The sequence below is a fragment of the Fundulus heteroclitus genome, chromosome 5 (genome assembly GCF_011125445.2).
Source record: "Fundulus heteroclitus isolate FHET01 chromosome 5, MU-UCD_Fhet_4.1, whole genome shotgun sequence".
NCBI lineage: Eukaryota > Metazoa > Chordata > Actinopteri > Cyprinodontiformes > Fundulidae > Fundulus > Fundulus heteroclitus.
Genome location: NC_046365.1, coordinates 43,967,145 through 44,104,233, shown reverse-complemented (window position 1 = coordinate 44,104,233; position 137,089 = coordinate 43,967,145). Strand labels below are relative to the sequence as shown.

The 137,089-nt window shown below is 47.6% G+C and overlaps 15 protein-coding genes and 1 long non-coding RNA gene across 22 annotated transcripts in view; 6 read left to right on the top strand and 10 right to left on the bottom strand.

Annotated features, from left to right (window-relative positions):
* The window catches only part of LOC105919297 (NLR family CARD domain-containing protein 3), a gene marked incomplete at its 3' end in the record, with an annotated part of 14,365 nt that extends 12,530 nt beyond the window's left edge, over positions 1 to 1,835 (bottom strand). Inside the window, 3 exon segments of the mRNA XM_021311751.2 lie at positions 913 to 1,008; positions 1,090 to 1,368; positions 1,472 to 1,835. Coding sequence (XP_021167426.2) covers positions 913 to 1,008; positions 1,090 to 1,368; positions 1,472 to 1,475 — 379 coding nt within the window.
* Positions 1,836 to 7,226: 5,391 nt separating this feature from the next.
* aftpha (aftiphilin a) lies at positions 7,227 to 17,160 on the top strand. Its single transcript, XM_036136686.1, has 10 exons — positions 7,227 to 7,588; positions 9,044 to 10,380; positions 11,450 to 11,610; positions 12,020 to 12,149; positions 13,194 to 13,250; positions 13,344 to 13,466; positions 13,551 to 13,611; positions 14,101 to 14,184; positions 16,023 to 16,146; positions 16,238 to 17,160. Exons 2-10 carry the CDS (start codon positions 9,073 to 9,075, stop codon positions 16,380 to 16,382), a joined length of 2,193 nt encoding a protein of 730 aa, XP_035992579.1. The 5' UTR covers positions 7,227 to 7,588; positions 9,044 to 9,072; the 3' UTR covers positions 16,383 to 17,160.
* Positions 17,161 to 18,864: 1,704 nt separating this feature from the next.
* On the bottom strand, positions 18,865 to 23,446 carry LOC105919311 (ras-related protein ORAB-1). The gene is made up of 6 exons (XM_012854615.3): positions 23,305 to 23,446; positions 21,424 to 21,496; positions 21,256 to 21,351; positions 21,077 to 21,172; positions 19,715 to 19,846; positions 18,865 to 19,610 (listed from the first exon to the last, which is right to left on the bottom strand). The coding sequence occupies exons 1-6, from the start codon at positions 23,316 to 23,318 to the stop codon at positions 19,413 to 19,415; spliced, it is 609 nt and encodes a 202-aa protein (XP_012710069.1). The 5' UTR covers positions 23,319 to 23,446; the 3' UTR covers positions 18,865 to 19,412.
* On the top strand, positions 23,382 to 29,559 carry LOC110367108. 2 transcript variants are annotated; one of them, XR_004931134.1, is made up of 5 exons: positions 23,382 to 23,496; positions 26,947 to 27,094; positions 27,334 to 27,414; positions 27,925 to 27,952; positions 29,269 to 29,559. It is a non-coding gene; the product is annotated as an uncharacterized LOC110367108 (long non-coding RNA). The 2 variants fall into 2 exon arrangements; XR_004931133.1 differs by lacking the exon at positions 27,925 to 27,952.
* A 2,272-nt stretch (positions 29,560 to 31,831) lies between these two features.
* On the bottom strand, positions 31,832 to 47,692 carry spred2a (sprouty related EVH1 domain containing 2a). The gene is made up of 6 exons (XM_036137727.1): positions 47,317 to 47,692; positions 43,775 to 43,949; positions 38,527 to 38,695; positions 37,344 to 37,408; positions 33,638 to 33,793; positions 31,832 to 33,532 (listed from the first exon to the last, which is right to left on the bottom strand). Exons 1-6 carry the CDS (start codon positions 47,340 to 47,342, stop codon positions 32,840 to 32,842), a joined length of 1,284 nt encoding a protein of 427 aa, XP_035993620.1. The 5' UTR covers positions 47,343 to 47,692; the 3' UTR covers positions 31,832 to 32,839.
* Positions 39,174 to 41,736, top strand: LOC118563251 (keratin-associated protein 5-1; the record flags this gene model as incomplete). The annotated part of the gene is made up of 3 exons (XM_036137728.1): positions 39,174 to 39,263; positions 40,348 to 40,457; positions 41,247 to 41,736. Coding segments are annotated over exons 1-3 (690 nt in total), but the record flags the coding sequence as incomplete, so codon positions are not given.
* A 2,900-nt stretch (positions 47,693 to 50,592) lies between the features above and the next one.
* Positions 50,593 to 56,357, top strand: etaa1 (ETAA1 activator of ATR kinase). The gene is made up of 6 exons (XM_036137723.1): positions 50,593 to 50,842; positions 51,213 to 51,344; positions 51,984 to 52,054; positions 52,174 to 52,286; positions 52,563 to 53,812; positions 55,216 to 56,357. Exons 1-6 carry the CDS (start codon positions 50,704 to 50,706, stop codon positions 55,329 to 55,331), a joined length of 1,821 nt encoding a protein of 606 aa, XP_035993616.1. The 5' UTR covers positions 50,593 to 50,703; the 3' UTR covers positions 55,332 to 56,357.
* Positions 56,358 to 56,784: 427 nt separating this feature from the next.
* On the bottom strand, positions 56,785 to 61,681 carry ppp3r1b (protein phosphatase 3 (formerly 2B), regulatory s1ubunit B, alpha isoform, b). Its single transcript, XM_012854617.3, has 5 exons — positions 61,607 to 61,681; positions 61,345 to 61,521; positions 57,429 to 57,488; positions 57,144 to 57,328; positions 56,785 to 57,071 (listed from the first exon to the last, which is right to left on the bottom strand). Exons 1-5 carry the CDS (start codon positions 61,677 to 61,679, stop codon positions 57,024 to 57,026), a joined length of 543 nt encoding a protein of 180 aa, XP_012710071.2. The 5' UTR covers positions 61,680 to 61,681; the 3' UTR covers positions 56,785 to 57,023.
* A 1,031-nt stretch (positions 61,682 to 62,712) lies between these two features.
* Positions 62,713 to 65,652, bottom strand: cnrip1a (cannabinoid receptor interacting protein 1a). Its single transcript, XM_012854616.3, has 3 exons — positions 65,356 to 65,652; positions 64,243 to 64,387; positions 62,713 to 63,723 (listed from the first exon to the last, which is right to left on the bottom strand). Exons 1-3 carry the CDS (start codon positions 65,532 to 65,534, stop codon positions 63,559 to 63,561), a joined length of 489 nt encoding a protein of 162 aa, XP_012710070.1. The 5' UTR covers positions 65,535 to 65,652; the 3' UTR covers positions 62,713 to 63,558.
* An 807-nt stretch (positions 65,653 to 66,459) lies between these two features.
* Positions 66,460 to 70,291, bottom strand: LOC105919315 (F-box only protein 48). Of its 5 annotated transcripts, none has more exons than XM_021311745.2 (4): positions 70,195 to 70,291; positions 69,540 to 69,898; positions 69,109 to 69,452; positions 66,460 to 66,797 (listed from the first exon to the last, which is right to left on the bottom strand). In XM_021311745.2, the coding sequence occupies exons 3-4, from the start codon at positions 69,385 to 69,387 to the stop codon at positions 66,636 to 66,638; spliced, it is 441 nt and encodes a 146-aa protein (XP_021167420.2). In that variant the 5' UTR covers positions 69,388 to 69,452; positions 69,540 to 69,898; positions 70,195 to 70,291; the 3' UTR covers positions 66,460 to 66,635. The 5 variants fall into 5 exon arrangements, with proteins under 5 accessions (XP_021167420.2, XP_021167422.2, XP_035993618.1 ...); XM_021311747.2 differs by having other exon boundaries at positions 69,540 to 69,844; positions 70,195 to 70,281; XM_036137725.1 differs by lacking the exon at positions 70,195 to 70,291 and having other exon boundaries at positions 69,540 to 69,796; positions 69,845 to 70,188.
* Positions 70,292 to 70,619: 328 nt separating this feature from the next.
* Positions 70,620 to 80,421, top strand: aplf (aprataxin and PNKP like factor). The gene is made up of 10 exons (XM_012854618.3): positions 70,620 to 70,930; positions 71,862 to 71,933; positions 72,163 to 72,326; positions 72,643 to 72,781; positions 73,223 to 73,352; positions 74,323 to 74,489; positions 74,644 to 74,864; positions 75,056 to 75,175; positions 77,334 to 77,380; positions 79,454 to 80,421. The coding sequence occupies exons 1-10, from the start codon at positions 70,838 to 70,840 to the stop codon at positions 79,645 to 79,647; spliced, it is 1,347 nt and encodes a 448-aa protein (XP_012710072.2). The 5' UTR covers positions 70,620 to 70,837; the 3' UTR covers positions 79,648 to 80,421.
* A 75-nt stretch (positions 80,422 to 80,496) lies between these two features.
* prokr1a (prokineticin receptor 1a) lies at positions 80,497 to 85,370 on the bottom strand (the record flags this gene model as incomplete). The annotated part of the gene is made up of 2 exons (XM_012854595.3): positions 80,497 to 82,102; positions 84,985 to 85,370. Coding segments are annotated over 2 exons (1,080 nt in total), but the record flags the coding sequence as incomplete, so codon positions are not given.
* Positions 85,371 to 90,369: 4,999 nt separating this feature from the next.
* Positions 90,370 to 93,554, bottom strand: snrpb2 (small nuclear ribonucleoprotein polypeptide B2). The gene is made up of 7 exons (XM_036137722.1): positions 93,433 to 93,554; positions 92,603 to 92,674; positions 91,496 to 91,668; positions 91,262 to 91,402; positions 91,115 to 91,150; positions 90,868 to 90,956; positions 90,370 to 90,648 (listed from the first exon to the last, which is right to left on the bottom strand). Exons 2-7 carry the CDS (start codon positions 92,664 to 92,666, stop codon positions 90,489 to 90,491), a joined length of 663 nt encoding a protein of 220 aa, XP_035993615.1. The 5' UTR covers positions 92,667 to 92,674; positions 93,433 to 93,554; the 3' UTR covers positions 90,370 to 90,488.
* Positions 93,555 to 100,790: 7,236 nt separating this feature from the next.
* Positions 100,791 to 108,275, top strand: psen2 (presenilin 2). Of its 2 annotated transcripts, none has more exons than XM_036137721.1 (11): positions 100,791 to 100,926; positions 101,176 to 101,324; positions 101,395 to 101,597; positions 101,681 to 101,822; positions 104,038 to 104,105; positions 104,180 to 104,400; positions 104,477 to 104,575; positions 104,817 to 104,876; positions 104,956 to 105,042; positions 106,218 to 106,333; positions 107,294 to 108,275. In XM_036137721.1, exons 2-11 carry the CDS (start codon positions 101,193 to 101,195, stop codon positions 107,447 to 107,449), a joined length of 1,284 nt encoding a protein of 427 aa, XP_035993614.1. In that variant the 5' UTR covers positions 100,791 to 100,926; positions 101,176 to 101,192; the 3' UTR covers positions 107,450 to 108,275. The 2 variants fall into 2 exon arrangements, with proteins under 2 accessions (XP_035993614.1, XP_035993613.1); XM_036137720.1 differs by having other exon boundaries at positions 100,817 to 100,981.
* Positions 108,276 to 111,618: 3,343 nt separating this feature from the next.
* dpy30 (dpy-30 histone methyltransferase complex regulatory subunit) lies at positions 111,619 to 113,729 on the bottom strand. Its single transcript, XM_012855683.3, has 5 exons — positions 113,633 to 113,729; positions 112,614 to 112,654; positions 112,283 to 112,330; positions 111,892 to 112,034; positions 111,619 to 111,765 (listed from the first exon to the last, which is right to left on the bottom strand). Exons 1-5 carry the CDS (start codon positions 113,640 to 113,642, stop codon positions 111,693 to 111,695), a joined length of 315 nt encoding a protein of 104 aa, XP_012711137.1. The 5' UTR covers positions 113,643 to 113,729; the 3' UTR covers positions 111,619 to 111,692.
* Positions 113,730 to 121,341: 7,612 nt separating this feature from the next.
* On the bottom strand, positions 121,342 to 128,643 carry LOC105920167 (3-oxo-5-alpha-steroid 4-dehydrogenase 2). Its single transcript, XM_036137719.1, has 6 exons — positions 128,216 to 128,643; positions 125,539 to 125,702; positions 125,257 to 125,358; positions 125,030 to 125,180; positions 124,407 to 124,490; positions 121,342 to 122,119 (listed from the first exon to the last, which is right to left on the bottom strand). Exons 1-5 carry the CDS (start codon positions 128,485 to 128,487, stop codon positions 124,424 to 124,426), a joined length of 756 nt encoding a protein of 251 aa, XP_035993612.1. The 5' UTR covers positions 128,488 to 128,643; the 3' UTR covers positions 121,342 to 122,119; positions 124,407 to 124,423.
* Between the last annotated feature and the right edge of the window lie 8,446 nt (positions 128,644 to 137,089).

The window sequence follows — 137,089 nt, the reverse complement described above, 5'->3', positions numbered from 1 at the left end:
AGTCTTAGCTCCAGTCTTTTTTCTCTTACAAATGTGTTGTTGATTCTTTAAGTTTTATAAGTCGCTTCTTTTCCTTCTGTCTTTTCTATTGTCTGTATTGATTATGTAATGGCTGCTATTATTACTACTGGATGTAATTGAATTGCCCTTCAGGGAACAAATAAAGTCTGAAGTCTATAACCAGTGCTGCTGAAATCTTTCTGTGTCTCTGCTCTGTCTTCTCTAACATAGAAAGTACTCCTGGGTCAATGTGAGCTTCTGAGCTTTCTGTGTCTCTGCTCTGTCTTCTCTAACATAGAAAGTACTCCTGGGTCAATGTGAGCTTCTGTGCTTTCTGTGTCTCTGCTCTGTCTTCTCTAAGCCCCAGTGGGTGGAGGCAGATGAGCGTTCACACTGAGCCTGGTTCTGGTTCTGCTGGAGGTTCTCCTCCCTGTTAAAGGGGAGTTTTCCTCTCCACTGTCGCTTCATGCATGCTCAGTATGAGGGATTGCTGCAAAGCCATCAACAATGCAGACGACTGTCCACTGTGGCTCTACGCTCTTTCAGGAGGAGTGAATGCTGCTTGGAGAGACTTGATGCAACCTGCTGGGTTTCCTTAGAGAGGAAACTTTCTCACCAACCTGGAGGATCTGATGGAGTCTGACTTTGGAAAGAACCTTGATGATGACGTGATGTTAATTAGAGCTATAGAAATAAACTGTTTTTTTTATTTTTGTTTTTATTTGAAGGAAGTGCATTTCCTTCCACTGCCTCCAGGTGCCATCCAATGTTGGTCCTGATTACATTTCATGATTCCAATAAAAATCATATAGAATAGTAAAGGATCTCTGATGCAAGTCAAAGAAAGGGGATGTTAAAAGATGTGTGAGTGCAAAGCATGATAAACTCAAACATTACGGCTTCTTTACATACCGACAGCTTCCCTTTGAACCAGAGGAAGAGGAGCCTGAATGAGAGACGCCAAATGTCTGGTGGTCTCCAACGTTCTCCTAACATCCACCACATCCACTGAAGGACAGGAAATTATAAACTGAGAACATCTTCAGTTTGAGCATCATTTTTGTGCACAAGTCTCTTTTTGTGACTGACCTGATCCTGAGCTGCTAGCGCACAACATGAGCAGCAGGTCATTCCTGTTGATCTTCTCTAAAAGCGTTCTGATGACCTGCAGAGCTCCAGAGAGGCTGTAGGTCTGGACCAACAGGTCCACGGCGTCCTGTCTGCTGGCTGTCTGCAGACGGCTCCTCCTGATGCCGGGGAAGCCCAGCAGACTGCTGCTCTGCTGCAGCAACCACTTCAGTTTAATGAACTCTTCCTCTCCTAAATCCTCCAGCACATTCAGGAGGTCCTCTGGTGTCATCATGGCCCCTTAAATGATTCACATATTCTCTTAAATGACATGATGTGACATTTGGTGGATCGTGTTCATGCAGAAACTTTATTCTTGGCTCTCATTGCAGTACATACTCACCCATTTACTCGGAAACTGGTTTATAGACAGAAGACAACACAGGGTCTACTGCTTTGCCCAAGGGAAGCTGGATTCAAACCTTTCTGTTGGAGATGATTCATAATCAGCCCCCCTAAAATCGAAAAGTTTTTTTACTTAAAACACAACTGTCAAAATGATGCACACATAGCTAACACGTCCAAGAAGGACCCTGATCTCCAGCACCTTGTTAGTAGAAGGGGTTCCTGGGCCAGACAGGAAATTTAACGGTTCCTCTGGCAGCGTCTCACATCGCTCCGTGATTTTCCTCTGATTAAACACGCATAGAACACCTCCTGATTGAGACTTTTAACAAGGCAAGTTTATAAATGAAGCCCTTATCAGTAACAAGACGAGTCAAAGTGCTGTTTGGTTGCAGGAGACTTTCTATTCAGACGCCTCAGCTGACTCCTCTCAGTGTGGAAGAGCGGTGACTCTACTGCCAGCTGCCCCTCATCACTTTATCTGTGACCAGAAATAAACACGGAGCCGTAAGAAGCGGCTCTGCAGTACACTCCTGCCATTTCCAGCTAAACAGCAACATCAGTGGTGTTTCTATGGATTGGTGCTTCATTCCGGACTAAAATATCTGGTCATTATGGTTCTTTTGTCTTCTGGTTTTTACTTGGGGCCTTGCAACAAAATTTAAAATCTGTACATTGTGAAAGTGCAGCTGAGTGACGAGTCTGTGCGTCTGGTTGGAGGTGATTTCATAACGGCTGTGGTAAAACTATCCACCCCTGAAGTGCAGTAATCTGTACGGTACATCCGTTAAAGGCTTCAGCCCACGGTTCTCCCTCCTTAAGGCAGAACCAGCCACCAGGGAAGTCCCTTCTCCTGCTAGTCTCCGTCAGTGTTTCAATTAATGTCCATCTTTTCATAACCATGGTTAAGGTTTGGGTTGTTGATGTAAATTCAGAGCTTAATGTTTTATTTAGCTTACCTTGGATCAGAGCAACCTTTGCTAATTGTTTTTCTTTTGTGCCGTACATCATGGAGGTGTCCAGCCCTCATGGCTCCTCAGACACCAGATCATATTCAGACAGAGACCAAGATTCAGCTGGACAGACCTGATGTGTCCGTTCATGTTTTATAGCCCAGGTCAGGACACAACTTTAAAACTTTATTTATAACAGCACCTAATGCTCTAACTGCACGGTTTTTACCCATAATAAATCCCAGATCCGTCCGTCCGTCCGTTGTCTTCCGCTTATCCGGGGTCGGGTCGCGGGGGTAGCAGCTTCAGTAGGGAGGCCCAGACGTCCCTCTCCCCAGCCACTTGGGCCAGCTCCTCAGGAGGAACCCCAAGGCGTTCCCAGGCCAGCAGAGAGACATAGTCCCTCCAGCGTGTCCTGGGTCTTCCCCTGGGTCTCCTCCCGGTGGGACGTGCCCGGAACACCTCACCAGGGAGGCGTCCAGGAGGCATCCTGACCAGATGCCCGAGCCACCTCAACTGGCTCCTCTGGACGTGGAGGAGCAGCGGCTCTACTCTGAGTCCTCCCCGGATGACTGAGCTCCTCACCCTATCTCTAAGGGAGAGCCCAGACACACTACGGAGAAAACTCATTTCAGCCGCTTGTATCCGGGATCTCGTTCTTTCGGTCACGACCCAAAGCTCGTGACCATAGATGAGGGTAGGAACGTAGATCGACCGGTAAATCGAGAGCTTGGCCTTTTGGCTCAGCTCTCTCTTCACCACAACGGATCGGTACAGCGCCCGCTTCACAGCAGACGCTGCACCAATCCGCCTGTCCATCTCCTGCTCCATCCTCGCCTCATTCGTGAACAAGACCCCAAGATACTTGAACTCCTCCACTAGGGGCAGCACATCCTCCCCAACCCGGAGAAGGCACTCTACCCTTTTCCGGTTCAAGACCATGGTCTCGGATTTGGAGGCACTGATTTTCATCCCGGCCGCTTCGCACTCGGCTGCGAACCGCTCCAGTGAGAGCTGTAGATCACGCCCTGATGAAGCCAATAGGACCACGTCATCCGCGAATAGCAGAGACGCAATCCTAAGGCCACCAAAACGGATCCCCTCAACACCTTGGCTGCGCCTAGAAATTCAGTCCATAAAAGTTATGAACAGAATCGGTGACAAAGGGCAACCTTGGCGGAGTCCAACTCTCACCGGAAACGAGTCCGACTTACTGCCGGCAATGCGGACCAGACTCTGACACCGGTCGTACAGAGACCTGACAGCCCTTATTAAAGGGTCCGGTACTCCATACTCCCGGAGTACCCCCCACAGGATCCCTCGGGGGACACGGTCGAATGCCTTCTCCAGATCCACAAAGCACATGTAGACTGGTTGGGCAAACTCCCATGCCCCCTCCAGAATCCTGCTGAGGGTGTAGAGCTGGTCCAGTGTTCCACGGCCAGGACCAAAACCACACTGCTCTTCCTGAATCCGAGATTCGACTATCCAACGGACCCTCCTTTCCAGAACCCCTGAATAGACCTTACCAGGGAGGCTTAAGAAATATCTAAATCCCAGATATTTATTTTTTTCAGTACAAAGTGTCTGATCCAAAACAAAATGTGATCTGTTGTGTTTTGGTCCAGCCGGCTGTTTAAAACTAAAGGTGGTCTGGAATAAATATCCAGATTTATTGGGCTGTGGAAACAGTCACAAGCAGTAATATTATAATCTACAACTTCCTCTTCCTGATACAGATACTGAGGTGAAATTATGACCATTCAACACATTTGCTGCCTTTCAAAAACTGGTGTCACCTTTTCTGTTAACTGCCTCATCCAGAGGCGACCTCCGCATCAGCATCACTGACGCCGTCTCCTGGCCATCCAGGATAAAACAGCGTCAGCTTCAGCCACATGGTAGATTTTAACCAAAAGATCCGCATAAAGTTTGTGGGGGTCAGACCACGTTTATCTGTGGGGGGTATGACGGTAAAGCTAGGGAGCATTTAGTCGTTGTTTCAGCTAAATATAACAGGCCTGTTAACTGCAATAACGCCAAACTGCAACAAAATGTAACTAAAAATCCTTTTCTGGCTCTAAACCAGGTGTAGCCGTTAAATTCAGTTGTTCCGTCCCGTCAGGTGAATCAAGTCTGGATCTTATCAAAGCAAAGAATCCATTTTTCTTTCCTTTCATCAAATTCAAAGCAAGAGGCAGAAATGTGTTAAAGACCCACCCAGGATCAGGAGCTGCAGTTTCCCTCGCTGAAGCGTCCGGCGGTTCTGCTGCAGTCTGTGGATCTGTGCCGGAACCAGCAGGACGGAGAACCGTGTAGAAAGAGGAAGTTAGGATCAGCTCAGATAGCGCTGGGTGACTCCATAACAGAAGGAGATGTGGAAACGCTCCGTTTCCTCTGACGCCTCGTTGCTTAGCGCCACCAGCAACATCCCCAAACCCTCTGACCCACATTATTATTATTATTATTATTAGTAGTAGTAGTAGTAGTAGTAGTATTATTATGATATTTTTATTGATTTTAAAGGTCGCAGGAAGAAGTGCAGACCCAGGACGGCTGCGTCTTCAGGAGTCTGACTTCTCCTCAGGCAAACCGCCGGGTCCACCTGTGAGGCCCTTCAGGTGTTTCACACGCTGCATGACGACAGACATCAGGGCGACGATGTCAACGGTCCGTTTCTGCAGGGCAGGGATGATGGTGGAAGAACCTGAGCAGAATCTTCATCGAAGTGATTCTTCCTGTTTAATGCGTCTGATGAGGGGAAGCTATGTAACAGTTTGATGAGCGCTCTCATTAAATAGGAACTAGTGGACACAGTTAGTCCTCTGTTTTGGTATTATAGTGCCAGGGGCGCAGCTATGGGGGGGGGGGGTCTGGGCCCAGTGAAGATGGGGGGGGGGGGGGGGGGCTGTGACAGCTGAAGATAACAGGGGATTACTGTGTAGAAGTGAATCTGTAAGCGCCTGGATCCACCTGTAGGTGAGATGTTTGTGATAAGGTGACGTTGACTGCAGCTGATCTACAACTTTTATCTATTTAATAAACTCTAACGCCCGTTTCTTCCTCTTATTTTCACCAGAGGCAGATGGAGCAGCCAGGGATGCAGCTCTACTTTAACATATTTCTATCAGGACACCAGCATCACCGCCGCCAGGCCTCCATGCTGCTGCCCAGACCCGCAGGTCGCCACCAGGTGGCGTTAGGGAGCAACCATGTTATTTAAAGTAGAGCTCAGGCACCCTGCCGTTTGGAGAAGTTTTAAACTCGTTCTCTCACATCATTGTGTGTTGTTGGACATCTACAGACTTTCATAGAGGCCGTTCATCACAGACGCCTGTATTGTGATTTAAAGATGCTTCCACACCAACATTTAATGAATTATACAACAACAGACGTCAAGGTGACGGGTCTGTGGTCATTTGTGGTCATGGTGGGTTTCTTTGGCCCACCTGTGTATGAGGTGATACAACATTGGCATCCTCAGGTGTCCTTAATTAGTCTATTTGTCCCAGTGAGAGGTTATATGGTAACGTTCAGAAGATCTTCAGCATCTTGCTGCAAACGCTGAAGGACTGACGCTTCTTCATGAAGTACAGATGTTCCCTCAGGTAGACATCTTCACTGCTGCATCTTCAGCCCAGCCTCCTGTCCGTGGTTACGCTTCATAACTGTCCAAAAGAAAAAGTAGGAGGAAAGCTTTAAAATACAGGATAACAGAACCAGAACCATTTATTCTCAGAACCGTGACCATGAAACATTTCTTAGTTCAGTCTGAACTGGATCTCTGGTTCTGGACCTGAAGCTAACGAAGCAAACCGGACTTTACTGCAGCTGAGTAAATACAAGAAGGAATGTATCAGAGTTAATCCTGTGTGCAGAACAAAGATTTCATCAAAAATATGAAATAAATATTTCATTTCAGGATTTAATGCTAATACTTAATCTGAAAATAAAGCTAACCAAATGTTTTTGTTTCAACACAATATATTCTCTGTGTCTGATTCTTTAATGGTAAGAAATATTAATTTTATGAGTAAAAACTTGATCATCAGGCAGCAGAAAGAATTATTAAGAGTAATCTGACATTTTTTATGAATATTGAAATTAGGGTTGTACGATTTTACCAAAAATCTAAATTGTGATTTAATTTTGACTTTTCTCTGCTTTAACCACAATTGCCAAAAATATTCTGTAGATAAAAATGTTTGTAAACAAGGACTATTTAAAACAAGAAATGTAACTGTTTTAATTAATCAGAATATTATTATTCAAGATAAGAGCTTTTAATTGAGTTGGACATCAATCCTTTTTAAACATAAAGTGCAACCAACAAACCAGTCCATGTATTAAACAGTCTGACCAGAGCTTAATGCTGTGGTGAGATTCCTGAAAGTTTCTGGTAAAACTATGATTATATAAACTCTAAAACAAGTAATAAACTAGATTATCTCACTGCTGCAGCTCTCCTCCATGTGGAGAAAACCCACTTTAAACATTTTACTGACGCCTAAAGAAAGTCTGATCCGTTAATTCTTACTTAGACAAAAACTGCAGACCTCTGATTTGGAAACTGTGTTTTTTTATTGCGATTATCTTGCAGATGTGATTAATTGTGCCGCCCTAATTGAAATGTAAAATAGATTGATTGGTACATTTTTTATGGAAATTATCGGAAAACGTGTTTCTAACATTATGTTTGGTGGTTTGGAGTCAGAACTGCTTTCTAAACTGAGGCGACAGGAGAAGTGACGAATTTCAGCGCCTCTCTTTTTTCAGGTGAAACCGGAAGTTTTAACAGCCAGAACCAGCTGGCGGAGAAGTTTGTCTCCACCGGGCCTCCGTAGAACCGAAGAACGTCTTTCCTAACTTTTCTAATAACCCGGAGAGGAGCTGCGGGCCCCGGTTGGCCGGAGGGGTGTTCCGCAGGGAGCTGAACTGATTTCCAGGTGAGGTCCTGCCTCCCGGAACTACCTGTTCCACCTGGAAACTTTGGAGCCGCGGGCAGCCTGGCTGGGAGCGCTGCATGCTGGGAGGACCGAGCAGCTGACGGACTCCACCTTCAGCTCCAGCCGCCTCACGCCGCCCAGCCGGCCGCCGCTGACCACCGCTGGACACCGCTGTCTTCTCATCGAGTCATGGACCTGCGGGACCGGAACCTGACGGTAAGCGGCACCGGCTGTCCGGGTCGGACGGATCCGCCTGGAGGAGCTAACGCTGCGGCTAGCTGGGGCAAAAGGCTTGTTGTTGTTCCTGGAGTTAGGCTCGGTTCTGAGTGGACCTGCTGCTTTACCGAGCCGGACAGGCCCGAACCTGCGGGTTCTGCTGACTTATGACATCATGACAGGGTTGGTTGCGGTAATTTGTGACGTAATTCTGTCAATTGTTTTATCAGTCCACAGATTAGCTAAACTAAGCTAAGCTAGCTGCTGTGAAGCAGAGGTTCGGCCTCTAAGTTGGACTCTTCCTCTAACTGGACCTGGCTGTGGGTGAGCCCAACGTGTTCCGACATCCTGCTCCGTGGTCCTTAAAGCCCCGACCATGATGGACCCTCCTCCCGCTGCCGGGCTGGTCCCCTGCTAGCCTGTTAGCATGCTAGCCTGTTAGCATGCTAGCTGCGGCTAACGGCTGGATGGAGGGGGATCAGGTGGAGCCGCCAGCTAACAGGTTCGGCTTGGTCAGAAACACCTGCTGGGGCTGCAGGCGGGGTTCTGACTTCCAGCGCCTCTAAGGTTCGGTTCGGTTCTGGTTCTGGTTCTTCTTTTGGCCAGTTTCTGGTTCTGTTCCCATCTGTTCTGACACTGATCTGGGATTCTGGTTCTGACCCTGATCTGGGATTCTGGTTCTGACCCTGATCTGGGATTGGTGTCTGGTTCTGACCCTGATCTGGGATTCTGACCCTGATCTGGGGTTCTGGTTCTGACCCTGATCTGGGGTTCTGGTTCTGACCCTGATCTGGGACAGGTGCCGTCACGGCGCAGGGCCTTAACACGTCTCAGAGGTGTTTCCTGCAGACTAACCGGTCTTTCTGGATCAGCACCTGCATCAGGTGTGTGGCTCCTCCCCCTGCACAGGTGCTTCTCTCAGGAGAAGCGGAAGTTGTTGACGGTTGAAGAAGATTCTGACAGACCGGTCCGAGCAGCAGCGGTTGCTAGGAGGAGGAACTTGGGCGGTGCTGCCAGTGGGAGGACCGGCTGGTCCTGAAGTTCTGGGTGGGATGGGGCCCGGTGGGGGGGGGGGGGTTCTGGCTGTCCCAGCAGGTTCCTGTGAACAGAGCAGCTGCTGCTCTCAGGTGACCAGGTGTGAAACTCCCACAGAGGCTGTTTGCCGTAGAGTCGGGAGGAGGAGGAGGAGGAGGAGGAGGAGGAGGAGGAGGAGGAGGAGGAGGAGGAGGAGGCCCCACTGATGGTGGAGGCGTTCTGGACCGGCTTCACTTCCTGTTTCTCACTTCCTGTTTCCTGCCTGATGCTGGACGGTTCCTCAGACCTGCAGGTCAGCGGTGGTTCTGTTGTCTCACGGCTCTCTCTCTCTCTCTCTCTCTCTCTCTCTCTCTCTCTCTCTCTCTCTCTCTCTCTCTCTCTCTCTCTCTCTCTCTCTCTCTCTCTCTCTCTCTCTCTCAGGTGTAGCCCAGGTGACTCAGCGGCGCATCATGGAACCCGGCGTGATCCGCCTGTTCTCGTCGTCACCGCCGCCGATGGAGGACGGCGGCGAGGAGGAGGACGATGAGTTCGGGGACTTTGACGCGTTCTCCGGCGTTCCCAGCAGCATCAGCTTCTCAGAGTTCGACACGCCGACCACCTTCAACCAGAGCCAGGCGCTGGACGCCACGTCCCCCCCCGACGTCCACAGCGGCGCCGTGGCGGGCCTCGGCCGCGCCGCCGCCAACGGATCCTGCGTCCCCGAGCTGACCAAGGCCAACGGCGTCGGGCCCCTGGACGGCAGTCCCTCAGAAAGGACTGAGACGAGGAAGACGGTGTCCTCCTCGCTGGACTGCAACGGGCGGGACACGGAGGTTCTGACTAACGGGTTTGGGACCGAGGACCCTCAGGACCCGGGGGCCAGCCCCGAGGGCCACTTTGCAGATTTCGCCTCGTTTTCCGGCTCCGAAGGGCCGAGCGAGACGGACAGTCGGCCGCAGACGGCCGTCCTGGACGGCGAGACGGAGCGGCGAGCGTCCCCCGAGGACGCGGTCAGGGACAGAGTCCAGGCGCCCGCGGGCTCCTGCAACACAGACCGGGGCCCCCAGAGGGCCGCTGTGACCCCGGAGCCCTCAGACTCTGATTGCACGGCGGACCGTCTGTCCCTGAACGGGGACAGTGGGGGGGACGGGGAGCCGGCGGGGGACACGGACGGCGGGGGGGACGGGGAGCCGGCGGGGGACACGGACGGCGGGGGGGACGAGGAGCCGGCGGGGGACGGGGACGGCGGGGGGGACGAGGAGCCGGCGGGGGACACGGACGGCGGGGGGGGCCAGTCGGACGAGAAGAGCTCGGAGACGTCTCTGGGACGCCTGCTGTCCACGGACGCCCTGGAGGAGCTGGGGGACATGAGCACCACCGGCTCCGTGCCGTCGCCCCCCCCACAGGGGGCCACGCCCCCCGAGGACGACTTTGCAGACTTCGAGCAGCTGGAGGTCCAGAAGGAACCGGACTCCCTGCCGGGTTCTGGTTCCGCTGCAGAACCCGGCGGCGCCGAGCAGGACGACGACTTCGGGGACTTCAACTCCCCCCGGCGTCTCAGCGGCGGGCGCCAGGCGGACTTCCCCCCCAGCGACAGCTTTGGGAACTTCAGCGCCGCCGAGGATTCTGGGTGGAGCGCCTTCGGCGAGCAGCAACAGGCGGGGGAGGGGGAGGAGGCCTGGGCGGCGTTCAGCTCGGTGCCGAGCGCAGACGAAGCGGGTCGGGAAGGTCCGAGTCCTGCCGTCAGCGAGGACACGGGCAGCACCGGGACACACCTGGTAAGGTCCAGCAGGTCGGGTTACCGGTACCGGTCGGTACCGGTCGGTACCGGCTGGTACCAACCGGTACCGGTGAAACTCAGCAGCAGTAAAGTCCGCTTTGCTTCTTTAGCTTCAGGTCCAGAACCAGAGATCCAGTTCAGACTGAACTAAGAAATGTTTCATGGTCATGGTTCTGAGGATAAAGTGGTTCTGGTTCTGGTTCTGTTAGTTACATAAAGCTCCTTTTTCTTTTGGTTCTGAATGGGTTCAGTCAGAGACCGGCATGGAGTCCCGGTCCGGTCCACAGTGGAGGATTCTAACCTTTCAGCGCTTTATTTAACCCGACCGACCCGGTCTGTTCTGAAGCCTTAAACTTTGGACCCTGGAGCTGAACGGTACCGGTCCGATGTCTCGGTTCTACCTGCCTGTCTGCAGATAATTAGGAGAACCTAAATCCTCTTAATCAGCAGCTGGCTGGTTCTGTTCTGACTGGACCGGGCTTAAATCCCAACCAGAACCGCAGACCTAAAGAGTCTGCGGTTCTGGTTGGTTTTATTCGGGTTGAGATTAACGACTTTGGAAAATAATCTGGTTTTTTTTATCTTAATATTGTGATTTAATGCGATTATTTTGTTTTAATTTATCAGATCTTCTTAATCAACAAATCGTTCTGTTTCTGCGTCTCGCAGCAGAACCAACAAACCGGTCCAGAATTAAATGTCTGACCAGAACCTAACGCTGTCTGCTAAAACTATAATTATATAAACTGTAAAACTATTAATAAACCAGATTATCTGCTGCAGCAAAGTAAAGAACGTCTGATCCGTTAATTGTTCTCTAGACTAAAACTGCGATTTTATTTTATTATTAAATGTGATAAATTGTTCAGCCCTAATGGAGACGCCGTCTTTATCAGAACTTTCTGAAGAGATGTCCTGCAGGTCCAAACAGAACCTCCTCCTTAAGGAGGAGGTTCTGAGGAGGTCACCAGGATGAAACGGTTCTGACCCAGCCGGAGTGCTCAGGGCGGTTCTGACCCGGTTCTGACCCGGCTCAGGGTGACGGTGCTGCTCTCATCCTCCTGCAGGTGGCGCTGTCCAGCCGTCTGCAGACGTTGTTCCTCAGCTGTTTCCCCGCAGACGCCCCCCCGAGCCAGCAGGAGGACCGGGTTCTGACGCTGGGGGTTCTGCTGGAGCCCGGAGGGGACCGGCCGGCGCCCAGAACCCAGGAGCGGTCCGGATGGAGCCGGTGGGTGGTGGTACCGACACTCGTCTCCTGGGGAACCGCCTCAGGAGGACGTTCCTCTGACGTTCCTCTGACGGTTCCTCTGACGGTTCCTCTGACGGTTCCTCTGACGGTTCCTCTGACGTTCCTCTGACGGTTCCTCTGACGTTCCTCTGACGTTCCTCTGACGTTCCTCTGACGGTTCCTCTGACGTTCCTCTGACGTTCCTCTGTTCCTCTGATGGTTCCTCTGACGTTCCTCTGACGGTTCCTCCGACGTTCCTCTGATGGTTCCTCTGACTGTTCCTCTGTTCCTCTGACGGTTCCTCTGATGGTTCCTCTGACGTTCCTCTGTTCCTCTGACGTTCCTCTGACGTTCCTCTGACGGTTCCTCTGACGTTCCTCTGACGTTCCTCTCTGTTTCGTGGCTGCAGGTCGGCGCCGGGCGGCGTGTGGACGCAGCTGCAGGACGTCCATGAAGCTCTGGGGCTGCGGTACCAGTGGGGGGGTTCCCACTGCAACAAGGTTCTCCTCTGCTGCCTCGGCATCGACACCAGAAACATCGTAAGTGGTTCTGCTGGTTCTGCTGGTTCTAGATGGTTCTAAATGTTCCTCCTCAGCTGAAGCTCGAGGCTCTGAATCCGTTTCTGATGTCTTTCTGTGACCGAGGTGAGAACCCAGGGTTCTGTTGTCGGTTCTGAGGAGAACCAAACATCTCCTCCTCCATCCATCAGAACAAGAGATGGACCTTCATGTTCTGCAGCAGCACTTCCTGCTTTTGTCTCAGCTTCACTCATCCGTTAACATCCACCTTCCAATCTTCCTAGATTAAAAACTATATTTATTATATTTATTTCCAGCTTTGTAGTCGGGTTCTGTGTTCTATGTCTGCACTGAGAACAGAGGAGCTCTCCATGGTAGCTGCCTGTCAGACCGCGCTGAGGGAAGAACGGATCGCTGCTAAATGTCCAGAAACAGAACAGTCACTAGATTAGTTTTTATTAAAGCTAAATAAAATAATAAGTTCTAAGGTCAGAAAAGTCTGACAGTCACTGCGGCCGTCGTCTAGTTTCCCTTAAATACGACAGCAGCTGGTTTTAATAATAGATTTTAACATTTTATGGCAGTTAAACTGAGTTTAAACTGATTATGATTAGAATGTGTGTGCAAATCTTCAGCAGTGATGCTGCATCACCTGCTTCACCTGTTTCACCTGCTTCACCTGTTTCACCTGTTTTAAGTCATCCTGAAGGCAGTGACCACCTAAATGTAGCAGGAACCCTGAATGTCTGCAGGTCTCACAGGCAGCTCCTCCTCAGTAGAACCTGCTGGAGGTTCTGAAGGCAGCAGGTGCTGATCCAGAACCTCTGCTGGACCTTAGCAGAGGTTCTGGCTCTGAGAGCAGGAAGGGAACCCAGTGGCTGTCATACAGGAAGTGATGCGGCTTTCTGACAGGAAGCTCAAAGTGTTTCCTGTTCCTCGGGTCGATCCTTCATAGATCAACGGTTCCTGCGCTGGCCCTGTGTTCTGGTTCTGAAGGATCCTGGTTCTAAAGGAACCTGGTTCTGAAGGATCCTGGTTCTGAAGGCCTTTTCTTTCTTCCCTCAGCTGTTCACCGGACAGAAGAAGCAGCCGGTCATTGTGCCGATGTACGCCGCCGGCCTGGTGAGTTCCCCGCAGCTGTTCCTCAGCTCTGCCTCCAGAACCTTTTGGGTCTGTGGTGGGCCGGTACCAGCGAGTGACTGCGTGTTCTTTCAGGGGATGCTGGAACCGACCAAAGAGCCCGTGAAGCCCGTCTCTGCTGCAGAGATGATCGCCTCCATCGCTCAGACGCCTCCTGCAGCCGCGGAGAAGAGCTCGTGTCCGTCGGACCCGGCGCAGGTGGGACCGACTCACCGGACTCACTGTGAAAAGGTTCTGGAGGCAGAACCGCTGCGTTCTAAACGTTCCCTGTCCGTCCAGCAGGAGGCGCTCCCGCCGGTCCAGTTCGACTGGAGCAGCAGTGGCCTTACCAACCCTCTGGACGGTAGGTGGTCGTCTCTGCTGCCGCCTCTGGTCCTCCGCAGAACCGCAGAGCTCAGTAGAACCTCAGCAGAACCTCAGTAGAACCTTAGCAGAACCTCAGTAGAACCTCAGCAGAACCTCAGCAGAACCTCAGCAGAACCTTAGCAGAACCTCAGCAGAACCGCCTGACAAAACGATCCGTTTGTGGGTTGGTTCAGCTTCCACTGGTTCTGTTCCGGCAGCACTGACCCGGACGTTCTTCGTCGTCAGAACCATTCGTTCCAGATTAAAATCTGGTTCCGCCTCAGAACCATCAGCAGAGCGTCAGCCGGTCCGGTCCACAGGAAAGCGGACCGGCTGACGCTCCGCGTTCTCTTCGGCGCCGTGATCTTGGTCCACAGGCGTCGTTCTTCCCGCCGTGTTCTGGTTGCGCTCTGCTCTCGCCGGTTCTGTTGAGTTTGGACTGAACCCGGCGCCGACGCTGCATGACTGTCTCTCTCTCTCCGTCCAGCCAGCGCCGGCTCGGCTCTGCTCAACCTGGATTTCTTTGGTCCGGTGGAGGATTCAGGCTCCAGCAGCTCAGCCTCCATCCCAGGTCAGCAGCTGCTCCCCTCCTCTTCCTCACCTCCTCACTCATCCCACCTCAGAACCTCAGAACCTCAGACCCTCAGACCCAAACACGCTCCACCATCCTGAGCCCTGTGTCCCAGAACCGGCTCAGATGTTCCTGGACTCTGTAGTAGAACCTGTAGCTGCGGTTCCACCTTCACGGTCCGGTCCGCTTCCTCTCGCTCAGGTTCTGCAGAATATTCCCGTAGGCGACAGGAGAACCGGACCGGGTTTTCTCTCAGACGTTTAGAACCGAGGCGTAGAACGTGATCTAACAAAAACACAGGTGAGTGATGTCACCTGTGTTTTTGTTGCCATGACAACAGTTTATATATTTAGAAACGATCCTGGACCAGAACCTGAACCCAGGACCTTCTTGCTGCAGCGCCGCCGACTGGAGACACCGAGAATGACGCCTTTGACAAAGACTGAAGTAAAACCAGGAGAAATGAAGTCAGACAAAGTGAAATGTCTCCAGAACCGTTCTGCTGATCCGGGTTCAGCTTTAATCATAAAACTACGGAGCGGACTAGACAGCGGTTCTGATCCGGGTCGTAGTAAACGGGCCCTGCAGGCCGCCTGTGAGACCGACCCAGGCCCGGTTCTGTCCGGAACTACAACCGTCGATTTGGCTCCGAGTCAGACAGGAAGTGAGACACGGTAGAACCTCCGCTTTTCAAAGTAAAACCGGTGTGGAGGCTGTTTGCTCCATTATCGCTGCACAAAACACGTGGAAATTAAAATCTGAAAAACTTCTTAATCAAAAAAGGTTTTGACAAATGTCGCTGTTTTTTCAGATTTATTATTTTTTTAATTTCAAAGATAAAGAAAATTCATTAAAAAAATCTGATTTATTTTTTAGAAAAACATTATTTACTGATTTTATTTTCAAACCTGTGAAGTGGATGTGATCTGTAAAACGCAATTTTAAAAAATGCAATTCGTAAAACTCAATCTGAAACAGAAATTTGAAAAAATTAAGAAATTAAAGTAAAATCTGAAAAATAATTTTTAAAATTTCTTTGTTGATAAAATGTGTGAAAACAGCAAAGTTTTACTAAAACCCTTTTTTGATTGAGAAGTTTTTCAGGGTTTCTGGGTTGCATTTGTTTAACTTCCCTTTACTGACCGTGTTGTTTGCAGCGATAACGGAGCAGAAGCTCTCCTCTCCCACAGAGGAGCCAAACCTCCTGAAGACAGGAAGTTCTCATTCCTGCTGCTTCCTGCTTCCTGCCACACCAGCTTGGCTTTACGCCGTCTCCATTTCTGCTATATTCTGCCATGAACGTCGCCGGTGGAGGTCCGTAGAGGAACCGCTAGCTCCGTGCGTTCTGAGGAAGTCAGATCGGAGCGTGAGCATCCAGGGTGTTTTCAGCTTAAGGTGAAGTGAAGACGTTTGTTGAGCAAAGTATGGCTACGTCCTTCTGGGCCGACCAGCTGCTGTTAGCCAAACCGTTAGCCGCGCTGCGCTAGCTAGCCTGCTGCCCGATAAACCCGCCTACTGTTAGTTCTCCGCCTGCTAATCGGTGATTCCTGAACGTTCTCCAAACCAAACGCACGTTTTCCCTGAATCCGCCTGTTTGGGAACCTGTTTGGGAACCGAGGCGTCGCCCCCTGCTGTCCAGGGAACGAACAGCAGGGGGCGACGCCTGATCACTTCTCAGGTTAAACATCATGTCCAGGTTTAAACATCCTGAAAACTCATCAGAGGGATCATTTCATTCAGCAAAGGTTTGAGATGTTGAGACGTGTTAGACGTTCTGTGACCTCCTTCCTGTCGGTTCCGTCTCCTTCCACCTGGGTCACCTCTGTCCCGTCCCTCAGGTGTGGACCCGGAGCTGTTTGAGCTCACCACCGCCAAGCTGGACTCCAGCGGTGCGGGCAGCCGGGTGGCCGACGCCTTCGCCCGCCTCATGTCCACCATGGAGAAGACCAGCACGTCCACCAGGTGAGTGGCGGTGCGGTTCCTGCGGTGCGGTTCCTGCAGCGCGGCGTAGGTGAGAACCGCTCTGAGCCCGGCTGTGTCTCCCCCCCGACAGGAAGCCCAGGAAAGACGAGAACCTGAGTGAAGAGGCCTCCAAGGTGATCGCATCGCTGCCCGACCTCTCCTTCATGCAGGCCAAGGTGCTGATGTTCCCCGCCACGCTGACGCCGCTCTGCTCGCAGGCCACGCCCCCCGACTAAAGCCCCGCCCACTACACAACTGGACCGGCCCATTTAACACGCATCACTTCCTCATTTAGATGTTAACCTTTGTGATTATTTTTTTTTCCCCCTCTTTTAGTTCCTCTGAATAAAGTTCAGCATTTCTGATGGGGGTGTGTACATAATCAGGGATTCATGTTTGATTTGGATGATTCTGCTTTTATTTTGGCGGGATTGTGAAGGAAACACTGGCTGAAGCGCTTAAACAGAAGTGGAACACTTAGAAGTCTATAAAGTATGAGTTGTTACGTTTCTATAAACATATAGAGTCTTTATAAATCTATTTATGGACTTGACACCACACTGCCTGCAGAATCCGGCTGAATGTTCGTCCCTCGTTCCGTTCCGAGGCCTTAGTTCCCCGTGTCCTGCGGCTGCGCTCCATCCACCGTCTGAAGCTGTCCTTCCTGTCCGTCCGCTTTGGGTCGGAACCACAGAGTTTGGGCCAGTGAAGGAGTTAAGGGACCAACCTGTCTGTGTGTCTGTTGTTTTTTTGTTCTTTGCTCATACTACTGTCGCCGTCTCCCAGGAGGATTTTGCACATTGTAAAGATGAATTGGATGTAATCATAGTTCACTGTGGCTTTAGACCGTGTACAGGTAAACTATGGACTGTAAATGTTCCCGGGACTTCCCATGGAAAACCGCTGAATCACAGGAGAACCTGTGAGGAGGTCACCATGCATGCTCGGGTGCTTTTCAGACTGGAAACGTGTAAATTTTAGTGTACACAAGAAATTAAAATAATTTAAGAGGAAGGCTCTGCGTTCTTGGTTCTGTTCATGAAGGTCAAATATGTTCTGTTGGGATTAATCAGTTATGTTGATGATACTCAGCTATATTTATCCATAAATCCTGATGAATCCAATCAGTTACTTCGACTGCAGTCATGTCTTGATGACATCAAAAGCTGGATGACTTTAAATTTCCTGCATCTAAATTCTGACAAGACAGAAGTTGTAATCTTTGGACCAGAGTCCTCAAAAAATAAACTTCTTAATCAATCACTTAATCTGGGTGGCATTAACCTGGCCTCTGGTAATAAAGTTAAAAATCTTGGTGTTATTTTTGACCAAGACATGTCATTTAAATCTCATATTAAACAGGTTTCCAGAGTTTCCTTTTTTAACCTCCGGAATATCACCAAAATTAGAAACATTCTGTCCAGGAGTGATGCTGAAAAACTAGTCCATGCATTTGTTACTTCAAGGCTGGACTATTGTAATTCTTTACTATCAGGAAGTCCACAAAATGCAGTTCAAAGCCTTCAGCTGATCCAAAATGCTGCAGCAAGAGTTCTGATGAAAATCAACCAGAGGGATCATATTTCTCCAATTTTAGCTTCCCTTCATTGGCTTCCTGTTAAATCAAGAATAGAATTTAAAATTCTCCTTCTAACGTATAAAGCCCTTAATAATCAAGCTCCATCATATATCAGAGCTCTGATTACCCCGTATGTTCCTAACAGAGCACTTCGCTCTCAGACCGCAGGTCTGCTGGTGGTTCCTAGAGTCTCTAAAAGTAGAATGGGAGGCAGATCCTTTAGCTATCAGGCTCCTCTCCTGTGGAACCAACTCCCAGTTTTGGTCCGTGAGGCAGACACCCCGTCTACCTGCACTGCCCCCTGCTGGCCAGACAGAGGAAGGCATCGCTGCCCTGCAGCACCAGGAGGGTTCTGGTTCAAATCCCAGCCGCTGCTTTCTGTGCCCGGATGCTTCTCTCTGGGTACTGCAGCTTCAGACTGGAAGCTTAGAGGAAATCTTCTGAGCCAATCAGGATAATCTGATGGAGTCTGACTGTAAAAAGCCTTGAGATGACGCACTTCATGAACTGGCGCTGTATAAATAAAATAGAATTTTAATTATGATTCTAGGAATTGTTGCAAAGGTAACAGAGTGAAGAGTTTTCAGACGCTGAGACGTTCTGGCCCAGATGAAGGCGGGTTCATCAGGCGGGTCAGAACCGACCATGGTTCTGGTCCGTCATACAGCTGCAGGACAGCAACACACTGGGGTTCTAACAGACACGGGTTCTTCAGTCCTTCAGGCTCCTGGTCGGTCACTAGCAGAATATTTGGGTTCAGGGCGGTTCTTGGCATCAATGCCGTCGCTCTTTGGTTCTCTTCGGTTCTTTTCGGTTCTCCTCGGCCATCTTTGCCTCTGGTGGCATTTTGGAATGTAATTGTCAAAAATAAACTTCTCCACTTTCTATTTAAGGTCTAGTCTCTATTTCTACGTTTTACTCTGAAAAGTGCTTTTAGCAGGCGGCCATCTTGGATTTTCATTTGGCTAGGAGCTTTTTTTAAATGTAAAACTAGGTGCTATGTGTGGCAGGTCTGCTGCCATGAAGTGACAGATAAACCTTCAGAGATGATAATTATGATACTGGAGGTTCTGACGGGTCCGGTTTGGAGGAACCTTTGAGCAGAACCGCAGCAGAACAGACCACACAGGGACGAGCTCTTATCAAACATCTCCTTCATTCTTTAATAGACACTGTGCCACAAAAATGTCACGTCCACCAATCACGCGTCAGATCTGCTTCCTGTCGCCGCTGCTCTACCTCTGCAGACATTTATGTATAAATATATACAGTTTCTGGGAGCTCTGCAGGAGCGCCGCTCAGCGCCGCCTCGCCCGGCAGCGCGCCGGCCACGGGAATGTGGAGGAGCAGCGTGGGTCTCCTCCTGGGCTGTGGGGGAGGAGCCTGCAGGAGGAGCGCGGCGTGGCGAGCGCGCTGCCGGTCTGAGCGCGTGCTCCGTGTGAAGAGGAGCTGCTCTGCACGGCTGGCGGTGAAGAGCAGCTCCCCCCCCCCCAGAGAGACTTTTCTGTTTAAAAACGCTTTCCGTGTGACGAGGAGACGGCGGTGTGATCTGTGGGGGCGGGGCTTATCGCTGCTGACAAACAGGAACACCTGCTGTGTCCTCCTGACTGTCCTGAGGAGGAGGGGGCATGGAGGCGGGGCGGGGGGGGGGGGGGGGGGGGGGGGGGTGGACGGCGCCGCCTGGTTCTCAGCAGCAGCCTCCGGAGGAAGTGTTGACCGGCTTGCTCTGGATCTTGACGTTGGACTTGTCGGAGGCGCCGGCCGTGGCGCCGGGTCCCATCCTCTTCTTGATCTCAGCCGCCATGGTCATGAAGGCCTGCTCCACGTTGGTGGCGCTCTTAGCGCTGCTCTCCAGGAACGGGATGCCCAGGTTGTCTGCAAACTCCTGGAAGAGAGAAGAGGGCAGGATGAGGATGAGGACCAGGACCAGGACCAGAACCAGAACCAGGACCAGGACCAGGACCAGGACCAGAACCAGAACCAGGGTACCTTGGCGGTGGTGTAGTCCACCACCTTCTTGGTGGTCAGGTCACACTTGTTGCCCACCAGCAGCTTGTTGACGTTCTCGCTGGCGTAGCGGTCGATCTCCTGCAGCCACTGCTTGACGTTGTTGAACGACTCCTGAGGACGAACAAAACGCAGCGTCAGAACCTGGCGGAACCAGGCGACCCAGACCCGCTCCTGGAAACGGTCCGGCTGTGGAGCTGCAGGACCCGTCTGACCCGCTGGTACCGAGGCGGCAGCATCAATCCCAGCATGCTCCACTCGTCTGAATGACAGAACCGTGTGCGTTAAATAGACGCACACGATCATATTTGAGGAATTTATTGTACCAGTTGGTTCTGGTTATTTCTGACTACTGCGGTTCATCTTAAGTCTGGCGCCCCCTGCTGGGCGGTGGTGGTACTGCAGCGTGATTCTGACAGCTGTCACAGGCGGTAACCCTGAATCAGGTGGAACTGACTTCATTAAACTATTAATTAACAATTAGGCATAAGTCGGTTGTTGGTTTGAATCCCAGACAGGCTTTGATGAAGATGCTGCGGCTCTGCTGACATCATGGAGGATTTACTGAGATTATTTTGCCCTTATTTATTTTCTATGTGCTCTCTGAGGGGTTTTCAGGTTCGTTTTATTGCCGGTGGCGTTTATGTAGAAATCGCCTCCAGAGTCACAGAAAGATCTCATTTAAGATGAAAAGTTAAATAAAATCAGGACATAAAACCTGATTATTCTGTTGGCTTTAAAGATCTTTACAGCTGCAAAGGTAAAATGTTCCAGTTTATTTACATTTTCACAATTCTGTTAATAAATCTCCTTCATTTGGAGTTAAATATTAGTTCTATTAAAGTCCTGGTTCTGCTAACGGGTCGGTTCTGGACTGGACTGGATTACAACCAGACACTTTGTAAAGCTCATCCAGATTTAATCTTATTTTATGCTGACGTAATTTAAGCCTTGGTGTCCAGAACCAGAACCAGAACCAGAACCTGGAAGCTGCTGAGCTTCCTTCAGTCCATTCTGGGCCTGAAGTCTCCAAAGGAACCAAGAACTTTATCCAGACCTGAGCGACTAAAGCAGGTCACCACCATCATCATCATCATCATCACCATCATCACCATCATCATCATCATCATCATCAGTTCCTCAAAGTGTTCAGGAGGTCAAACACCAGCAGACGGAGCTACCCCCCCCCCCCCCCCAGTAACTCCTAACTGTTGGTAAACTGTGAAGAAGTCAAAGTTCTGCGACACGGTGAGCAGAACCGTTCGTCCTGGTTCTCCTGAATCAGGCGGTCCGTGACGGAGGCGGTCCGTGACGGAGGCGGCGGCGGCGGCGTGGCCCACTCACCTGGTCGGTGACGTCGTACACCACGATGATGCCGTGGGCGCCCCGGTAGTAGCTGGAGGTGATGGTTCTGAAGCGCTCCTGGCCGGCCGTGTCCCACTGCAGAGGGTCACACACAGTCAGGCTGAGCAAACAACACAGGAGGAGAACGTTGTGAGGAACGCTGTGAGGAACCTCCTTACGATCTGCAGCTTGATGGTCTTCCCGTCCAGCTCGATGGTCCTGATCTTGAAGTCCACGCCGATGGTGCTGATGTAGCTCTCTGTGTAGGTGTCGTCCTGCAGCGGGTCAGACAGGTGAGTCAGATACCTGCGGCCCACCAGGTAGCTCACCTGGAGGCGGAGACTTACCGCGAAGCGCAGCAGCAGACACGACTTCCCCACGCCGGAGTCTCCGATCAGCAGCAGCTTGAATAAGTAATCACTGTGAGGGAAACAGGCGGGTCAGTCCAGCAGGAGAACCGGGCCGGCAGAACCGGGCCGACAGAACCGGGCCGACAGAACCGGGCCGACAGAACCGCTTAACCCCAGGATGCTTCCCTGAAGGTTAACCTTTGACGGTTAGCTACCAGCCGGCAGCAAACCGTTTTATGTTTAGCAAAATAAAAGTTCTCCTGCAGCTGAAAAGTGGTTTTAGACGCAGAACCAGCAGCAAACGGTTACCACCTGGTTCTGACCCGGTTCACAGCCCAGAATTAGTTCCACTTTGCCTTCAGCTTCTGAACGTTATTTCAGTGAATGCCTCTGAGACTAGAACCGGGCTCTGCCGGCCCGACGGTTCCACCATGGAGAACCTGCAGAACCAGAACCACATCCTGGACCTGTACGCTCCTCCCACAGGTTAACTGTAACGACCAGTTAGCTGTTTAATCAACGAGCATCATGGGAAATGTGGGTTATCACAAACTGCTCCAACTTGTGAGAAGAACCTTTCTGCCGGTCCATCAGACTCTGGGCTCCAGTCGGTACCGTTGGATCTCAGCACCGTGGTTCTGCTAGAACTCCTCAGCAGAACCCATCACAGAAGGTTCTGCTTGTGTTTCCCACCCAGACCTTCACAATAAGAGCCTACCAGTGATGTCATGACCTACAGAGGAGACTCCAGAAGTCCAGAACCAATGGAACGTCTGGAGATAACCTCCTCCTCTTCATCACCTTCATCAGCTCAGTCACCTGGAACGGCTAACCAGGAGCAGGAAGAAAACTGCCTAAGGCCAAATGAAGCAGCAGCTTCTCCTAGAACACGCTGCAGGCCGTTCTCCATCCCAGACGGAGAACCGACACATGTTCCCCACATGAATGATAAACACTGACGTTCTAGCACACAGCCAGACCCCAGCGTGGGGTTTGAACCGACAACCCACAGAGGAACAGGAACCTGTTGCCATGATTAAAACCATGAAAATTAACATTTAGTGTAACGTTAACATAACCAGGTTATGTTCCAGGTTCCTTCATCCTGTGGAACAAACTCAAATCTGCTGAAATCCACCATCGTGCCGTTAAAAGAAGTCATTACATGTTTGCATATTGATTAATCCACTCATTACTTATTAAAATGACTGATCAATAGTTTTAAACGGAAAACAGAAAACTGGAATTTTGCCATAATTTAATAATTTAACAGTGTTTTGGTTATAAGAGAGTTTCTGACCAATCAGAACCCGGAAGGGTCCAACCTTTAATTATCATAATTATCATGATTGATGCGTAAATCAGGATTATTTCACATGATTACTGTTTACTGTTGATTACTGATTAGCATTCTGTTAGCGGCCAAAGCGCTTTTAGCTCATTTCTTTAATCTTTTAGCGCTAAAGTTAGAAACGAAACGTGAACAACTGCGCATGTCCTGACCTCAGGTAACCAGAGACTAACTAACCCGTCCGTGAAGCGCTAACCAGCCCGTCAGGGACTAACTAACCAGCTGACCAGCTAACCAGCTAACCAGAGTAAACAGCTAGCCGCTAGCAGCTAGCTACCAGAACCGGCAGCTCCCGGAGCTCCTCGGCCTCCCTCGGCCCGGTCCCGCTGTCGGGGCCGGGTCAGGGCTTCGCCCACACGGCTGCCGGTTCTGGTTCCGCCGGGTCACCGACTGCAGGTCGAGGAGGAAAGCCGCTACCGCGACGCTCCGCCCGGTTAGCGCAGCGTCAGATTCCCGGTGAAGTGACAGCTCAGCCCGGACCGGGACGTGTCCGTCCGCTCCAGAACCAGAACCAGAACCAGACTTACTATTCCGGATTCATGGTCGTCTGCTGGCTGAAGTGTTTGGGCTGTGGAAGCAGCTGCAGGTCGTTTCACGGGGATTTCTACTGGTCCTGTCGTCACTTTGAGACGTTTTTCTTCGTAAAGTAGATGTAACCGAATCAAATATGGCCGTTTGACTACCACCAACCCGGAAACAGCGGACTAAAGGAATCATGGGTAGTGTAGTTTTTAGTCCATGGGCGTCTGCCGTCAACAACACGGAGTATTTCAGTGGTTATTCAGCAGCATGCCTTCTGCTCCAGGCAGAGGAGCTGAAACACATTCAGATAATTTAAAATAGAAAGAAAATAGAAAGTAGATGCTTAATTAGGGCCAGTGGGCCCAAACGTGTCAGTTTTCACTCTTCTTCCAACTAATGTATTTCAATTCAATTCAATTCAATTTTATTTATATAGCGCCAAATCATGAAACATGTCATCTCAAGGCACTTTACAAAGTCAAGTTCAATCATATTATACAGATTGGGTCAGATTATACAGATTGGTCAAAAATGTCCTATATAAGGAAACCAGTTGATTGCATCAAAGTCCCGACAAGCAGCATTCACTCCTGGGGAACCGTAGAGCCACAGGAAGAGTCATCTGCATTGTACATGGCTTTGCTGCAATCCCTCATACTGAGCAAGCATGAAGCGACAGTGGGAAGAAAAACCACCCATTAACGGGAAAAAAAAACCTCCGGCAGAACCGGGCTCAGTATGAACGGTCATCTGCCTCGACCGACTGGGGTTACAGAAGACAGAACAGAGACACAACAAGAGAGACAAAAAAGCACAGAAGCACACATTGATCTAGTAATCTGTTCTACATTAGATGGTAGTAGCAGGTGAGCCGTCTTCTCTGGATGATGTCACAGTTAACAGAACGCCAGACCAGGTGTACCTACTATGAAGAAAAAGAGAGAGAGCAAAAAGTTAAAAGCTGAAATGACAACACATAATGCATAATTGAAGAACAGTAGAACTCAATATAGTGAGAAAATTAGATCCTGATATACTCCAGTAACCTAAGCCTATAGCAGTAAAACTATAAAGGTGGCTGAGAGTAACATGAGTCACTAGTTATAATTTTTGTCAAAAAGAAAAGTTTTAAGCCTAGTCTTAAAAGTAGACGGGGTGTCTGCCTCACGGACCAAAACTGGGAGTTGGTTCCACAGGAGAGGAGCCTGATAGCTAAAGGATCTGCCTCCCATTCTACTTTTAGAGACTCTAGGAACCACCAGCAGACCTGCGGTCTGAGAGCGAAGTGCTCTGTTAGGAACATACGGGGTAATCAGAGCTCTGATATATGATGGAGCTTGATTATTAAGGGCTTTATACGTTAGAAGAAGAATTTTAAATTCTATTCTTGATTTAACAGGAAGCCAATGAAGGGAAGCTAAAATTGGAGAAATATGATCCCTCTGGTTGATTTTCATCAGAACTCTTGCTGCAGCATTTTGGATCAGCTGAAGGCTTTGAACTGCATTTTGTGGACTTCCTGATAGTAAAGAATTACAATAGTCCAGCCTTGAAGTAACAAATGCATGGACTAGTTTTTCAGCATCACTCCTGGACAGAATGTTTCTAATTTTGGCGATATTCCTGAGGTGAAAAAAGGAAACTCTGGAAACCTGTTTAATATGGGATTTAAATGACATGTCTTGGTCAAAAATAACACCAAGATTTTTACTTTATTACCAGAGGCCAGTTTAATGCCACCCAGATTAAGTGATTGGTTAAGAAGTTTATTTTTTGAGGACTCTGGCCCAAAGATTAAAACTTCGGTCTTGTCAGAATTTAGATGCAGGAAATTTAAAGTCATCCAGCTTTTGATGTCATCAAGACATGACTGCAGTCGAAGTAATTGATTGGATTCATCAGGATTTATGGATAAATATAGCTGAGTATCATCAGCATAACAGTGGAAATTAATCCCATGCTGTCTGATAATTTTGCCTATCGGAAGCATATATATAGTAAAGAGAATTGGTCCAAGGACTGAACCCTGTGGTACTCCACAAGTGACCCTAGAGTTTGAGGAAGATTTATTATTAACATGAACAAATTGGAATCTGTCTGACAGATAAGATTTAAACCAGCCTAATGCTTTCCCCTTAATCCCTACAGTATGTTCAAGTCTTTGTAGGAGAATATTGTGATCAACTGTATCAAACGCAGCACTGAGATCTAACAGGACAAGTATAGACACAAGTCCATTATCTGAGGCCATGAGAATATCATTAGTGACCTTCACCAGGGCTGGTTCAGTGCTATGATGAGCTCTGAAGCCTGACTGAAACTCCTCAAGTAGGTCATTACTTTGTAAATGTTCACAAAGTTGATTAGCAACTACTTTCTCAAGAATTTTAGATAAGAAAAGAAGATTAGATATAGGTCTGTAATTTACTAACTCATCTTGATCAAGAGAAGGTTTCTTAAGTAAAGGTTTAATAACAGCTACTTTCAAAACCTGTGGTACATATCCATTTACCAAGGATAGGTTAATCATGTCTAAAATAGTGCCACTGATCAAAGGGAATATGTCCTTAAACAACTTGGTTGGGATTGGGTCTAACATACAGGTAGAAGGTTTAGATGAAGCTAAAATTTTAGATAGCTCAGAAAGCTCTACTGCTTCTAAACAGTTCAAACACTGCGCAGATTCTAAAGATTCCTCCAATGCTGCCTCACTTACTGAGGACGAGGTAATCATGTTTGGGAGGATGCCAATTATTTTATTTTTAATGGCATCAATTTTATTTATGAAGAATCCCATAAAATCATTACTGCTAAGAGCTAAGGGAATGGATGGATCAACAGAGCTGTGGCTCTGGGTAAGTTTGGCAACTGTACTAAAGAGAAATCTAGGATTATTTTTATTCTCTTCAATTAATGATGAAAAATATGCTGCTCTAACTCTGCAGAGGGTCTTGTTATACAGCAATAGTCTGTCCCTCCAGATTAAGTAGGATTCCTCTTGGTGTGTAGAGCGCCATTTTCTCTCCAATTTCCTAACATTGCGCTTCAAGGAACGCAGCTCTGAATTAAACCAAGGAGCCAGCTTCCTGTGAATAATCACCTTCTTTTTCAAGGGAGCTACATTGTCTAATGCAGAACGCAATGAGGAAGTCACATTGTTAGCAAAGACATCTATCTGTGAATGGGAAGAAACAGCAATGCTGCCATCTACAGGGCATTTCTGCAATACTGAGGATATTAAGAAGGGGACAGACTCTTTAAGTTTTGATACAGCATTATCCGATAAAAATCTACTATAATGGAACCCTCTTTTGGGGGTGGAGGACTCAGATTAAACTCAAATGTTATTAAAAAATGATCAGACAGGACAGGGTTGTGAGGAAATACTGTTAATTCTTCACAATCAATGCCATATGTCAGCACAAGGTCTAAAGTATGGAGCCGAGAGTGCGTCGGTTCATGCACATTTTGAGCAAAACCAATTGAATCTAGGATAGTTTTAAAGGCTACACTAAGGTTATCACATTCAGTGTCAACATGGATGTTAAAATCGCCCACTATAATAACCTTATCAGTATTTAACACCAAATCAGATAAGAAATCTGACAACTCATCCAAAAACTGAGTGTAACATTACATTATTTCAGGATGTGGTGCATCCCTGACAACAATCCCTCTGGATCTGAAATGGGTTTAAGATGTTTAAGATGTCTGGAAACAACAACTGGTCTGGTGGCCCAACTTGCCCCCAATTGCACAATTGACCAACTATGGTCAATTGTGCTATGGATTCAGGTAAATAAAGCATATTTTCATCCTAGAACCCGTGATATCACACAAAAGCGAGACAATTTCAGTACAAAACTACTCATTTAAGGTTTATCCAAAGTTATATTACAAAATCAACATTCAAGCCAATTTTCTATAAGCCTATTGCACCACAGAGCATCTGAAGGGTCATTTTTCTTAAAGGGGCCATGTAATGGTTTTAAATCCTTCCTTCCTTTTCCTTCCTTCTTATCGCCTCGCCTTAGAAACTTTGCACTGACGTCGGCGCCATCAAGCTTCTAACGTGGTGGAAGGATTGGGCTTCGCTGCAAGGTTCACAGCGACAGGTCGCCTGCAGCTAGATCCTTTGTTCTTTAACCAATCTGACGGTTAGTTTCGTTATTAGTTTAGTTTGATCCGAGTCTTTGACAGGCTTCTTTCTGCCGCCTTATCTCCAGCTCCGTCTTCTAAGGAGTGTCAGTCAGGATTTTAGTTTCACCTTCTTTCTTCTCGTTTGGGGCCTTCTGGCTTCTGGAGAAACATCACACAGATGGACAGGAGAACCAATCGTGCCACTTCATGGTCTATTTCCATATTTGGTCTAAAATTAGGAATATCATGTAGTTTTAGTCAGAAATAAATCAGACAATCATAATAAAATAGGTTTAAAATAGTGGGAGCTGATATCATGCTAGCTGTATAGTGTAGATTAATAAAGCAATTCAACTTGTGGGAAATGTTTTCAAACTCACGTAACAATTAAACCTCGGACCTGATGCATAGAAAGGTAAAACGAGGTAAAATGAGGCGGTCCTCTGGACGGTTCTTCTTTATAAAACCTTTGGTTTCTTCTCCAGGAGACGTCTTCAGCCTGACCAGGTCCAGGTAAACCTTATCAGCAGAACCTTCAGCAGGTCTAACTGGGACAACCAGCTCTGGTTGCTCTCATACAAAAGAGGACCATCAGCCAACCTACGCTGTCCTCTGGTGGCCTCTCCCGTTCCCAGGGCGGAGTCGTGTTCTCCCTAACAGATCTCTGGTCTCCACGCATGTTTAAGGAGAAACCGCCCGTCGTCCTTAGAGAGGGTGATGGCTCCACCCGACAGAAACCCAGCGGAGCAGATAAACTCATCCAGTTCTCAGGTCCAGAGGAGAAAAGAAGCTCAGACAGTTAGAGGCAGCAAAGCTGAGTCAGCAGCTCCGTCCAGGAGAGACTCTGAGGAACAGAACCGGCTGGATTCTAGAAGACGGACCTTCAGAATAAACGGAGAACGTCTTTCTCTAAAAGTCAGCATCATGTCACAGAGAACACTCCATCATCCATCTGTCCATCATCCATCCATCCATCCATCCCTCATCCATCCATCCATCCATCCATCATCCATCCATCCATCCATCATCCATCCATCATCCATCCATCCATCATCCATCCATCCATCCCTCCATCCATCCATCTATCCATCATCCATCCATCATCCATCCATCCATCATCCATCCATCCATCCCTCCATCCATCCATCTATCCATCATCCATCCATCATCCATCCATCATCCATCCATCCATCCATCATCCATCTCCAGACCAGAAGGCGTGGATTGTTCCTCCAATAAGTTCTGGGTCTCCTCCCAATGGGACACGCCCAGAACCCCTAAAGGCTCCCAGGGTCATCCTGATGTGATCTCCAACCACCTCACTGACAGAATCACCTTTAGTTTCAGGTCCAAACATCAAACGTAACTTCAGACTCCCAGGCTGGTGTCGTGTAAAGAAACCGGTCAGTAACAGCAGCAGTACGTAGTGCGGCTACGAAGAGTTGCTGAAACTTCTCCCACACCAAACGTCTCCAGAAAGACCAGAGAACCCCTGCAGCTGGAAACGTTCTCCCCCAGAACAGCTCCAGCTCTGATATGGTTGAGAACCTGGTGGAGAGTTTCCTCCCGTCAGTAAAACGAACACACAACCTGTTTTTATTTTCACGTGTTTTATTTGTTTTTTTATTTTAGTCTTTTTCTTTGTATCTTTGACATCCATCATTTTAGAAACAATAAAAAAATAGAACTGAAAAATGTACATCGCTGACCTGATACGTATACATATACAGGATATATTCATATATTCATTTTTTTACACTGGTATAAATGTAAGTTATGTATAAAAAGACAGACTGATGAATTGCACCTCTGCTTTTTTCTTCGTACAGTTCTGACATGTGAAATATGGATGAGGACACGATGAAGAGGAGGCGTCTGAAGAGTCGGAGGACGAAGACAATGAGACGGACAGGAAGTAGCTTCAGCCTCGGTCTGTTATGTGACCAAACCACCTGAACACGGCTGGGTTCTGACCTGACGCCAGACGTTTTCCTTCCACCAACTCCATCGTCTGAACCTAAGATACCTGCGAACGCAGCAGCAGGAAAACCAGCTGGAAATCTATTGGTGGCCTTTGAACTGAGAACATTTCCTGTTTCTGGTGCAATAAAAAAAAAAAACAGCAAAGAGAAAGTGACTGATTTCCATATTTTGACAGATGTTCAGTCACAGGTGCTGAGGTTCTGCTTGCAGAGCAGATCTAAACCATCTAATGGTTCCATGGACTCTTCCACCCTGCCTGCCCCACAGAGCTGCTGTAGCTGCCTCACCAGCGGAGGCTTTTCTTTTAGACGCTGTAACGCTTTTCCTCAGAGTTCTCCTCCGGACCACCAACCGCACACCTCAGCCAGGAAAACGTCTCTCTGACGGACGAGGAGACTCTCACCACTGTTCTCTGGGAGCTTAATGGCACAAACATCTCTGATGACCTTCAACATGCACACAGCACTTTGTCTCACCAGGGTTAGGAAGAACCGGACCCAGCAGAGTTCTTTGGACTCTGGTTTGGGCTGCTAGGAACAGAACCAAGGATTATCAGTTCAGACATTCAACAAGGCGTCAAAATGAACTCTGTTGGCCTCACACAGGTCCTGCCGATCCATCGCCTCCTGAAGGCCCGTCCAGAACTCATGTTCAGAACCAGAACCAGTCTGAGATGATCTGAGCTTCGTGAGGAAGAAGGAACCATTGGAAGACGGGTCCACTACGACCATGAAGGGATGTTAAAGGTCAGGAACAATACCCAGTGGGAACACTCGGTTCTGACCCGACCAGCTGAAGTGGACTCATCGGACCTGGCGATGTTCTTACAGCCACTCATTGTTCTGGTATCAAGACTTTCCTCCACACAGCTGCTGCTCGCTGGGTAGGAAGGATGGCAGAGCTTCAGTCTGTTCTGGTCCGGTACCAGTGGACCGGCTTCACCTGGAGTTATCTCACTGGAACGGAGAGTCTCAGGCGGACGGATGCAACCAGCAGCCTGGACCGTGCAGCAGCACCAACTTCATGAAGACTCTGCGTTATCAGCACCCAGACTGTAAACGCTCCTTCATCAAGGTTCTGGACAGGAGCAGAACACCGATGGCGTCTTACAGGACAACTATCCTCATCACACCCAGAGGTGGGGAATCCAGGCCCAGAAAATAAAGAACGGTCCAGAGATTAGTTCCAACCATTGCACTTCCAGCTCCACAGCAGAGACACAGGCTCCACCCAAACACCCTGATAGATGATAGGACACCTTCAGCCAGGAGTCCATCAGGGTCTCCATCATCAGAGAGTCTGAACAGTCAGCGAGGAACGAGGAAAGGAGCCTGTATGCTTCCTACCACGGCTAGCTTAGCCTAGGACCACCGTGACGTCCCTTACCAGCGCTAAAGAGCTACAAGGAATCCCACAATCCTTTGCATGACATGACGTATCAGACCAGCCACCTCACAGAAACCATCTAAGACCTCAGTAGGTCAGAGAACGTCTCTCTGTCCAGAAGGCTGTAGGATCTGACTCCGTCCTCCATGTCTAGGAGGTAGGAGCAGGAGCTAGGAGATAGGAGCCGTTATTAAGGGTTTTTGGATGGAGCCAGGGACTAAAACCACCCGGTTTTATGTGAACAGGAAGAAGGAAAACCGATCAGGGTTGATTACCCACCTCTGATCCAGCTTTCTGTTTCACCGAGAGCAGAAGGAGAGTCAAACGTCTCAACCATGTGGCCTAGATTGGCGCAGGGACCTGCTAGCATTGCTGGCTGTAAACCAAGAACTTTACAACAACTGGATTACTTAGTTTAGGAACATCAGAAACAACCAAGAAGCTCTGTGCTAACAGGAGCCGCTAAGCTAGGCCACACCGAACCAAAGCCAAACTCCTCCTAAAACACTTTAACGGCTGTCAGACGTCATGCAGACGTCCAAGAAGTTCCCAAACATGATCGCGTTCATCCTGATGTCAAGCTGCACTGAACACCCATTCAGCCCATCAACCCAAACCAGAGACCCGTTTGTCCCAGTTCTGCTCAGGTCCAGCTATCTGAGCAGGTCCTGGATCAGTTTGGACTGGGTCCTCTGACCCACTATTGGTGTTCTGGTTACTGCCTGAAAAGGCACAGCGCTCCGTCTGAGCAGACGGCATTCTGGGAGCTGAACGCCCAACGGTCACATCAGCTGATTTACTGCAAAGCACCATTAGCCCAGTTACTATCCCTTTAGCTTATATTAAAATAGACATGTAAAAATCAATTATAGCTCTTAAATAAATAAAAAAAGCCCTGGAATGTTGGCCAGGGACCAGGTTATGGAAAATGTCCTTTAATCAAGACTCTTTACACCAATAAAATGAATATTTTAATTTTTTTATGTTCAGTGAGATTGTGAACCCATGGTGTAAATGTGCTGCTCAGGCAGCAGATGGAAACGCCTGATTAGATTAAACAGTTATGAAAAGGGAGGCTTTCTGCTGTTCTGGTGTTGCCACTTTAAGAAGAGTTTACCTGTCTCCACCTGCATCTACCACCTCTGCTGCTGGGGAGCACATAGAATCAGTCCAGGGGCCACACAAGGCCCCAGGGCCACATTTCTGGACCCCTCTGCATTGGAAAGAAAAAGGTTACCAGCTTGAGTGAAGTTTGTGGAAACAGCACCGAGCTGAAGGTGAACTTATTTCACCAAACCGTCCGTCCCATTTTAGCTGCAGCGTTGCTGATTGGACCAGGTCTACAAATCACCTTAATGAGTTAATTGGTGCAAGTAATTCAGTTCAGACTGAGCCTCTAATGCTATACAGGGGGAACAGCCTGTATTTTGTGTTCATTTCAATGATTCTGGCTTACAGCGGATGGAAACCCGACACACCGAGTTCTGCTAATGAAAGGTTGAGTGGAAGGAAAAAGTGTGGCTCAGGCCACCAGGACAGAAAGAGGCCTGTGAAGATTCAGATCGCGCTCTTTTTATTGGCCTGGTGTGATTTTCCTCAGCTTTAAGCAAGAATCGTCAGAGTTAACGACATATATCACTACGTGTAGCATGAATTTTCATACTTAATAGTTGAAATGTGAAAAGTTTGATACTTTTCATATTTTCTGTGAACGTCTGATTTATCGTAAAACCAGGAAAATGAAGCACCGTCTTCCAGATGAACAGCGTGGTGCCGCAGCATCACCAGAAATGCAGCCTTCGTTTCCCTGTGGAAGTAAAAGCGGGTTTTCTGCGCCGTCAGCCCTGATGCACCAGCGCGGCGTCCACACTTTGACCGGCAGCTTTTCTTCACGGAGCCTTTTGGTCGGAGTCACAGAAAAAGCACAACGGCTGACACGAAGTTTCACTTCCTTCTACAAACGGACCACATGGACAACAGGACAACAGGTTTCTATGTGGTCTCTGTGGAGGGGGCGGGGCCGGCGGCGCCTCACCCCGCCGCCCGGTGCTTCCCGCCGCAGCAGTGGCAGGCCACGCCGCAGCGGTGGCACGCCCTCAGGGGAGCGTAGCAGCACATGCAGGGCGCCACCAGCGACAGGCCGACCAGCGCCGTCCAGCGCAGGCAGAAGCGCTCGTCGCTGGTGTCGCAGGAGCACGGGTCCGAGTAGTCGCCCTCCGGGTCGGACATGCAGTGGTACAGCAGGCTGTCGGCGCACCACATGAAGCTGACCCGGCGGATACAGGTCTGGATGGGGTCGGGGGCCTCCTGGCACCGGCCCCGCCCGTTGTCCTCGTGGTTGAACGTGTCCTGACAGTAGACGCAGCGCAGGCGCTCCTCGTCCTCCGTGCGGCTCTTCCCTTTGGACGCAGGAGGCCGAGGCTGCAGCGTGACCACCGCCCTGCGGCCGCCGGCCGTCTCCAGGCAGCCCGGCTTGCTGTCGTAGCCGCGCTGCACGCCGCAGCTCAGGGGGTACGGGTACGCGTAGTCGTGTTTGGGCGCGTCGTTCTTGGCGAAGTGCACGCAGGTGTCCGGGTTGTGTGGCTGCATGAGTTTGTCACGCGTGGAGTTGGCGTGACGATAGTCCTCGTATCCGGTGAGCCAGGTTCGCTCGCGAGGGCTGATGCGAACGATGTCCTCCTCCTCCAGAGGAAAGTTGACATGACGAGGAAAGATGTGCACCGCCTGTGAGAGAGAACAGAAACTAGTCTGCGACTCCATGAACCACGAAGGCAGAGACTTCATGCAGACCTGCAACGGCAGGACGTCTGAACTGCAGCACGAACTCACCGGGTCCAGGAAGTAGTGGTCCGAGGGCCGGTGGTGCTCGTAGAAATGTCCCAGGATGCAGTGGTGCCGACGCGGTTCACAGAAATGGGCCGGCGCCAACACGTGCATGCTGGGCTCTCTCCTCTGAGACGAGTTGGACGAGCTGTCGGTGGCCGTCTGGAGGAGAAACAGAGCAGACGGAAACGTCGTTAACAGACCGACAGGCTGAGGCTGTTCTAGCCTTTAAACAAACAGTTCCAGCTGCCCAGAAGGTTTCAGAGAAGCCCCGCTTCCTCCTGCAGAGCCTTTCATCCTGCATGTTTAAAGGCAACTTCCAGCTGAGCTCTTTCCAGGAATGCCTTTAGAGGAAACACCCTGACTTCCTTCGCTTCACGGAGACTTCAGCCCTGCGGGCAGGAAGGGAGGACAGGTCTGCAGCCTGCGGTTCCTTCCTCTGAGGCCCGCTAAGCCCACAGGGTCTGTGACGGAGATCCAACAAACGTCTGCAGGGTCAGACATCATGTTGGAAACTAGAACAAAACCCACAGAAGGACAGGAAGCAGCACGTCTGAATATTGCACCAACAAACATGGATCTTTTCCATTTTCTTTGCATTTTGTGTTTCTGTGTTTCTCCACAGTTTGTGGAGATTTTTCCTCTTTCACCATTTTTTACTTTATCTGTTAACATCCATTTCAGGGCACAACACCTTCCAAAGGCTTTATCACACACACTCTCCCCATGTTCCCAGTCCCTACAGAGCTCCAGCTGTTCCTGTCTCTCATTCCTCATGCAAACGGGTCTTCCAGAGTCCAACAGAACCGGGTCGTCCCACTCCTGGTTCCTGTCTGGCTGCAGGGTCTGGTTGCATGTTTGATTGAAGAAAAGGAACCTAAGATTAGGGGCAGGAACACTGGAAAAGGCCGAGGAGGGTTAGGGCAGGTTAGCAGAACCCGAGATCGGTTCTGTAAAACAGGCTTGGGTCAAACGCCGGCAGGCAGAACCAAAGGCCTCAGCAAGGTCTGTGGTGATGAGAACAGTCCAGGTCGTGTTAAGAAAACAGAAATCAGCGTAGAACCAGAACCAGAACCAGCATTATCTCCCAGGTATGTGAAAACATCCCAGGAATTTGACTCTAGACTGAACAATGCTGAGATATGCTTACTTGTACGATAATACAATAACAGAATAATGCTGTAATAACTCAGGCACTGTCAGTACAGGAAACACATCTGAGCACTAGAAACAAGCAGAGATTGAGACGATGAAGCAAAGATAATGACTGAACAGCAGCAGGTGCAGCGGCCTGTGATGAATGAAGCATGAAGTGGAAGCTTAAACACCAACAACAACATGTTGCGTGACAGGAGTGGTACTGTAGGCGTAGCAGCACAACGCTGCCCTCTAGAGTCTAGGAGAATAGTGCTACTCCGGAGCAAAAGCAGCGCGGAGCGTAAATACTGCAGACGTTGTGTCCGAGCGTCTCATTTCCACGCAGAACGTACGTGCATCAAGCAAAAAGCGCTTGATGCACTCATGCACACAGCAAAATGCTGTGCAATAAATTCAAATCATCCAGTTACAGAGCTGTTCAGTTGGCATGGATGTCCATCAGACATTAATAAACAGGTGCGCTAATAGACATTAGCATGTGAGACACAGAGTAAATTATTCTCGCGTTTTCTGCAAGCTTGAGTTCAATTTCTTCTCTGAAATAATTGAATTCTTGCTTAAAGTCATTCTTGTCCTCATCTTTGAATGTTTCCAGTTTCATCTTCACTTCTTGCTTCATCTCTCTTGCTATTCAAGCTAGCTCGTCACGCAGCGCTATGGTATTAGCCGTTAGCTTATCTCCTTCAGCATTAGCTGTTAGCATAGCTCCATGAGTACAATTGTCTTCCATTACAGAGTCTTCTTCTGTCTTGTTTCGGATTCCTCGTGTTGTCTTCTCCACTCTGTTTATGTTACATTAAATTTCGGTTATTATTATTTGTGGGCTGTAATTTGATGTTATCTAGCGAGAGCTCTGCTTTAGGCTGCCATCTCGCGTTACGCCAACCCAGAAGTCCGAGTAAATCAATCTCATCTAATCAAGAACTGATGGAACCAGCAGCGTGTCTGTAAACCTGTAACAGATCATGAACTGGGCTGCTGGTTCACACTCCCAGGGGGCGATAGCCTCACAGCTTTGGGAAAGAAGCTTTTTTTAACTCTGTCCATGCCTCCACCACCTCCCCCTGTATGCAGAGAGGAGGTGCTCAGTCCTGGACCTCCTGTGGTCTATCATCACCTCCTTGGTCTCAAGGATGCCGTCCCTGCTGGACAGCCTGCAGTTCTTCTACAGGGAGAACGTCTCCACAGAGGACGCCGTCTGGTTAGAACGTCTCCAGGACACTGATGCCTCCTTCCGCCTGCAGAGTTCAACTATTTCTTACCCTGCTGGTTGTTAATTGAAAATAAATCATAATGGAATATTTTTGACAAAAGCCAAATGTTAAATATCAATGATTCATCATGGAGAGGCACGTTTATTTATAGCACACTTCAGAGTATACAAAGTGCGGAACATGAACAGAAGAAAACGTCTCAGAGGAACGTCTCAGAGGAACGTCTCAGAGGAACAGCAGCAGCTCAGATATCAGACACAAACTAAAACATTAACATTTAAAGGCAACTCTAAGCAAACAGGTTTTAACTTTAATTTAAAGGAACTCAGGCTTTCAGCACTTTTACAGTTTTCTGGGAGTTTGTTCCAGATCAGTGGAGCATAGGAACTAAATGCTGCTTCTCCATGTCTGGTTCTGGTTCTGCAGAGTAGATTCTACTAAAGATAAACATGGATTAGTTTCTCCAGATCCTGCTGAGACATCAGTCCTTTAATCCTGGAAATGTTCTCCAGGTTCTAGAAGGTCCACTTTGTCTTCAGATGGAGGTTCAGGTCTGAGTCCATCACTACTCCCAGGTTTCAGGCCTGATCAGTGGTTCCTAGCTGAAGCAGCTGAAGCTGTGAGCTAACTCTGGATCTCTCCTCTATTGGTCCAGAAATTATTCCTTCAGTTTAGTTTTTATTCAGTTAAAGAACATTTTGTCTCCTCCTGCATTGATTTCTTCTATTTCCTCAGAGGCTGAACTGGTTCATAGTCACCTGGTGACATGGTGATGTAGAGCTGTGTGTCGTCTGCATAGTGATGGTAGCTGATGATGTTTATGATCTGAGCTAGAGGAGCATGTAGATCTAGAACAGGAGGAACCCAGGATGGAACCTTGGAGAACCCCACATGTGATTTATGTCGTCTCTGATGTAAAGTTACCTGCTGATGTAAAGTTACCTGCTGACACTAAAAGTCCTTTAAGTAGGATTTAAACCAGTGGAGAGCTGCAGCAGAGAGACCGACCCAGTTCTCCAGATGTTCTAACAGGATGGAGTGATCCACAGTATCAATGCTGCACTGAGGTCCATCAGAACCAGCACTGAGGTTCTGAGGTCCAACAGAACCAGCACTGAGGTTCTGAGGTCCAATAGAAGCTTCTGTGGTTTATTTGGCTGAAATGGGACATTTTGTCAGAAGTAGTTCCAGCTGAATACGGCATTGGTTCTGGTGTTGATATGGAAGTACAAAGTGATCCTCTAATTTTTAGGATTTTCTCAGTAAAGAAGTTAGAAAGTTCCTGACAGGCCCTGGTGGAGTGGAGTTATCACCAAACATAGAACCAGGTAACTTCTCACCGTGAAGACGTCATCGTCTCCGAGCTCCGCTTCATTCTGCAGCGTTGATGAAGATGTTGTTGAACCTGGTGAACAGAGCAGATCTGTGACCGATGACGCCCTGAAGGAAGCTACAGTAGATGCTGACGTGAACATGAAGTGACCACTGCAGAGCTTTACTGATCCTATAAACAGGAACATGATGATTTGTGGTATTAATGTTAGTGAGACAGTGATAACTCACAGGGGTGTAACCTGATGGACCACTAAAGAAACCTTTATGAGGCCAGATAACGGCTGAGCAGGAAGCTTTGATCACTTCTATGTTCCTCAAAAAGCTGTTCTGACCAACAATGTCTCATTTTATCCTCTTCCATTAACAATCATACCTGAGATCTGCTGACCACGCTCCACATGGTCTACAACTTCTAACGTATAAAGCCCTTAATAATCAAGCTCCATCATATATCAGAGCTCTGATTACCCCGTATGTTCCTAACAGAGCACTTCGCTCTCAGACTGCAGGTCTGCTGGTGGTTCCTAGAGTCTCTAAAAGTAGAATGGGAGGCAGATCCTTTAGCTATCAGGCTCCTCTCCTGTGGAACCAACTCCCAGTTTTGGTCCGTGAGGCAGACACCCCGTCTACTTTTAAGACTAGAGTCTTCAACCAATGGATGACACATATAACCATGTTTCATCCTCTCTCTCTCAGCCTCAGTAAAACCTCCACCTCTTGGTACAGCAGTCAGTCTTTGAGACCCACTGGATCCTAACTGCTGCCTGTTCTAGATCCAGGAGATGGAGGAACTTCTGGTTCTGCAGCGGATGCTTAAACTCATACAGTTTCTTCTCAGGAACGTCCTTTCCAACCGTTTACAAGGAAGTTTCAGTCAGACAGCTGTAGTTTATGATGGTGGAATAAGCCACCAAGCAGCATCAGAACAGGGTCCCCCTCTAGTTTCTTTCTGTTACACTGGGAATGTCTCCTTTAATCTGGTTTAACTCTAAAAGCTTGCTGTAGTTTCTTTCTGAAAACGTTTTTATTTGTCACTTGAAAGAATTAGCAAACTAACTAAATGCAAAAGGACGGGTTAATTTGGTAGGAGTGGACTTTGAACACAGCAGGGTGGGTCTGTAACGAGCAGCATGATAAACCAGATGACTTAACGAGGCAGCTTCACACGCTGACTGACGGCTTTCACACCTTCTGCCAGGTCCTCCAGAGCCCGCCTCACCCCGCGGTCAAAAGCTCGCGCGTCAGACGAGCACTGGAAGGTCAGGCCACACTTCCTGTTGTCTACCTTCCAGTGGTGGAACGTGGGGGTGGCCTTTGTGTAGACCAGGTCCTTTTTCAAGAAACACTCCAGAATCACCTGAGAAGAAAGAAAGGAAAGTTGGACCAGAGTAGAGATAATAACACATGCTCATTTTACTCACTGACTGAACCTTTCCTCTTTTAAGTGAGTTTCTGAGATTATTTCTATTTATTAAACGTCAGAATAATGAGAGAGGATTTTAAATGTATACATGCAAATTGACAAGTTCCATTATTTTCCTGAGTAGGTTCTTGGAAAGGCTGGAAAAGTTGGGTCACTCTCATCTCGTCAGCTCCTTGTCTCATTATTCAGACAGCAGATAGAAACCCTTTGATAATCACAGCAGCGTTAAAGCAGGAACAGGTGAGTCTCATGTGCTTCTACCTGCAAATATCTGCTCTTTACTGGAGCCTCAGCTGGAAATGTTGGAGACATCACGGCCAGCAGCTCGTACAGACACACACAGAAGGTAATGTGGGGTCCTAAATAAGAAATAATGACGTTTCTCCACATAGTTTTACTGTTTAACAGCAGCATGGCGCTGGAGATGAAGGCCTGGCTAAATGTGGGCGGAGCTTTGTGCCTGGGCTTGGTGCTCACCTGGTGGAGTGAAGGGAGGGAGCAGGTGAGTGGGCCGCTATGCAGGCCGCTGCGATTATTGTGTACCAAGTTAAGTTTTGGAACGTTTTTCTAAGTTGTTAGTCTTTCTTTTTCTCAATAAGGTTAACAAAGGCGGTATTTGATCTCAGTGAATCAGTTTTAACGAGCGCGTCAGACCAGGAACCGCCCACCTCAGCCTCTCAGTCCTGAAGTTGCTGCCACGCCCACAATCAGACAGATTCGCTGAGTAAAGGTAAAATGGTGAATCAGCGCTTTATCTTCACGCTGCACCCATCCACCCCCTGACGGTGGTGAGCTGCGCCTGCAGCCACGCTGCCCTGGCCCAGACTCACAGAGGCGGCCAGACGTCGCTTCAGTATAAACAGTAAGATCAGAGAAACAACAAACTGGACGGTTTTCTAAAAGTCTTCAGGAGGAAAATAATCCTTAAAGATAAACTAAATCTAATTAGTCCAACACTTTAGCATTTTGTACCTGATTATTTCTTATTTTAACAGAACGTTCAAGAATGCCCATGGATTCTTCAGGTTGTTTGTTCTGTGCTCATCACTTAGATTCAATAAATCAGAATATTATTTATTTCTGTTAATTATGATTATTTTCTGCTCCAGGAAATGAAAACACAACTTTTGAGATTAGAATATTACACCAGATTGTTAAAACATTTTAATACAGAAAAGTGGGCAAAACGAAGGTTCAATACCTGCTTAAAGGTTGTTATTTTTAAAAGTTTCTTTTACTCTGACATCAGAACCAGAATCGGATTTACTGACCAATACGGCGGCTCTGCCTCATTTTCTGTAGCAGTTTTTTCTTTCATTGGACTTTGAAATGGCTTTTTTTCTCCGTGTTCCTGAATGCACCAAAAGAATGCAGTAAGAGACGTTTTAGAAATAAAACTGGAATGAAATGGAAATAAAACTGGATTTCTTTTCCAAAACGTTCCGAGGATGGCGTGTTATTAAAGGGCCTCTCAGACCGGAACCTGCTGTGCCGTGGAACCCGTTATTTTCTTTGGTTTGTGCCACGCAAGGACGCTTTACCCGTGGCTCACGCTGACTATGGAGCGGGTTCTGGTCCTGATCCAGTTTGCCACAAACCCCGACTCACACACGTCTGAGGGGAAAAGCAGCCAGCTGTGGCTCCAGCTGCGGCTCCAGCTGTGGCTCCAGCTGCGGCTCCAGCTGTGGCTCCAGCTGTGACTCCAGCTGTGGCTCCAGCTGCGGCTCCAGCTGTGACTCCAGCTGTGGCTCCAGCTGCTGCGGCTCCAGCTGCTGCTCCAGCTGCTGCTGCTCCAGCTGCTGCGGCTCCAGCTGCTGCGACTCCAGCTGCGGCTCCAGCTGCTGCTGGAGCAGCAGCTGGAGCCGCAGCTGGAGCCACAGCAGCTGGAGTCGCAGCAGCTGGAGCCACAGCTGGAGTCACAGCTGGAGCAGCAGCTGGAGTCGCAGCAGCTGGAGCCGCAGCAGCTGGAGCCGCAGCTGGAGCCGCAGCAGCTGGAGTCACAGCTGGAGCAGCAGCTGGAGCCGCAGCAGCTGGAGTCACAGCTGGAGCCGCAGCAGCTGGAGCCACAGCTGGAGTCACAGCTGGACTCCAGCTGCTGCTCCAGCTGTGACTCCAGCTGTGGCTCCAGCTGCTGCGGCTCCAGCTGCTGCTCCAGCTGCTGCTGCTCCAGTTGCTGCTGCTCCAGCTGCGGCTCCAGCTGCTGCTGCTCCAGCTGCGGCTCCAGCTGCTGCTCCAGCTGCTGCTGCTCCAGTTGCTGCTGCTCCAGCTGCGGCTCCAGCTGCTGCTGCTCCAGCTGCGGCTCCAGCTGTGGCTCCAGCTGCGGCTCCAGCTGTGGCTCCAGCTGCGGCTCCAGCTGTGGCTCCAGCTGCTGCGGCTCCAGCTGCGGCTCCAGCTGCGGCTCCAGCTGCTGCGGCTCCAGCTGCTGCGGCTCCAGCTGCTGCGACTCCAGCTGCTGCTCCAGCTGTGACTCCAGCTGTGGCTCCAGCTGCTGCGACTCCAGCTGTGGCTCCAGCTGCTGCGGCTCCAGCTGCGGCTCCAGCTGCTGCGGCTCCAGCTGCTGCGGCTCCAGCTGCTGCGGCTCCAGCTGCTGCGACTCCAGCTGCTGCTCCAGCTGTGACTCCAGCTGTGGCTCCAGCTGCTGCGGCTCCAGCTGCTGCTCCAGCTGCTGCGGCTCCAGCTGCTGCGGCTCCAGCTGCGGCTCCAGCTGCTGCGGCTCCAGCTGTGGCTCCAGCTGCGGCTCCAGCTGCGGCTCCAGCTGCTGCTCCAGCTGCTGCTGCTCCAGCTGCTGCGGCTCCAGCTGCGGCTCCAGCTGCTGCGGCTCCAGCTGCGGCTCCAGCTGCTGCGGCTCCAGCTGCGGCTCCAGCTGCTGCGGCTCCAGCTGCGGCTCCAGCTGCTGCGGCTCCAGCTGCTGCGGCTCCAGCTGCTGCGACTCCAGCTGCTGCGACTCCAGCTGCGGCTCCAGCTGCTGCGGCTCCAGCTGCTGCGGCTCCAGCTGCTGCGGCTCCAGCTGCGGCTCCAGCTGCTGCGGCTCCAGCTGCGGCTCCAGCTGCTGCGGCTCCAGCTGCGGCTCCAGCTGCGGCTCCAGCTGCTGCGACTCCAGCTGCTGCGACTCCAGCTGCGACTCCAGCTGAGGCTCCAGCTGCTGCGACTCCAGCTGCGACTCCAGCTGTGGCTCCAGCTGCTGCGACTCCAGCTGCGACTCCAGCTGTGGCTCCAGCTGAGGCTCCAGCTGCTGCGACTCCAGCTGTGGCTCCAGCTGTGGCTCCAGCTGCTGCGACTCCAGCTGCGACTCCAGCTGTGGCTCCAGCTGAGGCTCCAGCTGCTGCGACTCCAGCTGTGGCTCCAGCTGTGGCTCCAGCTGCTGCGGCTCCAGCTGCTGCTCCAGCTGTGACTCCAGCTGCTGCTCCAGCTGCTGCTCCAGCTGCTGCGGCTCCAGCTGCTGCGGCTCCAGCTGCTGCTCCAGCTGTGACTCCAGCTGCTGCTCCAGCTGCTGCTCCAGCTGCTGCGGCTCCAGCTGCTGCGGCTCCAGCTGCGGCTCCAGCTGCTGCTCCAGCTGCGGCTCCAGCTGCTGCGGCTCCAGCTGCGGCTCCAGCTGCGGCTCCAGCTGTGGCTCCAGCTGTGACTCCAGCTGCTGTGGCTCCAGCTGCTGCGGCTCCAGCTGCTGCTCCAGCTGCTGCGGCTCCAGCTGCTGCGGCTCCAGCTGCGGCTCCAGCTGCTGCGGCTCCAGCTGTGGCTCCAGCTGCGGCTCCAGCTGCGGCTCCAGCTGCTGCTCCAGCTGCTGCTGCTCCAGCTGCTGCGGCTCCAGCTGCGGCTCCAGCTGCTGCGGCTCCAGCTGCGGCTCCAGCTGCTGCGGCTCCAGCTGCGGCTCCAGCTGCTGCGGCTCCAGCTGCGGCTCCAGCTGCTGCGGCTCCAGCTGCTGCGGCTCCAGCTGCTGCGACTCCAGCTGCTGCGACTCCAGCTGCGGCTCCAGCTGCTGCGGCTCCAGCTGCTGCGGCTCCAGCTGCTGCGGCTCCAGCTGCGGCTCCAGCTGCTGCGGCTCCAGCTGCGGCTCCAGCTGCTGCGGCTCCAGCTGCGACTCCAGCTGCGGCTCCAGCTGCTGCGACTCCAGCTGCTGCGACTCCAGCTGCGACTCCAGCTGAGGCTCCAGCTGCTGCGACTCCAGCTGCGACTCCAGCTGTGGCTCCAGCTGCTGCGACTCCAGCTGCGACTCCAGCTGTGGCTCCAGCTGAGGCTCCAGCTGCTGCGACTCCAGCTGTGGCTCCAGCTGTGGCTCCAGCTGCTGCGACTCCAGCTGCGACTCCAGCTGTGGCTCCAGCTGAGGCTCCAGCTGCTGCGACTCCAGCTGTGGCTCCAGCTGTGGCTCCAGCTGCTGCGGCTCCAGCTGCTGCTCCAGCTGTGACTCCAGCTGCTGCTCCAGCTGCTGCTCCAGCTGCTGCGGCTCCAGCTGCTGCGGCTCCAGCTGCTGCTCCAGCTGTGACTCCAGCTGCTGCTCCAGCTGCTGCTCCAGCTGCTGCGGCTCCAGCTGCTGCGGCTCCAGCTGCGGCTCCAGCTGCTGCTCCAGCTGCGGCTCCAGCTGCTGCGGCTCCAGCTGCGGCTCCAGCTGCGGCTCCAGCTGTGGCTCCAGCTGTGACTCCAGCTGCTGTGGCTCCAGCTGCTGCGGCTCCAGCTGCGGCTCCAGCTGCGGCTCCAGCTGTGGCTCCAGCTGTGGAACAGCGCTAGCGAGAACAGAATTTCCCGTGGTCCTTCCTGTTCCCTCGTAAATGATTAAAAGCGGTTTCTGATTTTTAGCGTGAACTCGTTATCCGTGAGGATATTTATCCTCCAAAGCCGTTTCCTTGGGTTTCTGTGGCGCCGTTCTGTTCGCAGTAGTCAGGCTAAGTTGGTGCGTGCTTTTATTGTGAAATTCACTGGCACTATATCCTGTCTAGCGCCTGATGTTTCCTGTTTAGCTGAGGAAGTGGACCCCCTAACAGAACCGCATGTAGCTGCTGTGAGCTGACAGGTAGAACCCACCTGCCGGTCTTTGAGGCGCTCGCCGTGGATCAGGAAGCTGGTGCGTCCCTGCAGCTGATTGGACAGCAGCCGGCACACGCCCACCCGGCTCAGGCAGCCGTCCTGCGCCAGCCAGCCGCCGCTGGACTCGTCCCGGGTCATCACCACCGCCCTCACGCGCACAATGTAGCTGTCACTGCAACACAAGGCCAGAACCTCTGGGACCGGTACACAGGGCCCGGTGGACCGGTACCGGTGGACCAGGACCAGAGGACCAGGACCAGTGGACCGGTACCAGTGGACCAGGACCAGTGGACCGGTACCAGTGGACCAGGACCAGTGGACCGGGACCAGTGGACCGGAACCAGTGGACCAGGACCAGTGGACCGGGACCAGTGGACCGGTCCTCCTCTGGACCAGTGGACCAGGACCAGTGGACCGGGACCAGAGGACCGGTCCTCCTCTGGACCAGTGGACCGGGACCAGTGGACCGGGACCAGTGGACCAGGACCAGAGGACCGGAACCAGTGGACCAGGACCAGAGGACCGGGACCAGAGGACCGGTCTTCCTCTGGACCAGTGGACCGGGACCAGTGGACCGGGACCAGTGGACCGGAACCAGTGGACCGGGACCAGTGGACCGGGACCAGTGGACCGGAACCAGTGGACCAGGACCAGTGGACCGGGACCAGAGCCCACAGAACCATCTGAGCCCACAGAACCATCTGAACCCACAGAACCGCCAGAGTCCACAGAACCACCTGAACCCACAGAACCATCAGAGTCCACAGAACCACCTGAACCCACAGAACCATCAGAGTCCACAGAACCACCTGAACCCACAGAACCATCAGAGTCCACAGAACCACCAGAACCCACAGAACCGCCAGAGCCCACAGAACCATCAGAGTCCACAGAACCACCAGAACCCACAGAACCACCAGAACCCACAGAACCGCCAGAGCCCACAGAACCATCAGAGTCCACAGAACCGCCAGAGCCCACAGAACCATCAGAGTCCACAGAACCATCTGAACCCACAGAACCATCAGAGTCCACAGAACCGCCAGAGTCCACAGAACCATCAGAGCCCACAGAACCACCAGAACCCACAGAACGGCCAGAACCCACAGAACCATCAGAGTCCACAGAACCATCTGAACCCACAGAACCATCAGAGTCCACAGAACCATCTGACCCCACAGAACCATCAGAGTCCACAGAACCACCAGAACCCACAGAACCACCAGAACCCACAGAACCGCCAGAGCCCACAGAACCATCAGAGTCCACAGAACCGCCAGAGCCCACAGAACCATCAGAGTCCACAGAACCATCTGAACCCACAGAACCATCAGAGTCCACAGAACCGCCAGAGTCCACAGAACCATCAGAGCCCACAGAACCACCAGAACCCACAGAACGGCCAGAACCCACAGAACCATCAGAGTCCACAGAACCATCTGAACCCACAGAACCATCAGAGTCCACAGAACCATCAGAGCCCACAGAACCATCAGAGTCCACAGAACCGCCAGAGTCCACAGAACCACCTGAACCCACAGAACCATCTGAGCCCACAGAACCACCTGAACCCACAGAACCATCAGAGTCCACAGAACCGCCAGAGTCCACAGAACCACCTGAACCCACAGAACCATCTGAGCCCACAGAACCGCCAGAGTCCACAGAACCACCTGAACCCACAGAACCACCTGAACCCACAGAACCATCGGAGTCCACAGAACCACCAGAACCCACAGAACCGCCAGAGCCCACAGAACCATCAGAGTCCACAGAACCACCTGAACCCACAGAACCATCAGAGTCCACAGAACCACCAGAACCCACAGAACCGCCAGAGCCCACAGAACCATCAGAGTCCACAGAACCACCTGAACCCACAGAACCATCAGAGTCCACAGAACCACCAGAACCCACAGAACCATCAGAGTCCACAGAACCGCCAGAGTCCACAGAACCACCTGAACCCACAGAACCATCTGAGCCCACAGAACCATCAGAGTCCACAGAACCACCAGAACCCACAGAACCGCCAGAGCCCACAGAACCATCAGAGTCCACAGAACCATCTGAACCCACAGAACCATCAGAGCCCACAGAACCACCTGAACCCACAGAACCATCTGAGCCCACAGAACCACCAGAACCCACAGAACCGCCAGAGCCCACAGAACCATCAGAGTCCACAGAACCACCAGAACCCACAGAACCATCAGAGTCCACAGAACCACCTGAACCCACAGAACCATCTGAGCCCACAGAACCACCTGAACCCACAGAACCATCAGAGTCCACAGAACCACCAGAACCCACAGAACCGCCAGAGCCCACAGAACCATCAGAGTCCACAGAACCACCAGAACCCACAGAACCATCAGAGTCCACAGAACCACCTGAACCCACAGAACCATCAGAGTCCACAGAACCACCAGAACCCACAGAACCATCTGAACCCACAGAACCACCAGAGCCCACAGAACCGGCAGAGCCCACAGAACCATCAGAGTCCACAGAACCGCCAGAGCCCACAGAACCAGCCGAGTCTACAGAACCACCTGAACCCACAGAACCCACAGAACCACCAGAACCCACAGAACGGCCAGAACCCACAGAACCACCTGAACCCACAGAACCATCTGAGTCCACAGAACCACCTGAACCCACAGAACCATCAGAGTCCACAGAACCACCAGAACCCACAGAACCACCTGAACCCACAGAACCACCAGAACCCACAGAACCACCTGAACCCACAGAACCATCAGAGTCCACAGAACCATCAGAGTCCACAGAACCATCTGAGCCCACAGAACCATCAGCGCCCACAGAACCATCAGAGTCCACAGAACCATCTGAGCCCACAGAACCATCAGAGCCCACAGAACCGCCAGAGCCCACAGAACCACCTGAGCCCACAGAACCGCCTGAACCCACAGAACCAGAGTCTGGGTTCCAGGTGTCCTTTTGCAGAACATCTGGAGTTCAGTCCGGTTCTGGAAGTGGACTTCAGGTAAATTCTGGAAGCGACACCTCGGTCCATATCGAAGCAAAGCCGGGTCCAGAACAGAACCACGTCTGAGCAGAACTTTAACGTGTTGTGCTGAGTTCCCAGAACCTCTGAAGGCTTTCAGCAGCTGGCTGACCGGGACCTCCGGGTTCTGCTCCAGCCTTCTAAACGTTCTGGTTCCGGTACCGGGTGGCACCACCAGAACCTCCTGGCTGAGTCAGCTGGAGGTCCATACGGAACCAGCTGCCAGCAGCAGAACCGGCTGTGTCTGAGCAGAACCGCAGCGGGAACCTGACGATGACTCACAACATGCAGCATCTCCGGAACCAGAACCGAACCGGCTCCTCTGTCTGCGGACCTCCGCGCTGCCTCTCCGGCCTCGGTGAGGAAGAGGAGGCCCTCCTCATCCTCCTCATCAGTGGGGCTCACACCGCGTCCACGTGATGAGGCGCCTCCTGCCACTCACACCTCCTGGAGCAGCGGAACCGGGAGCAGAACCGGGACCAGAACCAAACCGCGCCGCGTTACTCACTCGTCTGGCCGCAGCTCGGCGCTCATCTTCGCCGCTTCAGCTCCGCTCGGGTCGAGCTGCCGCAGGCGCGGCGCGGCGCGGCGTCTTCATGGTTCCGCAGCAGCGGCAGGAGCGGTGATGCGGTTCTGCGATGCCGGAGAGGCTGACGCTGCTGCGCCTCCAACACCTCCACCTGTCAGCGGGCGGAGCGCCGCGGCCGCCTCCGCTGCTCCTTCTCCTCCTTCTCCTCCTTCAGCCCGTCCGCCGCCTCCCAACGGGCCGGGACGCTGTGACCGAGCGGGAGGTTCTGGGGTCGGTGAGAAAGGCACCGCACGATGCCCATCTCCTCCTCACACCATGATGGACTCAGAGAGGAGGGGGTGGAGGGGGAGGGAGGTGACGTCAGACCCGAAGGACCGCAGGATCACGTGGCATAATAACAATAATAACAACAACAGTAACAACAACAACAAAAATAATAATAACAATAATTATAATAACAATAATAACAACAACAACAACAACAACAATAATAATAATAATAATAATAATAATAATAATAATAATAATAATAATAATAATAATTATTATTATTATTATCATAACAATATTTAATAACAATAACAACAACAACAATAATAATAATATTAATAATAATAATAATAACAACAGCAACAACAACAACAAAATAATAATTATAATAACAATAATAACAACAATAACAACAACAACAATAATAATTATTATAATAACAACAATAACAACAACAATAACAACAACAACAAAAATAATAATAACAACAATAAAAATACAAATAATAATAATAATTATTATTATTATAATAATAATAACATAATAATAATAACAACAACAATAATAATAATAATGATGATGATGATGATAATGTTATTATTATTATTATTATTATTATTATTATTATTATTATTATTATACCGTGTCTCTCTCAGGACAGGACAGTAATCTCAGGGGTGGGTTATAAGGTTCTGGTTCTGGTTCTATTATAGTTCCACCCGGATCTAAAGCCCAGGGGTCCGTTCTTCGTACGTCGCTAACTCAGTTAGCTGGATTTCATTGTTGACGATTTGGCATGATCTTGGATCGTTTGGTTTTTCGAAAGACTTCCTGCACTTGTTGTCATAGCAACAAGTGCGCCAGCTTAAGCCTGCTCCAGAACAGGCTTATTTCATGTAAACAAGATTAGATCACGGCTGTATCCACCAACCACCGTGGGTCACTCCTGGTTCCCGGGAACTTCTGTGGACCTGAGTGGATCCTCACACCTGGACTGCTCAGAACGAGGCCCAGCATAGACAGGACGTCTACGGCAGCCTAAGAAGTCCAAACTTCCCCAGGAGGAGCTGCTCATCTTGTCCTGTGTTCGTCCATCACTGTGTGGTTCAGCTCGTCAACAAGAGTCCAAACAACAATCAGGTCTGGACCCAGACCCAGAACTTGTAATAATCCAGTCAGAAAGGCAGATAACAATTCAATAAGTCAACTTTAGTTAACTTACCAAGCAGACCAGGTCAGTTTGGTTCAGGTCGTTGGTCCAGTTGCTGAAAGCTTTCCTGAGGAATCTCAGCCAATCACAGTTACTGACTGTGCAGAACTTCCTCCTCCTTTGCAAGCATGTGGCGACAGTCAGAAGAAATGGTAGATCTTGACAGCTGTGTTGCTGTAAGACATACAGCGTCACTTCCTGTGTTCTGTTGCTACGTTGTTGCTGTAGATCGTGGTTTGGTCTTCCAGACTCTTGATTCTGCCTTAATTCTCTTTGCTGTGACATCTCCCTGTTTCTAACACTAAGTCTCCTATCTGCTGCTCTCTGTGTCTGATGTTCAGTTATTCCTCTGCCTCCTTTAGTGATAATGGTACATGTAATAAATGTAGAGTTTTTGTAGCTTTGGGGGTGAAGGTGTCAGAACTGGAGGCCCGGCTCTGTGCTGTTGAAAAACCAGCTGATAGCCCCTTAGCTAGCGCGGAGCCGCAGAGATTAGCTTCACGTAGCGGTTCTCCTCCTCCAGCAGCAGCCGAGCAGCCGGGAACCCGGCCGGCTGGGTGACGGTCAATGCAAAGAGACGTAGGCAAGTTTCAGGGCCCATTTTGTGCGTATGCAACCTTTATAAACGAGGCCCTCAGTGAGGACTGTGTGGGTTCCTCTGATAGAACTGTGGAGAGTTATTTAATCTGTCATAAGAAAAATGGGGGTTCATCTTTTAAAGTCATGCTTTCACCATGTTATTGATACGTTTAAAAATGTCAGTTCCTAACTAAATAATTAGTTCACAAAATAAATATTTAGCTCAAAATTAAATATTTTGTTTAGAATTTAAACATTTAATTTCTTAACTACATATTTAATTTGCAAAGTTAATATTTAGTTAGGAAATTAAATATTTAGTTTGGAGCTAAATATTTAGCTTGTTAACTAAACATTTAACTAGCCATTTAAACATTTAGTTTGTAAACTAAAATTTGCTTACAAATTACATATTTAGTTTGGAACTTTTACAATTCAAACATTTATAACTGTATAACTGATATGAATGACATGGTTAAAATAAGAGTTGGGGGAAAAGAACCAACATTTTCCCCTCTTATGACTCAGTCCATCCATCCATCCATTTTCTGACCCGTTTAATCCCTCATGGGGTCGCGGGGGCTGCTGGTTCCTATCTCCAGCGTTCACTGGGCGAGATGACTTAGTCTAAATATTCCTAAATATTCCTGTACATTTATGACTGTGTAACTTCACAAATAGACGCGTCAGACCACATTTTAAAAGTACTTCAGTCCTTTAACTGGAGTAAAAAATTATTTACTGAGCAGGTTTGAGTATGAATACTTTGACCCAAGTACTAGAGTTGAGATTGAATCGAGCCCCGCAGAGGTGAAGGTACACGGACCAGAGGTGAACTATTCTGACCGTGGAGAGGCCCAGCGCCCTGATTCATGGCCGACTCAGACTTGCTGCCATCCAGCTGCACATCAGAGCTAAACTTCGCTGCAAGGCTCCGAATAAAAACACAAGACTAGAGAGAAACATAGGGATTTGTGCAGTTTGTTCGTTTATTAATGTTGAGCATCATGTGACTTTACAAAGGGCGCCCCCTAGTTTTCAGTGTGCATTAATTTAAATTTATATTAGTGTTTATAGCTGTCAGTTCCATTTAACGTCGAGTATTAACATAAAATGAATTTAAACTCTTGTTTCGTTTGGAGTGACTTCGAATGAAAAACACGGAAGCGGCATTTTCCGCTTAGTTGTGCTGCTCCTGAACGCACCCTGCCGAAAGGAACTCTGGGAAAAAGACAACATGGCGGGACGTTCAAACCGCGGAGACTGTGCAGAACCGACAGTTGCGTAGCTGAGCGGACCGGACCGCCATGAACGGAGGCCGAGGCCGGTTCGACGTCCCGGCGGCGGCCAGAACTCCGAGGAGGAACCGCCTGAGCCGGAGCCTCAGACAGAGCCAGGCGGGTCCGGCGGAGGTCCTGGAGTCCACCCGGAACCAGACGGAACCAGGTCTGAGGTCCCGGTCCAGTCCGCCTTACGTTCAGAACCCAGTTAGTTCTGGGTTTTCTCCGCCGATCAGCCGCTTCTGGTGTAAAAACGGAGGTTTTTCCAAACAGAACCGCTCAAACTTTAGTTCGGCACCGAACCTGTTCCCGCTGCATTGAACCCAGTTAATATGTTCCGGTTTGTTCTGAGAGTCTCTCCAGAACCCAGACAGTCCAGGTCCGGTTCGGCTTAATGGGAATTATCTGCAGGTTCTGTTAGAACTGTCCGAACCGTGCAGGAGAGTTTTATCCTCCAGCAGGGTTCTGCTCGGCATGGATGTGTTCTGGTTCCGGTTCTGGTTCTGAGTCTGTGGTTCGCTTCTGCTCTCCTGCAGACTTCAAGACCCCCACCAGGATCTCCAGGTCCAAACCAGGTCCCGGTTCCGACGTGGCGTCTCCGCACAACGAGTCGGACCTCCAGCAGGACATCATCTGGGACGCCACCTCCCCGCCGCCCCACAGACTGGGTGAGTGCGCCTCGGAACCGGTCCTGGACCGGTACCAGAACTCCACAGATGATGAAGACTTTCATGAAATGGTTAAACTTCAGTCACTTAGAGTTCTGTTCAAACAGAACCGTCTCCTCCTCACTAGAACCCTAGGGAACCCGCAGAACCATAGTTTGGACCCGTTTGGACCTTCAGGCTGCCTGAGCTCAGAACAATGATAGTCAGTGTGCAGAACATGAGTCGGTTCTGTTAGAACCCAGCCAGCCTGTCTGAGGATGTTCTGCTCAGACAGAACCCGGCTGACCCGATCCAGGTTCTGATCTGGGTCATGGCACCTTCATCAGAATATCTGCAGAAACAGAACCAGCCGGGTCTGTGGAAAAGGTTCTGATGCTCAAACCCGATCGTTGCTGACTGAGGGTCACCTGCCAGGTGTGTGGGGGCGTGGCCACCTGGAGCAGCGGCACCATTAGACGGCTGCAGCTGGGTCAGAACCACGTGGTTCTGATAAAACGCGGAGCTAAAACCCAATAAACCCGTTTTGGATGTTTCAGAACCGGGTGCAGAACCGCTAGAATGGACTCACTGGTTCCAGTTTGTTGCTTTCATCTCACCTGGTTTCCGGGCCGGTCCGGTCCGGTTCTGTTCTGTTGGCAGGAAAAAGAGGTAAAAAGCCCGGCGCTGGACCCGTGAACATCTCTGAGATCGTCAGCAGGATCGCTCCAAAGGTCAGAACCGCTGCGCTTGGACCCGGCACCAGCTGGTGGTACCAGCCGGTGGTACCGGGCCGTGGTACCGGGCCGTGGTACCGGTTGCCGGACTCTGATGTTCTGTTTGTCCCGTGCAGCACGGCAGGCCGCGGGTCACAGAACCGGCGCTGCAGCAGTGGATCGGGGACAGCGCCGCCATCCCGTGCACGCCGGACCCTCAGGCTCCCAGGGCCAAGAAGAAATCCCCCAGGTGGGTTCTGTTTGGGCCAGAAGGCCCGGTTCTGGTGGTTCTGATGAGCAACATGAAGCCGTCCCAGTGGGAAAAGTCCGGGTTCTACTGCTCCGGACCTGCTGGCTGACGGGTCGGCCCGGTCTGAAGCACCGTCCCGGTTCATCCTCAGCGCCTTCTTCAGAACTGCTGGAGTTCTGTTAGAGGTTCTGTTAGAGGTTCTGTTAGAGGTTCTGGCAGGTTCTGGACGGGGAACCAGAATGTTCTGGATGTAACTTCTGGTTCTGTTTCCTGCAGACCCAACGGCGTGGAGGACCTGCTGCGGCTCGCCAAACAGTTCGACCTGAACATGTTCCACCAGGAGGACCAGAACCCGGACCAGAACCCGCAGAAGAACCCGGACCAGAACCCGCAACAGAACCTGGACCAGAACCCGCAGCAGAACCCGGACCAGAACCCGGACCAGAACCTCCTGCACAGCAGCAGTCTGGACCGCCGCTCTCAGCCGCTGGAGGACGACTTGGACTTCCTGTTTGACGGTCCGACCCAGAAGCTGAGCGGAACCCTGAGTCCGGCCCGGTCTCAGGTCCGACCCGCCTCAGCGTGTGGTTCCGCCTCAGCTGTCGGCAGGACGGCAGAACCGGGCCCGGCCCAAACCGGGTTTGAGGACGACTGGGAGAACGACGACTTGCTGAACGACTCGCTGGTTCTGGAGATGACCCAGAACCCTCAGAGCTTCCTGGTACCGAAGCTCTGCTCCACCCAGAAACCAGCGGGTTCTGTCAGAACTCCAGGCCCGGTCGCTCCGGGTCAGAGCGGTCTAGGTTGGGTCGGTCCGTCGGTCGGAACCAGAATCCAGAAGGAAAACCTGAGACCCAGAGCAGCTTCAGGTTCTTCTGGGCCAAAGATCCAGCAAACGGGTTCAGGTTCTAGAGGCGGTGAGCAGAACCGGACTCGACCCGGATCCATGCAAGCGGGGAAACCGGGTCAGACCAGCAGCTCCAACCCAGAACCACGGCGCTCCCAGAACAATCCTCGGACCTCTGGGGGAGGATCGGCGCCGGCCGCGGACCTCGGGTCCGATGTGGCGGACTTCCCGGATGACGACCTGGACTCTCTGTTCTCATCAGAACCAGAACCGGGCTGGGGCGACCCGGCTGACGACGACCTGCTGTGTGAAATGTGTGACGACCTGGAGAACCAGATGCTGATCCAAGTCCTGGTCAGAACCGAGCCCGCCACCAGCCAGAGCCCGGTTCTGTCCAGTCAGAGAGCGGTACTGCAGCCGACCCACAGAACCTGGGAGAACCGGGTCCCACCGACCGCGGCCGGCAGCTCATTGGCTGCTGGGGTTGGTGCGCAGGTAAAGCAGCCAATGAGGTTCCAGCACCCTCAACCTGCAGCAGACGCTGCCTTCAGAACTTCACAGACACGCACAACTGGGTCAGAACCATCTGCAGAACCGTCTGCAGAACCGCGGCCCACCAAGGCCAGACTCTTCACCTTCAAGAAGCCCGTCAGCCTGGTAACCATGGAGACGGGAACAGGTAAGAACACCTCATCACCAGGTGCTGCTCTGATCTGGGTCACTGTGTAAACGCCATCCCTCTGCAGGAAGTAGACTGGAAGTAGACGGGAAGTAGACGGGAAGTAGACGGGAAGTAGACAGGAAGTAGACAGGAAGTAGACGGGAAGTAGACAGGAAGTAGACAGGAAGTAGATAACTTTATTTAAAACATGACAGGACGACGCCTGGTGGCAGTTCTCCATTATTCAGAGCTGGTCCAGAATATCATGTTCTATGTGCTGTAGGACAGAAAAGGGTGCATATAAACACCTGTGGACAGGTATGTGTACCTGTACCTGTGAGGCTTTTATTGCTGCGTTATGACGCCACGTTCCTCTGAGGTGGAGATTCAACCACAACGCCTCCAAAGTTGCTGCAACAAGATGGCTGCTCCTCCTGTGATGCTCATCAGCGGCGTTTAATGGCACTAACCACGGCGTAGAGCGTCTGTGGGTCAGAATCTGTAGGAGGACGTTTCCTATCAACTGTCAGGGAGAAACTCTCCTCCACCGGGATCAGCTGCTACACACAGCAGTGATCTCACAACACCAATGTTTCCACGTTTTCACTTTAACATTAATAAGTTATAGCTGATAAAAAATCTAAACTGTTGCGCTCCGGTCCAAGAGGTCACGTGATTTCATTTCCACGCCTAATAGGTTGGAGATGAGGCGGAGTTGACTGGATTCATTCTTCCAGCTGAATGCGCTCCCGACGCAGGAGATACAAATTCTGCCGTGGATAAGTTGTTTGGCATAAAGACACCTGTCACCTGTGCTATCCTAGCGCAGCAGGTCTTGGTGATATCACAGTAAAATGAGCAAAAGTCTGGATTATTTCTGCCCTGTGATGGACTGGCTACCTGTCCAGGTTACACCCCGCCTCTCACCCATTGACAGCTGGAGATAGAGACCGGGACCCTTCATGAACCCAGCAGGGATAAGCGTGTTAGAAAATGAATGAATGATGGATGGATGGATGGATGGATGGATGATGGATAGATGATGGATGGATGGTCTGGGCTATTTCTTTTTCCTTTCCATAAAGATCTTTGCCAACTGGCAGCAGAAAATGCTATTATTGGACTTTCTTCGTCTGGAAACAGATGCAAACAACCCTTTACGGAAGCAGCCATGATGAAGTGGTTGAACTTGCACAGCTGACAATACAGCGATCTGATTGGCTGAGCAGCAAAAATCGAATCACATGACTTCTTGGACCGGAGCGCACCAGTTTAGATATTTTATCAGTATTACATATACTGAACATGAACCCCTCCCCCAAGGTGTCTCTAACCGGTCTTCCTACCAGAACCCGGACCATGTCTGACCCACGTGATGTCACCGTGTGACTTGATGATGTCACTTCCTGCTCTCGCTGCAGGGAAATGTTCTGCGGCTGAAATAGAGCTGAAGAAGCAGCAGGCGCTGGAGAGGAGACGACAGCGGCTGCAGACTGTGGAGAACCGACCCGGAGACAGCCGACCCGGTTTCACCTGAGCCGGTTTCACCTGAGCCGGTTTCACCTGAGCCGGCTTCACCTGAGCCGGCTCCAGGTGACCAGAGACAGAAAGCGGCTCGTTTCCTCTGCTGTGCTCGTTGCTTCAGTTAAAGCAACAGCTGAGCAGGATGGTGCGTTCAGGTACCACAGGACAAGCCGCCGCCGTCCTACAGGAGCCCGGAAAGGACAAACTAAAGTCTTGTTGCCAGTTCTGCTCATATCTGTGGGTGATCGTTGCCGTTATGAAGCGGTTTTTGATAAAAACTGTATGACACCAAGAGCTTTTCTGTCTCTTATGACCTTAAAATGCTGCATTTTAAAATCTTTTTTCAGTTTAAAACAAAAAGAATTGATGTTTAATTCCCCAGAACTGATATCTGTCCTCCTGTGACGTCATCAGCGCCACTGATTGGCTGAAGGTGACGTTCCTGCAGCAGCTTCTCCTCCCGCTGTCCTTTTAACGCCTCAGCAGCCGCTCAGGTAGCTCCGCTGGTCATACCTGGTCACACCTGGATGCACCTGGTCACACCTGCAGCGACGTGGAGGAGACGACGTCCAGTCAGGATGGCGGTGGAAGCTCTGCAGCGTTCTCTCTCCCAACGCTTCCAGAAAGAGTTTCTGTGTTGGTTCTAGTCAGGAGATGGAATCAGTGAATCTGTGGACATCCCTGCAGGACGCTGCTGAGGATGAGGATGAGGACGAAGAACAAACGGGTTTGACCCAGAGATTCAGACCAACAGTTTATCTCACAGTGAGACCTCCTGTTTCTCTCCAGCTTTGTTCTGTGTGCTGATCCGCTTGGAGGCCGGGTGCAGATGCAGTGAACAGGAAGTAGACGCTACCTTCTGTTAGTCATTATTTATTCGTGTTATTTTTACACATTTTTATATTTTATTCTTTGAAAACCAGAAATTGCAGATAACTTTATTTTCTCTGTCCGTCTGATTCCCGTTCTGCTGAGTAAATCAATGTGATGATCGGTTCTTCTTCTAGTTGAGTAAAACTAATAAAATAAATGAAAGTAATAAATGTTGGTAAATCTGAGCTCATGTTGCGCGGCAGAAATTATCTAAATCAGAAGAGTACAAATTTTTCATTACAGAGGCCAAAATCATCAAATTAAAAAATACTCAAGGGCCAAAAAATGAATTTTGAAACAGCAAAAATGACCCAAAACTTTCTGCAAATATATTCTTTACCTGCTCCACAAAATATGGGCGTGCAATATTTGAATTAAACATTAGATTCCCTGTAGATCCAGAGTTTTGTGAATGTGATTTTAAAAGAATCATCTAGTTTGCTAATTGTTTTGGACTCGATTGTGAAAATGGAACCAAATTCTTGTCTATTAGCGCTTAGAGGACTTTGATCTTTATTTGAAAACAAAGTTTTAATAAAGTTGCTGGAAAATGTCCTAATTACTGTGAAGAACGCACAGAGTGGTTATTAGACAGAATCTGGACATTTTCTCTGATACGATTTCAGCCTGTCTTCATCATTTTGGCCCAATTAATAAAGTCTCCATGCAGGTGGGGGGGGGGGGGGGTTGATGGAGTCTCTGCTGATGCAGGTGAAGCCTGGAGACCTCCATGCTGCCCCTCACTGCTGCTCTCTGAACCTGAGCTCCGGTCACTGAGGCCTTCTGGCCAATCAGGGAGCTCAGAGGGAAGCCATGAAGACGTGGGCCGCTGTCAGACGTCCACCACCATCTTCCTGTGAAAGTCCGAGCCACCGACCATCTGCAGGAGACACAGCAGGAGGTGAGACAGAGTGGAGCTTCTGGACCGGGACCAGAACCGCTGACATCTCACCGTGCAGAACTCCTGGAAGGACACCCTGCCGTCTCCGTCTGTGTCAGCGCGCAGGATGGTTTTATCCACGACCTGCTGCAGCTCCGCGTCCTGCAGGTTGGTGCCCACCATCATCTTCAGCACCTGGAAGAGCTCTCCGTTGGAGATGAAGCCGTCTTTGTCCATGTCGTAGATCCTGAAGGCGACTGAGCGCAGAGACAGAAACGGCAGGTTGAGGGAGAGGAAGGCGGGTTGGTGGGTCTGAAAGCAGGATGGAGGAAGATCTACAGGAAGATCTAGACTCACAGTGGAGCTTCTGCAGTCTGTCTCCTCTGACGCTGAACTGAGACACTCCTTTAATGAACTCTGACAGGCAGAAGAACAGCTCTGGTCAAAGTGTGTCCAGGTCTGAAGGCTGATCCATGAGCAGGTTTGGACCGGGACAGAACCAGATAAACCCACACATGTAGCACCAAGAACCAAGAAGCTGTTATCTGAGCATTATGATGAGGTTTGGAGGGAAACGGCCACAATCACAGATTCACACACAAACCAGGCCGTCTATTTTTATATTAAGCTATCTTTTAATTTAAAAAGTAATCAGCATTCCATTAAAAACAATAATTATAGAGATTAGAATATTAATGTTGAAGTTCAGCTTTTATTTTTGTCCAGAGTTAATCTGGTTCTGAGGTTTTTCTTCTCGTCACTCTGAGCTGCAGAAGTTTAATATCTGGAAACCAGTTTCTAAATCATCGTTTAAAACCTTCATTCTTAGTTCTGATTGTACAGAGCGAAGTAAATAAGGTGGAACCGGAAGTGCTTTTATTTTGATAGTACAAACAGGAAGTGGTTTTATAACGTAGCAGCCAGACCTGGCTGGAACCGAACCGGTTCTATTGGGTTCCTGTTGTCACCATGAAGCTACAGCTAGCCTGAGCAGGTTGCTATGAGCCTTTAGCATCCCAGAATAATCATAAACATCTCCGGCTAATTAATATTCAGCTGCTTTCACAGTAAAACCTGCAGCTTCTTCCTTCCTCTCTGCACATTACACTGGTTCTGGTTCTGGTCTCTGTCTGTGACGCTATGTCTGCATTCAGCACCAGGTGGGATGTTCTAAGGTTCTGGTTCTGCTTTGTCTCCAGGTGTTCTGTCAGAATCATGGACGTTAGCGGCACGCTTGCTCTAATGCGCATGCGCACTGATGAATCATTTAGCCTTCAGGGGTCCGTTCTTCGTACGTCGCTAACTCAGTTAGCAGGATTTCATTGTTGACGATTTGGCATGATCTTGGATCGTTTGGTTCTTCGAAAGACATCCTGCACTTGTTGTCATAGCAACATGTGCGCCAGCTTGAGCCTGCTCCAAAGTAGGCTTATTTCATGTAAACAAGATTAGATCACAGCTGTATAAGCGGAGGAGATAGAGAAGTCTGTCGTATCCATGTCCATTTTTACGACTGCAACCTTTTGCGGAAGGTGCAAGAATAATTTGCAGAGGTTTTCGAATTATTCGCGTATTGCGCAATAGACAGGATCCTTTAGCGCAGCGCGACAATGTAGAGATTTTTCTTGGTGGCTGTTATAAACAGACAAACACATCATTTAACAGTGGCTTTTAAAGAGGAAAATGTGATGTTGGAGCCATAAATCTAAAATATTGAAGTTATTTGTATGATAGTTTGCTTTTTATTTTTATCATATTCAGTAAGAAGAGTTGTTCGGGCTATTTTATTGTGAAGTTTAGTTTACTTTGAAAGGCTTGCTTCCTGTCGAGCCGTATATTGTATTAGAAAAAACTATGGATGGATTATCTAGTCACGGAGCAATACAGTTTTACCGTGTAAACTGTGGATGACTTGGAAAAGGAAGATTTTAATTTTTTATGGATAAAGATTTTTTTTTTGTTAAAATTCCCAGTTTGCACATGTCCTTTACTTCCCGTCTCTAAGGAATGACACTGAAATTTGGATCTCGACATAACAAGTGCCTTTTTAAAATAAAGTGTAATAATTAAAGGCTACCATTTTGTAGAATATTCTTGTATTTCACTTTTACTTGTCCCCATGTTCTAGTGGGTCCCGTGGAGGATCTGATATAAAAGAACAAATAATATCAAATTATTAAAATGCAATGCTGTAGAATGTGATAAAAACATCTACCATGGACAGTATTTATGCATTAATTTGTCTGCTGCTTTTTGCCGGCCCTCTCTCCTGGCTTTAACAGATTTTGAGGTGTTTTAATTAATGACTCAAATTCGGCATAACCTTCCATTAAAAGCTCGTGTTCTGCTTGGGCGTTCTTTGCTGAACAGCCAATAGCAGCACTACTGATCATTGTTTCTACTATCGATACATTTCCCCTTTTAAACAAACGCATGAACGCGCAGTTGTCTCAGATAACTCAATCCAGTGATACTAAACAACAGGTGTGTTGGAAGAACCCAATTAGCCGGATCATGATTAGCCGGATGAAATCATCTTGGATGTCTCATTTGATCTTGGATGTTTTAAGCAACGTACGAAGAACGGACCCCAGGTCTGCAAACCGAGCAGCAAAAACGGTAAACAAGTTAATTATAAGAGGAAAATCCGTTTGGACTGCGCTGTTATTTCATTAAAGTAGAAACTGTCAGAAAAGTAAAGTTACATGTTCAGAGAAGAAGCCTCAATAAAATAAACCAACTTATACCAGATTGAGTTAAACCCGGGAAATTATTGGATTTGATCTGATTTTCTGTTTAAAATCATAAAAAATTGTCTGAGTTCATATATTTGGGATAAATCAAAATGCGGCGTGCTGATTGACGGACGGAACAGCAGCAGGATGTCACACAGCTAATGACACAAAGCGAATGCTGGTTTAACACGCAGGTACCAGCTTCTGCTACGTATGCTGTTCTGACAGAACCCCGGGTTCTGGGCCTCCGGCTCTGGTTCTTTAGTCCTATAAGCCCAGTTGTCTGTCCTCTCCCCGTTTGTCCTGATGGTTGAATTAGTAGGTTGATTTCCAGTCACTGCTGTTTCAGACCAGATACGAGTTAATTTCTCTGACTGGTTTTAAACATTTAAAGAAAACATGGACCCGGTTCTGAAGTCCTTCCACTGGGTCAGCTGTCCAAACCCATGCGGTCATAAATGATTTCAACCCTGAGTCTGATGGTTCTGTATTGAAGAGGTCCGATAGTTCAGCAGAACGCTGTTTTCACAGGTGAACTGTTAATGTTTAGGTGAACTGTTCATATTTAGATGAACTGTTCATGTTTAGGTGAACTGTTCATGTTTAGGTGAACTGTTCATGTTTAGGTGAACTGTTCGTATTTAGATGAACTGTTCATGTTTAGGTGAACTGTTTGTATTTAGATGAACTGTTCATGTTTAGGTGAACTGTTTGTATTTAGATGAACTGTTCATGTTTAGGTGAACTGTTTGTATTTAGATGAACTGTTCATGTTTAGGTGAACTGTTCACGTTTTAGTAAGCTGTTCATGTTTAGGTGAACTGTTCATGTTTAGATGAACTGTTAGTATTTAGATGAACTGTTAGTATTTAGATGAACTGTTCATGTTTAGGTGAACTGTTAGTATTTAGATGAACTGTTCATGTTTAGGTGAACTGTTCACGTTTTGGTAAGCTGTTAGTATTTAGATGAACTGTTCATGTTTAGGTGAACTGTTCACGGTTTAGTAAGCAGTTCATGTTTAGGTGAACTGTTAGTATTTAGGTGAACTGTTGGTATTTAGATGAACTGTTGGTATTTAGATGAACTGTTCATGTTTAGGTGAACTGTTGGTATTTAGATGAACTGTTAGTATTTAGATGAACTGTTCATGTTTAGGTGAACTGTTTATATTTAGATGAACTGTTGGTATTTAGATGAACTGTTAGTATTTAGATGAACCGTTCATATTTAGATGAACTGTTCATGTTTAGGTGAACTGTTAGTATTTAGATGAACTGTTTATATTTAGATGAACTGTTGGTATTTAGATGAACTGTTCATGTTTAGATGAACTGTTCATGTTTAGGTGAACTGTTGGTATTTAGATGAACTGTTCATATTTAGATGAACTGTTCATGTTTAGGTGAACTGTTCATGTTTAGGTGAACTGTTCATGTTTAGGTGAACTGTTCGTATTTAGATGAACTGTTCATGTTTAGGTGAACTGTTCATATTTAAGTGAACTGTTCGTATTTAGATGAACTGTTTATATTTACCGATGAAGTCAACCTCCCCGTTGCCGTCGCTGTCAAAGATGTCGATGACTCTGCGGACCAGCGGGTTCTGCTGGAGTTCTGGCAGCGACATGAACTCATCCACGCTCAGAGAGCCGGATTTATCCAGGTCCAGTTTCCTAAACCTCTTCCCCAGCCGCCTCATCTCCTCCCCCTCCTCTGAAAGGAAACACGGATAAACGGGGTTCCTGCTCTCTGATTGGTTCCACCTACTGCGTCTCACCTGTCTTTCCGACAGACTCACCTGTTCTCTTCTTGGTGCTCGCCATGTCTGTCCGCAGCTGCCGGGCCGGTTCTGAGCTCTCACACCGGGTCATGTGACGCGTCTCTGGCCACTAATCACCCGGCTGATCGCCATGACTCAGCCGTAAGCCGCTTGCTCGTGACCCTGATGCATTATGGGATAGAAAGCTGGGTGGGCCTTAAAGGTTCTGATCCAGCCTTTGGGTTCTCCCCGTCTTCCCTCCTGGGATCCGGTCCAGCTGCTCTGGGTCATCAGTCCTCCAGGCTCGCTTTCACATTCAGCTCTCCCCTCCAGAACCTCCAGAACCTCCACACCCTTCATGTTTCCCACAGACCTTTCTGTGGTGGATCCAGCGGATTGGACCTGGTTCTGGAGGAGAACCTGTCTGGACCAGCCTGGTGTAATAACTTCAGAACATTTCTGTAGCTTCTAAAACGCTTCGTAGATTCCCTTATTTAGGAAGCGGAAGAAGTTCAGAACCACCAGAACCGTCTTTGGACCTGGCTGCAGGACCAGAAGGTGGACCAGCCGGGTCCAGAGAGGCGTGTCTGGATTCTTGGTTCATTTTCTGTTGATTTTATTCTGTTAAAGCAGGAAACATGTCTTGAAGTCATGAATAATAAATATGACTGATTATTAATTATTCTATAAATAAATAATAAATGTTTAAACTCTTTATTCCCTCTAGAAGGAGGAGATGCAGCTGATCTCAGGATGGGAGAATATTCCTGCATCAGGCTGGAGGTGATTTTATTTATTAATCTAATAAAAAGACGGTTTCTGTGAACTGGGTCGGCTGCCGGGGCAGAACCGCCGGGCCGGGTCGCTGCTGGTTCTGCTCAACTGAACCCAACTAGTTACTGCTTTAACCTTTAATTAGGGATTCTGGGTGAAAACTGCTCACAGACTCCAAGGTTTCCTCTTGATTCTGGTTCTGACCCGCTCCAATAAATGTATTAATATTTAATAACTAATATTGTTTAGAGGTTTTAATTCAATCTATTTTATAAACATAAAGACAATTCAGCAAAAATGTGATGCTGGACCGGGTCAGAAAGCCGTCTGGGTCAGAACCGGTGGGGTGGGTTGAGTGATGAGGCCCAGAGGAGAGTCAGGACGCTGCTTTATTCACCGCTACACTACAGATGAACACAAAACAAGAAGCAACACATCAAGTTTGGCAAAATGAATGAGAGCAGAAACGGAGCGGCGCCGCCGGCGTCTGGCGAGACGAAGAAAACAGCCGTCCTCTTCCTCACAGCACCTCCAGGGACGACAGGATTCATCCGCCGCTGAAAATAGTCCCAGACAAACGCCCATCTGTTCTCCGTGGTTCTGGTGCAGAACTCACAGAAAACCATCAGAACTCTGCTTCTCAGGCCAGAATGGGTCCAGTCCTGGTAAAAAGTTCTCATCCAGCCCGGGTCCTCCATCCAAGCAGCCAGACATCAGCCCAGACCAGGAGGTTCTGGTACCGGAGGTTCTGGTACTGAACGGGTGGATCCGAGCTTCGTGGGTTTTACCTCCAAGGGTCATGAGATCTGGACCCGAGCAGCTGGAAGGCGGTTCTGTACGGGAGCCGGGCTCTGCCTCAGAACCAGGGGGAGGAGCTCCATCTCCTGAGCAGATCCAGAACCCCCTGGAGGAACCTGCATCTCTGGAGGAGCTGGACAGGCCCGTTACCTGCTGACCCAAACCTGGAGAACCAAAAGGTTCCAGGAACACCCGGCTGCTCAGAAGGAGAACCTGAAAGAAGGAGGACTGGACCAGAACTTTTAAACAGCACCGTTCTGCAGCTGTTCTCCATCCTGGTCTTCAGGGAACATCAGGTTGAGTTCACATGAAGACCAGCTCAGCAAACAGCGGGTTCCAGCCCGGCGCTGGTAGGACAGAACACAGAGCAGGTTCTGGACAGACAAACAGTGGACAGCACGTCCTGCCGAGGTTCTGGCTCAGTTGAACACCTCCTTGTTGATCCACATCAGGGTCCGGGTCTCGTTGGGTTTGCACTCGTACTCGATGTTGCTGAACTTGTTGCCGAACTGGCAGTGCTCCCTCTTGTAGTAGTTGTAGTACTTGGCCTGCCAGACCGTCTCAAAGGTGCCGGCCTTGGTGAACTGCAGAGAGACAGAGAACCCGTCAGCAACACCGGAACCAAGATCAGAACCAGGACCGGAACCAAGACCACAACCAACATCAGAACTTCTGCTGCTCAGCTTCACCTCCAGCTGCACGAGTGCTGAAAGGAACCAGACTGAACTGAACTAGATTGGACTTAATGGAAATGAACTGAACTGAATTAACTAGACTGAATAAACTGATTTGAAATGAACTGAATTGGAATGATCTGAATTGAACTGAACTGAATTGGACTGCAGTGGAATGAACTGATTTGAAATGAACTGATTTGAAATGAACTGAATTGGAGTGCAGTGGAATGAACTGAACTGAGCTGAAATTGAACTGAACCAAACCGTGAGGATAAACTATGTGAATAAACTGAAACATCTGATGTGGATCATCTCTGCTGATCCACATCAGATCAGAAGGAGTTCCTCAGGAAGCGATCTAAGCTCAGAGGAACCTCCAGGTTCTGCTCGACCTTCTTGCGGGTCATTATCCGGGCCTCCTCTCACCTCGATGCTGACTTGGACGGGCTGGCGGTCTCCGCTCTTGGTGTGGGGGACGCCCTCCGTGTCGTACTGGCCGTTATAAACCACCGAGTCCTCGTCTCTGGACTGCTGCTCCAGAGGGAAGACGATTCCTCCGATGTTCATGTTCCTGTGAGGAAGAGGAGGGTCGATTCATCGCCTGCTTCATCTCAGCGCTTCCTGTCCGCATAGAACTCAGTCCCCCAACTTATCAGCCAGGGGAAAATAAAGTCCTATAATTATGAGAATATTTAAGTCGTTTTATGAGAACTCTGTGTCCCCCTGTGTTTATTCTCATATTCTCGTACGCGTAATATTCTAACTTTATTCTGGTAATTAAAAAATTACAGCCAACGATTAAAGAGCATACATTAGTAGCCACAGAGGAGCAGATTTCCACAAAATGAGCTAAAAATGTGAGATTAATTTCACATAGTTGTGAGAAAACATGGATGTTTTCTGATGTTGAATATTAGAGAAGAAATAAACGATAAATTCAGATCATTTGGATCATCTCACCACCCCAACACCCAGAACATCTGGTCAGAACTACAGATGTTCCTCAGGAGGAACCCAGAGAGCTGGAGGAACATGAGCAGCTGTGCAGGTGACCTGAGGTCAGTTACCTGTGCAGGTAGAGAAGCTGAGGTGTGGCAGCTAACGAGCTCGTTTAGTTTAAACGCCACATTGGTTCATTTCCTGGAAGTTTCCCCTGAAACACGCAGGAGTGTTTCTGGAGGGATCCTCCAGCAGAGGAGGAACATTGGGAGCCCAGAGATTACGATCAGACCCAGAACCGATAGACGGGCCGGTTCTGCTTCAGTGATTCTGGGAGGTTTGCTGAGTCCATACACCTGTCTGCAGGTAGACTCTCCCCTCAGGCTGCTGCTGCATAGAGGAGCTGCAGATAAACCTGATCCTGCATGATTTATGCAGCAGCAGGAGGAAGAGGAGGAGGAGGAGGAGGAGGAGGAGGAGGAGGAGGAGGCCGCAGACCTGGCAGGGCATCCCTCCTCTCACCTGTCCTCTCAACACCTGGGGACACCGACACACATGCGCACTGCGGACGTCCACACAGACAACACGGGGTCTCCTTACGTGGCCTCCACGGTTCCGGGCTTCACCTCCACCTCGATCTTGTACTTGGAGCCCGTCAGCAGCTTGATGGTCCGGCTCTGGCCGAAGCGGCTTCCGTCCACCTTGAAGAAGACGGCTCCGTCGTTGGGCTGGATCCGCAGCGCGATCTGGATGCTGATGATCGGCGGCACGTCGTCCATGATGCCGGGGAGCGGCTCTGCCTGCGGGGCCTGCGGGGCGTGCGGGGTGTGCGGGGCGCAGCGAGCCGGAGGAGAGGATGCTGAGGAGGGACGCGGCTTCCGGTGAAGCCTTTCACAATAAGAGCGGAACCCGGCCCCGCTGTTCCCCTGGTGACGTCACTTCCTCCCAGAGATGACCGCTACAGACTGGAGGGTCCCAGTTTGTTGATCCTTTTATTCATTTAAACTCCTAAACTGTTCAGTTTAACGTGTTAATGAGGGATTCTAACTACGCAACAATATCTTGATTTTTATGGTTTTTAACAAACCCATTTAGGCTTTAAGCTGCTTTAATACTTTCAAACCATAAACTGGACCTAAATACTGTGAACCTGCATTATTCATCGCTCCTCTTCCTCTTTTCTCTCAGGTTAACCTGGAAGGAGGAAGGAGAGTCCGGCCCGGTCCGGTCCGGTGGGGCAGAACTCGGTCCGTTCTGATGGTTCTGATGGTTCTCCTTGGCTCGGTCCCCTTCTGCCTCTCCACAGTAACATTAACTGAGATGAGTCCAAACTGAACTGGACCTGCTGAGTCGTCAGTTTGTGGTCCATCGCTGAGACACAGAACCTCAGAGAACATTTCCTCTGAGAACAAACAGGATCTCCAGGTGTTCTGCAGTCAGAGATGGAACTGGACCTCCTCCCCATCCTGCTGACAGGTTCAGTCCCAGAGCCTCTGGAGGCGCTACAGACGCTCAGGTGGACCATCTCCCTCACAAACATGAAGCACCGGTGAACACGGTTCAGTCCAGATGACCCGACTCATTTGGACTTTATCTGGTCCACTAGAGGACATGCGTTGGGACAAAGACCAGGAAGCTCCACCCACATCCTCCATCAGTGGTGGAGCTTCAGAACCAGAGCAGAAACCGACCCGAAGCCACAGGAACAGAGACAAACCGCTTTAATTCCAGCTCAGCTGTATTTACATCAAACCGATTCATCTCCATGATTAGTTTTCTCAGAAAAACATTTTAAAATTCTATGTACAGTGGTTTGTGTTGCATTAAAGTGAGGTGAGCGTATAAAACATATATTAGGGTCATAATCAGAGAAGGTAGCATCATCTGTCGAGCTCGGCCTGCAGGATCTCTCCCCACGTCTCTGCGTCCAGCGCCGCCATCTTCCTGCCCAGCAGCTCGTCGGCGGACGCCACTCGGCTGTAGCGCCCCGTCAGCCAGTCCGTCTTCACCTGGCTCCGCCTGTAGTTCCTCAGCAGGGTCACCTGGGGAGAGGAAGCACCTTCAGCTCGCTGCTCGTCAGCCTCCTCGCTCATTAAGACATTTCTGGAGGCGCTGCAGACTGAAGCAGAAAGCTGAAGCTTCAGCCTCCATCTGAGCCGCCGTGTTCCTCAGACTGACCGTCCAACACGCCACACCACACCTCACCTACTCACCTGACCATAACTAATCAGCCTAAATTACAGCCAGGCTCCTAAACATCAAATCTTTCTGAGCGCACGGATCATTTTCCAACATTTGTGTCTGCTCCTGTAGAAAAGTGTAGGATGAGTGGAAACAGAAAATGGACAGAGTGAGCGCTCCTGCTGTCCTGTAGTCTGTGCAGGAGAACCTGGGGAGAACCCGGCACCTTCCTGCCTGGAGAGCAGCGTCCGCAGCAGGTGTTCTCCAGGTGTTCTCCAGGTGTTCTCCAGGTAGGACGTCACAGCAGCGTTCACCTGCTCTGAGTTTATAGAGTCTTATATCTCTGCAGAAACGCTTCTTTTACACCATCTGCGCTCCACAGCTGCCTTTTTATGCACTGCAGCTAAAAGTTATACGTTCTTGAAATGAGGAGCATTTGTCCTTGTTTTCAGCAGCAAGTTTAAATCATCTGCCAGTTGAAAGAGAGTTTAGCATTTAAAATAGTAACAACTCATCTCCATCGTCTTATTTCAAATGCCGTATATCCAATGATCTTATTTTAGGGGTAAAATACTCATTCCACTGGCAGATAATCTTATTTAGCTGCTCAGATTACGAGCAAATAAACTCATTTCAAGAGTTTTAGTTCCTCTTTGCAGCATCAGATAAGTTGGTGAAAGTTAAGGAGTGTGTGCAGCAGGATCTGAGGATCTGATGGTTTCTGCTTTAACAGATTTCTCTCTTCCTCAGCCTCAACCACACATCAAAGGTTCTTCCTGTTGTCCCTTACCTGGCGCTGCTCACCTGGCGCTGCTCACCTGGCGCTGCTCACCTGGCGCTGCTCACCTGGCGCTGCTCACCTGCTGCCCTTAGGCTTCTCCCCAAAGAGTTTAATCGCTTCGCATCAATCTGAACTCAAATGATCCGTCACTAATACACATAAAAGTGAAGAGCAGGACGAGTTTCTCTGCTTATCGCTGAAACGTTCATGTCAGAAACATTTTATTTCATTCTTTCTCACTAAGTGTCTTTTTTATTTCCAAAAACCATAAACGTAGTTTTTGGTATCAGAGACAATTTGTTAAAAGCGAACCAAGTTTTAAGCAGATTTTAGTCTTTTTCACCAGAGATTAAACTTTCCTCAAACAAAATAAACCGACAAAAATAAAAGATTTTACAAATGTCATTAATAGGGTCAATAAAGATTTTTGGGCCAATCACAGAGGGGGGGGGGGGACTCCTGTTAAAGTCCAGACAGCGTTTTTTTGTTTGGTTTTTTTTGGTGATTTTCCAGGAGTTTTTACCCATGAATGAACATTTCCTCTGATCCATCAGTTTGTCTGATAACTTTATGCCCAATATTACCAAAAGCTTTTCTTAAATCATTATTTATGTCCGTTTAAAAATAATGATCCAACTGTTTAACAAAAACTTACTTTTTAAAAAATTACAGCTTAGGAACAAAATCAATTCCATATGGAAAAGATTTATTTTGTTTTTAAATGCTCTGAATATCGTCTTTTTCAATAACTCCACCCAGAAACATAAAGTTTATGTTTGCTGTCGTTATCACAGAGATTTTTATCTCTGTTAATCACTGAACTTTTTTGTCTACAAAATAACTCTTAAACTATAGATTTAATTTTTCCAGTTTTGTATCTGTTTTTTTTCCCAGTTACTCAGTTTAAACACGTTTGTTAAAACCTGATTTCTTATCTTTTTATGTTATTTTTGCCGTCTATCATCTTAAAACCGACATTAATCTTTTCTTTTGTTCTAATTACGTTAATTTTCACTAGTTCTACATAAAGTGCATCTTTGCAGGTCTGTCATCCATGGCTTCTCTCCAGAATAAGTTTACTGGGCTGTGTGAGTCTGGACCGTCGTTAAGGTGAGAAACTTGTTGGTCCAGGTGTCAGCCCAGGTATCAGCCCAGGTGTCCAGCCCAGGTATCAGCCCAGGTGTCAGCCCAGGTGTTCAGCCCAGGTGTTCCAGCCCAGGTGTTCCAGCCCAGGTGTCCAGCCCAGGTATCAGCCCAGGTGTTTAGCCCAGGTGTTCCAGCCCAGGTGTCCAGCCCAGGTATCAGCCCAGGTGTCAGCCCAGGTGTTCCAGCCCAGGTGTCAGCCCAGGTGTCAGCCCAGGTGTTCAGCTCAGAGGCAGCAGCAGACTCACCTTCCAGGAGAGGCCGCGGCTGCGGTCGCTGTCCACCTCCCTCTGGCAGACGGCGCGGACCAGCATGCACTGCTGCCTCCACAGCTGCTCGCTCTCCTGGATGATGGCGTGCCACAGCCTGCAGGCTCTGGAGGCCCTGCACAGACTCTGGGGGTCCAGCTCCCTGAAGATCCTCACGCTCATCTCCACCGGCAGCGTCTCTGCAAAGTTCTGGCAGCCGGCAGCCTTCGGGGGGGCTCCTCCGTCACAGGACCGCCGCTGAGGGGCCCGCAGACTCATGGGAAGGGCCCTGGAGCAGAACCAGGACCAGCGTCCAGGTCCAGGACTGAGGAGGAGGAGCTTCTCTGGAAGCAAAGGTGGATTCATCGTCAGGAGATTAATCCAAGCATAATAATTATAATAACACTTCTAGAGACGAGAGAAAGACAAACCTGGTGTTCTGAGGAACCTCTCACTCCCTCTGGGTTCTCCTTAAGGTCCAGGTGTTCTGAGGAACCTCTCACTCCCTCTGGGTTCTCCTTAAGGTCCAGATGTTCTGAGGAACCTCTCACTCCCTCTGGGTTCTCCTTAAGGTCCAGGTGTTCTGAGGAACCTCTCACTCCCTCTGGGTTCTCCTTAAGGTCCAGATGTTCTGAGGAACCTCTCACTCCCTCTGGGTTCTCCTTAAGGTCCAGGTGTTCTGAGGAACCTCTCACTCCCTCTGGGTTCTCCTTAAGGTCCAGGTGTTCTGAGGAACCTTCAGACGGAACATCTGCAGGTGTGATCTCTATAATCTGGTCTTTGGCTCTTCCTGGTGACAGTCCAGATAAAATCATAACAAACGGGTTGGTTTCAGATTGAGAGCAGATCTTTTCCGGTTCTGCTGTAACTGGACCATCAGAACCAGAACCTCGGTCCTGCTGTGGACAGACCGGGGACTTTCTGTCCCTCCGGATGGACGGTTTTGGGGTTCCTGCCACAGTCCCGAGCAGCAGTTCGGGTTTAGACGTCAGATCCTGATAACCTGCGACCCGTTAATCTCTAAAGGTTCCGCCCAGAACCCAGAACCCACCCGGATCACCTGTTTGGGTCAAATGTGTCGCTTACCTGCGCGGAGGGAAGGCTTGTCAGCTCTTTAAATGTCCCAACGGCTGTTTACACTGAAGCATGACGTCAGCACGCTTGAAGGTTGAGCGCATGCGTAGAAAGCTCACTCAGCCGTTACTTTAAAATTCAAAATGTATTTTGTTTTTTTTTCCATTCTTAAATATACATTTTGAGTCGGAGGTGCATAATGAAATTTTGGAAGGTCTGTTAATCAAAAAAGTACAATCTTAAAAATATTTCCCTTTCTTTATCGAATCAATGTATAATTACATATTTAAAGTGTTAAATTAATCACAGTAAAATCACAAATTGAACTAAAATCGGAATAAAACTTTGTTATCTATCTTATTGTACAATGCTTTGAAGTATTTAGTACATCTGAATATTTTGCAAATAACCAATAAGATGTTAAAAGATATTTCCTGGCTCTCTACTGCGCATGCGCTCTCCTACCCCGGAAGTTTGAACATGAGAGTTGTGGTGGAGCACCTTGTTTAACTTTTCGTTGTTGTTTTTAATATTTTCCTTTGAAGCGTTAAAATGAATTCCTCTGGAGTCACGCGTTAAATCCTCCCGCTGTTTCCCGGCCGACAAGCAGGCAGCCGCGGATCCGCCGCTCAGTCCCGCCCCGGAGAAGAGCCTGATGTCCGGCTTTGGCCTGGCCCCGGTGGACGGTGGGGATCTGGTCCCGCTGTCACCGGGAGAGACGGTGCTGGGCCGGGGTCCCTTGCTCGGGGTGAGTCCTCCTGGGAGGCTTGAAGGGAAGAACTGGGACCGGTTCACTTTCACAGCAGCAGACCAGGACTGCTCCTCAGCATGGCTGAAAATAATGTTATTTTACTTTGTTTTAATAATGGAGAAAACAGACAATTCTAACATTTGACCAAGACATGTCATTTAAATCCCATATTAAACAGGTTTCCAGAGTTTCCTTCTTTCACCTCCGGAATATCGCCAGAATTAGAAACATTCTGTCCAGGAGTGATGCTGAAAAACTAGTCCATGCATTTGTTACTTCAAGGCTGGACTATTGTAATTCTTTACTATCAGGAAGTCCACAAAATGCAGTTCAAAGCCTTCAGCTGATCCAAAATGCTGCAGCAAGAGTTCTGATGAAAATCAACCAGAGGGATCATATTTCTCCTGTTCTAGCTTCCCTTCATTGGCTTCCTGTTAAATCAAGAATAGAATTTAAAATTCTCCTTCTAACGTATAAAGCCCTTAATAATCAAGCTCCATCATATATCAGAGCTCTGATTACCCCGTATGTTCCTAACAGAGCACTTCGCTCTCAGACTGCAGGTCTGCTGGTGGTTCCTAGAGTCTCTAAAAGTAGAATGGGAGGCAGATCCTTTAGCTATCAGGCTCCTCTCCTGTGGAACCAACTCCCAGTTTTGGTCCGTGAGGCAGACACCCCGTCTACTTTTAAGACTAATCTTAAAACTTTCCTTTCTGACAAAGCTTCTAGTCAGATAATGTTGACGACTGTCTATATGAATAAAACTGAAATGAATTAAAATTGTCTGAACGTGAGTGTAGAAAGTCTGGGATTTCAACACATTTCCATGCAGAGAGGATCTGTTTCTGTTTGAAGAGTGAAGACGAGTCCAGAAATCAGTTGAGCTGGTTTTAAATCAAGTGTTCCTCTGCTTTTGTTGTTCTATCAGATCAGTGACACCAGAATTTCCAGACACCACGGGCTGCTGGAGAACCTGAACGGCCAGCTGCGACTCAAACCGGTGCGTCCTCACCGCCACTGCAGTGGATCATGTGTCTGATTAGACTTAAACGTCTTCCTTCCTTTGTGCTTTTTTTGTAAACAGATTTCTTACAGACTATAGAAGTGGTTAACAGACAAGAAGTTTTTCTAATTTTACAATGAGCGTCTGACCCTGTTTTGGGCAACAGAACATGCATGTCCAGCAGGGGGCGCTGTGGCACAGAAACTCATACGTCTCCTCTCTGCAGACCCATGTGAATCCATGCTTCGTCCTCTCATCCCTGAAGGATGACCCCAGACCGCTGGAGAAAGGCTCCTGGCATCGTCTCCATCCTGGAGATTTGTTCTCTCTGCTGCCGGGTCGCTTCATCTACAGGGTGGAGGCTGTGGGCAGAGAGGACAGCACTCCCAGGTACTCTGAAGCGTTCTCATGGCAACGCAGAGGCTCGTTAAGCGTCTCTCTGACTAATTACCTGGATGAGGTCAATTACTGCGATGTTCTTTGTCTCTGCAGAGGAACTGAAGGAGTCAGATGTTCTCTGTCAACCCAATCATGCAGAATGTTGATTCATGTATTCTTTGATTCACGTCCTGCTTGCTTTTGAAGCTCACATCAAAGAGACGGACACTCGACTGAACGAGAGCAGCGTTCAGCCTGCCGAGGCTCATGAAACATTCATGTTCCTCCTGAAGCTCTGAGAAGATCTCTGTTCCATCTCTTTGTGCAGAAACAGCCAGAACCTAGAAGAAGAAGGAGAGCTTCCTGTTTCTGCCAGAACCACGGTGGAGGCTGCTGGGCCGGAGCAGGAACAGGTTTCTGATCCAAACAGGAGTGAACCCACCGGTCCCAACACAAGTCTGGCTCAGGTCTGTTTACTAATACTAGTACTAAAGTCCAGAGTCGGCCCATGTTTAGCTCTGCTGGTTCCAGGTTTCCATCAGTGGAAATGTTTTCCACCCACTGAACAGCGAGCGGGACGCAAGCTGAGAAACAACCCAGACGGAACAAACGCGCAGTTTTCTTTTTTATTTTGACCCTAATGTAATAAAGTTCATAAAAGCAGCTGCTTCTTTAGCCACAGATGTAAAATTCAGACAATAAACTCCTCAAACATTAATGAAAAGCATCTGGAAAAATCTAACACTTTTACAAAATTTATGGGTTTGTACATTTTTCAAAAGTCTTAAGAAGAATTACAACAGTGTCTTAAACCACAAAGAAATGGGAATAATATATGTATTATTTATTTGTTCTGTCATAGTGAATCTTTGTGTGGAAATGAACAGGAAGTTGTTCTTCTCCAACAGGAAGTCTCGACACGACGGCTGGATGACATCCAGAGCAACGAGCCCCCACCTGCTCCCAGGAGGAGAGTTTTACCTGCGTGGATGATGGCTTCTGTCGCAGCTCCAAAGAGTCCAGCTACTGCTCCAAAAGGTGACCCAGAACCTGACGACACGACTCACTTTAACGGACAAAACGATTCACTTTAAAAGACGACCCGACTCACTTTAAAAAAGTCACGAGTCACTTTAACAAACTTCACGAGTCACTTTAACCGGCGACACGACTCACTTTAAAAGACGACACGGCTCACTTTAAAAAAAGTCACGAGTCACTTTAACGGACGACAAGACTCACTTTAACAGATGACACGACTCACTTTAACAAAAGTCACGACTCACCTGAACGGACGACACGACTCACTTTAACAAACTTCACGAGTCACTTTAAAAAAGTCACGAGTCACTTTAACAAACTTCACGAGTCACTTTAACGGACGACACGACTCACTTTAAAAAAAGTCACGACTAACTTTAACGGGCAAAACGACTCACATTAAAAGACGACACGACTCACTTTAAAAAAGTCACGAGTCACTTTAACGAACGTCACGAGTCACTTTAACGGACGACACGACTCACTTTAACAAAAGTCACGAGTCACTTTAACGAACGTCACTTTTACGGACGTCACGAGTCACTAACATGTCAGGACTCCCCGTACAGATAAGGGATGGATCAGTTACAGAGTCCGTATTGGCCACAAGTTAAATGTTGTAGGTGCAAACCTCTTGAAGAGCCGGCCTGTGTGACACAGTCGCTCACCATCAGCATGACGGATCCACAGTGTCCGGACCCAGAACTCCTGAGGGGAACCTGTTGGAGGTTAATTATCACCGAGGGCACCTTCAGCCATAACGAAGGCCAATAGAAACGGCGCCGGTCGTCCGGTGGTTCCGGTGGCAGTACCCTAAGTACTGGTTCTCTTGCTTCCTTAGGAACCACACGCTGCCTATTGGACCTCGTTAGCGGTAGAGAACATCTGCAGAACATCTGCAGAACATCTGCAGAACATCAGCATCATCTTTGTGGTTCCCGTCATTCTGACCGTTGGTCTGGTTTAGGTCAGTCAGGTGTGAGGAGGAGGAAACAAACTGCTGCAGCCACGATATCCTCCGTTCCTCTGAGAGCGGGCCACCGTGAGGAAGAGGAGGAGGAGGAGAAGGAGGAGGAGAGGCTGACGAAGAAGAGGAGGAAGATGAGTGAAGAAGAAAACCTTCCAGCAGAAACAGTTAGTACAGCTGATAATGAAAAGTTGTTTTTATGTTCTGGCCGGTAAGAGGATGACTGAGATGGACCTGAGGATGCTGGTGTCGGTTCCTCTGAACTCTGCAGGCCTCAGACACTCTGACACTGAAACTGAACTCATGCTCTCTGACTTTCAGGAAGTTCTCACAGAGGAGTCGTCCTCCAGAGTTCAGATTAAACCCCGCAGGTCCAGTCAGGATGGTGTCAGCTCTCACTCTGACCTTCTCAGTGTAAAGCTGGAAGATGATGGGAAGGGAGAAGGTCCGGCCCAGACGTCTGAGTCTAGGAAATCACCAAAGGAGAAGAAGTCCCAATCCCCAGTCAGAACACCTTGTCCGTACGGGAAGGACTGCTACAGGTAGGCTCACCTGCTAAGGGAGTTTTTACTTGGCAAAGAGCAAGAGCTCGGTTGGTCCTTCAGAGAATCTTCTAGATATCTGTGAGGAGAGTCCAGAAATCAGCAGCTTTGAACTAAGAGCTGGTCTAGGAACTGGATGAAGCAGCCGTGAACCAATCATCCCTCAGCATCTCCTCTGTTTGCCTTTCCAGGAAGAACCCCCTTCATTTCCAGGAGTGCAGTCACCCAGGAGACTCCGACTACGAGGAGGAGGAGGAGGAGGAAGAGGAGGCAGAGCGACCAGAGTGTCCTTACGGCACCGACTGTTACAGGTCAGACATGGTTGTCTTAGCAGATTTAAGAGCCTGCAGATGTGGAATCATTATTAGAACGCTAGTTTCTCATAAGTTGGTGTTTAAGCTAGGATCAGCGATTTTATTTATTTATTTTTTTTCCCAGAGGTTTCCCCTCTTTTTGGGGGATCGTGTGAAAAAATCTTCCAAATCATCTCAGGTCTTATTTCTTTCTACTGAGGCCTTCCTCTTCCTCTCATCTTCATGGTTCACTTCTTGTGACTCTCAGCCATGTTCAAAGTCTACGGTGAGAACAGCGGAACTACAATGACCGGCTAACACCGAAGCTAAACCCACCCTAAGCTAACTGCTAACCTAGCCGCTAAGCTAACCGCTAAGCTAACTGCTAAGCTAACCGCTAAGCTAACTGCTAACCTAGCCGCTAAGCTAACTGGATACATAAACACTTGAAGTGCGCAGCCAGCAAGCAGAAACTATGAAGGAACGAGTTTACAGGCTGGTGTTATGTGAGCGCGTCAGAATGATGGGATGTGGGACAACCTGGAGATAAGATGATTCCCCAGAACCAGAGGGGGGGGGGGCATACAACGTTTATGGACCAATGTCTGCTCTTCGGACCGAACGGCAGCAATTGGTCAGAGTTATTACAGGCCCACAGCTCCACAGCGAATGATTTTTTTAACCTCCTTTGTTATGAAGTGAATACATAATGAATACATAATGTATTTAGTACTGTCAGGATGGAAGGACCATTTCACCCAGAATAACAAAAAGTGTTTCTGAACAGGATTACCACCTACAGCTTTAAAGGTGACATTGTGAATAATTTACATTTTGCACATTTTTGCTCTTACATTTTGGTCTCTACTGCTTCTAGAAACAAAGAAAATCCATCTGTTTATTGGCCATAAGCAAATGTTTGTGTCTGGAAAACCAGCCGTTTTAAAAACTTCCTGAATATTACATCAGTCGGCGAACTCCGCCCCTCACCTAGCAACCCCAGCCGGGACGTTAGCGCTATTAGAATTTTATTTTTCTTATCAGATTCTTTAGATCTAAAACAACCTAAATGCCTCCTAGAGGTATCTTATATAAACCACCAGTTACTAAAACATAAAACTCTCAGACAGATGTTTGATAAAACGGGACAGTTTAACGGTTTAATGGTAGCTCTGGGTCTCTGGCTGCGCTGCAGGAACTACTGAGCATCTCTGCTGGCTGTGCAGGAGGCTCCACTTCTTCAGCTCCTGGTTCTGATTGGCTCACAGATGTGCAGCAATACCACTCAGCATCTGCTTGCAGCCATTTTCATGCCTATAAAGTGGGAGGGGAAATATTGAGTTGGGGGCGTGGCCAGCTGCAGCTTATTTGCATAAAAGTGACAGAGCTCTAAAACATTAGAGGTGAAATTATTCAATTAAATTATCTGAGAATGATTTGGTGCAAAAGATTTAATGAACGTATCCTGAATATTAAAAGGAAGCAGAGTAGGTCATTTTTAAAGAAGGAGAAAGACATGAGCTGTTAGTTTTAGATGCTCCAAAAAAAAAAACAAGGACTTATAAACAATAAATTAAAAAAATATACTATTTTAAAAATAATGCTACGCCTGATTAAAGTGTTGTACAATGAAACCAAACATAAGATACGAAAACATTGAAAGGACCACACAACAACAGAAAATAAAACAAGGAATAAATTAAACTGGATTGGCAAATTAAGAGTAAAACCTAAAGCATGTTATTTTATTTACTTATTCTATATAACTGAGTTGTGTTATTTGAAAAATACAATACAAGCCTCCTAACCTAGTCAAACATGTCAAGGCTTTTACTTTTGGCAGGAAACTGTTGGATGGGGTTTAAAGGAGTCAAAGCTAAGTAACTAAATGTGGTCTATAATGTAAAAAGACCCGGTTCTGCTGGGCTGACCCAGTCACAATGGTTCCTGAGTGGCTCACTATGTTTTAACTGTAAAACTTAAAGGAGCTTCTCATTGGAAAATGGAATCAAACATTTGTTAAATTTGGCCGCAGGTTTGTTCCGATTTAGTTTAAGTGATCAGATGTGGTTCTGGTGGCCTGTTTGCTCCATAATAACAATCATTTAATTTAATAAAAACCCTTTTGAGATGTGGAGGCCTCGGCCTAAACTGCTGTCATCTGTGTTTTCTGCAGGAAAAATCCTCTCCACAGGAAAGAGTTCAGCCACACTAAGAAACCTGGTGAGTGGGAATAACAGTTTCCTTCAAACAAGATGCTTTATTTCTGATTACTTTTACATTTACTGGACTTTTTACTACATTGACTAAAACAGGACAAACATGCAACAGTTACAGCACATGGTACGACGGTTTTCACCAAACTAACGTTTCAAACTCAATTCCAGTACTAACAAAAATACTGTGTATCATTTTTGATACCACTGCAACATTTTTTGAAGACACGGTTATTTCTGGTTAAGAGCAAAGCTATGATTAATTACAATAAGATAAACTCAATTAGGACAGAACCAGTTGGGGACAATTGCCCTCGTTTAGAAAAATAAATCATTTAAATGTCCCTTCCTTGTTTGGTAAAACAGCAGAGCAGATAAAACTAATAGAATAAGTGATATTATCCTCTATGAAAGTACACTCCTTTGCTTCCATTAGCCACATAAATACATAAAGGACACATAAAGGATCATTATAAATGAAAATGAATTTCATTTCAAACCAACATGGACAGAACATGTTGTACAGCAGAAACAAGGATCTGGTCGATGCTAATATATTCAGTAGCAGCCCTGGATAATTTCTGCCTATCTGGTCCTTTTTTATTTTATTTTATTCAGGTTTTAACTAGCAACAGGGTGGCTGGATCCTGCTTGAACCTGTGTTATTATTAGCCACGTTAGCTCGCGCAGCGTTACAGCTGAATGAAGCCGTCAGCTATTTTCCTCCATGGATTCGTACGTGTCGACTTGTAGCGTTAGCGTAGCATGTAGCATCGTTCAGCAGGTTTTTTGTCCGTCTGCCTCACAGGAAAGTTCCTCTGAACAATCCTTCTGTGTTCATCTTGTCTAAAGAGGTTCAGCTCCTGAGTTTGCGGTCAGGCGTATTTCGTCACTTCCTGTTTTCTGTTGCTGTGCGGATTTCGGGTTTGATGTTCCAGACTCTCGTTTTTATCTTTAATCTCTTTGCTGTGAGATCATTCACGCTGGCGGTAATGACCTACTTGAGGAGTTTCAGTCAGGCTTCAGAGCTCATCATAGCACTGAAACAGCTCTGGTGAAGGTCACTAATGATATTCTCATGGCCTCAGATAATGGACTTGTGTCTATACTTGTCCTGTTAGATCTCAGTGCTGCGTTTGATACAGTTGATCACAATATTCTCCTACAAAGACTTGAACATACTGTAGGGATTAAGGGGAAAGCATTAGGCTGGTTTAAATCTTATCTGTCAGACAGATTCCAGTTTGTTCATGTTAATAATAAATCTTCCTCAAACTTTAAGGTCACCTGTGGAGTACCACAGGGTTCAGTCCTTGGACCAATTCTCTTTACTATATATATGCTTCCGATTGGCAAAATTATCAGACAGCATGGGATTAATTTCCACTGTTATGCTGATGATACTCAGCTATATTTATCCATAAATCCTGATGAATCCAATCAGTTACTTCGACTGCAGTCATGTCTTGATGACATCACATCCTGGATGACAGCCACTGACCCCCGCAGGGTGGGTGGGTTATGGGAGAACGGGGGTGCCTATTGGAGTCAGCGGCATGATGCTCCCCAGTCATTCCTCCCCATCCCCGAACACCTCCCTCTGCCTGCTCCATCACACTGCCACACATGTAGGACCTTGGGGGGGGGGAGGCATCGCTGGGGAGGGGGGAGAATAGTCTCACCAGTCTCGCTGTCTGGTGACGTCCTTGACCCCAATTTTATTAGACAGTCAGTCAGAGTCACTTTCTAAGTGACTCTGACTGAATTGTGACTAGGATGGATCTGTGAAGTCAGTGACTCAGTTTATTGATGAGTTCTGGAATGAACTGGACCGGTTTGTCTGCAGACGTGTTGAAGCGGATAAACTGGATTAAATAAACCAGGTTTTAACGCCTCCTTGATCTCAGGTTGTTTTAATCCTGAAACCTTTGCTGGGTTTTTCTCCCAGACGGAAGCTTTCTTTGGTCTGATGGAAACTAAAATGTCTGCAGCTCTGTTCTCTTCCTGAACCTGGCGTTAAGCTCAGATCAACGGGTCGGTGTAAGACTAACGCAGACGTTCGCTGCGCTCCTCTCTGCAGCTCGCTCCGCTCAGAACGCGGCGCCGGAGGACGAAGATGTCTCTGGAGACGACGACAGCTTCATCAACGACGACAGCGACGACCTCGGCAACGACTCGGACTACGTGCCTCCGGGCTCCGACCACAGCGAGCGGGAAGACGTCCGCCGGCTGCAGCGGGAAGCTGCGGCCTTCCTGGAGAAAGGCCGGAGGTAGAGGAGGCTGAACATCTGTGAACATCTGTGAACATCTGCCAGCATCAGCTGGAAGGAGAGAGAGCCATGAAACTGATAAATACCGGAGCTAAAGGAGGCGCAGCAGACGGTACCGGCCCATTCTGTAATATCACAGCTGGTTCCTAAGATAAAACATTTTCAGATGTGGAGGTGCGGTCCGGTTGGATCGATGACGCCCGGTCCTGGATGGCCCGTTTAGCTCGGCGCCGGATGTTAGATCGGGTCGCTCAGGACGGTTCTGATGGGTTCTGATGGGTTCTGACCGGCCGGTGTTGGCCGACACCCAGACTGTGTCCAATCAGCTGCTGCGATCTTCCTGGTTTATTGTTGGAAATCAATGCAAAGCAGACATAAGCCAGAGCAGAGGAGCCCTGATGTCCAAACGGGTCGCTGATGGTTCTGGACATCGTCCTGCTGCAGAGGGACGCGTCCTCAGGTCTCATCTTTACACATTTACCAGAATAACAGTGATGGAAACACTGAGCGACTCTTCGTTCATCCAGAGCATGAAGGACAACAGAAGGTTTTTCTCTGTAACTTGTCCTGTCTGGCTTTTCACATTAAGAGTCTTGCAGGATTTTATATGGATGCTTTTAATGTGAAAAGCAGCAGGAAATGTGTGTGTGCCTCAGAGCCAGCGGGGATAAATGGCTCATATTTTAATCCGTTTTTGTTGATCTCTGCTTTAACAGATTTGTTTTCTCTTTACTAAATGTTGTTTTATTTTACATTAAAGGTGTTAAAGCAGTGTAAAGGACTGACTCTTAATTCCATGAATTTTTAGAGCAGCAAAGAAGAAACAGATGTGGAATAAACACGTTGAGGTTCGTTTTAACCTGTTTGACTCATGAAGCTTTTAATAGCAACATTTTCACTGTGAAGGCAGGACAGACTTTAATTATCACAAATTTAACAATAAACTGAACCAGAAGTGTGAGAAAAGAAAAATGTTTAGCTTCTTTAGGCTTTCTTTAGTGCATTGCACATATTTTCACAGTAAAAGCCTTTTATTGGAAGGCTTTTACTGTGAAAATAAAATGCTACAACGCCACAGCTCTACTTCCTGATCCTACCACATTAAAAGCCTCAGGATGCAATAAAACGTCTGAAGGCTTTTAAATTCTGCTGGCGTTGAGTTTAACAGAAGCTGAACCGGGTCAGAACTTCTGAATGATGCGTTTAAATCAAACGTTCCTTTTCTCGGGGGGAAAACCAACAAAGATCCTAAATTTTAGTGTTTTTTTATTCTGAAAAACTGGATTTTAATAATTTCCTTTCTTGTTTTATTAATCTTGATGCTGAGAAAAACTTTTAAATTAAATCCAATGCAGACACATTTTCTTCTGCTTTATTTAAATTAGCTGTGGCATAATTCATACAGAGGTTCTGGTCTAGAACGGGTTTCAGTCGTCTGCTTACTGAAATATAAAGTTTCCTTTAAACTGACCTGAAACTATAAGCAGATGCTTCTCTAAGTATTTAGGCGTCTTTTTTTAGTTTTTAGTTTCCTCCACAGAAAGCAAACAGCCACCAGGTGGCGCCGTCACTGCCGGTTGTTCTGCAGTCTGGTTCCCGGTTCTGGTTCCGCGGTCAGGAACCTTCCTGGTTTACAGCTCTAGATGTTCCACATGTTCCAGTTTCTTCTTCTCTTGTTTCGGGACTCCTGACGGCTGATGTTCTGGTAACCGTCGGGTTCTGCAGGTGGAGCTGCGGTTCTGTGCAGAGGAACCGGGCCGGACCCCTACCTGGGCCGGGGTCCCTCCAGGACCTCGGTCACCCTCAGGGAGGAGGTCTGGGCCTCGCCCTCATCCAGAGACCTCCTGGCCAGGGCGAGCAGCCGCAGGGGGGCGGCGGCGGCCTTCCTGAGGCGCTTCCTGCCGCCGACGCTGACGAAGCAGACGGTGTTGATGACGCCGTTGCTCATGGCGAGGCACTCGATGATGTAGAACGCCACCAGGGAGTTCCTGCTCCTGGAGATGACTGATGGGTAGAAGTCGCGCAGCAGGCCAAAGCCGTAATACGGCGCCCAGCACAGAACGTAGGCCACCAGCACCAGAATCAGCAGCACCACCGTGCGGCGACGCCTGACCAGCCTCTTCCTGATCTGCTCCGTCTGAAAGCCGGGGATGTCCCTGAACCACAGCTCCCTGGAGATCCGCGCGTAGCAGGCGGCCATGACGGCCACAGGGCCCACGAACTCCAGGGCCAAGACGAGGAGGAAGTAGGAGCGGTAGTAGAGCTGCTGGTCGGCGGGCCACACCTGGGCGCAGAAGGTCTTGTGGGCGTGGCCTTGGATGTGGGGGTAGGTGGTCTCTGAGGCCATGTAGGCCGACGGGATGGACAGGAAGACGGGGACCAGCCAGATGGTCAGGATCACGCCGCACGCCGCCTGCTGCTGCATGCGGGGCTTCAGAGGGTGGAGGATGGCCAGGTACCTGCAGGCAGAGCGGACCTCACAGGTCAGGTTTAAATTTATCCAACAGGTACAGGTACAGACACAAGATTCACGTTAAATAAAATAAATAAAATAAATTTATCCAACAGGTACAGGTACAGACACAAGATTCACGTTAAATAAATAAAATAAATTTACCAAATGTTCAGAGTTAGAAAATGCTTTCTTCCAGCTTCTGAAGGCACCAACTGGGCGCTGAAGTCCTGAGAGACGTTTCTGACAGGTTCACCTTTAAGGGGCACTTAAAGGAGCAATTAGCAAAGTTTCATTATTTTAGAAATAACTAAAAAATAGTGACGTGAAGAACTAAAGGTAATATTTCAGATGGACTAGGCTCTGACGTCACACTGCAGCTCTCTGCGTTGTTCTCCAGCGTTTTAGTTACGTAGCCAGGCCGGCCGCGTGTGCACGTACGTGCACGTCCATGCACACACATCCATGCGTGTGCACGTACGTGCACGTGAGCAGCTGCCAATCAGGACTCAGCCCCTCCCTGCCCTAAAACGCCGCCGTCAGAGCAGCGCAGGAGCAACATGGCGGAGAACACCCAGCAGATCAAAATGTTCTCTTTCTAGCTTTATAAATGTGTTCCTCTGACAGGGGAGGCTGTTCTGCTGAGATTTTGTCCTTTTATAAATATGCGTAAAGGAGCGACTCCTCAGGAGGAGAGGAGGTGCTGGGTGGCTGCTGTAGTGGAGGGAGAGAGAGGAGCAATATGGCTTATTGCTCCTTTAAGGTGAACCTGTCATTGTTTCTTTTTGTTAACAAAGAGCGCGACCTTTGACCCATCAGCATCTAGGACTAGTCTCAGCTGAGCCGAGTCAGACTGGAGGAAGTCTAAAGCAGCCGGAGCACAGCAGTAAACCGCAGAGTCATCGAAACTTTACAGGAACAGAAAATAGAGCTGGAGCTAAAATGGATCCCTGAGGAACACCGTATGTGATGTTTAAGGTTCTGATGGATGAGATGATGGATGTGTTGCACACGTTGTGTGATTGGACAGAATCAGAAAAGCCGTTATCTGATAAACCGACAAAGGATGGTGTGATAATAAAGGTTATGTCATCATTTAGGTCTTAGTTCCTGACCTACAGGGACATTGCTTAAAACGGACCGTTCCTGCCTAACGGACCGGTAATGTGCTCCTTTAATATTAATATTTAATATTATGGCCCAGTGTGGTTTTAATGGCTGCTTATTTAATGGTAAAGTTTGAAGTCATTTATGTTTTATTACCAGTAGAGCGAGTAAATCCAGCTTAGTACAATAATAAGCAAACAGGGGAAGTGTTGGTTTTAAAGTACTCTGATGCTCCTGGCTGACAGCAGGAATAAGATTTATTTATAACCAGCGGAAGATTTGCCTCGGTTCATTCAGAACCAGAACCAGAACCGTTCAGATAAACGGGTCACAGACCAAGGCAGGACACAGAAACAAGAGCAGGACTTAAAAAGGACAAATATGAGAAAAACCAAAGGACTCGTTGAGGCGGGTTTGAACCCACAACCGTCTTGCTGCAGGGCAGCAGTGCCTGCGGCAGTCATGTCTCTGCTGGAGATGAGAGCGGGTTCTGCAGATTTCTCTCCATGAAGATCCTGAGTGAAGCTGAGGAAACAGAAAGTTTTAATCCTGTGACCTGAGGCCGTCTGAGTCGTAAAGCAGCGCTGAAACCGGGCCGGGCCCTCAGGTGTCCCTTCACGGCGCCCAGACGTCCATGATGGATGGAGGCGTCGGCCTGGAGCCGCGGCGCCACAGACGGACCGCCTGCTGAGGCCCAGAGCAGCTTTATGGCAGCAGGACATCAATCAGAAACCTGTGTCTGCAGCACCAGAACTGCTCAGCCGTGTTTTAAAACGCTTCAGAGATTCGTTTGGTTTGGTCACCTGAGGTTTCTGAGGACCTGTGGGGTGAAATCTCTCTGTTAGGGGCTGGTTTTGATTGGTCAGAGCAGAGCGGACCCTCATGTCTCCAACATTCAACCTGTTCCAGTTTGCCTACCGACGGAACCCGCCCATCCTCACGACCTTCTACAGAAGCACCATAGAGAGCATTCTGACCAGCTGTCTCTCTGTGTGGTGTGGAGGCTGCAGTGCCTCCGACTGGAAGAACGTGAGGAGAGTGGTGAGGACAGCAGAAGGGATCATCGGGGCTCCTCTTCCCTCCATTAAGGACATTTCATCTCAGCGCTGTGTGTCCCGTAACATCATCAGGGACCCCTCACCCCCCCACCACCATGGACTGTTCTCCCTGCTGCCCTCTGGGAAGAGGTTCCACAGCATCCACTGCAGGTCCACTAGGTTCTGCAGCAGCTTTTTCCCTGCTGCCATCAGACTGTTGAACTGCAGCTGAACTGCTGAACTATAACCATAAACTCTGCACAACATTTGCATGTTTGCACATTTTGCATCATTGCATCTCCATCCAGCATTACAAATGCTGCAGAACTCTTAGTTTTTAAATGCATTCTTGCATAAATGCCCTTTGCACAATCAATTCTGTACATAAAAATGGTTTTTTTTAAATACTCACCTGTACACTGTGACTTCTCCTGCATTGTTTATATTTAAATTGTTTTGCTTTTAAATCACTGCTGCACCTTATACTGTAATTTAATTTTAGTGCAATTTACAAGCTGTATGCAACGAAATTTCGTTCTGTACGCACTCTGTGTATACAAAATGACAAATAAAGTTGTCTAAGTATACATCTAAGTCTCCCAGGCGTTGATAACCTTCAGAACCGACCCAGCATGACTCCCTGAAAGCCGCTGAATGTCTGCAGCACCGGTTTAAACCGGTTTCCTGCCTCACATCCACACCTCTGACCTAAACTGGACCTTTGAGGCTGACCGGCTGAACCCACCTGTCCACGGCGATGGCCAGCAGCGCATTGGTCGACACGTAGAGCGAGACGGTCCGCAGGTAGTTGATGGCGGCGCAGAGCAGCAGGCCGTGGTCCCAGGACAGCTTCTTCACCACGTAGTAGTCCAGCAGGAAGGGGCAGCACACGGCCGCCACCAGCACGTCCGACACGGCCAGGTTGGCCATCAGCATGTTGGTCAGGCTCCTCAGCTGCCTGACACGGGCCAGGCTGGCGATGAAGAAGCAGTTCCCCACTCCACAGACCAGCATGATGGTTACCAGAACCACGCCGATGACGATGGAGGCCACGAAGAAGGCCAAACCCTGAGTTGTGTCCGGGATCTCCTCCGGAGGAACGTCGTAGTCCAGGATGTGGCCGAGCAGGAGCTGCTCCACCAGGCTGCTGTTGGTGCCGTTGACCATTCTGGATCACATCAGCAGGATCAGAAGGAAGAAGGTTAATGTTTGCAGGGAGGTAAACGACGACCAGGAGGAACCAAAACAGCTTCGCCTTTCCTGCCTGTTGCTCTTCAGATGATCTACTGCAGCAACTTAAAGATCCTCCTGATAAACACTCTAAAACGTTCAGCTGACGTCTCTAAAGCTCTCATGACCTCTGCTGCAAAGATCGTAAATCCTGGAGATCAAGACCACCGCAGGCAGAAATCTATTCAGCCTGATTATCTGATCAAATGTGCGTTCAGGAGCCGAACATCAGTTAAAGTCCAGAATCTGTTCCAGCGTCCAGAACCACCGCTGCTGATCCAGGATCTACACTGAGGGTCTGAATTTACTGAGAAAAAGAACTGAGACCCGAAGTTCTTCTTATTGACCACCAGGTGGCAGTGACTAGCACACAGAGAGCCTTTAAACTTTGTTAACCTGACCAATCAGAGCTCTAACTTCTGTTTTTGGGAGAAATCTGTGAAACTCCAGAGAGAAACGTGGGTCGGCTCGCTGGTTCTGGACGGATTCTACATAAACTCAACCTGTTGCTGGTTCCGTCAGCCTGGAAGTTTAGAAATCCTTCATTTAACAGCCGTAGGTCCTGGTTGGCTGCGTTCCTGTGGAGAAGCTGTTAGATTCATCGACCGGTTGAGGAATGTGGCGTCTGACTGCTCGGGTTCTGCTGCTGCTTTCAGGCCCGTTCATGGAGAACCGTGTGGTTCTGGACACACGGATCTGAGGTTCATCAGAGAACTGGATCTGTGAATCATTCCTTTCCTGGCGTCAGCGGCGCTCCTCTGATCCGCTCGTATTTCAGGACTCCATCTGTCTCTGCTGGAATCAGAAGCAGTTTGAGATTTAGAGTTTTTGGTGTAAAATATTAAAGTAATCTGATTTTAGGAAAAACTGAAAAAGATACTTTTAGGAAAAAATCCTGGGACTCAGTTTCCCTGACCCTGGATCAGCCTGCAGAGGATCCAGGAGAGATGAAGGATCGCTTCAGGTTCAGCCTCTGAGTTTTCTGAGCAAAGCAGCAGCTCAGAGAGAATCACGGCTCCATGTGAAATTCTCTGATTTATCCTGAATCCAGACAGACGGTAAAACTGCAAAACAAAAGCTGAGAACATTAAAGGAGCTTTGAAGACAGACCTGCAGCTGCCGCTCCTCTGGAGGAGGAGACGGGGACGAGCCTGAGAGCGTTCCCGTCTCCTCCTGATGATGATGATGATGATGATGATGATGATGCAGGAGGAGCTTCATCATCAGGGCAGCTTCAGATTCAAAGATCACTGTTCTAGCATCGGTCCCATAAATCTTTATTTCTAAAGCCCTGAAAACAACAGGAAGTGATGTGCAGAAGACAGAGAAGCAGAGTGAACAATAAAACAAGTATAAGTTTATACACAGGCTCTGCTATTAGGACTCACAGGCCCCTCCCTCTGGGCTAAAAGGAGAAAAATGTATCTTTGAAATGTTTTAAAAACAGCAAGGAGCTCCTTCCATGTTTTTGGGGCCAAACCTGAACAGAATCTCCTGTGGGTCCATGGATAGACTTCAGAGTCAGATGATCTACGAGCATCAAGTGGCATGAAGCAGCCAATCAGGACGGACCACATCATTAAAGCTGCAGTCGGTAACTTTTGTCAAAATGTTTTTTTTGTCCTGACAGTAAAATATGAGACAGATAAAGTCCTGCTGCCACCTGCAGAAACACAGCGCTCCTGGGCAGAAACAGCCAATCAGAGCCAGGAGGAACGCCTGGCTCTGATTGGTCGTTAGCAGTAAGTGCTGCTCCCCCCCCCCCCCCCCCAGCATGGGACAATAACTGAAAATGTTGGGAAGTTACTGAGCGGCAGAAGAGACAGAGGGCTAAAACCAGCAGAGAAATCAGTGGAAGTGTTAAATCAGAGGAGGAGCGGGTTTAAGGTGAATTAATAAACCAGCGTACCTTCATGGGTCGGGCTGTTCACCGACGGAGGCCACAGGAAGTCAGCTGCACCGTTTTCTGGTTCAGGTTCTGAGCCCAGAGGGCGCCGTTCGCTGACCTGAGCTCGTTCCACAGCGCTACAGAAACTACGGAACGCCAAAGGGTCCAAAAATGTTTTGTCATCCCCAGTAGAACCTTCACCCCCTGAAAAAAGTCACGCCTTCCGCAACCATGACCTCTGACCCCTAAACCAGCCACAGCCTGATGCTAATGCCGCCATTCTTCATCGTCGTCATCAATTTTATTTACTTGCATTCATTTATACCCGAACAAGGAGGAGCAGAAGGAAGAAAAATGATGATAATAATAAAGATTCAAAGCATCGATGGTTTCTCTCCATGCACTGATGGACCCTTTAGTTCCAGCGTCTGGCAGCAGGGATTCACGTCAGACTGACGTCCATCTTCCAGAAGGTTCTGCAGCAGAACACGTTAGCCTTCGCTAACATCAGCGCGGCTGAGGAGACGCAGGAACGCACGACGAAGGAAACAGAGCTGGGGAGGAAAACTCTGAGATGGAGCCGCTTCACAGAAGACGGCAGGAAGGAGGGTCTCAGTGTTCAGGGGCCCTTAGGCCGCCATCAGTGGTCAGAGAGCGGGGCCCTAATTCTGATGGCTCCATGTCTGCCATGTTTCAGGGTTTGTGACGTTCTCAGGGTTTGCCTTTAATATCCAGCCTGAAAATAGCACTGACTCATTTTTATCTATGAAGGCAGATTTCTGTCTTTAATATTCAATTAAAAAAAGGATTGCTTCAATCAAAAACTATATTTTCAATTAAAAGCACCTTCACTTCAATGAAAAAAAAACTTTTAAATGAAAAAGTATTTGAATGCAAAAATATAGTTTAGACTCAAAACAATACATTTGAACACTTGTTTGATTGAAAATGTTTTCTTTGACAGAAGTCAACTTTTTTAATTGAAGTAATATTGTTTTTTGATTGGGACATATAATGGGTAGGACATTTATGTCTTAATCATTTAATTCCAAAAAAGTTGTTTCAATCAAAAAAAATATTTTCAATTGATGAAAAAGCTGTTCAAATGCAAAAAAAAAAAAAAATCCCCCCCGTGAATAAAAAAGTGTTGAAGAGAATTGTTTTTTTGTTTTTTTTCGTTTTTCAAAGTGAAAAAAGTTTTTAAGTATTTTTTTTATTTTTTTTTATTTAATCATTTTCTACAAACGTCCCGCGGTGGGTGGCTGCTTCTCTATTGGTCAGACATGTTTGACTGACAAGTGTCTACAGCCACAGACACACACATATATATATATATATATATACACACACACATATACATATATATATATATATATATATATATACACACACACATATACATATATATATATATATATATATATACACACACATATACATATATATATATATATACACACACATATACATACATATATATATATATATACACACACATATACATACATATATATATATATATATATAAATAAAATGATACATAAATTCTAAAAAGAAAAAAAAATTATGTTTAAAATATTTTATCAAGAGTCCTTTTTTTATTTATTTTATCTATGCAGGTTTTATCCGGTTTCAGTGTCCGATTTGATCAGTTTAATGAAGCGCTACATTACCCAGAGTGCTTTGCAACATCACAGCCTTGTTGCCTGGTAACGCTTTAGCGTGCTTCAGCTAACAGTAAAAATTTATTGACTAAAAGTTTTAGCAGGAGGAAATATACAGTTGACCACATGTAAAATTAGGTTTCAATAGATTTTAGTTTGATGGCTAAGAAATCTTTAACATTAAGTTTTCCCCTGTTGTTGTGAAATAAACTGGTTGTATAAACTTAAAGGATAACAAACTGACCATTAGATTATTTCTAACCATTTAGTAATTCTGTCAGTTTATCTGCAGCTCCTCCTCTAGCCGACCTCTTTTATTAAAATACATAATAAATCTAAACTAGAATTCAATCAAACTTTTGGAAAATGTCAGAAAACTAATCAGTGAAATCTAGTTTTCAGAAAAAATTATGTCCACAGCTGGAAAACGGGAGTTTCTTAAATACCAAAATCTAGAATACACGGGAAATTCAGAAAAGACAAAAGAGGATTGGATTTTAGCAATTAAGTTTACAACCTAAGCTCATAAAGTTCAGGGGCCCTTTGTGAGATCTAGAGCCCGATAGAACGAAGAACTCTGCAAACTTAATGTAGAACCAACAGATGACGTTTCTAACTTTTATTATAACTTATTAGGTCCAAATCTTCTAAAACAGACTGAGTTCTTCTTAGATGTTTGTTCTGGAGAAGTCAGCGGGACAGCGCCCCCTAGAGTCGAGGCCATGATCCAAACTGGGTCAGGAGAACCCGAGGAGAACCCGGCTGAACGAAAACAGACCTCAACCCTTTCTCTGTGGCAAAGCAGGAGCTCTGCTCGTTGCTGCTTCTCCTCAAACATCTGGACCTCCAGCTGTTTATGAAGCAGCTGGTCTGAAACATCTGGGCCCTGGTGGTTCCCCCAGGCTGGGTTCTAGCTAGAACGCTAACGACCACTGACGTACTTCACAACAGGTAGAAAACCTTTTCTAAAGCACGTTTTTAATGATTTAATCCAGTGTTTTCTATCTATTGCTCTCTGCTGTGTTTTACATCTAAAGTTTTATTGACTGCAGAACTTGGAGATGTTCTGGAAATGTGAAGCAGACCATAAATAAATGATCCTGCGTCTCCTGGATGGTCTGCAGGTCAGCCATGGACTTCCTCAGCTCCGTCACACCTGAGCCGTCTGTCCAGACAGGTAAGAGGCGGGGTCCGGTCTGAGCCCACCCCCGCGGTGCTCATAGAAACGAACCTCAGACTAAAGAGCTAAACGCTGTGATTGCAGGACCTCACCTGTCCTGAAGGTGAAGGACGACCATCAGGTCCTTCTGTCACCTTCAGGTTTATCACAGATTTAAAAGATTCAACAGAAGAGTCGTTTATTTCCTTTATTTTACAAAAATCCAGAGATCTTTCCTCCTACCTGCATGAAACAAAAACATAACCCCCCCCCCCCCCCCAGCAGTCTCTGGCCGCGGCCGGCAGGAACTACTTCTTGGCGTAGGTGATCTTCATGGCGCAGGTGGCTGTGATCCTGAAGCCCTGCAGGGCGTCTTTGGCCACGCCCCCCTGGGTGTCGCTCTCAAACTCCACGAAGGCGATGTCGTGTTTCCCCGGAACCAGACGCACCTCTTTGAACCCGGGGAACCTGCAGCAGAGGCAGCCGTTAGTTACCTTCCTCCGCTCAGGTGAACCAGGAACACCTGCAGACTGTGTGGCTCCCCGCGCGTCTTTGCTAACCCGGAGCTAGCCGCCGCAGACGGCTGCTACCCACTGTGGCCCCGTGCTTGCTCGCTGTAATCAGCTGAGCCAGATCATGTGATCAGGTGTTTAACGAGGCGCTCAGGTGTGGCAGGTGTGGACTCACTGGTTGAAGAGCATGGACAGCATCATCTCGTTGGTCTCCTCTGGCAGGTTGTTGAGGAACAGGATGTGGTTTGGCGGGTTGTCAGGAACCTGAGGAGAGAGCAGAGACGGTCACATGGTGGAGGTGACACTGCTGCGCTCTGCGGTTCTGTCAGAACCTTTTGGGCCAGGACTCTGCAGAACCTGCTCAGGCTGCAGGTCTCTACCAGCTCTGACCCGGGAGGAAAAGTGGGCGGCGGCCATCTTACCTGGACCGCAGGTGTCAGCGCCGTGGTACCTGGTGCCTGGAACAGGAAACAGAACGCTGTGAGCAGGCGTAGAACCAGACCGAGGTTCTCCATCATTATCAGAACCCGGTGGAACCCAGAGCGGGAGGGGAACCCTAACGGACTCACCGCGGCCGGTTTCTTGGTGGCGTTAGCGGCCGCCGCCGCTTCCTGCGCCTTCTTCTTCTTCTCCTTCTTCTTCTCCTTGTCCCCAAACGTCCCCTTCATCTTGGAGATGACTTCAGAGTCGGTCTTGGCGTACTGTATCCTCTGGAAGCAAGCGGGACACGTTAGGCTGGGTTCTGCTGCTGGGTTCTGCTGCTGGGTTCTGCTGCTGGGTTCTGCTGGGTTCTGCCAGCGTACCATGGGCTTGTTGTAGAAGGGGAAGCCCTGCAGCTGCCTCAGAGCGTTGGTGGCCGCCGTCAGCTCCTTGAAGACCACGAAGGCCTGACCCCTCATCTTCACCGTCTTCATGGCCACGATGTCCACGATCTGACCGAACTGAGAGAAGAGCGCGTAGAGCGCCCGCCGCAGCTCTGCAGGAGGAGGACAGGTTTCAGAACCGGGACAAACGGACCCGCTTTCCTGAGCAGAACCAAAGTTCAGAGACGGAGCGACTGCTTTGAAATGTAAAGTCAGTTCAGCAACACGTATTAATTAATCCTGTATATTCTTCAGTGATGGTATCAAGGTGTTGGTTGTTCCTGTAACACTTTATCAGCTGGTTCTGCTGTTCTTTATATCTCTCTCTGCAGGTGAAGAAGCAGACTCAGAGGATGTTATATCACTCTCTACCTTTCCTCTCCTCTTTCACATTTTCTCCTTTTTTAGCATTTCTTCCTGTTTCTGTATCCATAGAACATGAAATAGTCCCAGTATAAATTATATTTAAGCTTCTAGCATAAATAAATCAAGCGGAGCTCTAAAGCAGGAAGGCTCCACTGGTGAAGGTAAATCTGTTTTTGGTATTCAGACAATAATTCTTAACGCTGCCAGACTGGACTCAGGAAGAAAAGTTCTGATCTGTGAGCTGCTGGTCTCACTGGGCCCGGAAACACGGACCACCAGAATCAGCGACCCGAGCAGCTGGTTCTGGAGGACGGCCACACGGACCGGCTCAGGATGTTTCACACGCCGCCCCAAGAAACCGGAACAAAGATCTATCAGAACCTCTGTGTTTGTTTCAGGAGAACAGGTTTTAACCAGGGATGCATTTATTGGACCTTCCAGAACCGGAGAACCCTGGAGCATAATGCAGTTCTGTGCAGGAACCCAGGAGGACGGTGCTGATTGGGTTCTGCTGACCTGAAGCTGACGAGCTCCAGTCTGACAGAGCAGATTCACTCACTGGCGCCTCTGAAACATTCGGTACCGACCAGGAACCGGGTCTGAAGGGACCTGGACCCAAGAACCGGATGGTACCGGTTCCCCGACCAGTGGCCCAGCACGTATAGGAGAAAACCTTCAAACCTTCTTTCTTGACCTTGTCGTTGATGTTGTTGATGTAGATGGTGTGATTTGGTCGGATGTCCATGTTGGAACCTGTGGAAACAGAACCGGTCAGAACCTGAACAGAACACAGAACATCCGACCCGTTTCAGGCTCACGCTGGCCTGAATCCATGTAACGGACAGAACCACAGCGGTTCTGCTGAGGTTCTGACCCGGTCACAGCTGCGGCGTTTCACCAACAACCTCTTTCTGATCTAAATAACAAACTTTGTGTCATTCCAGCATCATTCCTTCCTCCTCTGCATCTACCGCCCTCAGGAACCACCGGGGCTCACTGGGGGGCCGAGGCCTTGCTCAGGGACCCGGGGCCGGTCTGCGGGAGTCAAACCCGGAACCTTGCAGCCTCTCCAGGACCACTGGGCTTCACTCAGGGAGCCTGAATCCACCAGAAAAAGGTTCTAACTCTGGACCGTCTCTAGATTTAAGGTCAAACTGAATAATTTAGAGTTCCTGAGCTTTTCTGCTGCAACAAACAGTTTCGTCTGACCGGTGCTGGTTTTACACTTTAATAAAAAGTAAAGAGGAATAAAAGTTTATTTTTAGTGGACCTTGGTTGGAGATTGTGGTGAAACGCGTCCATAGGTGAATGTTTTTATTGTTTTCATTCTGTTTGGTCTGGTCAGGCTACTGTTAGCATCTGTTAGCTCCACGGCTAACAGCTCCGGTTTTACCAGCTTCTGTTGGACCGGCGGGCTTTCCGCTCCGGGTCAGAACTCCGTCCAGCTGCCCGGTCCGGTGGAGATGGGATAATTGTTTTCAAACCAAGTTAAAAGAATAAAAGAAGCTCACCTGTTCGGATGCAAACAGAACCACACCGCTGTCCTCGCTCCCGCTCTTCTTCCTGTTCAACCGGCAGCTAGCATCCGGGCTAATGACGCATTATCGCCCCCTGCTGCTCCGGAGGGGAAGGCCACGTGGTACACTACACTAGTCTAAAACCATCTAAATGCGATATAAATAAACTCCATATTTGTCAAAGATCACTTTGTGACACTTTTAACTCTGATATCTCAATTTTAGTTTATAGGTCCAGTAATTTCAAACTGTTTACAAAGATTTACTGAGGGATTGAAACGACCACATTATCTGGATAATAGTAAACATACTGATCAGGTTCATAGTTAATGAATGTTTTCTACGTATATAATATTTTTTATGTCAAATAAAAGTGAATGACACTAAACAATTAAACAGCAAATATTTCGATTAAAGGATGATAAGAAAGCCGCTGCATTTAAAGAAAATAATGGAAAATATGCTATAACTTTCATTTCCAAACACTTTATTGACACATGCGCAGATATTATCAGGCTGATCAGATAGTAAATATGTTTACTGTATAGTTTTCCTTTAGTTGTTCTTTTATGTATTTACTCAGTCTTTTTCCACCCACTTCTCACAGGAGACATAGTTCTGAACCCTTGTTACTGCAAGGCAACAACGGGGCTACCAACAGTGACGCCTTGTTTCATAGTTAACTCATTCAAATAAAACGATCCCAGTGGTGAAAAAATATACAAAATTTGGGCCTCGGCATTAAACTGTGGCAGCTTTGAATCTGTTGGGTCCCAAGGTGAAACCGAGGAGACAAAATTACTACAAATGCATATAAACGTGACTGATAGTTATTAAAAGCAACCAAATAGGATTCATTGCAAAGACTGAAATAAAACATGGATCTTGAATCTTTCTCATATTTTAACTCTTTTTTTGTTTTTTTTGTTTTATGGCGATTGGAACACCGAGCTATATTATACACTCGCTGTTAGAACGAGTCGCTTTGAAGCCACCAGCCGCCATATTGGTACTCCCTATTTTCCCCCAGTAACTAGGGAAAATGTGCGCTACAGCATCGAATAACGAGGATTTTCTCATGTTCAGGGGGGGCTTAAAACTTTTAAATGTCAAATGCCATATACTTTTATGTTATGTTCTGAAACTGTCAAGTACTGAGGGTCATGTGCTGAAATATTTAGCATTTTATTTATTTAAATATATGTATATAACATTTATACATATATAAATGACAACAGGAGAGTTGAGGTGCACATTTAATTCCTCCGTGATTTGTGGAGCCGTGGTTTTATGTTTTTTGGATAAAATCCGGGTTAGCACCCGAACATCCCTTTCAGACAGCTTCCTCGTGCGTCCACAGTTAATCCTGTTGGATGTGGTTCGTCCTTCTTGGTGGTATGCTAACATTACCCTGGATACCGTGGCTCTTGATACATCACAAAGACTTGCTGTCTTGGTCACAGATACGCCAGCAAGACGTGCACCAACAATTTGTCCTCTTTTGAACTCTGGTATGTCACCCATAATGTTGTGTGCATTGCAATATTTTGAGCAAAACTGTGCTCTTACCCTGCTAATTGGACCTTCACACTCTGCTCTTATTGGTTCAATGTGCAATTAATGATGATTGGCCACCAGGCTGGTCCAATTTAGCCATGAAACCTCCCACACTAAAATAAGAGGTGTTTCAGTTTCATTGTCCAACCCCTGTATATATTTATATATTCATATACATACATGTATATGCATTTCACGTTGTAACAACTTCTTAACAGAAAAAGTCGGAGAGTGACCTGTCACCATAACATGGAGCATCTACGAGCAAGTATAAAATAATTAAAACCATGAAATAATACAGAAACAAGACATCATAAACATTACATCGTTCACACACCTGAATTGTTTCTGAAATAAAATTATAACAAAACTGTACAAAAGTAAAGTAATAGAACAAAATAATAACAAAGGGCAATTTTATATGAAATTAAAGTTTTCCAACAAGGATGATACTTTAACGGCGGGTTTGGAATTAGTCAGTCTCAGAGATTTACAAAATAAATCAAAGTCATTTTTCTAATGGCAAAAAGTGGGTTTTGTCTTAAAATACCTACATCTATGAATGAAAAATTTTCCCAACAGTATAAAGTAATTTATTAAATATTCAAGAGCCTTATTCTCATTTTCTAAACCAAATAAAATACTTGTTTTCAGATAGTGGCGACAAAACAATGTTCTTCCAGTTTAGCCAACTTTGGAAATCTTTCCAGAATTTAAAAATTGATTCACAAAAAAAGAATAGATGTTTCAAACTCTCCACATTTCTCATGCAAAAAACACAATATTCTGTATTAAACTTAAACTTAGATGTCAGAAATTCTTTAGTTGGATATATTTAATTGATCATTTTGAATTGCATCTCTTTCGCTTTTGGTGGCAGAGGGTAAGTTATGTAATTAGTTCTTATTTTAATGATCTGATCTGCTGTAAAGTCCTTTAGAATGCAATGTCTTCTAATTGGATTTGGGAAAAGTTATTTTATGAAGAAATTCCTCAACATCTTATTGTTGCATCTAATATCTTGAATCTGAATACCTTCGATCTGCAATGATCTCAGTATAGGAGAAATGTCTGAGTATAACAAAATATTTTTAACTAGGGATCTAAACGAATAGGGTATAGATTTTAACAGTTTGTTATACAGTTTTTCGGAGCAATTTAGGTTGTACTGGACACAAAAACGACCAAATTCCAAAAAGTTCCCCTCTGAATCCATTAAATGACTAACAGACCAGATGCCTTTAGCATACCACTCCCTTTCAAATACAGACTTTCTGTTGACCAGTACATATCTGTTATTCCAAATAGGAATGTTGTGTGGAGTAAAGTTATGTTTATAAATCAATTTCCAATACAAGAGTGCTGTATGCTGATGAAACGCAGAGAGTTTGATTTGCAATGAATTACAACTTAAGGCACAACGTAAAAGAAAATCAATTCCTCCCATTTTTTACGGAAAACAAGTCCAGTTGCTTTGTTTTTTACTTTTTTTGGAATGACCATGACCTGATGACTGAGAATCTTCACCAGCATACTAACTGACTCATGCTGCCACCTGCTGGTGAAGCTGAACATTGCAAAACAAGAAAGCCAGCAGTACTCCTGTCCGTCGCTGGGGGCGGCGGAGGGCCGGTGTTTCTGCAGGTACCATGACTTACATGTTTTGTGTTCTAAATGTACAAAAATCAGACATAAGAAAGAAAGAAAGAAAAACAAGGAGCACACAGAACAAAAGGAGCATAATACTTGTTGGAACTTGTGTAATGCAAAATACAAAATATTAGAGGGAACAGTCAAAATAAAACCGAAAGAGGTCACCTTATATACATTTTTAGACTTAACTAAAAATTAAAGACTTATAAAACTATTTTAACAATTTTTTCCAATAAGTGATACTTGGGGTTTATGTATATAGTGAATGTCCAATAGAAAAACGTTATTAATACCAAAGTCAATACATTTGTCGTTAGTGGAAAAAAAAACGTCTTCAATAGTTATGTTCTCTAACTGAGTTCCCTAAATCTGAATAAACTAGCAGAGATCTCAATAGGAGTGTACAATGTCGCAAGTAAAAAACAGATGATCCAAATCCTTAATGCAACAACAAAAAAAATATATTTTAAATTGGTTAAGTTATTAATGGTCTTAATAATTTTTGTTTGACAGCAGAAATGAGTAAGTAATTAATCTGGACAAACTGCCCATTTGGGTTAATAATATTCTACCAAAAGGAGAAAACCGCGAAACAACACCGCAAAATATGAATCTATCATCATCACCGTTGCTGGGCTCAGGGGGGGGGGGGGGGGGTTCCATGCCCCCCCCTCCCGCCATATGCATACATATTATAGATGTTTATGTTTCCATATAGATGGTCAGCCATAGACTTTCTGTACGTAGATGCCTCATTATGTGCTGGAGCGCATCCTGCGGCGCCGCCATCTTGGATGGGTCTCTCCTACTCCAGGGGTCCGTTCTTCGTACGTCGCTAACTCAGTTAGCAGGATTTCATTGTTGACGATTTGGCATGATCTTGGATCGTTTGGTTCTTCGAAAGACTTCCTGCACTTGTTGTCATAGCAACATGTGCGCCAGCTTGAGCCTGCTCGAGAGCAGGCTTATTTCATGTAAACAGGATTAGATCACGGCTGTATAAGCTGAGGAGATGGGAAGTCTGCCGTAGCCATGTCCATTTTTACGACTGCAACCTGTTGCGGAAGGTGCAAGAATAATTTGCAGAGTTTTTTGAATTAATCGCGTATTGCGCAATAGACAGGATCCTTTAGCGCAGCGTGACAGTGTAATTGTAGAGAGATTTCTCTTGGTGGCTGTTATAAACAGACAAACACATCATTTAACAGTGGCTTTTAAAGAGGAAAAAGTTAGAGCCATAAATCTAAAATATTTAAGTTATTTGTATGATGGTTTGCTTTTTATTTTTATCATATTCAGTAAGAAGATTTGTTCGGGCTATTTTATTGTGAAGTTTAGTTTACTTTGAAAGGCTTGCTTCCTGTCGAGCCGTATATTGTATTAGAAAAAACTATGGATGGATTATCTAGACACGGAGCAATACAGTTTTACCGTGCAAACTGTGGATGACTTGGAAAAGGAAGAACTTCATTTTTTATGGATAAAGATTTTTTTATTTTTTGTTAAAATTCCCAGTTTGCACGTGTCCTTTACTTCCCGTGTCTAAGGAATGACGCTGAAATTTAGATCTCTTGACATAACAAGTGGCTTTTTAAAATAAAGTATAATAATTAAAGGCTACCACTTTGTAGAATATTCTTGTATTTCACTTTTACTTGTCCCCATGTTCTAGTGGGTCCTGTGGAGACTCTGATATAAAATAACAAAGTAAATATGAGATTATTAAAATGCAAAAATTCATACTGTAGAAAGTGATAGAAACATCTACCATGGACAGTATTTACACATTAATTTGTCTGCTGCTTTTTACCGGCCCTCTCTCCTGGCTTTAGCAGACTTTGAGGTGTTTTAATTAATGACTCAAATTCAGCATAACCTTCCATTAAAAGCTCTTGTTCTGCTTAAGAGAAAAACTGTGGGCGTTCTTTGGCCATGCTGAACAGCCAATAGCAGCGTTGCTGATCAATGTTTCTACTATCGATACATTTCCCCTTTTAAACAAACGCATGAACGCGCAGTTGTCTCAGATTACTCAATCCAGCCATACTAATCATAAACAACAGGTGTGTTCGAAGAACCCAATTAGCCGGATCAGGGGTCCGTTCTTCGTACTTTGCTTAAAACATCCGAGATCAAATGAGACATCCAAGATGATTTCATCCGGCTAATCATGATCCGGCTAATTGGGTTCTTCAACACACCTGTTGTTTACGATTAGTATGGCTGGATTGAGTTATCTGAGACAACTGCGCGTTCATGCGTTTGTTTAAAAGGGGAAATGTATCGATAGTAGAAACATTGATCAGCAGCGCTGCTATTGGCTGTTCAGCAAAGAACGCCCACAGTTTTTCTCCCAGCAGAACAAGAGCTTTTAATGGAAGGTTATGCCGAATTTAAGTCATTAATTAAAACGACAGGGAACACATCAAAGTCTGCTAAAGCCAGGAGAGAGGGCCGGCAAAAAGCAGCAGACAAATTAATGCGTAAATACTGTCCATGGTAGATGTTTCTATCACTTTCTACAGTATGAATTTTTGCATTTTAATAATCTCATATTTACTTTGTTCTTTTATGTCAGAGCCTCCATGGGACCCACTAGAACATGGGAACAAGTAAAAGTGAAATACAAGAATATTCTACAAAATGGTAGCCTTTAATTATTATACTTTATTTTAAAAAGGCACTTGTTATGTCAAGAGATCCAAATTTCAGTGTCATTCCTTAGAGACGGGAAGTAAAGGACACGTGCAAACTGGGAATTTTAACAAAGAAAATTCTTTATCTATAAAAAATGAAAATCTTCCTTTTCCAAGTCATCCACAGTTTACACGGTAAAACTGTATCGCTCCGTGGCTAGATAATCCATCCATAGTTTTTTCTGATACAATATACGGCTCGACAGGAAGCAAGCCTTTCAAAGTAAAACTAAACTTCACAATAAAATGACCTGAACAAATCTTCTTACTGAATATGATAAAAATAAAAAGCAAACTATCATAAAAATAACTTAAATATTTAGATTTATGGCTCCAACACCACTTTTTCCTCTTTAAAAGCCACTGTTAAATGATGTTTGTCTGTTTATAACAGCCACCAAGAAAAATCTCTACACTGTCGCGCTGCGCTAAAGGATCCTGTCTATTGCGCAATACGCGATTAATTCGAAAAAAACTGCAAATTATTCTTGCACCTTCCGCAACAGGTTGCTGTCGTAAAAATGGACATGGCTACGACAGACTTCCCATCTCCTCCGCTTATACAGCCGTGATCTAATCTTGTTTACATGAAATAAGCCTGCTCTGGAGCAGGTTTAAGCTGGCGCACATGTTGCTATGACAACAAGTGCAGGAAGTCTTTCGAAGAACCAAACGATCCAAGATCATGCCAAATCGTCAACAATGAAATCCTGTTAACTGAGTTAGCGACGTACGAAGAACGGACCCCAGGATTAGCCGGATGAAATCATCTTGGATGTGTCATTTGATCTCTGATGTTTTAAGCAACGTACGAAGAACGGACCCCTGAGGGGGGGACGTCACAAGCAGAGGGGGGTAAATCCCCCCCATCCCCCCCGGCAAATCGCACCCAGTTTATTAATCTGTTATCACCATATTTCACAAACTAAGATGCCAGGTTAAGTTCCCTGGAGTTCCAGAGTACATCACATGCAGGAAGCTGAGCAGAAAAGTTGTTTTTCAAGGGTCTGAAGCTGCAGCTCTAGTTAACAGGGTGTAAGAACCTGGATTGACCTGGAAACTTTAAAGAAGACTTTTCCAGGCCTTTAAAAAACTGAATGCATGTGAGCAGAGCACGCAGAAATATGGAGGAATTATTGTTGGTGTGTAGAGGTTCAGGATTTTACAGTGAGAGAGAGAAATACATTTAAATGAACAATCCAACCTGTTTCTTTACTATAATATAAAAATATATTCTTTTGTACATGTATTTATACACTCTTTGTTTAAGAGGATAAAACAAAGTATTTCATCATAAAAGCTCTACGTGCACGAGGCAGCAGGCGCGTGGCGGCGCTCCGCCGGAAGCGGAAGTGATAAATGACACAAAAACATGATGAACGGCTTCAAGAGTTTAATTTAGTTTCTATTATAAACATTATATTAAATGTTTATGGCGCTGACGTGTGTGTCACGTGGTACAGTGAGTGTGACGTCAGTGAGAGCGTCACGTGCCCGGCTCGGATCAGCTGACCCCGCTGTTTCCTGGTTTTTGCTCCGCGTCTGTCTCAGATTTTTGGACTTTAACTCGGTTCAGAACCAGGTTCGTTTTTTCAGAACTTATTCCGACACAAAGCGACGACCAGAACCCTCACAAGGTTCGGTTGGTTCCGACAGAAAGTGTTTGTTTGGTTCTGTTTGGCCAGACTGCAGGTTTGGTTCTGTGGGTTCTGTTGGGGTGGAAGTACAGGACTGGTTCTGTTGGGGCTGACAGAACATGTTTGGGCCCACAGGTTCTGCTTCTGGCGTGTTTTTCTGGTTCTGATGGGTTCTGTTGGTTCCGTGTGCGCAGGTGGTTCCGCTGCCGCCATGAACGCGTCGGACAGCGATGAGGAGCTCTACAACGAGCGCAGCGCGCTGGTTCCGTCAGAGAACCCAGAGGTTCCGTCCTACAGACCCGACCCGGACCACAGCCCCACCGAGGACTCCGACAGCAAAACGGTACCGGTCCGGTTCCGCTGACCGCATCAAAGGTGACGTAATGCTGATGGGTTCCGCTCCCTGTCCGCAGACCGGCTTCAGCAGGCGAACCCGTCCGGGAGGCGGTTCGGAGCGGGAGGCGGAGCCTGAGGAAGAGGAGGAGGAGGAGCTTCCTCTCAAGTACGGAGCCAAGCACGTGATCATGCTCTTCATCCCCGTCACGCTGTGCATGGTGGTGGTGGTGGCCACCATCAAGTCTGTGGGCTTCTACTCGGAGAAGACCACCCAGCAGCTGTAGGTCCTCAGCACCACTTCCGGTTCCGGTTCTGGTTCCGGTTCCGGTTCTGGTCTCAGCTGATGCTCACCTGTCTCTCCAGGATCTACACGCCGTTCACGGAGGACACACCTGACGTGGGCCGCCGGCTGCTCAACTCCGTCCTCAACACCGTCATCATGATCAGCGTCATCGTGGTCATGACCATCCTGCTGGTGGTTCTGTACAAGTACCGCTGCTACAAGGTGACCGGATCAGAACCGCTGCTGGATCCAGAACCGCTGCTGGATCCAGAACCGCTGCTGGATCCAGAACCGCTGCTGGATCCAGAACCGCTGCTAGAAACCAGAACCGCTGCTAGAAACCAGAACCGCTGCTAGAAACCAGAACCGCTGCTGGATCCGGAACCGCTGCTAGAAACTAGAACCGCTGCTGGAACCAGAACCGCTGCTAGATCTAGAACCGCTGCTAGAAACCAGAACCGCTGCTGGATCCAGAACCGCTGCTGGATCCAGAACCGCTGCTGGATCTAGAACCGCTGCTAGAGCCAGAACCGCTGCTAGAAACTAGAACCGCTGCTAGAAACCAGAACCGCTGCTGGATCTAGAACCGCTGCTGGATCCAGAACCGCTGCTGGATCTAGAACCGCTGCTAGAAACCAGAACCGCTGCTAGAAACCAGAACCGCTGCTGGATCTAGAACCGCTGCTGGATCCAGAACCGCTGCTGGATCTAGAACCGCTGCTAGATCTAGAACCGCTGCTGGAACCAGAACCGCTTCTGGAGCCAGAACCGCTGCTAGAAACCAGAACCGCTGCTAGAAACCAGAACCGCTGCTAGAAACCAGAACCGCTGCTGGAAACCAGAACCGCTGCTGGATCCAGAACCGCTGCTAGAAACCAGAACCGCTGCTAGAAACCAGAACCGCTCCCAACTCTGAGCCCAAACCAGAACCTCCGCACAGAAAAGGTTTTAAAGAGCCGAACCCAACAGGTCCGCTGGTTCCTGTCAGGAATGTCTGGGTTCATCACAATAATAATAATAATAATAATAATAATAATAATAATAATAATAATAATAATAATAATAATAATACATTTTATTTAGAATAACCTTCCAGAACACTCGGCTTCTCTGTTCAGAACCAGCAGAACATTAAAAGTATCAGTGGACCAGACGGTTCTGAGCCCAGACCAGAACTATGTAGGGTGTCGGTGGTTCTGGTGTCTGCAGGGAGAGGTCCAGAGTCTGGGAGCAGAGAGAGAGAAAGTTCTGGTTCTGGTTCTGGTTCTGTGGAGGGATGGAGGAGAGATGTGAAGGAGACCAGAGAGGCAGGAGGAGAGCGGTTCTGGACGGTCTGGAACGGGTCCAGAAGGATTTTGGCCCTCCACGATCACGGCCGTCCATGAACAGGGACCGACCTGCTGGGACCCGACCCGGCTTTGGGCCCAGAATTCAGGCCCGGTTCTGCTGTGATCGTTCTGGGACTGGACCTTTTAACCTCGTGGGTTCTGCTTAACCGTGTCGGCCCGTTTAGAGGCGCCGGCAGAGTTAACAGCAGCTGCTGACCCAGCAGCACCAGAACATGAGCAGCACCGCCGCGGCGCCGCTCACCTGGACCAGACGCAGGGCTCAGATTTCAGGACGGGGGGGGGGGGGGATGCGTTCAGGGACATCAGGGAAAACTAAAGCAGGTTCTGGTTCTGGATGAGGAGGAGGTTCTGGTTCTGGTCGTGTGTCACATGAACAGGAATGACTTTGGGCAGCGTTCATGGTGCCAAACGTTGGCCCTGGTTCTGCAGCAGGTCCGGTTCTGCCGCTGGCCCAGCCCGGTTCTGCAGCAGGCCCGGTTGTGAGGCAGGCCCGGTTCTGGCCCGGTTCTGACGATGTGTCTCTGGCCCGGTTCTGGCCCGGCCCAGTTCTGACGCTGTGTCTCTGACCCGGTTCTGACGCTGTGTCTCTGGCCCGGTTCTGGCCCGGTTCTGGCCCGGTTCTGACGCTGTGTCTCTGGCCCGGTTCTGGCCCGGTTCTGACCCGGTTCTGACGCTGTGTCTCTGGCCCGGTTCTGACCCGGTTCTGGCCCGGTTCTGGCCCGGTTCTGACGCTGTGTCTCTGGCCTGGTTCTGACGCTGTGTCTCTGGCCCGGTTCTGGCCCGGTTCTGGCCCGGTTCTGGCCCGGTTCTGACGCTGTGTCTCTGGCCCGGTTCTGGCCCGGTTCTGACCCGGTTCTGGCCCGGTTCTGACGCTGTGTCTCTGGCCTGGTTCTGACGCTGTGTCTCTGACCCGGTTCTGACCCGGTTCTGTGTCTCTGACCCGGTTCTGACCCGGTTCTGTGTCTCTGGCCCGGTTCTGACCCGGTTCTGACCCGGTTCTGACCCGGTTCTGTGTCTCTGGCCCGGTTCTGACCCGGTTCTGTGTCTCTGGCCCGGTTCTGACCCGGTTCTGTGTCTCTGGCCCTCAGTTCATCCACGGCTGGCTCATCCTCTCCTCCCTCATGCTGCTCTTCTGGTTCAGCTTCATGTACCTGGGGTGAGTGTGGTTCTGGAGGAGGCTTCCGGGTCGGGCCGGTTCCGCCGGGTCACGCTTGTGCTGTGTGTCGTCAGCGAGGTGTTTAAGACGTACAACGTGGCGATGGACTACGTGACGGTGGCGGTTCTGATCTGGAACTTCGGCGCCGTGGGCATGGTGTGCATCCACTGGAAGGGGCCGCTGGCACTGCAGCAGGCCTACCTCATCTTCATCAGCGCCCTCATGGCCCTCGTCTTCATCAAGTACCTGCCCCCGTGGTCCGCCTGGGTCATCCTCGCCGCCATCTCCGTCTACGGTGAGCCCCGCCTCCTCGCGCTCCGGGCCGGCGCCCGGCGGCCCCGCTAACGTTCTCCCATCATGCCTTGCTGCAGACCTGGTGGCCGTGCTGAGCCCCAAAGGGCCGCTGCGCATGTTGGTGGAGACGGCGCAGGAACGCAACGAGCCCATCTTCCCCGCCCTCATCTACTCCTGTGAGTAGCCCGCCGCACCGGTTCTGATCCGCTCTGATCCGTTCTGATCCGGTCCGATCGGACCGGTTCTGATCAGACCGGTTCAGATCAGAACCGGTCTGATCCATTCTGCTCCGTTCTGATCGGACCGGTTCTGAGTCTGATCCGGTCTGATCCGGTGTGATCGGTCTGAGCCGGTCTCTGATTGGTGGAGGGAGTCCAGCGGAGCGTGTTAACGGCGTTGTGACGCTCCTCTCTGCAGCCGCCATGATGTGGACGGTTACCATGGCGAATCCTGCTGACGATCAGCCATCAGAAACAGGTGTGACATCATCACCATCCGTGCTGCTGTGCCTCATTTGCTCTGGCTAAATGCTGTCTCCATGGCAACACCGTTTCAGATGAGGAGGCGGAGCTAAGCGGCAGGAGGGCGGAGCCTCAGAGAAGACAGCCTGGACCGATCCTAGAAGACGAGCTGGAGGAAGAACGTGAGTTTGATGATGATGATGGTGAAGGTGATGGTGAAGATGATGAAGGTGGTGATGATGGTGATGATGATGATAAAGATGTTAATGATGAAGGTGATGATGATAATGATGAAGATGGTGATGATGATAAAGATGTTAATGATGAAGGTGATGATGATGATGATGATGATAAAGATGTTAATGATGAAGGTGATGATGCTCATGATGAAGATGGTGATGATGATGATGAAGGTGGTGATGATGATGCTCATGATGAAGATGGTGATGATGGTGACGATGATAAAGATGTTAATGATGAAGATGATGATGATAATGATGAAGATGGTGATGATGATGGCGACGATGATGATGATAAAGATGTTAATGATGAAGATGATGATGATGATGATGAAGATGATGGTGGTAAAGATGAAGATGTTAATGATGAAGGTGATGATGATGATAATGATGAAGATGGTGATGATGATGGCGACGATGTTAATGATGAAGATGTTAATGATGAAGGTGATGATGATGATAAAGATGTTAATGATGAAGGTGATGATGATGATGTCATGGTGGTGAAGATGATGGTGAAGGTGATGATGATGATAATGATGAAGGTGATGGTGATGATGATGATAAAGATGTTAATGATGATGATAAAGATGTTAATGATGAAGATGATGTTAATGATGAAGGTAAAGATGATGATGATGATGGTGATAATGATGAAGGAGATGATGATAATGATGGTGACGATGATGATGATAAAGATGTTAATGATGAAGGTGATGATACTCATGATGATGAAGATGATGATGATGATAATGATGATGGTGATGATGATGGTGATGCTCATGATGATGAAGATGATGATGATGTTAATGATGATGCTGATGCTCATGATGATGATGATGATGCTGATGCTCATGATGATGATGATGATGCTGATGCTCATGATGATGATGTCAATGATGATGATAATGATGAAGGCGATGATGATGATGATGGTGATGATGATGATGGTGATGCTGATGCTCATGATGATGATCATGGTGATACTCATGATGATGATGGTGATGCTCATGATGATGATGATGATGATGATGATGATGTCAATGATGATGATGATGTCAATGATGATGATGATGATGAAGGCGATGATGCTGATGATGGCGGCGGCGTCTGTGCAGGCGGCGTGAAGCTGGGCCTCGGGGACTTCATCTTCTACAGCGTCCTGGTGGGGAAAGCTGCAGCGACGGGAGGAGACTGGAACACCACGCTGGCGTGCTTCGTCGCCATCCTCATCGTAAGCCTGACTTCCTGCTGGTTCCACATGTTAAAGGTTTATTTCAGAGCTGCTCGTTAGGGGTGTGAAAAATAATCGCCATGACGATGCATCGCAATTCTAATTTTTGCGATCTACTGCATTGATTCTTGACGGCAAGTATCGATTATTAATTTAAAAAACGAATAAATAAAACTGGATGAATGGTTGGCGAGCATCAGCCAAAAACAAGTGAAATACAACTTCCAGTCCAGTAGAGGTCGCTGTGGGCGTGATGACGCCGCTGCCTTGTGTCACGAGTCGTTCATAAACAAAACATGGAGGAGACTGAGAACATTCACCCGGCTCCATCACATTTAAAGTCAGATGTTTGGACGCATTTTGGCTTTAAAAACAAAGGAGATAAAAACGAAAATGATATGAGGCACGCGATCTGCAAACACGGTTACATCGTAATGAAATACTGTGGGAACAGAAAAACAAGCCGCCAGCGCCGCCAGCACTGATTAAACATTCCATCGCAATACATCGCAATAATCTAAGTATCGTGATGCATCGTCACTTCTTTGGCAATACCCCCCCCCCCTACTGCTGATGTCCAGTTATTATTTGTCCAGTAAGTAAAAAGGTGAACTGAGCCAGTACATGGAGGTTCTTTCTCAAAGCCCTCCAGACCTGTTTATTGTAGTCAGGAGGAGAACGGCTGCAGCGTTTGTTGTTGTCTGCTGCTAACGACGTGCAGGAAGCTGATTTCCAGCGGAGCGTTTTTACGTGATTTTCAGAGACGGAACACGGTGATTTAGATCGTACGCTCTAGAAGTCCAGAATATGTCGCTATAGTCATTCTAGTCCGTTCTGCGCGGCTCTGGACAAACTGAGGAGAGATCGGTGTCGGTGCTTTCAGACGGCACCGCCCCTCCCCCTTCCTTCCACCTGATCACGTGACTCACCTGTAGCTCACCTGTCTATGTCCCACCTCAGGGTCTGTGCCTGACGCTGCTGCTCTTAGCCATCTTCAAGAAGGCCCTGCCGGCGCTGCCCATCTCCATCACCTTCGGCCTCATCTTCTACTTCTCCACTGACTTCCTGGTCCAGCCCTTCATGGACAACCTGGTCAATCACCAGTTCTACATCTGAGGCCAAGCCCCGCCCACATCTCCTCGTTATCGGTCTCATGGAAAGCCCGCTGGACCACTTGCTGGTGTCTTTTGACGTGATGCACCACGACCACCTCCTGTGCAAATCTGAGTAACAGGAAGTGATGTCATCCACTCTGACCACCTGGTGGTCTCTGCTCAGGTGTGAGGTATGTGAGGTTCTATCATGGCTGCTGTCCATGAAAAGAGCGGCCCCAGATGTTTCTGTTTAATCTGCCACGCCACCGCATCATCATCATCATCAGGACTCTTCAGCAACATGGAGCGGGAAAGTGGGCGGAGCCACGGGTTCGTTAAAGTTTTCTTCATCCACCATGTCCTCGTGCAGCTCCAGACACTACATTACCCACAATCCTCAGGTCAAAGAAGTCTGTTTCTTTCATGCTGTTGAATTTAATCCCACACTTGAACTCTGGGATTGGACACTGCCTGTTCAGATGCATCATGGGAGTTGTAGTTTCCCAGGAAAGTTTACAAGCTGTTTAGATATTTTCCCTTAAAGAATAACATATTTTACTACATGATTAATCGTCTGTTGAATAATCAGGAAACTCCAGTAATTAAAAACAGCAAGTGATTTAAAGAAAGCCTGAAAGCAGAAATTATTTTATTTTATTTTATCTGTTTATAAAACCAAGATTATTATTTAGGTGGTGAAAGCAATTCCCTGTGTGTGTTTCTATAACATTGACCTGTGTGGGCCTCCGTATGTCTGCAGATTGATCTTTGGGGGGTAACTCTTCAGCTTTTATTCTCAGTTCTGTAAATGTTCAGGATCAATTAAATGACTTTTACTGGAGCGGTGAGCTGCCGTCTGACTGTTTTAGGCTTTTTACTCTAAACCTGCAGAGTGGGATTTCATAACACTCTGACCTCCAGCTTCTCATTTAGGAGTCCACCAACATCCACCTTGTTAACCTGCAGCAGGTTTGAAGCAGCAGAAGAAAACGAGGTTGTAGGGATCCTTATGGTCCCCTCGGGGAAATTGCTTTACAGCAATAGTAGCAGACAACAATCACTCAGACATACGGCGGAGGAAAAGCAGGTTGGTCACTTATTCAGGAGAGCAATAGCTGCAGAGACAAAGGAATCAGTCCTACATTCAGGCAGGGCGTACCTGGAAGGAAGAAGCAGGAATTTACCAGCCAGGGGGCGGTTCTGGTCCCCCAGGATGGACCGGGCCTCGCTAAAGGTTCTGAGCTGCTAAAGAGCCGTGAGGTCATCCACCTCTTCCTAAAGCCTGCAGTCTGTTTCTGTTTCTGAGGACGATGGAGCCAAACCAACGAATACAGGAGAAAGTGACAATGGATTCTATAAAAAAGTTGCTGTCAACGTTAAAATTGTGAAACTTCCTGTAAATATATGCGTTCCTTTTTACATACAGCATCAGCTTGGGTGTCGTCTATATAAGTCTACAGGAACCAGCTGCACTGCTTCATTCTCAGTCCTAACAGGAGGAGGACCCGGTTTATTTTTCTGAACGTCGATCAACGTCTCTTTAGTTTTTTCACATTGATTTGTAGGAAGGAAGAGCCGCACTAGTCTGTGACTTCCTTCTCTACAGGACCGCGTTGCTCCAGGTCGTCACTGCTCAGCAGGAACGCCATGACAGAATCATCTGTATAAAACACGCAGAGCGCCACCCAGAGGAAAGCCAAAGCAGATTAATGGCTGATGAGGACAATGTCTCAGTAGCAACTATCTTTCAGTCTGATTTATTAATTAGTCCCAGGCCAATTAATAACTACAGTTCTTTTGAACATTTAACCCTCAGTTTCCCTCATCCAAACTGCAAAGCAATAAAACCTCTTCTGTTTGTTGTTTTGTATCGTCCACCAGGCCCTTACACTCAGTTTCTGGATGAGTTGTCAGACTTCTTATCTGATTTGGTGTTAAATACTGACAAAGTTATTATAGTGGGTGATTTTAACATTCATGTTGACACAGAATGTGATAACCTTAGTGTAGCCTTTAAAACTATCCTAGATTCAATTGGTTTTGCTCAAAATGTGCATAAACCGACGCACTCTCGGCTCCATACTTTAGACCTTGTTCTGACATATGGCATTGATTGTGAAGAATTAACAGTATTCTCTCACAACCCTGTCCTGTCTGATCATTTTTTAATAACATTTGAGTTTACTCTAACTGAATTCTCCACCCCCAAAAGAGGGTTCCATTATAGTAGATCTTTATCGGACAATGCTGCATCAAACTTTAAACAGTCTGTCCCCCTTTTAATATCCTTAGTGTCACAGAAATAACCAGCAGGTGGCAGCAGTGGTGCAGGAACTAGGAGGGTTGCTGGTTTGAACCCGTCTCAAAGTCTCTTTGGGTGAGACACGGACTTTGTTTTGTGGCTCCGCTCTTATGTTACTTTTTGTGTTTGCTGGCTTCACTGTTTGCTAATTTCTAGTTTTTCACTTTGGCCTGAGTTGTATTTTAAATTGTTATAAATAATGTTGAGTTGACAGATGAAACTTATTCTCGTGACTTTTTTTTAGACCTGAAATCTAAAGCTGTTCCCCCCACAGGTGACTAGACTGTCCGGGGAGAGGTGGCCCAGTGGTCAGAGAGCAGGCGTCCTGGGCAAGGTTGCTGGTTCAACTCCAAGAGAATGTGGCAGCCCACTGCTCCCTGAGGGACAGGTTAGATGTGGAGGACACTTTTCATTGAAATAGTGTGGCAACACCAAATAAAGATATTAGACAGAAACAGGTTTTCACTGATGCCATCACTCCTCGGCTCCTTCAGAATAAAAGTGCTGGTCCAGTTAAAAGTTCTCAGTTGAAGGCGACATATCATGCTTTACAATTAACAATTCCTCCTATTGGGGAAGGAATTGTTTTCAGAAACGTTTTCATCCACACAAACCTGCACAGATGCAGCAGGATTAACACCTAAATGCATCAGAGAATTATCAGTGCTACAGATAAACTGCTTCTGACTCTTTAGTACAAAGGTCAGGCCGGGTTGCCCCATCGTAGGATGCGGTACTGATGAGGTTAACTCTGACAGCAGCTGTGTCATCACAGTAACTGATGCTGGAAGCAGCTTTGGTTTCCTCCTCCTGACCAATCAAGGCTTAGACTGACCCCATCAGACAGAATCTGCTTCTAAGTGCAACTTTCTGTTAAATCTGTTTCAGCTTTAAGGGCCTAGATCAAGCGGAACCAACAGGTGGTCTTCCTTCATCATAATCACGTCCAAAATGCCGGTGTGCTTGGCTCTTGCATGTTTTGACCACTGAGCTATATTCTACACTGGAGTGCTAATCACCGTCTGTTTGAACGAGTCGCTGTGAAGCCACCAGCCGCCATATTGGTACTCCCTATTTCCCCCCAGTAACTAGGGAATATGTGCGCTACAGCATCGAATAACGAGGATTTTCTCATGTTCAGGGGGGGCTTAAGACTTTTAAAATGTCAAATGCCATATACTTTTATGTTATGTTCTAAAAATATCAAGTACTGAGAAAGTCATGTGCTGAAATATTTTGCTTTTTATTCATTTAAATATATATGTTTAACATTTATAAATATATAAATAACAATATACAAAAACATATTTACATATGTGTATACATATATACACATATATAGATATACTCATACATATATATACATATATGTATATTTAATATGAATAACATGTAAAATATTTCAGCACCTAATTTCCTAGTAGTTAATAGTGTTAGTACATCCACTGACTGTAGAATTACCTGTGAAACGTTTTCACTCAGCCAGAAAACTGCTTGTTGTTGCAACCAAATCTTGTGGGATTCTGTGAGAGTAGGGAGTAGCAAGATGGCGGCCAGTGACTTCAGTTTTCCGGCAAAATCAGCACTCCAGTGTAATATATAGCTCAGTGGTTTTGACTCCTAATCTGAACAGCAGTGTTTTTTGATTCCATGTTGCAGTGGCTCTAGGGCGCCCCCACGTGTAGAGGGGTGACGTTGCAGTTAAGGTAAGCATCTTCCTTCTAGGTTGGAAAAATAGCACCAGAACAAGCTAACATTTCATTACAAAGGAGTCCTCTGTAGTGCCAACATTAATATTCCATCATACGGCTGACTTTGGAGCTTTTTAATGCTGGTGTTCCAGTAACGGCCAGCAGGGGCAGCACCGCGCTGAAAACACGACGCAGCGATTTTTCACACGAACATCTTTATTCTGGATTCTACAAAAACAAAAGGAGGTGGTAAACAAACGGTGGCGGAGGCTCTAATTCCTCTCCTCAAACTGGGACTTGTTCTTCAGGAGGAACGCCGCCAGATACTCGATGGGGTTCGGAGGCCTGAGGAGAAAAGACAGCGGCTCTGAATCTGCACAGCTTGGAACGTTCACACTGCCTCTGATAGGACGTGCTACTGTCACATGACAGGAAGCAGCTCCATGGCTGCTAACCCGCGGGGGAACCCACCTCTCCTTGGCCAGCACCGACAGGCCCTGCAGCAGGATGGGAACCACGGTCTGGTCCAGGTAGGCCCGGGTCGGGAGTGCCTGCAGGTCCACCTTCTGCTTGGAGAGCTTCTCCACGCCCACCTTCTCGTTCTCCACCGTCCTCTGAGGAGCCACGTTAAAATTATTCATCTCAACCTACGTTACAGACAGGCAGCAGTGGAACACCTCTGGAACCACGTTTTGGATGTTCTGGTTAACAAACACAAGCAGGAGGAACTAAAACACACAATAGGAAGTCCTGGAGCCAGTGAAATCTTTGCAAATATAAAAACGGCACAAAGTGGTGGTTGAAGCAGAGCATGCTGGGAGTCTGAGTCCACACTCGGCAGATGGAGGCGTGCAAAAGTTACCTGGAGGTTCTCCGTCAGGCCGAAGTCTGCATGAGGGTTTTCAGAGACCTGCAGGAGGACAGAGGTTTAGAACGCTGCTGCCGCTGACCTGGAGACAGCTACTGTGTGTGTGTGTGTGTGTGTGTGTTACTGACCTGTGTGTGTGTGTGTGTGTGTGTGTTACTGACCGGTGTGTGTGTGTGTGTGTGTGTGTTACTGACCTGTGTGTGTGTGTGTGTGTGTGTGTTACTGACCGGTGTGTGTGTGTGTGTGTTACTGACTGGTGTGTGTGTGTGTGTGTGTGTGTGTGTGTGTGTGTGTGTGTGTGTGTGTGTTTGTGTGTGTTACTGACCGGTGTGTGTGTCTCCATGGACTGCTCTGCGTCTGTGTGATCTGAAAAACAGAGCCGGTCACACGTTTGTTGGCTGATGAGTGAACGGCCGACTTATTAGTTCGAGAAGACGATCTTAGATCTTGACTAGAAAATGCTGAGCAGATGTCAGAGCACAGGCATGAAAGCACATTCTATGCAGTGCAGGTCTATGCTGCTGCTCTGGCGTCTCATTTAGAAAACCAGACTAAAGAAAATGAAAAGGCAAACGGCAAAAATAATTCTGATTCATCAGCAGCACCAGAAACAGGATGTTAATGTGGATGAAGATGAATCAGCCGATGACTCAGGTGACCTGCACTCACCTGGCCTCCACACCTAACGGGCTAAAAGCTCCCAGGAGGTGGAGCTTCATGATGGATGACGTCATCCAGATCCCCAACAGAACAAGTTTAAACCTGATGTCCACCTGCCTATAAGCCCTAACCTGATTGGCTCCACTGTTCTCTAGCAACAGCACAGAACCAGGAAGCCCAGCTTCATGGACCTGGTACCGGGTCTGAAACTCAGCGAACCTGCAGCTGGATCACATGGAGCCTAGAACATCTGGTGTCACTTTATGATTCAGAACCGAACCAGAGGATCCATCCGAACCACTGAATCAGCAACGAGCCTTTGCTTTGGTTCTGATTGGCTCTACATCAACAGAACTGGAAAAACTGCTGTTTTCTATTAAGTTTGGTTGGACCGAAGTCCAAACGGTTCTGGTTCGGTTTTAGTCGGAAACCCATGTGGGTGTTTAAACCGTAGCCGCGGTCGAACCACTTGTCTCTGGGTTTGGGTCAGTAAACGCACCGGCGTTAGCTTAGCATCTCTGCCGAAGCAATTCCGGTAAATAAACCGGATCGGGGACCAGAACCGGTCCGGGGCGGGGAACCGAGAGCCCCAAAGCACCGGACCGAGGCGGAACCACCGAGCATTGAGAAGCAACTGTCCTGAAAACACCGACAGGAACCACCAGAGCTGAACAATGAACTCACCGTCCGCCATGTTTGTTGTGGAAGTGTGCGCAGAGAATCTTGCGTAGGCCGATTCTGCGCTGGCGCTACGTCAGAAACGTTAACGTTAAAAAGTTAAAGTGACGTAGTGTCAGGCTGCCTTTCAAAATAAAAGTAGGACAACGGAAATACTAAACTGGAGGTTTGTGTCTGTTTTCGACCTGCAGGGCATTACAGGAAATAAACTTAAGTCTAAATCTGAGTTTGGAACCTCCTGAAACCCCGAGTTCCTTTAAATCAAAGTAAAATCTGTTTAGACTAGCCTTTATGTTCAATTTAAACTGTTGTAGTTCACTGAAGCTTCCTTAGATGTAAGGAGGGCCAAGTCTTCCATATTTAAAAATAAATACAGAAATAAATAAATAAATGCTCAATAAATAAATATGCATACAATTAATTGCCACCAAAAATACAATAAACAAATAAATGTAGGTAGAAATGAAATTATACAGTGAGACATAAATGTGTATATCTCTTTTAATTAGCTACTTTATTTATTAATTACTTACTTTTTAAAGTATTTATGTGCGTGTTATAATATTTTTGTGTTTTATTCTTTGTATTTTTTTGCCCTATTTATTTCTCCAATGCTATTTATTTCTGCCTGTCCTTTTTACATTTCTGCCTGTCCTTTTTACTATGTCTCTCTGCTGGCGTTCCCAGGCCAGCAGAGAGACATAGACCCTCCAGCGTGTCCTGGGTCTTCCCCTGGGCCTCCTCCCGGTGGGACGTGCCCGGAACACCTCACCAGGGAGGCGTCCAGGAGGCATCCTGACCAGATGCCCGAGCCACCTCAACTGGCTCCTCTGGACGTGGAGGAGCAGCGGCTCTACTCTGAGTCCTCCCCGGATGACTGAGCTCCTCACCCTATCTCTAAGGGAGAGCCCAGACACACTACGGAGAAAACTCATTTCAGCCGCTTGTATCCGGGATCTCGTTCTTTCGGTCACGACCCAAAGCTCATGACCATAGATGAGGGTAGGAACCCTTTTCCAGTTAGTTCTGTGCCTCTTCCAATAGACAGCAGCACAGGGTTGAGAAATGATTTGCTGTTGAAAACGTAAACGGATGTTCTCGTTATTGGAAGACGACAACAAACAAGTCTTAGCAACAGAAGAACCCATTAAATTGTATGAAATAAGTTCTGTTTTTTGATTAATGGTGCGGTTCATGATCATAATGAGGCCTGAGGGAATGCCATGGAAGACTATGGCGAATTCCTTGGACACTTAAAGTGAGACAGAAATTCACTTAAGTGAACAGCGACCCTTGATTATTAAATAGCTGTCTTATATGATGAGGGATTTGTTCTTATATGAAATATCTCTGCTATGCCAAATTATATTATTATTCCTTTGTTTTTCTGTAATGTGCAGCACTTTGAATCATCTTGCTACTGAACAGTGCTTTATAAATAAACTGGTAAATGTATTGTACTTGTACATCGCTTTATGACACCAAAGCTCTTCACCCTACAGTCATCTCCACCCTGACGGTGGTGAGCTATGCTAGCAGCCACGCTGCCCTGAAGCAGACTGACAGAGGCGGCCAGACATCACCACCACCGGGTCCTCTGACCACCGCCAGCAGGCAGACCGGGTGAAGTGTCTTGCTCAAGGACACAACAACTGAGACGGTCAGAGGGGGGGTTTGAAACCCGTCAGTTAGAGGAAAAACTCTCTAACTTGTGTGCCACTAAAGTCACCCCTAAGGTCTGTAACTTTGTCGTCTTTGTTCTTGTTGGCACAGGAAAAGGCAATATAACAAGGATCATTGCAGACTTTTCCATTAATTTTTAGTTTGTGAAAAGTGTTGGCGTTAAGTTAGTGTTAGCGTTAGTTAGCGTTAGCATTAGTTAGCGTTAGCGTTAGTTAGCGTTAGTTAGTATTAGCATTAGTTAGCGTTAGTTAGTGTTAGCGTTAGTTAGCGTTAGCGTTAGTTGGCGGTCAGAGCGACTCTTCCAATCTGAAGGATGCAGAATTTTGCTCCCTTTTTCTAACCATCTTTTACTAGATCTAATGAAGGCCCCTTCTGATCTAACTTTGTACATTTCCTCTAAGCTGTTTTGTAATTCTGAAAAATAATTTCTTTTGATCCACTGATTTCAGAAATAGGGAAAATAAATTTGACATGATATCTTCTGTCAGTCTTTTTTCCCTAGCTATATCTTTACCACATTTTCTCGCCAACTTTCTGATTTAAAACTTCAGAAGTTCCCAATTCAACCCAAAGACATTCTCAGTATTAGCTCTGGACCAGTATATATCTGTCAAAGAAGGGTGTGGGTAACTTAATCATATTTTAAAATTGAGTTGTTCAGTTTCCAGAAGGAGAATCTCTGCATTCTGTTTGATTGGAGGAGGGCAAGATGTTATTATTAGATATTTCTGATAAATGGTCAGATATCAGCCAGGAGTCAATGTGAGAATGGCACGACCGATGCTTGTTATATTCTTTGAGAGAGGAAGTCTTCTCCATATGTCAACAGTACTAAAGCGTTCTAAAAAAGCATTTAGATAAAGATAGTGTTATTATAATAGTATGGACTCTGTCAAGTGAGCTGTCAGGATTAACGTTGAAGTTCCCTCCTATTTATAAATTAGCCTCTGGATAAATATTCAACCAGCGTGTTAATCGATCTGCAATATGACAAAAGAAGGGACTTTTTTTTTTCATTATAGCCAATGATGTTAAGAATAATACATTTTGAAGGGGAAAAAAAAGCCAAAGCCTTCAGCTGATCCAAAATGCTGCGGCAAGAGTTCTGATGAAAATCAACAAGAGGGATCATATGTCTCCAATTTTAGCTTCCCTTCATTGGCTTCCTGTTAAATCAAGAATAGAATTTAAAATTCTTCTTCTAACGTATAAAGCCCTTAATAATCAAGCTCCATCATATATCAGAGCTCTGATTACCCCGTATGTTCCTAACAGAGCACTTCGCTCTCAGACTGCAGGTCTGCTGCTGGTTCCTAGAGTCTCTAAAAGTAGAATGGGAGGCAGATCCTTTAGCTATCAGGCTCCTCTCCTGTGGAACCAACTCCCAGTTTTGGTCCGTGAGGCAGACACCCTGTCTACTTTTCAGGCTAGGCTTAAAACTTTTCTTTTTGACAAAAATTATAACTAGTGACTCATGTTACTCTCAGCTACCTTTATAGTTTTACTGCTATAGGCTTAGGTTACTGGAGTATATCAGGATCTAATTTTCTCACTATATTGAGTTCTACTGTTCTTCAATTATGCATTATGTGTTGTCATTTCTGCTTTAACTTTCTGCTCTCTCTCTTTTTCTTCATAGTAGGTACACCTGGTCTGGCGTTCTGTTAACTGTGACATCATCCAGAGAAGACGGCTCACCCGCTACTACCATCTAATGTAGAACAGATTACTAGATCAATGTGTGCTTCTGTGCTTTTTTGTTTCTCTTGTTGTGTCTCTGTTCTGTCTTCTGTAACCCCAGTCGGTCGAGGCAGATGACCGTTCATACTGAGCCCGGTTCTGCCGGAGGTTTTTCCTTCCCGTTAATGGGTGGTTTTTCTTCCCACTGTCGCTTCATGCTTGCTCAGTATGAGGGATTGCTGCAAAGCCATGTACAATGCAGATGACTCTTCCTGTGGCTCTACGGTTCCCCAGGAGTGAATGATGCTTGTCGGGACTTTGATGCAATCAACTGGTTTCCTTATATAGGACATTTTTGACCAATCTGTATAATCTGACCCAATCTGTATAATATGATTGAACTTGACTTTGTAAAGTGCCTTGAGATGACATGTTTCATGATTTGGCGCTATATAAATAAAATTGAATTGAATTGAATAAAAAAAAAAAAGTGCAATCAATAATGATTAATGACCTTCAGGATCTGATTCAGTTGGAGTTATTTTGAGGAATCCAAACTCCTGCTGCACGTCTGACCCATGAGAAAATGTTATTAACCCATAGAGACTTTCAAACATTTAACTCATTAGAGGTTGAATGGCTTTCATGGAAATACACAAAGTCAGCATTCATCTTTTAAGAAAATAAAAACTCTGTAACTTCCGCCATGCTGGTCTCGATCCAGTTCCCCAACTTCAATTCCAGTCCATCTTCTCTCCCATCGATTAGCTTGGGAACAAGAGCTAGGAGTTAGGATTATATCAGACATATTTGAATGGAGAAGTTTTACACCAACATGGGAGCTCTCTGCGAATCTTTAGTAACACGGGCCAAGATTTTTATTTCCAACACTGAACAGAACCAAACCAAACCGGGCCATCAAATTATGGTCAAAGAATGTTTTTCAAAATAGGCTATTTGCAAAAAAAGGCCTATTATTTCACTTTTTTATTTCAGCCTTGCTGTCTTTGGTGGGATTCAGACTTTCTAAGCTGGTCCAGTAAAGTAGAAAAGTAGAAAATGTTCCGCTCTTCTGGGACAGGAAGAACGGAGCCTGTCTGTCCCTCCGGTCTGGGTCGGGCCGCCTCTCCATCTCTTTGACAGAAACGGAACCAGAACCTCCAGAACCTCCTCCTGAGAAACGGGTCGCAGGTAAACAGACCTCTGGTTCTGACTCCAGCTTATGTTTCTGAATATGTGCAAGAATTCTTCTAACATGACAAAATGCAGAAAGTTAAGGCGTGGGTAGAAGTGTAAACTTATATTCCCACTGCCTATCATTTAGCATCTTTTACATAATCTCACATATTCCTCTGTTTACACATGCATGTAATAAATATGATACCCGTCAATATTTTATCTATACAACAACAGTGGCAAAAACCATTATTTCCTTGAAGTTTTATAAAAACACCAGACTAAAATAAATCACCAGGTAAAAGTAATCATTATTATCATCACTTCTTTGCACATTAGATCCAGTAATTACCAAATGTTTATATGAAGATAGGTTTTATATTTGGACGTCGCTTTATTTCCAGTTTAACTCCACATAAACAGCAGCTCAGATTACCCACCCTTTTTGGAGTCCTTGGAAGGGGTACTGGAGAGTGCCCCTCCTGGGGACTCCCTCGTTTTGCTGGGGGACTTCAACGCTCACGTGGGCAATGACAGTGGGACCTGGAGGGGCGTGGTTGGGAGGAATGGCCCACCTGATCTGAACTCGAGTGGTGTTTTGTTGTTGGACTTCTGTGCTCGTCATGGATTGTCCATCACAAACATCATGTTCAAGCATAAGGGTGTCCATATGTGCTCTTGGCACCAGGACACCCTAGGTCGCAGTTCAATGATCGACTTTGTTGTCGTTTCATCTGACCTGCGGCCGCATGTCTTGGACACTCGGGTGAAGAGAGGGGCGGAGCTCTCCACCGACCACTACCTGGTGGTGAGTTGGCTCCGATGGCGGGGGAGGAAGCCGGTCCGGCGGGGGAGGAAGCCGGTCCGACCGGGCAGGCCCAAACGCACTGTGAGGGTTTGCTGGGAATGTCTGGCAGAGTCCCCTGTGAGGCGGAGCTTTAACTCCCACCTCCGGGAGAACTTTAAACACGTCCCGAGGGAGGCGGGGGACATTGAGTCTGAATGGACCATGTTCCACGCCTCTATTGCTGAGGCGGCTAGTCGGAGCTGTGGCCGCAAGGTTGTCGGTGCATGTCGTGGCGGCAACCCTTGAACCCGCTGGTGGACACCAGTGGTGAGGGAAGGCGTCAAGCTGAAGAAGGAGTCCTATCGGGCTTTTTTGGCCTGTGGGACTCCGGAAGCAGCTGATGTGTACCGGCAGTCGAAGCAGCAGGCGGCTCGGCTGGTCGCTGAGGCTAAAACTCGGGCGTGGGAAGAGTTCGGAGAGGCCATGGAGAAAGACTTCCGTACGGCTTCGAAGCGATTCTGGTCCACTATCCGGCGTCTCAGGAGGGGGAAGCAGTGCAGTACCAACACTGTTTACAGTGGGGGTGGTGTGCTGCTGACCTCGACTCGGGACGTCGTGCGTCGGTGGGCGGAATACTTTGAAGACCTCCTTAATCCCACCAACACGTCTTCTGTTGAGAAAGCAGAGCCTGAGGACTCTGGGTCGGGTTCTCCCATCTCTGGTGCTGAGGTCACCGGGGTTTTTAAAAAGCTCCTCGGTGGCAAGGCCCCGGGGGTGGATGAGATTCGCCCTGAGTACCTTAAGGCTCTGGATGTTGTGGGGCTGTGTTGGTTAACGCGGCTCTGCAACATTGCGTGGACATCGGGGGCAGTTCCCCTGGATTGGCAGACTGGGGTGGTGGTCCCCCTATTTAAAAAGGGGGACCGGAGGGTGTGTTCCAACTACAGAGGAATCACACTCTTAAGCCTCCCTGGTAAGGTCTATTCGGGGGTTCTGGAAAGGAGGGTCCGTCGGATAGTCGAATCTCGGATTCAGGAAGAGCAGTGTGGTTTTCGTCCTGGCCGTGGAACACTGGACCAGCTCTACACCCTCAGCAGGATTCTTGAGGGGGCATGGGAGTTTGCCCAACCAGTCTACATGTGCTTTGTGGATCTGGAGAAGGCATTCGACCGTGTCCCCCGGGGGATCCTGTGGGGGGTACTCCGGGAGTATGGAGTACCGGACCCTTTAATAAGGGCTGTCAGGTCTCTGTACGACCGGTGTCAGAGTCTGGTCCGCATTGCCGGCAGTAAGTCGGACTCGTTTCCGGTGAAAGTTGGACTCCGCCAAGGCTGCCCTTTGTCACCGATTCTGTTCATAACTTTTATGGACAGAATTTCTAGGCGCAGCCAAGGTGTTGAGGGGATCCGCTTTGGTGGCCTTAGGATTGCGTCTCTGCTATTCGCGGATGACGTGGTCCTATTGGCTTCATCAGGGCGTGATCTACAGCTCTCACTGGAGCGGTTCGCAGCCGAGTGCGAAGCGGCCGGGATGAAAATCAGTGCCTCCAAATCCGAGACCATGGTCTTGAACCGGAAAAGGGTAGAGTGCCTTCTCCGGGTTGGGGAGGATGTGCTGCCCCTAGTGGAGGAGTTCAAGTATCTTGGGGTCTTGTTCACGAATGAGGGGAAGATGGAGCGGGAGATGGACAGGCGGATTGGTGCAGCGTCTGCTGTGAAGCGGGCGCTGTACCGATCCGTTGTGGTGAAGAGAGAGCTGAGCCAAAAGGCGAAGCTCTCGATTTACCGGTCGATCTACGTTCCTACCCTCATCTATGGTCACGAGCTTTGGGTCGTGACCGAAAGAACGAGATCCCGGATCCAAGCGGCTGAAATGATTTTTCTCCGTAGTGTGTCTGGGCTCTCCCTTAGAGATAGGGTGAGGAGCTCAGTCATCCGGGGAGGACTCAGAGTAGAGCCGTTGCTCCTCCACGTCCAGAGGAGCCAGTTGAGGTGGCTCGGGCATCTGGTCAGGATGCCTCCTGGACGCCTCCCTGGTGAGGTGTTCTGGGCACGTCCCACCGGGAGGAGACCCAGGGGAAGACCCAGGACACGCTGGAGGGACTATGTCTCCAGGCTGGCCTGGGAACGCCTTGGGATTCCTCCTGAGGAGCTGGCCCAAGTGGCTGGAGAGAGGGACGTCTGGGCCTCCCTACTGAATCTGCTGCCCCCGCGACCCGACCCCGGATAAGAAGAGGAAGACGAACGGACGGACGGACGTCGCTTTATTTCCAGTTTAACTCCACATAATGAAACTAAGTAGTTTTCTAGTTGTTCTGAATTTGTAGGTTTTAATCCGACAACCCCCTTAATTTATACAATCCCTCCTCAGTCTTGAACAGCTTTGCAACTCTTTCTGGTAATTGTTTATTTTTAGCTCTGTATAGAATTAGAGCAATCTGTAGTTTCATTATATCAATTAATTTTAATAACTTAGATTCTATAATAGTAAGACCCAGATATCCCACCTTATGAATTATTCTTACTGATTTTAGGTGTTATTGTTAATAATAGTTGCCCCGGATGTTTGCACAGTAACTTAAATAAGTTAAGGTTAGTGAACAAGGCGAGTTTATTTATAGAACATTAACGAGAGAATTCAAAGAGCTGAAGATGAACAGAATAAAGAAAACATTACAGAGGAATAATAGCAGATATCAGACACAAACTACAACCTTAACATTTAAAGGCAGCACTAAACAAAGAGGCTGTTAATCTTGATCTAAAGGAACTCAGGCTTTCTGACTTTTACAGTTTTCTGGCAGTTTGTTCCAGATCAGTGGAGCATAGGAACTAAACGAACAGCAGATTCAACACTTTGAACATTTATGAGCTTCCAGCTAAGTTTACCATCAGTTATGACACCTAACAAATTATTTAACATGTTAACAGGAAGTGATGCAACATACAGCAAACTAACAGGAAGTGACTCATAATAGAAGCTGGAAGCAGCACCCTGGTGGAGCAGCTACGTTTGCAGATGGCTGACTTTCCAGGGATGCAAAAGAAAATGATGATGGAACATCAGCCAACAGCTCTGATGTCCAAACCTTCAGGGAACTGGTGACTTTCGGGGCGTCCCACTCAGTAAATCAGGCAGAGATGAGAGGAAACCTGCAGGTTGAGCAGCTATAAGGAAAGACAATGACGTTAGAGACGCTCACGCAGCTTTCTGCAGACACTCCTTCATTTAATTTTACAATGATCATAGCCTTCAGAAGAGCAGCTGTTAGGTCTAAGTTAAATGTTCAGGGTCTTAATCTACCAGTTTAGACCTCAGTAAGCTTTTAAAATCACCTGGAATAAATTCATGGGCAGTGATGACCCTGAAAACAACCTCTCTTCCCTGCTAAGACTCTGAAATGTGCCTCCAGACCGTTCTACCAATGATCTCCAGCCTCTCTGGAGCGGAGAGCAGTCTGCATGAACAGCTTGTTTGTGTGGTGATGGAGCCAAACGTCTTCCTCTGAGGAGCTTTATTTCACACACAGTTGATCACAATATTCTCCTACAAAGACTAGAGCATACTGTAGGGATTAAGGGAAAAGCATTAGGCTGGTTTAAATCTTATCTGTCGGACAGATTCCAGTTTGTTCATGTTAATAATAAATCTTCCTCAAACTCTAGGGTCACCTGTGGAGTACCACAGGGTTCAGTCCTTGGACCAATTCTATTTACTATATATATGCTTCCGATAGGCAAAATTATCAGATAGCATGGGATTAATTTCCACTGTTATGCTGATGACACTCAGCTATATTTATCCATAAATCCTGATGAATGCAATCAGTTACTTCGACTGCAGTCATGTCTTGATGACATCAAAAGCTGGATGACTTTAAATTTCCTGCATTTAAATTCTGACAAGACAGAAGTTGTAATCTTTGGGCCAGAGTCTTCAAAAAATAAAGTTCTTAATCAATCCCTTAATCTGGATGGCATTAACTTGGCCTCTGGTAATAAAGTTAAAAATCTTGGTGTTATTTTCGACCAAGACATGTAATTTAAATCTCACATTAAACAGGTTTCCAGAGTTTCCTTTTTTTACCTCAGGAATATCGCCAAAATTAGAAACATTCTGTCCAGGAGTGATGCTGAAAAACTAGTCCATGCATTTGTTACTTCAAGGCTGGACTATTGTAATTCTTTACTATCAGGAAGTCCACAAAATGCAGTTCAAAGCCTTCAGCTGATCCAAAATGCTGCAGCAAGAGTTCTGATGAAAATCAACAAGAGGGATCATATTTCTCCAATTTTAGCTTCCCTTCATTGGCTTCCTGTTAAATCAGGAATAGAATTTAAAATTCTCCTTCTAACGTATAAAGCCCTTAATAATCAAGCTCCATCATATATCAGAGCTCTGATTACCCCGTATGTTCCTAACAGAGCACTTCGCTCTCAGACTGCAGGTCTGCTGGTGGTTCCTAGAGTCTCTAAAAGTAGAATGGGAGGCAGATCCTTTAGCTATCAGGCTCCTCTCCTGTGGAACCAACTCCCAGTTTTGGTCCGTGAGGCAGACACCCCGTCTACTTTTAAGACTAATCTTAAAACTTTCCTTTGTGACAAAGCTTCTAGTCAGAGTGGCTCATGTTACCCTGAGCTACCTCTATAGTTATGCTGCTATAGGCTTAGGCTGCTGGAGGACATCAGGGTCTATTTCTCTCTTTCTGCTGAGTTCTCCTACTGCTCTCCAATCTGCATTGTTAGTTGTTATTTCAGCTTTTAACTTTTTGTTCTCTGTTATTTTTCTCTTCATAGAAGGTACACCTGGTCTGGTGTTCTGTTAGCTGTGACATCATCAGGGGAGGCAGATCATCCTCTATTACCATCTAACATAGAAAGTACTCCTGGGTCAATGTGAGCTTCTGTGCTTTCTGTGTCTCTGCTCTGTCTTCTCTAAGCCCCAGTGGGTGGAGGCAGATGAGCGTTCATACTGAGCCTGGTTCTGGTTCTGCTGGAGGTTCTCCTCCCTGTTAAAGGGGAGTTTTCCTCTCCACTGTCGCTTCATGCATGCTCAGTATGAGGGATTGCTGCAAAGATGAGCCTGGTTCTGGTTCTGCTGGAGGTTCTCCTCCCTGTTAAAGGGGAGTTTTCCTCTCCACTGTCGCTTCATGCATGCTCAGTATGAGGGATTGCTGCAAAGCCATCAACAATGCAGACGACTGTCCACTGTGGCTCTACGCTCTTTCAGGAGGAGTGAATGCTGCTTGGAGAGACTTGATGCAACCTGCTGGGTTTCCTTAGAGAGGAAATCTTTGACCAATCTGTATAATATGATTGATTCTGACTTTGTAAAGTTCCTCGAGATGACATGTTTCATGAATTGGCGCTATATAAATAAAATTGAATTGAATTGCTGACTGATATGAAGCTTTAGCAGCCAGGAGCAGAAACGTGTGGAAGGAGCACTTCTCACCTGTTGGACCTCCACGGTTAGAGGATGAAGGGAAGGATGGCTTTCCTGGAGCGAGGGTAATCCTGGAATCGCTGCTGATAATCTCTGGAAGACACGCAGCAAAGAGACGGAAGCCTGAACTTCTACAGAATCAGAGCAGAGAAGCTTTAGCTGCTGTTTTAGCGTTTATTTCCTCTCAGACAGAATAAAAACCACATTTCAGCTCTGCTCACTCCTCATTGGCTGTGAAAGCGCTCCAGAACCGGATCAGTGTGATGGAACATGTTTCTGAGCGGTTTAAACAAATCTTAAACTTTCTAAACAGTCAAAGATGTGAATTCAAATGTTTTCATTCATGGATTATCGCTGAATATGTTACCAGACTTTTCTCTTTTTAATTCAGATGGTCGTGGATGTTTCATAATTCCTAGTTTAGTTTAGAGATCTGAAATCTCAGAGGATCATTCCTGCTAAAACAAAGTAATAAAAATAAAATGAAGCTATGAGATTAAACACAAACCTTCCTGGCTTAAAATAGCCCAACCAGGCCATTTGTTCAACATGTTTAAAATCTAAGCCACCTCAGGAGTCTGTGGGTTCTGGATGGTTCTGGTGGAGCGGTACCTGTGGTTCTGGAGCGGTACCTGTGGTGATGGTAGGCTCTGGGCCCGATGGAGCAGATGGTGAAGAAGGCGAAGGCGAAGGCCGGCAGGGACCAGGCAGCCAGAGCGTAGCCGCACCACTCCACGATCTCCCCGAAGAAGTTCGCTCCAGACACGAACTCAAACATCCCCCCTGGAAGACAGAACGGGTAAGCAGGAGCCCGGTGCTGTGGTTCTGCCGGGTCTGTTTGGGTCAGGATGTGCTGTACCGCGAGGGATCCTGTAGACGAACACCCCGGGTTCCCTCAGCCCACGCAGGATGTGGTCACTGTGGATGTTGATGGTCAGACCGAGGTAGAACAGCAGAACACCTTCAGAGGATAAAAGCGCAGCGTTAGGTCCGACCACCGACACCTCAGAACTCTGGAGAACCCAAAGGTCCAGCAGAACCAGGTCCACTCCGTCCTGCAGAGCTCGCCCTGGTCTCTTCATGTTCTAAAGAGGTTCTGATCAGAGGCTCGTCTCAGGAACCTCCAGAACCTCCAGCTTACCTGCTGCCATGCGCGCGTTGGAGAGCCAGGTGTGCTGGAAGTGGGCGCAGTGCAGCAGGTGGTGTCCCTGCAGGAAGCCGTTCACAGAGCAGAAGATAACGCAGGAGACGATGATCTTCAGCGGTACCGGCCGTCCTCGGGTCAGCAGAGAGTAGACCACGCTCCTGCAGAACAAAACAGGTTCCTTCAGAACACCAGAACCAGAAGTCTGATGGTGACTGTAGTCCTGCTGAAGCTCAGACGCTTCCAAATCATCTCCATCCTGAGCCTCTGGTGTCGGCGCCGACCGCCAGCCCCCCCCCCCCCCCCCCCCCCCCACGTCAGGGAACGCCCTCTAGCCCCCCCCCCCCCCCCCGTCAGGGAACGCCCTCTAGAACCCGCCCCCCCGTCAGGGAACGCCATCCAGAACCCGCCATGTCTTCCTTGGTCATCCTGGCTGGGCTGAAGCTAAGCTACACAGAAACGAGGAGAGGACTTCTGCTTCCTGCTGTCCCTGCAGAGACTAATGGCTCCAAATCTATGGCAGCCTCTCAGCAGCAGCTCTGGTCCTACGGAGAACTGCTGGACACATCCTGACACACGATGGACCCGACTGCTCCAAGTCAACAATCTGTCACTATGCAGCCATGATGACATGATGAGACAAACGGGCCACAGTGGGCGTCTTAGAGGACACGGCAGAGTGGAGACCTTCTGTGTGTCTGTGTGAGTTCTCTGACAGGTTCTCCAGCCGCTGGTTCTGGGTGGTTCTACCTGCATTCTCACCATCCCAGCCCAGCAGCAGCAGAGGTTCTGCTCGTCTCCACCAGGACACACTGGCATTTCCTCAGTGATGTAAGAGCAGAGCCTTCCAGAGGAACGCTTCACCTGCTCGCCTTATTCTTCCACTCAGAAGCTGCTTTTTACCGTCAGAATGATCCGCTCTGGGTCCGTTGATGGAGGACAGAGGCTGGTAGGACCAGCTGGTGCTGTCTGCACCTCAGACTGAACTCAAGCAGGTTTCTGAGAACGGTAAACATGAGGAAGCGTTCCCCAACACGTCTGTGCATGTTGAGGAACGCACAGCATGAAAAACTCTGCAGACTTCCAAAGAGTGACTCCTGAGGCTGGCAGCAGGGGAAACGTTTCCTCTGACGTCTTCCTGCACGCCGTCATCAGAGGCGGAGAACACCGTCAGGACTCAGCAGGAACACGACAATCACTCAAAGAACCATTTTAACACCAAACCAGAACCATGGAGGTGCCATGGACTCCCCTCTCTCCCCCATGGCCAACATCAACCTCCTCCTTTTTACCTCCTCGGTAAAACTACAGAAAGTTGCATTTATTTCTCTTTTCCTGTGTGAACTAATAACTAGGATGCTTCTTTATACCCAGAGGACTTTGACACGCTGCTACAGAAAACAGCTGAAGATCCGCCGAGTCAGCCACGCAGAGAACAAAATGAGAATAAACACACCGACCCCCCATGGAGCACTCTGGGTGATCTAAGCTCCGCCTAGACAAAGAAAACTGGCTGATCCTGCAGAGACAACAGGGGAGTAAAGCACACGGCTGGATGAGCTGAGGCCGACTAAGCAGGAGGAAAGGTGAGGCAGATGGAGAACAGGAGTTCTACCTGAACTAATGATGAACAGAAGCTGACAGCAGCAAAGTCTCCCATTAACAGATGCCAGTGTCATGGTGCCGTTCTGCTGCACCATGAACATATTCAGGGCACTTTTCACCCTTCATACACCCCAGTCTCCTCTCCACCTCAGTAATCATCTACACCCGTCATCCTCCCTATTTAAGCTCCTTTCATTCAGCTCTTCCTCGTCGGTTCGTCTGCTAACTTCTGCTCACCTCATCCTTTCCTTGTCCAGCTGAGTTCCCTTCATCTCCGCCTCCTCCTGCTTGCCACTTCCTGCCATCTACATCCTCCGGCTCCAGTCCAGTTCGGTCTCTCTGGTCTCCTGCTTCCACTACTCATCATCATCCAATAAACTCTTTTAAAACATAACTCTGTCTGTGGTTGTGTTCGGGTTCACCTTCAAATCATGACAGCGAGCAGAAAAACCAGGATGGGGGGGTGAAGAATAAAGTGACAGGACCTCCAGGAGATAACAGAAGTAATCACACCTCTGGGTTTCCTGACAGGATCAGATTCACATCCAGGTGATGAACACCCCCCCCCCCCCCTTCCTTTGCAGGTCTGTGACGTCATGTGACCGTGGCTGACTCTCCTCCCATCAGCTGGAAGCAGCAGCTGACCCTTCTGCTCCTCCAGCCTGTTACTTTCTACCCTTTTCATCTCAGCCTCCTCCTGACCAGACGTCTCCATCAGTGCGTAATTACGCACACTGAGGGCTCAGTTTGAAGCGGTCTCCTCTGAACACATGTTTCATGTTTGCGCTGTGATCGGACCCAGAGATGCTGAGGCTCCACCCTGCTTCCTTTAACCCGCCAGCAGCCGTCCTGACTGGGGGGGGGTTACCGGAACCTGGATAGAAAACCTTTTACTCCAGAATAATGAGCCGAACTCGCCGCGTTGCTGTTTTTCCAGAGACAAACTGGACTTTCGGAACCTACTGATCCGAACTTAGCTGCAGGTCTGATCCAAGCTGCTCCAGAACGCGCCGAACCCGTTCCTCCGGGTCGGACCAGAACCTGGTTCTGTTTACCTGCTGGTTCTTACCTGTAGAAGTAGTGGAGCATGAAGGTCCAAAGGAGCAGCGTCCTCCCGGTCCCCTGGTCCGGCGCATCAGAGCCCAGCAGCAGCAGCAGCGGTACCAGGAAGGCCGGAACCTCCTGCAGGAACCAGGCCAGCGGGGCGGGCCAGCAGCGGCTGTCCGCCTGCGCGTAGCGGCCGTACTGACCGCAGAGGCGGCTCTGCCGCAGCAGGTAGGCCGCCCCCCCGACCACCAGCGCCCCGCTGAGGGAGGAAACGGCGGCGTGTCGGCACTGCATCAGCCCGCTGCAGAACTTCTGGTTCCGGGTGAGTTCTGTTAGCGTTGGCGCCGCAGCAGCAGCCAATCAGCTTCCGAGTTTACAGGCAGACATCAACTTGTTGCTGCAAGTTTAGCATCGGCGGAGCCGCTTTTATGCAACTTTACGCGTCTGTAAAGTTTAAAGGCTGCTGCCAACCCCCGCCTCCAGGGGCGGCGCCACACATGCGGGGCCCCAAGCGCCCCATGCCCCCCCCCCCCAGGTACCAAGATACAGCCACAAGACAGCGTTTACCCACGGCTCTGACTTTATTACCCAGATAACTCCTGAATGAAAGAGAGAGGAGAGTTAAGACACCAAACTAACTGCACCAACAACAAATCTAAATAACTGTTTTGTCTGCCGGTAAAGTAACAAAGACTTAAAACAAGAACAAGCAATAAAAAGTGGGGACTGGAGTGTAACACAAAACTAGGACTCAGATTTACGTTTGTGCCGTTTTCACATGTTCTACTTGTTTGATGCAAACCTCCAAAAACATCAAAAGGTGTGACTTTAGCAGGAAACTGGCCCATATGATCACCAGTTTGGTTTTTCTGAGGAATATCCATGAGTGGCAGTTTATTAACACCAGACAGTCTGCAGAAGTTTTCCATATAGTTTCAGATTAACAGACTTTAACAGTTCTGCTATTCAGAGTAAATCATTTTTAATCAGATGTAACAGGCTGAACATTTCTCATGGCTGTGCTGCTTTTGCTTTTTTGATTTTTCATGTATTTCATTTGTTCATTTATTGTTGCTTCAGTGGTAAATAACTGCGTGTGAAATGGTGCGTTGTTACGTTTTTACCTACAACAGTAAAGAAAACTCCAAATGTTCCTGTACTGGGCTGAGTTCACCAGTACAGGAACATTTGGAGCTGTTTTTTATTAGCAGCACATGAAATGATGCTTTGTCTGTTTCTGTCTACAACAATGAAAACCTCCAAAGGTTCTTCTTCTTCTCTCCCTCTGTAACGAAGACCCGGTTCGTTAGCGAATAAGAAGACAACATGCACTTTGAAGTTATTACTAATTTGCACATCATCAGGCTGTAAAAATAAGAATCATTCATGAGATTTTGGTCAGATCTTTTAAGTGTTAGCAGGGCCAGCCTGAGGCAAACGCGAACTAAGCGGTCGCTTGGGCCCCCCAGACCATCGGGGGTCGGGGGGTCCCTTCAGGACTGTTGCTAGTGGGGCCCTTACTGATGGTCTGGGTGCCCCTTACTGGATTACTTTTTTTTTTTTGGTCATAAATCAATTAACTTAAGCAAGTATTATGATTCAATGCACCTAATTCACAGACTGCTACAAGTCTGAGGAATTAATATATTTGTGCATCAGCCTCTCTGTAGCTAAGGACTCATGATTTCCATAAACTGTAAAAGAATGCCTGATTTTAGTGATGTGATGGGTGTAAAATAATGAATAAAATGTTTTTCTGCATGACTGGCTTTATTTTCACTCTTATATTTAACTTTATGGTGCAAGTTTTCAAGTGGATTTGCCGATTATTTCTCCAAGTGCATTTTGGGTAAAACTCATCACCACCAAACGTCCACCATCTTCTGTCACTTGGCAACTGTTTGTAAAATACGTGGAGCATTTAACTAGTGAGTTAACATGAGCGCTTCATATAAGCATAAAAGTGGAGCAGCAAAGTCAAAAGAAAATGAAAAAAGAGAGCAAAGAAAAGCCAAAACTGTCTAGGAGATGAAGCTGACTTAACTGTTGGCAGCGATTCAGTCCCACCTGAACACAGCAGGGAGGCGAGTTAATTACACACAGCCCAACTAATAATCACTATTGATAATGTGTGAGTTAGTTGTAGATGAAGCCCAGGCGCTTAGCTTATATCTCCTTCTCTCTCTCTCGGCGGTCAACATGCAAACAGAGATTCTTGAGAGCATAAGCGCTGCTTCACAGCTGCTGCAAGCTGCAGACGCGGATATTCTGAAAGCATCGACTCTTCTGCCATCAGCGGTTTTTTATTTATTTATATTTTATTGTTTTTCCAGGGAAAGGGGAAGTGGGGAGCAACACACATTTAGAACAGAACTATATACATACAGGGAGTTTGTCACATACATATTCATACAATAGGATACATTTACATTATAAAGTCATATTAATAAGGTCGGGCTGTTAGGCCACTTGGCTGGAGCAAAGAGATCCCATTTCAACCATCGCTCTAAAAAGAGTTCCAGTTTTTGGTTAACATAGGCTGTCATTTCTTCCATCTTGTATATTTCCACCACAATGTCTCTCCATGTTCCCGGTGTTGGGCTTTCTGGTTGTAGCCATTTTCTTGTGATAGCTTTTTTGCTGGCCACCGACAGAATATTCATTAAGTATTTGTCCACTTTCAACCAGTCTTGAGGAACACATCCCAGATATAAAGTCTTAAAGTCCAGTGGCAGATCCTTTCTGAAAATGTCCTGTATTGAATTATGTATTTCTGACCAAAAACCTTGAATTTTTGGTCAATCCCACAAAACATGGTGGTGATTTGCACTTTGTTGACCACATTGTCTCCAACAGGTAGGGGTAGAGTCACTGAATTTAGATTTCTGGGATGGGGTAATAAAATATCTAATAAAGTTCTTCCAGTTAAATTCCCGCCAGGTCATTGAACTGGAGCAATTCCATTGATATTGCCATATTCTTTTCCACTCTTCATCTGATATTTCACTCCCTGTTTCCCTTTCCCATTTTGCTTTAATATATGCTGTGGAGTGGGTATTGTGCTGTGATAAGCAGTTATATGTGGCTGATATAATACCAGTACTTAATTTTGAATTATATGCTCTTCTAAATAGTTCAACAAAACTGTGATTTATTTCTGTCATATTTTTAACCTTTGTGTTAACATAATGTCGCAGTTGTAAGTATCTGAAAAAGTCTAGCTTATCTAATTGGTGCTTTTCCTGTAACATCTCAAAGCTGCACATTGAGTTATTTTTCATAATGGTAGATAAAGCTGTTATTCCTTTTGTGGTCCAAATTTGGAATCTATTATCTATTGCATTTGGTGTAAAATCAGAATCATAGGAGCACCATTTCAGGGGGAGCAAGTCTCCCTCTAATTTATAAATTTTTCAGCATTTTTTCCCACACTGCCAAAGTAAATTTTACCCATGGGTTGTCTGTTTGGTGTATGTAATGTTTTAATTTAGAATCTGCTACAACTGCTTGTATAGGGATGGGAAGCATCCTGTTTTTAATGTCTTTCCATTGTGCAAGGTATGATGGGTTGCACCAGCATAATATTGTTCTTGTCTGGGCAGCAAAGTAGTATCCTCTAAGAGATGGTAAGGCCCAACCTCCCTTTTCTTTCATTAGTTGTAGTGTTTTGAGGCGGACCCTAGGTCTCTTCCCCTGCCATATATATCTAGACAACATCTTGTCCCATTCATTAAATTGACTCTGTGGTATTTCTATTGGTAGGGTCTGAAATAGGTATAGAAACCTTGGTAGGACTTCCGGTTCCGCTATTGAGGGGATGGCAGCCTAACACGTCTAGCTCCCGAAAGGTTTTATAATTTAACCCCCAAAAAACCTTGATTTTGTCAATCCTGGTGGGTACTTTTAAAAACAATGAAAAAGGGGGTTACTACTAGAAGAGGACTAAGCATGGCTCTGGCAGAAGAAAACCCAAACGGGAGCCACAGCAGAAGTAGCTCTCCAGAACATGCAAACCCAAGTGAAGAACAGCGCGCCGAAGCTAGCTTGAGTAGCATTCTCAGCGAAATCCGTGCATTTAGGAGAGACAACGGGGCGCAACTCCACGACATAAAACAGGAATTAAAGAGGGCAAACGACAGACTGGAAGAAGTGGAGGGAAGAATAAATGAAACGGAGACCGTGCTTCAAGCAACATCGACGTTGGTCAAACGGCTAACCCTGCGCCAGGCAAGTTTGGAAGCGAGGCTGATTGACCAGGAGGCTCGAGCACGGAGAAACAACTTGCGGATATACGGAATACCCGAAAACAAAGAAGGCTCTGATATGGCTGCCTTCTTGGAGGAGATGCTAAAAACTTCGCTCAATCTACCGCATGACCATGACCTAAAAATTGAATGTGCTCACCGAGCTCTGGCCCCGAAACCCACCGGTTCACAGGCAAGACCTCGCTCTATAGTGGCCCGGTTTGGCAGCTGGCGGATCAAAGAGGATGTAATAAAGAGAGCATGGCAGAAAAAGGAAGTGTTCTGCGACAACATTCACTTCTACGTCGACCATGATTTCCCCCCTGAAGTGCTGAAGAAGCGCGGCGAATACACCGAGGCCAAAAAAGTGTTGAAAGCAAAACGAATAAAGTTCCAGACGCCGTACCCTGCGAAGATGCGGATCTTTTATGATGACGGGACCCGGTTATTTGAGAATGCTGCGGAAGCTACGAGAGATATGTCGGCGCGGGGGCTCCCAGTTACGGTGGTAAAGACCCCCCTGTTATGCCATAAGCTGGTTGAATATGCTTATTATTATTATTAATTATAATTTGGTATTATAATTTAAATAATAAATCATTCAACTCAAAATTCCGCTATAACAAATATAGTTCAAATGGTGGTGATGTTAGCTATAAGCTTATAAGTATTTATACCACTAATGTATTAGTTAATTTGCTGTTATGAACTCATTTATGCTGGAATAAATGATCAGGTCGGACTGTTAACCGACCAGGTTTATCCAGCAGGCTGTGAGAACCCCAATGTAACTGCAATTAGAGTTTAAATCCTTATTCCTTATCACCATCCAATGATATTGTCTCTGTATTAATGTCAGATGTTAACTCCAAAGGAGGTTAGCTCTGATTTCTGAATAACCATGTAACTGTGAATTGGACTGAACACAAAACAATGTCTATTCCGCAGTGGTTGGTTTTATTGAACCAAAAGCAATTCCCTGTTACAGTAATTCTCTGATTCAACAACTTTGGAATTCTTACTCACTACTGAACTAACATGCAAAATATATATGTGGAAATAAAGAACAAAACAAAATAAACAATGGATTAAAATGAGCGGTTAGCAGATCTTAACTTAACTCAAAGTTGTTTAACACCGCCCTCGAAACATCGGCATTTCACGTATCAGCATTGACAGACAGAACAGCTTCGGGAATCTCACTGGACGCTTTGATGTCTTACACAAAGCTAGTTCAGCTAAGCTACCTACAGTTCAAATACACGTCACCCTCCCAAGATGGCTGCTACGATGACGTATGAGGGGAGGTCCTAATGACGTAACCACGCTTACGCTGATAGGATAATGCCTCGCTTCGAGAGGGCGCAGCTAACTGGGAGTTTAAAGCAAAGCCCGCGACTTGAGCTCGGACAAAGAAATTAAACTGATAAGAAGACGCGAAAAGAGAGAGAGGGGGGGAAAGCAGGGAAGAAGATGGAAAGGGATAAAGCGGTAACCCACGGCGGGGTTCTTGATGGATCACAAATCAACACAGCAAATCAATTGTACAATGCATGCACATACAAAGAAAATGTTCAGCAAAATAATTCCAAATCCGTGAAGCAGCGAGACCGTGAAAGGTGAACCGCAATATAGCGAGGGTTCACTATATATATATATATATATATATATATATATATATGCTGTTTATTCACTAATGTCTAACAACAACTTTGTATCTCCTAGTATTAGAAAACTTACATTCTGATCAAAAATATAAACAATGTATTTTCATCTTGCTTGTGAAAGTTATCCCTCGAGCCCTGACATAAATAGTCCCTCGATTTAAACAAAAATGAGCCGCACAGTGCTGAGGCATCATTAGTGTGTTCATCTTGAATCAGCAGGATTAGGTATCAAGTCGACTGCCCCAAGGTGGCGCCCGTAATTCCTGCGCAGCGACAGTCAATGCGGGGTCTACTCTTATATTATGTCTATGATTTTGACCACATGAGTTGGTGGCCATTTTGACCACATTGCATCATGGGTAACGTAGTCCGTTACGTCCCCAATTGATGCCCGCTTTCTGTCACGTCTGAACTGGCACAACACCCCCCACGCCGGACCAAGAGGAGATCCAGCTCCTGTCCACCTGGCAGACGGCGGGGAGGCGGAGAGACCAGCTCGGCAGTCAGGATCACGCCGCTGAGGAAGGCAGTGCGCAAAGTAAACATCAAAACTCCTTATTTGCAACATTTAGCTTACACCTTATATACCCATCTCACAGCAAAAGCCCGCCATAACAAATCTGCCTCACCTGGCCCAGATTTATGTCTCAACTCTGTCTAAACTTCTATTTTTCATTTACTGCTTAATTAGATGAGCGGGACTTGTTGGGCCAGTCATCCTCGATTTCACTCACTTATTTTCTTTATTATTTACTTTATTTGGACTCTGGCTGAAGTCCGGCCACATTTTAGGGCCCCACCATCACAACGTGGGATGTTCCCTTTTGAGGACCTTGACTTTTCAGGGTCCCGCAGGGCTTCTTGGAGGCGAGCCCCTGCACCGGAAGCAATGGTTCTGAACTGCTCCGGTGATGTTCTGTTTCAGACTGTTCTACATTGTTCTCTGTTCGTGTTCGTCGGGAAGGATAGGTTTAGTATTCTGTGTCCAGGTTTACTAGGAGAGATTTGTGGGTGTGTAATGATAAGTCATTACAGTAATAGACAATGAACAGGCAAACCCTTAAAGTGATTTCTTTTAATGTAAATGGGGTTTTAAATCCAGTTAAGAGGAGACAGATATTAACAAAAATGAAAAGGGAGAATGCACAGATTGTGCTACTACAAGAGACACATCTCACTCCTCTGGAGCATGAAAAACTTAAAAGTATGGGCTTTTCAAGAGTATATTATTCATCTTACAAATCAGGCCACAGGAGAGGTGTAGCAACCTTGATTTCACAACGCATACCATTTGAACAGGTCTCAGAGATCTCTGATAAAGAAGGGAGATATGTAATAGTCTCAGGGAAAATACATGATAAAGTTATAACAATTTGTAATGTTTATGCCCCCCCTGGAAGTAATTTTGCTTTCTATAGAAACATATTTGACTTGGTTATAAAGGACACTGGGGTTGTCATATGTGGGGGTGACTTTAATATCCGTCTCAATCCAAAACAAGATTCATCCAAAAACCTAGCTACTACACTGTTGCATAAGAAAATTAATGCCTTAATGACAGAACTTGGTATTTTAGATTTGTGGAGAGATTTTTATCCGACCGGCCGGGACTATACCTTTTATTCACATCCACATGATGTTTATTCCAGGATAGATTATTTTTTTATACTGAAGAGAGATCGTCATCGAATTCGCGATTGTGATATTGGAAGCATTGACCTATCGGACCACGCTCCCCTCTCCTGCACTGTAGACATTATCGATAACCCGAGTAGAACTTTATGGAGGTTGAATACAGGTATCTTAAATAATCCAAGATTTAAAACGCAAGTAAAAGAGGAAATAAAAAGGTTTCTTGAAGAAAATGATAACGGCGAGGTTGATTCAGCAACAGTATGGGATACTTTAAAAGCTGTTATGCGAGGGAGAATAATATCATTCTGTGCCTATGAAAAGAAACAAAAACAATTACGATTAATAGATCTTAATAAAACACTGAAAAATCTTGAGACACAACATAAAAGAGATCAAAAACCTGAAACACTAAGTAAAATAAAAACAGTTAGAGAAGAAATAAATCTAATATACACACAGGAAATTGATAAAAAGATGATATTCACAAGACAAACTTATTATGAGTCTGGAGCTAAATCACTTAAAATCCTGTCAAGAAAATTACAAAAACAACGAACAGACAGCACAATTTACAAAATAAGGGATATGGACTCTAAAACTGTACAATATAAACAAGAGGATATACAAAAAACTTTCAGGAAATACTACAAGCGCTTGTATACACAACCCCAATTAGCAGGCGAACAGCAAATTGATGACTTTTTAAAATCTCTCAAATTACCATCTATAACGCAAGAGCAAAACAAATTATTAACAGCCCCTATTACTGAGATGGAGTTAACTAAGGCCATCTCCAACCTAAAAACAAACAAATCACCTGGCCCAGATGGCTACTGTTCAGAGTGGTATAAGGCATTTAAAGCTGAACTAATGCCAACCCTTCTCCAAGCTTGTAACACGACATTAACAGATGCTAAAATGCCTCGCTCTTGGAGTGAGGCGGTGATTTCCATTATCCCTAAGGAGGGAAAAAATTAATTAGAGTGTAGTTCTTACAGGCCAATCTCAGTGCTGAACGTGGACTACAAACTTTACGCAACTATCCTCGCCAGGAGACTGGACAAAGTTCTTCCTCATCTTATACACAACGATCAGACTGGATTTATTTCACAAAGACAGACTCATGACAACATTAGGCGATCTTTACACATATTACATCATATCCAAAACAATAATATTGAAGCCTGTGTAGTTAGTGTGGATGCCGAGAAGGCCTTTGATTCGGTAAGCTGGCCTTTCTTATATAAAGTCTTGGAAAGATTTGGCCTGGATAACATTTTTATTAAAGGGATCGGTACATTATATAACAAACCATCGGCTCGGATAAAAATAAATGGATACCTCTCTGAC

Coding starts and splice junctions, on each gene's coding strand:
- aftpha (XM_036136686.1), top strand. CDS start 9,073: ATGGAACCCGGCGTGATCCGCCTGTTCTCGTCGTCACCGCCGCCGATG. Junction 10,381..11,449: donor GCAGCACCGGGACACACCTG/GTAAGGTCCAGC, acceptor ATCCTCCTGCAG/GTGGCGCTGTCCAGCCGTCT. Junction 13,251..13,343: donor CGATGTACGCCGCCGGCCTG/GTGAGTTCCCCG, acceptor GTGTTCTTTCAG/GGGATGCTGGAACCGACCAA.
- LOC105919311 (XM_012854615.3), bottom strand. Junction 21,352..21,423: donor GTCTGCTGCTGCGCTTCGCG/GTAAGTCTCCGC, acceptor GACCCGCTGCAG/GACGACACCTACACAGAGAG. Junction 21,173..21,255: donor AGACCATCAAGCTGCAGATC/GTAAGGAGGTTC, acceptor GACCCTCTGCAG/TGGGACACGGCCGGCCAGGA.
- spred2a (XM_036137727.1), bottom strand. CDS start 47,342: ATGAGCGCCGAGCTGCGGCCAGACGA. Junction 43,950..47,316: donor GCCGAGCTGCGGCCAGACGA/GTGAGTAACGCG, acceptor CTTGTGTTGCAG/TGACAGCTACATTGTGCGCG. Junction 38,696..43,774: donor AGCGCCTCAAAGACCGGCAG/GTGGGTTCTACC, acceptor CTTTCTTCTCAG/GTGATTCTGGAGTGTTTCTT.
- etaa1 (XM_036137723.1), top strand. CDS start 50,704: ATGAACGGAGGCCGAGGCCGGTTCGACGTCCCGGCGGCGGCCAGAACT. Junction 50,843..51,212: donor CCGGAACCAGACGGAACCAG/GTCTGAGGTCCC, acceptor GCTCTCCTGCAG/ACTTCAAGACCCCCACCAGG. Junction 53,813..55,215: donor AACCATGGAGACGGGAACAG/GTAAGAACACCT, acceptor CTCTCGCTGCAG/GGAAATGTTCTGCGGCTGAA.
- ppp3r1b (XM_012854617.3), bottom strand. CDS start 61,679: ATGACCCGGTGTGAGAGCTCAGAACCGGCCCGGCAGCTGCGGACAGAC. Junction 61,522..61,606: donor GAGCACCAAGAAGAGAACAG/GTGAGTCTGTCG, acceptor GTTTCCTTTCAG/AGGAGGGGGAGGAGATGAGG. Junction 57,329..57,428: donor CAGACTGCAGAAGCTCCACT/GTGAGTCTAGAT, acceptor CTCTGCGCTCAG/TCGCCTTCAGGATCTACGAC.
- cnrip1a (XM_012854616.3), bottom strand. CDS start 65,534: ATGGACGACGTGCCGCCGATCATCAGCATCCAGATCGCGCTGCGGATC. Junction 64,388..65,355: donor CCCGGAACCGTGGAGGCCAC/GTAAGGAGACCC, acceptor TCTTCCTCACAG/GAACATGAACATCGGAGGAA. Junction 63,724..64,242: donor CCGTCCAAGTCAGCATCGAG/GTGAGAGGAGGC, acceptor GTCTCTCTGCAG/TTCACCAAGGCCGGCACCTT.
- LOC105919315 (XM_021311745.2), bottom strand. CDS start 69,387: ATGAGTCTGCGGGCCCCTCAGCGGCGGTCCTGTGACGGAGGAGCCCCC. Junction 66,798..69,108: donor GCCGCGGCCTCTCCTGGAAG/GTGAGTCTGCTG, acceptor TCCTCTCCCCAG/GTGACCCTGCTGAGGAACTA.
- aplf (XM_012854618.3), top strand. CDS start 70,838: ATGTCCGGCTTTGGCCTGGCCCCGGTGGACGGTGGGGATCTGGTCCCG. Junction 72,327..72,642: donor AGAGAGGACAGCACTCCCAG/GTACTCTGAAGC, acceptor CTCTTTGTGCAG/AAACAGCCAGAACCTAGAAG. Junction 74,490..74,643: donor AAAACCTTCCAGCAGAAACA/GTTAGTACAGCT, acceptor TCTGACTTTCAG/GAAGTTCTCACAGAGGAGTC.
- snrpb2 (XM_036137722.1), bottom strand. CDS start 92,666: ATGGACATCCGACCAAATCACACCATCTACATCAACAACATCAACGAC. Junction 91,151..91,261: donor CCACCAAGAAACCGGCCGCG/GTGAGTCCGTTA, acceptor TTCCTGTTCCAG/GCACCAGGTACCACGGCGCT. Junction 90,957..91,114: donor CGCTGACACCTGCGGTCCAG/GTAAGATGGCCG, acceptor CTCTCTCCTCAG/GTTCCTGACAACCCGCCAAA.
- psen2 (XM_036137721.1), top strand. CDS start 101,193: ATGAACGCGTCGGACAGCGATGAGGAGCTCTACAACGAGCGCAGCGCG. Junction 101,325..101,394: donor AGGACTCCGACAGCAAAACG/GTACCGGTCCGG, acceptor CCCTGTCCGCAG/ACCGGCTTCAGCAGGCGAAC. Junction 101,823..104,037: donor ACAAGTACCGCTGCTACAAG/GTGACCGGATCA, acceptor TCTGGCCCTCAG/TTCATCCACGGCTGGCTCAT.
- dpy30 (XM_012855683.3), bottom strand. Junction 112,331..112,613: donor CCATGGAGACACACACACCG/GTCAGTAACACA, acceptor GTCCTCCTGCAG/GTCTCTGAAAACCCTCATGC. Junction 111,766..111,891: donor TCGGTGCTGGCCAAGGAGAG/GTGGGTTCCCCC, acceptor TTTTCTCCTCAG/GCCTCCGAACCCCATCGAGT.
- LOC105920167 (XM_036137719.1), bottom strand. CDS start 128,487: ATGCAGTGCCGACACGCCGCCGTTTCCTCCCTCAGCGGGGCGCTGGTG. Junction 125,181..125,256: donor CGTCTACAGGATCCCTCGCG/GTACAGCACATC, acceptor TCTGTCTTCCAG/GGGGGATGTTTGAGTTCGTG. Junction 124,491..125,029: donor AGAGCCTACCATCACCACAG/GTACCGCTCCAG, acceptor CGTGTCTTCCAG/AGATTATCAGCAGCGATTCC.